This window comes from Dermacentor albipictus, chromosome 1 (assembly GCF_038994185.2).
Source record: "Dermacentor albipictus isolate Rhodes 1998 colony chromosome 1, USDA_Dalb.pri_finalv2, whole genome shotgun sequence".
Classification (NCBI taxonomy): Eukaryota; Metazoa; Arthropoda; class Arachnida; order Ixodida; family Ixodidae; genus Dermacentor; species Dermacentor albipictus.
Genome location: NC_091821.1, coordinates 192,991,143 through 193,135,321, shown reverse-complemented (window position 1 = coordinate 193,135,321; position 144,179 = coordinate 192,991,143). Strand labels below are relative to the sequence as shown.

At 47.5% G+C, this 144,179-nt stretch overlaps 1 long non-coding RNA gene and 2 pseudogenes across 1 annotated transcript; all 3 read right to left on the bottom strand.

Annotated features, from left to right (window-relative positions):
• Positions 1-24,805: 24,805 nt before the first annotated feature.
• On the bottom strand, positions 24,806-136,378 carry LOC135897970 (uncharacterized). Its single transcript, XR_010563215.1, has 2 exons — positions 136,276-136,378; positions 24,806-25,168 (listed from the first exon to the last, which is right to left on the bottom strand). It is a non-coding gene; the product is annotated as an uncharacterized lncRNA (long non-coding RNA).
• LOC135898059 (U2 spliceosomal RNA) lies at positions 99,022-99,203 on the bottom strand (annotated as a pseudogene).
• Positions 106,749-106,930, bottom strand: LOC135898060 (U2 spliceosomal RNA; annotated as a pseudogene).
• Positions 136,379-144,179: the final 7,801 nt, after the last annotated feature.

The window sequence follows — 144,179 nt, the reverse complement described above, 5'->3', positions numbered from 1 at the left end:
CGCGTGCGGCGGCAGCGAGCCAGTGCGCAGGCCATAAATCAAAGGCCCAGCCACCGGGGCTTATCAGATCCGGCGCGACCACCCGCTCTTCTGTTTCGCCAACCGCTAGGACAGTTTTGATCGCTTAATCCCGCGCAATTTCCTCCTCGTGTCCTCGTGTCCTCGCCCTTGGCTGATCGCCGCTTCAGGAGTCCTGAGAGCGGGGTTGTTCTTCACCCCCCCCCCCCTCCCCTCTCTGCTCAGTCGGTTCCCCCTCGTAAAGCTCGTGAGCGGGAGGGAAGCTGCAGCCTCCGCACGCGCGGCTCTTCTGCCCAAACCCTGTGCCAGATGCTGCCAGGCGGTCGCCATTAGCTTGGCGGCGCATTTGTTCTCTTCCCGTATACTATACAGAAGCGCCTTTATACGCTGTGATTTGTTTCACTTATGTAATTTTTTGGCATTCGTCAAACAACAACTGGGGAAACGAGAAAAAGCAACACGTCACGGCATTATTCGGAATTCAGCAACAAATGGAAACAGAGCGGGGACCACCTCCCCTCCCCGGTATAGATTTAAAAAAAAGGAAAAAGAACGCGGTAAAAGAAGGGAACCACTTCTGGCGGCGAACGAAATCAGCAAAGGGAACAAATCAAGTACTCGCATTTAGAAGAGTGTTTGCCGACCCTCTGCTGCGCATTGTTGGTTAGTGATATTAAAACTGATTGGAAGCATACAAACATTACTTTGATGTTAGATTACCGTAATGACGACAAAAAAGTATTAGAGAGGCGTTAAAAATAATAAGCTGAGGTAGCATAGTTTGCACGCATCTTTACACATTGTGTGGTAAGACAAATATAAAATAATAATAATAAAGAAAACGAGCGGGGGAACGGAGGCTTCTTGGATAAGGCGTACTTCGTACAGAATGAGCTATATAGACCATTATTTGGGCAGCGAGTAACAAGTTGTTATTGTGCAAAATAAAAACGTGTCTGTGTAAGTCCCAGAGACCACATAAAAGCATGGAAACGTAGGCACACTGTATATACACAAAGTATACCACAGTGTACTGTTTCCCAGCTCTGACAGGAACGGCCGACGCATACATTAGAGATTTGCAAGTTGCATTCGTGGCGTCACATTGTTGCCGTACAGCATTTCCCTGGAAGTGATGGTCATGATGTCGTCATGTCAAAGGCGTAAACATTGAAGGAAAGAAGACACTTCAGCCCGTATCAACCTACAGGACTTCCACTTCCCATAAGAGACGATCAAACCAATTGCGCGACGATGGCATCGACGAACTGCAAGAGCATAGAGCAGCGTTGTCCACATGGCCAAACTTCGCTTTTTGTCGCAGTTATTAGGCAACAAAGAACAACGAAAACAACGTGGTGGCGGTCGCGGTGCGCAATGTAATAAGGCGCAGTGGTTTCTCTTCGGCGGCGTAGGCATGAGGAAATTTCTTTTTTTTTTCAAACCGCCGGGGTCTCGGTCCCCCGCCAATTTCCCCCAACTGGCGCGTCATTGCTATATAGCAATCTGCGCAGGTGACCGGTGATGCTTTTGCCGCACAACAGGGATGGTGGGGGCGATCCCGCATGGCGGAGCTGGACACACGCGCGGCCATTAAGAGGACGTCCCAGAATGATACTCGCAGATTGATCCGCTTCAGGCATGCGCCTTGGTGCCTAACACTACTACAATAAGAGGTTGGATATATATATATATATATATATATATATATATATATATATATATATATATATATATATATATATGGGGGGGGGGGTCAGGTGCGCTACTTTCGTCGTGCCTGCGCATCAAGTCATTCGATGGTTTAGTCTGCGTAACAAGACGACACCAACATCCACACAACTAGCGGCAATCAGAGAGGCGGTTCAGGATATTTCGCGACACCCTCCTCAAGTATGGACAGTATTCAGTGATGCAAAATCGGCTCTGCAGCCACTTAGCGTTGTAAACAAAGCCCTTACATAGTGTTCACTCTCCAAACTGCCGAGCTATACACTCTAGCGGAAGAAAACGGCCGCCACATTACATTTCAATGGATTCCCAGTCACTGTGGTGTACACGACAACAAACTGGCCGATGCCGAAGCGAAGAAGGCACTCGAACAACCACAGCCGCTGCTTATAATTTCTTTTTCAAGACCGGACGCCAACTGCATTCTCTCAAGGGTCATCCGAAAAGCGACAGAAAAGCACCGAGACAACCCGGATAATTACCACAGACGACTCCAAGGACAATCACAGATGACTCCAAAGAGAACTGCACGGTCTCTCACCTTTTCTCATTCCCTTGCGTCTCACGTCTCTCCCTTCCTATTAAATTACAGCCGTCACGTTACATAGCATCCTTTTAATTTATTTGCTTTGAGAGCGGAAAAAACAGAGCCTGCGCTTCCTTAAGAGGCTCTTCAGAGACATTTCGGCTGCAATTAGCCTGATTACGCGCCTATGAACACCGTGCGTGATACATCCGTCCTGAGCGCGCCAGCCAAAACAACGCGCTTCTTGGATGTTCCCGCTGTTCGTAATAGTTTTGTGTGGGTATGGTTGCAGGAAATGCTTTAGTGAAAGCTAAAATAGCCATCTGCATTGCTTTCAGGCAAACGCGACGTGGAGCGAGGGATGATTTGGTTTCGTCGCAATGACCGCAGAAACTTCAGCAGACAAGCGGCACTCGCCTCCTTGTGAGGTGAACAGGAAGCTTCATTTGCAGAAAATCCTACGAGCTTTCTCACCGCGAGCTATTCTTGTGGATGTTAGGGTGACAGTGTGTTTAATTTGCAAGTTGTGTCAGCGCTGTTTATTTCTCTTTAAGGGAAGCTGCTCGCTATCACTCCGGTACATGATCACCGCAGTGAAATGGGTAACTTAAAGTTTGCCTTATGCGTATTTACCCAACGATGTCTCTATATAACGATGTCTAAATGAACCTCTCCGGACAGCATCGAACCGGTGGGACTATAGACCGTTTACGGAAGTGAAGATCCTTGGACCAAGGACGGGCGCATCGATAGCATAGAAAGCCAGGAAAGCATTATTGCAGTGCCTAAAGTCTTTCAAATGTGCGCGAAGCTTTGCTTTCTGCCCTCTCTCTCTTTTCGTCCCTTTAACCCCTCCTCCGAGTGTAGGGTAGGAAACCGGACGTGTGTCTACTTAGAAGCCTTTAACCACCAAATTAATCTAAGAAAAATGTTGCAAATTTCTCAAATATATTTTGTAGTCATAAATTTTTGGTCACTCTGATTCTGAAAATATATTACTTGATTGGCTTCTGGTTAGAACTAAAAACACGCACAAAAAAAAAGGAAACCTGCTCTTGAAGGCAGCTTCCCATCAATGCCGACCGGAACTCGTCTTTGGCGGTGGGAGTAGCCCATCATCGTCATCGTGTGATTCGTCCCTGGCGATGTTGGCACAACCTCCCATGACGAGTACAGCTCGGGATTTGGCGTTAAAGGTTAACTTCTCTTCTGTTTCTTTCTCTTTATCTCTCTTTGCCTTATGCAAGCTTGCAACTAAACTGTGTGCAGTATTTGACCAGCGATTGGATTGTTGATATACTGAAGCGCTCACGACGCCAACAGAGTGATATCGTATACGTCAACCGATTCAAGCTGTATAGCCAGGCACCTGATATGGCATCCTGAACGCGTCAGTGATTTCGCCCTGGGGTTGGTGCTGCGAGATTGAAGGAGGCCGAAGCGTGTTGTCAGAAAATACCAACGAGACCAAGAGGAGGTATAAGTTATTCTGCGCCTTCTTGGCTACTCTTGCGCCTACACCTTTTATTTTCTCGTGTAAATACTTTTAAATACATGTTTCTGTGCAAGAATATTCCACCGTATGAGTTTGAAGAAAGAAAAATGAAACATTCTTTATTTTATACACTTCCTATGGCGCCAGATTAAGAAGGGAATATGAGAGAATAAGGGTGTAAAAGAAAGAAGAGGCTCGGCAAGGGGCTCTCGTTCTTTCTGGTAAACAGCTGACTGATCGTATTTATTGTCGGTGTAAGGATGCTTATCAGCATACCGATAGGGGAAACGCAGCATGGCATTGCAATAAACGTGACAAGAAACGGTGCTAAGAAAACCTGCTGCGCAAGTGAAGTTGCCCACGGTGCTGCGAACGCCTCACCATATTGTCGAGGATGACCCCGCTGCATGCACGCGCTAAATATGCGCCGATTGCTGTCAAAAACGAAGAAGGTCAAGGAATAATGCTGAATTGTGTTTTAATGTAACAGCTCTGTTCTCAACATTGTTAGCCGAAACAGAACGGGGGTTTCCCAGTGCGCCGTGCGCAAACCTTGCTGACACTGGCTACACTTACATGAACCCAGCGCGAGCATGTCGAGTCCCAAATCGGGCTGACCCAGCACGACGTGACCTCGTTTACATGAACTCGCTTCTGACGGGTCATGGACAACGGCGACACGCAGCGTCGAGCCGAAAAATCAGCGCATTATAACAGGGCATCCGTTTCGCGCAGCCGTCTGCAACCGCTCTCTCTTATGTGTCATATTGACGCGTGTACTTGTGTATCTTTATCGGGCGACCACGTTTCACCGCCTAACAAATGTTATCGCACAGCGCAGGATGCGCCTGCATGTATAGGAAGTTTCTGGAATGTTATCGATAGTTCCATCCGCCGTCTGTGACCGAACCTTGTGTAACCGGATTGTATGTATGCGCGACGCGAATAATATAGAACTATGTGGAAGACACGCGGGTCCCAGCGATTACTCTGGAACATTCGACGACTGATTTATAAAAGCTGACGCGCTTGACCCGCGGATCAGCTTTTGACGATCGCCGACTGTGTTCGCCGCTGTCGCCGTTCTTTAAGTGTAGCCTGTTTTTGTGGGCACAGGTTCACCCAATAAAAGTTAGTTTCGTCTTTCGCAGTATTGTTACTGTGTTCTTTATACGTCACTACCACGTCACAATATCGTTACATGAATGAGGTTTCATTGCAGTGCTTGTCCTTGCCTTGTCCTACTACCATTCCCGCTGCCCGTGAATAAGAACGCTGACGTATCAGTGGTTCCCGGCAAGTCTCAGCGCTGGATCGTCCCACCCGATCGCGCTCACGTAAATCATAGGTGTAACTACCGGGGGGGGGGGGGGGGCACTTGCCCCCCCGGTAGTGATCGCAGTGATCGCTGTCTTGAGCAACGCCATGGGCGTCATACAGAAGGCTAACGACGACATACCATGGTGATTTCAGGTCTACGAGATTTGAGGTGCGATCTTGTACGCGTTCCAAAATAGAACGGAGGTGGTCCGTTCTTTACGTCGCGAAATAGGCGGTCCGTTCCGTTGCGTTCGTCCGATAGCAGACGACACGGAATGATTAACAGCAAATATCAATTCAGAATTGACGTCATGGAGTTCGTCATGGTTGAAACTGACCAATCGTGTGCGGCTCGATGGAACGGACCGCCGCCGTTCTATTTTGGAACGCGTACAAGATCGCACCCTTGAAATGCGTGAGAACGATGCTGGCGGCTGACGCGAATATTTTATAACGATTGGCGCTTAGATGTTTCGGGGTTGCATTAGGTTGACCGTACACAAGCACTCTTGTGTTTTAGTTCTTATGCTCGAAGCGATCAGATAGTGAGAAGATTTTCCAATTCATTGCGACAATTCAGAGACGCCGCTGCTCTTCATGAAAATCGATACAGACAAAATAGTTCATAACGCGCTCACACACCGCGGCTGACGATGCGCGTCACATGTTTGCGCAGCCAAGAGAAATTTTCGCATACTACAGGCACCGCTGCACCTAAATAATAATAATAATATTTGGGGTTTTACGTGCCAAAACCACTTTCTGATTATGAGGCACGCCGTAGTGGAGGACTCCGGAAATTTTGACCACCTGGGGTTCTTTAACGTGCACCTAAATCTAAGCACACGGGTGTTTTCGCATTTCGCCCCCATCGAAATGCGGCCGCCGTGGCCGGGATTCGATCCCGCGACCTCGTGCTCAGCAGCCCAACACCATAGCCACTGAGCAACCACGGCGGGTGTGCACCTAAAGGCTACACAATGTTTCTTCAACGACCTCGTATGAACTGAGAACGACCTATAACCTCTCCAAATAGTTCCGCAGCACGCGACAACACAGTCAAGCTGCACACAAGATGGCTCGCACAATCCAGAGAGGAGGAAAGGCTCGTCTCGTCTCACGATATATAGTGTATATATTGTAATCATTTACTGAAGTCAACATCTGTGAACATTAAGCTCCCTTAAACTCTAACCTTCAGAATGTTGATTGATGGTGCCACCAGTGGAGCATGTAGCATAATACTGGCAAAACGATTTGCATGCACGGAAGTAAGAGAAAGAAAAAAAAAAACACATCCCCCATTGTTTACTTACGATCCTTCATCTCAGTCCTTATCTGAAGTCGAGGAATAAATGCTTTGGTGTCACTATAAAACGTAAATGTAGCTGGATGAAGGACACTTCTGCCACATGTTCTTCTTAAGAAAGAGAGTACAATGTTTATTTCCAAAATTTGGAAAGATTGGTTACACCCTTTCGCTCATGCGCTGGAGGTTACCTTGGTCCCGTGGACGGAGGCGGCCTCCAGCTCAGCGTTGATGATATTCAATTGGGTTTTCAGGTCTCAACTACAGCCATGGTGGTCTCCCAGTCATTTTCGTTCTTGATATTTAATGCAAGCTTTTTCTTGGGGCATTGCCAAATTATGTGGAAGAGATCTGCGATGCCACCGCAAAGGTTGCAGTGGGGATCGTAGATATCTTGATATATTCCGTGCATAGAGGCTGGCGTTGGAAACGTGCGCGTTTGCAATCTCCACCATACCGATTCCCATTTTTAAAATCTAATTCTTTATGTCCTTGTGGATATTTTTGTCTACCGAGTTTGTAGTGCTCGGTGATTTCGCTGTAGCTGAGTAGCCGTTCTGCCGGGTTTTCGCCCACTTCCATCTTCGTCTTCGCTTAGTCCTCTAACCCCGTGTGTGAGTCCTTGGGCGAGGGCGTCGGCTGATTCGTTGCCGGGAAGATATGAATGTGCGGGGGCCCATTTAAGAACATTTCTAACAATTTTAGGTACTGAATATAGCAGTGTAAGCGCCTTTTTGGACATTATGCTGCTTGCGAAATTAATAATCGCTGTCTTTGATTCCCTGATAATTGTTCTCTCACCTTCTACGTTGAGGGCTAGGACGATTGCGCATTCCTCCGCCTCTTCTATGGAATCCCAAGGAATGGTGGCGGTGATTTGGGGTCCTCGGGCAAATTGGTGGCTACTGCCCCTGCGGCTTTTCTGCCATTGTACCAGGCAGCGTCCGCGAATATCATCTTTGTATGTTCTGTGAAGTGATTTTTCTCGTCCTCTTCTTCTTTCCGGGTGATATGTCGGATGCATGTTTTAAGGTGGTGGGGGAATGATGATTCTGTCCCTGATTTCATTCGGGATGATGACACATTCACCCCTCCTGCTACGGGCAGGTTGATCTTTAGTTTCTCCAGGATGTATCTACCTGTGTCGCACTGTTTTCGTCTTGCTTATTCAGCTGTGGTATGGGCTTCCATGAGCTCTTATAAATCACTGTGTAATCCCAGAGCCAGTAATCTTTCCGTGCTGGTGGTTACCGACAGGCCAAGGCCTTCCTTATAGAGTTTTCGGATGAATGCATTCATCTTGTTTATCTCATTATTGCGCCATTTGATGTGCGAAACTTCGTAAACTATTCGGCTGATTGCGAAAGACTGGATCAGCGTCAATGCGTTGCTATTTTTCATGCCCGGATGTTTATTTGTCCCCCCGTAAGCATTCTTGTGATTTGTGTCGTTTTCGCTTCAATTTTCGTGATGATTTCCTTGTTGTGGCTCTTTTCCGCAATGTGTAGACCCAAAACCCGGATTTCGTTAACTGCGGGTATTTTGCCTTCGCCAATATTAATTTGTATATCCGGTCTGTCTTTGTGACGCTTCTGTCCCCAAGAAGTGGGTGCATAAAAGAGAAGTTCTGATTTTTCTGGAGAGCATGCCAGGCCTTTAGTTTTGGCCGGGCGTTTTTCCGTGGTTGCCGCTTTTTGCAGCGTGGCCTCGGTCTCTCCGTCGCTGCATTTCGTTACCCAACAGGTGATGTCTTCGGCATACAGACTGTAGGTCAGTTACCTGATCTAATTATTTTGTCAGGCTGTGTCAATCATAACTGTGTTGAATAAGAAGGGGGAGAGTACAGCCCCTTGTGGCGTTCCTCTCGCTCCCAGCTCTACTTCCTCAGCGTGGAAGCATCCCAGGTGTATACATATATAGGGTTGCCGTTCTTTCTTTGAGGAAGTCACTGATGTACTCGAAGATTCCCTCATCCAGACCTATGTCCTGAATGCCCTCGAGCATAGCCGCATGCGTGACATTATCGAAGGCTTTCTTTAGGTCTAATCCCATTATGGCTTTTGTGTCCGTTGTGTTGGTTCCTGGGTATAATTGTTGTTTTAGCTGCAGCAGCACGTTTTGTGTAGAGAGCTTTAGTCTGAAACCTAACGTGGTGTGTTGGTACAGATCCTTTTGCTCCATGTGTCTATTGATCCTGGTGATGGTCACGCGCTCCATCAACTTCCCTGTACACTAGGTTAAGAAGATGGGTCTTAAGTTATCCAATGATAGTTTCTTACCGGGTTTGGGGATGAATACTATTTTGGCTTTCTTCCAATCGTGTGGTATGCCCCCTCCTTCCCAGCAATCATTCATGTAGTTTGTGAGCGCTGTAATGGAGCCGTCATTCAAACTTCTTAGCATTTAGTTCATCACACCATCTTCCCCGGGCTCGGACTTTGGGTTGAGTTTCGAGATCTCCTATCTCAGTTCCGCTTCGGTGAAAGGGGAGTCCAACTCTTCGTTCAGAGTCCCCCGATATTTTGTGGGGGGCTCTTGTTCGGTTTCTTAACCTATTTTTTCATTTAGCTTTTCTATATTTCCCTCACAGTTGATGCTGGTTTACTGTATGAGTTTCATGCCGCTCTGTTTCCTAGCCCCTTTGGCCTCTTCGAGGTCTAGGAGGTGCCTGAGTATGTCCCACGTTCTGGGCGTGCTAAACTTCTTAGCCATCTCGGTACATAGGTTATCCCACTGTGTTTGATCAACCTGCGTGGGTAATTTTCTCCCCTTTTGTCTAACTCCCTGACTTTTTTCTTTAATTCCTTAGTGAATTTCAGCATTATCCATCTGCGGTTGAAGCTTTCTCTTGCCTCCCACAGATGTATGAGTTTGCGATCTACCCAGTTATTCGGGATGTCTTCTGGCACTCTGCTGCTAGCTTCCCTCTCGTCTCCTTTGAGCGCCTCCAGCAAGGTGATAATATTGTTAATCACCTCGCAGCCCTCTGCTCCTCTTTTTTCCCTGAAGAGGTCTCAGTCGGTGTGCCATTTTCTTTGTATCCTTTTTTTTATTTTCTGTTGCGCCGCCACTGTTTCGATTATAGAACGGTCACTACCCAGCGTTCTTTGTGTATTGGTCTATTAGTCATTTTCGTATTTCTGGTCATCGTGAGGTCGGGGTTGGTGTCTCGACAGACGCTGTTTCCTTCTCTCGTCGGGGTTTCGAGGTAGTTAATTAATGTAAGTTGGCATTGCTGCATCGCATTCCAAAAATGTTGTCCTTTTCTGCTGTCGTATTTGTATCCGCACGTCCCGTGGTGCGCATCGAAGTCTCCCACGACCACTAATGGGAGGTAGGGGCCGTGTTCACCACTTTGCGGAGGAGGACACCCAAGTTGGCATTGTTTTTTGGATGGTTGTACACGTTTAGAATAAAGAGACTGTCTTCTCTCTTGTCCGGAGGGACGAGTTCGAGAAAGACGTTCTCCGTCTCGTTACAGCCGAGGTCATGTTCAATAGCCGCAACCTCTCTGGTTACTAACGTTGCGAGAACCGGCAATTTGGCTATCCCGCCGGTTTCTTGTAAAGCTATTATATCTGGCTTTTCTTCTTTCCCCACACAATCAGCCGTGATTTGTAGGCTCCCGCTTTTCCCGAGGAACCCTCTACAGTTCCCTTGCCATATCCTTATGAATTTATCTTCATCCATGCTAACTAAAAGCTTTGGGGATATGTGCTGCCTCCAGCACACCTAGTCTTTTTCTTACGTCTGCAAGATTATTGAACATGGCGTCCATGGCGCCTTTTAGATCGGTTGTTGTGCTGCGTAGCGATTGTTCCTGTGCTTCCTTCAACTGCTGTGTGTCTTCCCTGTATTTTTGCATCTCCCCTTTGATTATATGTAGAACCGACGACATTACAGCTGACGTTACTTGTGACGAGCTCTCATTCACTTGGGTGTCGCAAACGTCGTCGGCGTCGGCAGTTGTTTGTGCCGCTCTTAGGCAGTTTGCCCCCTGACCTTTGCGTGCTGGAGTCTGTTCTGCTGAGCAGACTATAAATATGATCGCTTTGGAGCAAACAAGGAAGGACAGAGGGGAACAAGGGTAATATGTACACTGGATTAACCCAGCAACATGTACTTCTGGAATACATTTCTTTTACAGCGGGCCCTTTTATTAAAGGGAAGCTGAAGAGTCTGTCGAATTCAATAAGACGCTCATATCGGATGCAGGAACCTTATAAACCATGAAGGTAAAATTTTGGGGGGGGGGGGGGATTTTTCACTTAGGAGCGACGCAATCGTCAGTTAAAATTGCGCTGTAGCTCCGCCCCCCGTCGAGCGCCGCGCGCTGCTGCTGACGCTGACGATGCGAGCGGAGACCGGAAACCACGGCTTAGTGACGTCAACACTGGTGTTCCGCTCCTTCGCAGTCTCCGCGACCGTGCCTGACCGGGCTTATTTCTGCGTGCGTGCCGTCGTAATCTGCTTCGCTCGACCTTACATTCCTTTATTTGTGTGTATGTGGGAGTGGTAGTTGACGTGCGCAGCATCAATTGAACTTGTAGGCCGATCATGCCGGCATCTGTGCAGCTTACGCTTGCACGAACACCAGCGGCCGCGACGATGTTCCGATGTTCCATTAGTTCCTGCAAGACAAGAAGCTTTCAGCTAAGTGGGAGGCTGCTGTGAAGCGAAACAACTTCAAGCGCTCAAGAGCAAGCGTTGTGCTCTAACCACTTCCGTGACGATTACTACCGGAGTTTATCAATAATGCGTGCTTTGGGTTCTCCTAAAAAAATTGTTAGCACGCTGAACGGAAGGTGCATGTTTATCGCCCACCCTTGACGCAGGTTTCATCGCCAAGCGCCGCGAATTTTTTATTCGCACGTGTGTTGTGAAACAGCCTGCATACAGCTATCATAACGCGGTGCAAGCGTAAAGTTTGCATTTGTTGGAAAGCCTGCTCACGCCAAGACGCTGCACTCCCCCTTCTCTCGCACACATAAGAAACCGACGATCTCACGTAGCCGACGGAATTCGCCGGTTACGAGTAGCGTGCGGATGGCGCGCTGATGAAGGTTCTATACTACACGTGCTACAACAGCCGGTAAACTTTTCCCGCGTTTAAATACAGGCAGACCATATATACAGGTGCATCAAGCGACATTGCCGACAGCTTTGGGGCAGCGCACAAATGCTGAAGATCGCATCACCGCTTACGTTCTACGAGGAGGAATGCAGGAACATAACACTACAGTTGTTTGCCCGGAAACGTACTCACTGGAACGCTGAATGCAGCTTAGCAAAAAACATACTCGCCAAAGAACATTTCCAACACAAGGAGATACTAACACTTCGCCTTCGTTCGCGTGGAAAGCAGTGCTAGCACCAGCATTTTTTGCTTCTTGGAGAGGCCGACTCTTCGCAATCGGCTCGTACATGTAGTATGTACAATTATGTACGTACGAGTAGTATGTACAAGTATAAACCCCTTACAAGTGATCTTGCACGCGACGGCGACAGCGCTGCAAGCGAGGCTACGGCTGTCGTGTTCACTCGTCTGCAAGCCGAACCATTGTTGACGTCACGAGGCACCCGACCAATCACACGCGGAAACAAGGCGCGCGAGCTGGGCGTGTCTGCTGCTGCACTCTTCGTCGAAATAAAATATGTTTGCGCTTTCTTTCACTCAATTTCGATGCGATATTCGAATTCAGAGGGTTGAAAACCACGGCGTACTGCTCTTCACTCATTTTTTCTGGAAAACCTTTCAGCTTCCCTTTAACTTGGCATTCCCCTTGTTCCCTTCCGTCATTCCTTGTTTGCGCCAAAGCGATCATATTTATGGTCTACTCAGCAAAATGAACCGACTATCCCAGCAACATGTACTTCTGGAGTCTGTTTTCCCGCACAAAAAGCATTAATGGCGGCCGTTAATTTACGGACCTCTTCCTGCAGTTCCGTGTTAGCTGCTCTTAGCTCATTGTTTTCATTGCCTATTCTTCCTGGCATCGCCTTCATCGTGCTGTAGTCAATGCTATCGCCTTTATTTTGCCCCTTTTTCTGATTTTTATCACTGGAGACCACCGCGGCATAGCTCACCTTTGATCCGGTGGTGTTGTGCTGTTTTCCGGGTGCTATTTTCCTCTCTCGGGGTCCTGGACTTTTCGTTCTTGATCTCGATCTCGTACGGGACCTGGTTCTAGTATTGAAGCGGCCCCTCTGATCCCTGGATGGTGGATGGTGTTCTGTTCCTGTGAATGGTGCGAGTGTTCTCGTACTGGCTCTCAAACTGTTGCTCGAGTTTTCGTTGGAGGCGTCGTCTTCTCACCAAATATGACGTCTTGAATCTTGATTTGCTGTCTTTGTCGCCGGTCAAGTGGTCTTTTCCGCAGAGGAAACACTCCCTCTTACGCTTGTGGTCCGGCGCGGGTTTGACTGTCCCGCAACCACAACATATATTGTTGCTTGGGTCAGGGCAGACGTCGGCTCGATGCCCAACTCTGCCGCATTCGTAGCAAATGTCTATGTGTTTCTTGTACAGATAACACTGTTGAAACGTGCCACCTAAGCGGACCAGTCGGGGCACCTTGAGTCCCGAAAAGAGCACGATCACGTTCTTCGTGCTCCCCATGCGTTTGGTGGCTACCACGCTGGGGTTCTTGTTGATGATCAGATCATTTAGGTGTTGTTGCGTATATTCGAGCGCAGTGCCCTTGCCCACCCCCTTGAAGGTGTTCTCAGGAGCTCACTGGCATGCGCTGATTTCGTGGAGCTTTGCCCCTATTGCTAGGGGCTTCAGGGCTGCTATCTTTGTAGCTGTCTGCTCACTTGAGGTGCTGTATATTGTAATGTTCTATTTTGGGTTCAGAGCTACCCTTTCTAGATTTTGTGTGTGTATATATATATATATATATATATATATATATATATATATATATATATATATATATATATATATGTATATGTATATATTGGCTGCGTTACTCGTCTCTCTTGCGCTCGTGGCCATCCTGCGGCAGGTTGGGCCCCCTGCTTTGCGTGGCTATATGCTTGATACTGACCGCAAGCTTGGATTTAGAAAGGGAGTGTTTCTTACCTGCGAAATCCACCGTTTTTGGCCCGGCGGAGTCCTTCTTGCTTGGCTTTTCGGCAGCTGACGTACTGTCTGCAACCCGTTTTATGTGATCACTTCACTGGGGCCAATGTTTCCACCACACCTCAATTATCCGAAAAGTCCAGTCTGCTGGCGTTCACGGCTCTGAAAAACAGTCGGATCTGTAGTAGACGACGGTCAAGGAGCTCCCGCTGCCGCCGCAGCCACCGGGGAGCCAGCGCAGCTGCCGTAGTCTTGGCGAGGGTTAGCGGCGTCTCCACTTGGCGGAATCACTTTTTTCCTGGCGGAAAAGAGTGATTCCGGTCCAAAAAATTGGCTCACCGGGATAAATTCAGTATCGACGGGTAGTTGGTCACTTGGTCTCTCTGATGGGGCAAAAATCACCACTGAATTCGAAGGTTTTCCGGCCGCAACTATTCTTGGAAGCTGGAACCGAGGTTCCATGCGTCCGCACTCTCCGACGCTCGTAGCGTCTCTTTGTTCTTTGTCATTCGAAAAACTTTGCCTGCTCAGACAGAAATTAAAGCCCCCCACACCCCTCTGCCGCCCTCCCAGGAAACTAAACTTTACTAGCTGCTCTACAATAAGGTGCAAACTTGAACATGCAGCGATTATATGAAACCCGTACAAGAAACAGAACATTGACGCCTTAGAAGAAGGTCAGCGAAAAGTTGCTTCTTTTATATGACCCAAATATCGTTCATTATAGACTACCCCACTAACTTAATGAATACACAATCTATTCGAATACTGCAGTTGCGAAGAAAAATTCGAAGCTTTATCTTTTTGCTTGCTGATAACCAGTTGTCCCTCAATCCCCGGCAATACATCCAACCACTTACAGGGCTGAGGTTAAACAGCGCGAAAAAGACAAGGACACAAGGAAACAAATACCACAGACAAGCGCTTGTCTGTGGTATTTCACACACACACACACACGCACGCGCATGTATATATATATATATATATATATATATATATATATATATATATATATATATATATATATATATATATATATATATCAAAGCGCTTGTCTGTGGCATTTGTTTCCTTGTGTCCTTGTCTTTTTCGCGCTGCTTAACCTCAGTTCTAAGTATGAACCAACTAGCCCTCATCAAGATCTTACTTACAGGGCGATGGACAAGACACCGACACACTCCGTCATTAAACCCGTACTTCGCTAGGACAAACACTTTCAAATCTTCCTTGTTTCTGCGCGCAATTTCTTAAGTGGAATGCGTTACCCTTATCATTTCTTACGAGTAGTGACTCCTGTGTTGACGTGTTGACTCCTTAGAAAGCAACACTTGATAATTCTATTTGTCCGGCTTTTTTTTACCTTTTTCCTTTAGTGCTGTGTCTACGCCGCTATTTTTGACAGTTTCTGCTGTTGTATTAGGGAGTTGCATTTTCTGTATAGCTGTTGTTTCTTCTTTGCTATGTTCCTATGTCATTCGTTTCTTTTGTACTTATCTGCACATCTTGAATGTCCTTTTGTACCTGCGCCCCTCCTTCATGGGGCCCTAAACGGGCCTGTGGTATTATCTAAATAAATAAAATAAATGAAATTATGGTTCACCAACTTGATGGGCGCTGAAACATGCCGTATAACTGCAGATCCTGCTCTTCAAAGCTGTAGTTGCATCCAACACAAATTATAATAAAGTTTTACAGACACAGTCCATCAAGAACAGAACGCCATACGTCGATTTCACTATGCAGGAACAAAGAGTGAGAGCACTCGATATTCAGACGCCAATAGGATAAGACTTTACTTGTAACGTTGTGAGCTCCCACGAATACCATAGAAAATAATGACAAGGTAGAAACGAATCCTTGTTGTGATCACAACTTGCCTATTTCATCCACAGCAGACGGCTTAGCGCAGACTGCAAGGATCCGGGTCGGGGCTCCTCTGCACCCTTCTGTGTACCCTTCCATCCCCTACTCCATGCTTATTGTTTTAGTTACAGCGGCACGCAAAATGGACACAAATAAGGGGAAGAAAATAAAGTAAAAGTTGCTTTGGTGGCAACGCTGACGCATGACCTTGACATCGCCAGGCTCCATGCCTCGCAGTGCATGTATCAGTGCAAAATCATGGTGTATACACCATGATTTTTTTTCCTGAAAAAAAAAACAACAGCAAAAGTATGCAATTTGACTAACACATCCTTTATGGTTTCTGTTTCATGCTTTTTTCTGTTGTCTCAGTAGCATTTTCTGTTGGTGGCCTTTCCCGTCTTAAAAAAAAAAGTTTTATAGTTTACTCTCCTACGGGAGTAACCTTTACTCCCTCCGTGACAGCAGCTTTCAATGAGTATGGAATAGTCAAATGCTGGGATGCGGTTGTAATAGATCATGCAAGTACAGATAAGCGTGCTATGGCAGACTAATCAGATCTCAAGTCTACTCAGTTGTAACAAGTCACTTGGCACTATACGCGCCACATACAAGCATCAACTCCACCGGTATACTATATAGCTAAGCTCTGTGTGCCACGACTCACCTGGAGAGCAAGTCTTAGTTCTTATAGTGGGCAATCGTACACTATCAGAACTAAGAGCTTTATGTCAGTGCTCCAAAAGAACATCCGCGCTGAAGGCCTTGCTCCCATTACGAAGGTTCCTGCGGCCTACGGGCCTTAACGACATACTTTAAAGGGTCCCTCACCAGGCCCCATAGCAAATTTTGGTTATACGCTGGAAGTTGATATGAGTCTTCTATGGAGCGTTCGGCTGCAAAAAGTTTTCAAATCGCCTAAATAATAGCCGAGATAGAAATATTTCATTGCCGCGAACCCATGTTTTCAGCAGGCGAGCTCCACTGCCAAGCATGACACTTTCTCCACTCGACCCGTCTAGCTAGCCTCTGCAAGCGAAATTCCTTCCCTGCGTTCTCCCATACCGGAACTCGAGGATCGCGTGACGCATACGTCACGGGCCCCGCCTTCACATTTTTTTTCTCCTCGCTTCTTTTATTTTATTTATTTATTATTTTTCTTTTTTGCGGCGTTGCGCACAAGGACGCATGACTAGCGGTATAATTCAGTGCTACACGAATACTGAGGCAGACACAAGCGGACCACAGAGCATGGTCACGCACTGGAACACGGTAGAAAATGGCATAATTTCGGGAGCTGCGCACGTGACTGCACGACCGTGGGAACAAGCAGACGAAGCGGAAGTACATCTCTCTTGCTTCGGTGTCAAGTAAAAAAAAAAACAAACAAACATGCAGACATTCCGTTTGTATGTTCTATTATTTCTCTAAGCTTCAAACAGATCACACAAATAACGGATGTTGCCTTGAATAATTCTCGAAGTCACGTGTCACCACGAGCGACGTCACACTGCGGACACGAGTACGTAGGCGCAGAGCACAAGTACGTCACCTTCCGGCTTCAAGCGCTATCACCGCGAGGGAAAGGGAAAACGGCGTTCGGATTAAAATTTCAGACCTTTCCGCGGCGCGTAGCCATGTAATTCTTTACAAACGCTATTTCACATTTCCTGCAGCGCCCTGAAGGCATAACTGCAGGGGCATACAAACATGCAGCTTTCAAAGATAGTCATACAGCATGCGGCATGGGCTCAACCCCTGGTAAAAGATGGAAAAAAATGAGAAGGATCGTCCAATGTGAAATCACATCAGTCAATGTAAAGAGATAAGGAAAGCGAAATACGGAAAGCGGGTAACAGTAGCCAATTGCATATAGGTACATCAGATTTTCGACCATAGAGCCCATAACTTTACCTCGGAATGGCATTCCAATACAGAGTGAGGCAGTTTGTTCCACTCATTGATGGCATGCAGAAAAAGAGAACGTTTGAAAGCACCAGTACACATTTCGTTTCACGGATCTTCCACTCGTGGTCGCATCTTCTTGATACAAATGGAGTGGGAGCAAATATATTGTAGAGTTAATGGCAATTTTATTGAAGTAAATCCGGTAGAGAAGTTATAGCTTAAGTTGCAAACGGCGCTTTCCCAGTGAGTCCCAGATCAACTCCTGCTTGATGCAGCTACTGTGGACATTAACACAATATTTGTTTATGACAAACTGCGCTGCACGATTGTGAATACGCTCCAGCATAGCACAATGGGCTCCGATTTGAGGGTGCCAGACTGCGCAGGCGAACTCCATAAGTCTGATGTTTGTGAAATACAAAATTTCCTTAACCTTGTGAGGAACATCTCTAGAATTCCTCATTAAAAAGTTCAACACTCTTGCTGCCTTTGACGATATATATTCCGGATATATATAACGCTTTTCTGCAGCTCAAAATGGCCAGACCTGGTGAGGGGCCCTTTAAGAATGCCGCCCCGTATACCGTAGCGTACGCGGTTTGTTTGTGCTCGTCTCTCTTTCTGTCTCTCTATCTCTATCTCCGCCTTCAACTCTTTTTCTACTCTTTTTCTCTTTTTATCCCCCTACTTCTTGCCTCCGTGCAGGGTAGCCAACCGGAACTACCTCTGGTTAATCTCCCTGACTTTCTATGCATCATTTTCTCTCTCAGAAATTTGTACAATTGAGAATGAGATCTCTCTGCCTATACTTGTGTGACTGGTGAAGCTGCACACAAATTTTAATTGAGGATAGTAAAGAGACGAAGAAACCTCACTTTTCTCGCAGTATTGATGACAATTTCATGTTTCAAACTCCGGATTTCATAATAAAAAACAAAGAAGAAACAATACCTTTTAAATAAAGTAATATCAGGTTTTTTTCGTTCAAAAATTTTCTGTAGTAAAAAATATAATTTTCTTTAGTCTTTCTTGTTTCACGTTGACTTATTGCTGCACGCCGATCACCGCATTCGCTTTTTGTTAAATTTGCTTTCACTAACCCCTCTCAGTTAAAACCACCAAGATTCCAGGAAATTAGTCAGGTTGCATTTTTTTGTGGTCTGGCTTGAACGGGAAAGATCGAACCATAAATTTAACTTGTATAGAAGAACAGGACCATAAATGCACGTCATCAGAGTGTTCAGTTCTGCCTAAATTTGATGCTATTAGCAGAGTCCTCTGAAAGGTATTAAATGACTCTACTATTATGCAAGAAAAGAAAAGCTATTGAAAAAGAAATTCTACTCTTTCTCACATCATCAATAAGCATAAGAGTTCGTTAAACCCTGACAGCTTGTTTCTGTGTGATGACCTACTAAATTCGCGAGCAACAGCGTGCCATTTCTTTAGCTTTCAATATGTGTTTAAGAGCAGAAGCATCTTTCTAGTGGGATCGCCATTTAAGTAGCGCATGTTAACGCGATTTGTTCCTTCGGGAAGCAGCGTTATTGCCTCATTGGTTTGTATCCTCCCTCTGCGCAACACACGTAACCTCAAAGTGAATACACAAGTACGTACATCGAAACCTATTTCCTCTAATCTCGCATCACATGAATGAAGGCTCGTCGCGGCTGCTTCAGCGCGATCTTTAAAACCCGTTAATCCCGAAGAAATAAATTAGCAAAATCTCGCCTGCTCTGCGTGGAAGAAAGAGAGCTGAGTGCGAGTAAATGTAGAAACAGTTGCGCGCGCACGCGGCGATGCGCGTATCGCGCGCGGACGGCGACGTGCGCTCGGTGAGAGTCGGATGGCGCCACTCGCGGAGCGAACGAGGCTCGCTTAAGCAGCGCGCGAGGCCATTACGCCAACGAAGAACACCAAGCTGTCTGCAGAGCCACGGATCAGAATAAGAGTGGATCGGTGCTTATGAAAAAGTGGCACGGCGCGGCCAAGGATGGAAATGGGGCGAGCAGAAAAATGGGATTTCGCCGTGATAAATGGCCCTGGCGGGGAAGAGCGCCGGGTCGCGTCAGATCGGGCCGAGGACGCGTGCAGCTCATTTGGAAGAAACCCGCGCAACGCTGGGAGCCCTTGGAGATTTACTCGCTGCCTTCCTCCGGGCCCGTGCAGCCGCGGCTCCCGAATAATCGATCGAATTATTCGTCTTCATCGCGTCCCATTTGCATAGAGAGCGTCGTGGCGCGTTATGGCTGCTCGTGCACGGAGAGAGATACCCGCTTCTTCGTGTTGCAGCGCGCGTGTAGAAGGGCGCACGGGCGTATAGAGCAGCGGCGGGGGCCGCCCCGCCGCCGCCTTGCAGGAGAAGGTTCGCCAGGGCGCGCCAACGAGCCGACGACCGCCCTTGACGGTGCTGTCGGGGCATGTCACGGAGCCACCCCTTCGATCGGGAGCCCGGAGCTCTGCCTCACCTGAGGCTCATCGGCCCGCATCGCGTCCTCCATCCTCCAGCGCGTGCAGTGCACAGGAGAGTGTGACGAGAACTTCGCGCAGCTGTGCTCGGCGCTCGTTGTTTACAATGCCACTTGATCGACTTCATGTCGTTGCGTTGCCGTATTTGCATAAACTATAGAAGCAGAATCGTGTTCGCTTGTGAGGAAACCAGATGAGTGGTAAAGATCGACTTGATGAGACAGGCGCCGTTGTTCACTTCATGCCGAGCCCGTACAGTAAAATGGGTTGTCGGGTGTAACCTTGTAACGCAATGGTGTAGCGCGCAGAAAACGTTCTGCTTTTTACGTGGCATTGGCAGAAGGTCACGATACGCAAGACGCACTCCTCCTAATTATGGTGTAGAATGCCAGATGAGAGTGTGGGGTCTTGCAATTTGGAAAAGGAAAAAAGAGAAAATGAGCCGGCGCTATTCCTAACTTTGTTCCGTCGCGCACGCTGGCAGACGCCGCAACCGCTGACTAGCCGCCTATAGCAGATGCAGTATTCGGTGCACGCGTGTACAGGGCTACAGAATGCTATAGAGGTAGCGCCGAGTAGGAATTGCGTATTAAACGTGTAAAAATGCTGAATAAATCAGAGTCGCTCACCATGACGCCTGTAGCACGCGCCTTATAATGCGAGAAAGCTGAAAAGTTATTTTTGCTTGATTGATTGATTGATTGATTGATTGATTGATTGATTGATTGATTGATTGAGTGAGTGAGTGAGTGAGTGAGTGAGTGAGTGAGTGAGTGAGTGAGTGAGTGAGTGAGTGAGTGAGTGAGTGAGTGAGTGAGTGAGTGAGTGAGTGAGTGAGTGAGCCTCAAGTCTCAAAGAACAACAAGGACGTTTGGAGACACCGTAATGGAGGGCTTAGGAATAATTTATATTGACCGGAGCTCTGTGACACGCATTTAATGCTCTATGTGCGCGCGTTTTTACATCCGGCCCCCATCGGAATGCGGCTGCCGCGGCCGAGAATCCAGCCCGCGAACTCGGGCTTAGTAACTCAACAACTTGCCACTGAACTATACTGCAGCGGGTTTGCTTAATGCGAATCATTGCGGTATGTTCCTCTGTCTCGCCTCGTTTGGGGCCTCTTCAACACATATATACACTAAAGAAATTCGACAGAACCCATCTCACGATGACTGTCACGTCTTGTTTAGTAAGAAATCAATATAGCGACACACCGTATGTTGCCACCGTCGAAACGAGTTATGTATGAGGCGTGTATTGCAGCGGGACTCCATCTTTCGTGCTTCCCTAAGGACACTCGGCGCCATCTCGGACTCGGACTCACTCAGTTATAGTGTACGCGCTTTGTTCGTGCTCGTCTCTTTCTCTCTATCTCCCCCTTAAACTCTCTTTCTCTTTTTATCCCCCTTAACCCTTCCCCTCGTGCAGGGTAACCAACCGGAACTACGTCTGGTTAACCTCCCTGCCTTTCTCTGCATTCTTTTCTCTCTCTCTCTCTCTAGTCCCAGAAAGGTCTTCTTTACACAGAGATCTGACGCCCTCAAACTTTCTCTTGAATTGAATGTATCAATGACAAAAAATTCTTTCATACCAGGCTAATATATAGGGAATGCAGAGAGATCACAAACGCTAATAATTTAGAAAAGGGCAGGTATGAGAGTCGCTAATGTACAATACATTTTCTTATTTCTTGTTCAACAATGTCTTGTATAAGAACCAACTAAGTATGACGCTCGACCTTAGCAGTCCTGGATTTGTTTCGCCTAAACATAAAACGTGCAAAAGGGATATTTCAAGAATATTCAAATTCCTATTTGTTTGTGCGTACGTACATGCATGCGGTGTGCACATGCACTTTTGTTTCTGTGGCACATGTGCATTTTTGACCGTTCGGGATACATCACAGTCCTTTCTTTCTAGCATTGTAATAAATGAAGGCTTACCTCGTAAACAAAGGTCTTCCCTGCTGGAATTGGGCGCAAGGAAGCTTGGCTATACGAAATGGCACTTATCCACGATTTACAATAGAACCGCAGGAGGTACAACTCGGTGTAATGCTCTTTGAGGTGTCGGACATGACGCTAGGCAGTGAAAATTTCTTAGGCCCTCTATGGTCCACGATATCAACCGTAGTTTCATCTATGACACAATACATGGACCATAAGTGCAGATGCGCGATTCCAGCAGTGACACTGCTGACAACTATATTTGCTTTCAATCGCGCTGAACGCGAGCGTCAAACACGGAGTATGGAATAGACTTAAAGGGGGGCGTCACGTGATCAACTTGAAGTATAGTGATAAAAATATAAAAAAGGCTCAAGGGAAATAGGCCCTCAACACGTGATGTAAACGCAATAATTTTTATCCGCTGAGCGCGTGGAATGGAGAGCGCGCGACGAAGGCGCCCCTAAAACCTATACCGCGTAGAACAGTGTTTGAAAAAAGCCCAATAACCGGGCAGGGCCTACTCCTGAAGACTCATTGCATAGATTGGCTCTGGAGAGAATGTCGTGGGCATCATAGGAGACTGGCTTGCCGAGTGCTGTTCGGCGTCATGCTCCCTGCTCTTTGCATTTTCCATCTGTCGAGGCACCGCGCCAAAGCTATATCAACGACGTTCAATGGAACTGTATACGATTCACGAGAGCAATGCTGAAAGTCCGCCTCACCTTGTTTTTCTCGAAGGTTGCACTGGACACTGAGCATTTGGAATGACCGGTTGCTCCACAGAGGCAAAAGTAGCGTCACTCATCATGCGCCACAAGCGTAGTTTAGCAGTACGACCTGCGAATGAGCAGTGCCATGATGCGAAGTCGCGCTGAACGGCAGCAACCACTGCTTCCTCACGAAGGCTCGATCGAGCCCCGTCGCAAAACGGGGAAGAGTTAGAACGAACGCTCGACGGCAATTGTAACTGAGCTGACGAAACCTACTAAACTGGAGAAACTCGGGCAGCGTCCAACTTGCTCGCTTCTCGTAACAACTCAGTCCACCGCGCGCCATGCTTGACTTTGGCCACAGGAGAGAAAGGAAATGCTCACACGGCATGCGCTATACTCGCAAGTGGCCCGATGCTTCGCGTTTTGCAGCGATTCCTCCCCCACTTTCTTTCCAAGCCTAACTAATGCCAAGCAGAGGAAATAGATTGAGGGGGGGAGGGGGGAAGCGCGGCGTCAGTGCTTGAGTCACAGTGGCCCCGATTTTCGCTACCGCGGTGCTCCGGAAAAGACAGAGGTAAAGGTGCTGAAGCGCGTTCGTGAAGTGGAGGGGGAAATCGCAGTTGCGGCGCAGAGTCGCATATTCCTTTTTTTGTGCACTCGTGTGATGTATCCAGTATCATATAGCCATCACCGCCGTGAATTTAGGCGTGTGTGCGCGCGTGTGATGCTCAGGGCTCATTTGGACTGTCTCCCAAAAATTTGACTCAACCGGGCTCACTTGCACTAACACAACTACAGCTCAGCTGTATGGTTGTCGCGTTCAATCGCAAGCGGCGCTTAACAATATTAAGTTTCGTTCTTGTTGCCGTGGCGGCAAATCATCCGACCGCAATGTAAAATTTGTAGAAATATGAAATGCCACTTAATATGCGAACATGTTGTCAAAGCCGAGTTTTCCTGAGTGCATGCCAGCCGTGGTGGCTCAGAAACTAAGGCTGCTTTTGCCAAGCATGAGCTCATGTCTTCCATTTATGCCACAGCGGTTGTATATCGGCAGTGGGCAAAGTAAAAAAAAAAATCTTTTGTAGTAATCACTGGACTTTGATGACAGTTAAATAAGCCTACATTATTGCACTGACAAGCCGACATGAATTCTTTTCCAGCAATAAGTATGTCTGTATGGTTGTGAGGTTGACCATTATTTTTTACATTGCATGCCTATGGATGGCAAGCTAGATGGAAAATGGATGTATGCGGCTGAGTGCTGTCATGTTTCTAATAAATCAGGAGTGCTGTTTTTCATGCCAAATGTTTCTTCAGGCTGGTTACAGGGATTTAAAAACGGAGAATTTGTTGGAATTCATGAAAATATACTAAGTAACTACGTCTTAGTCTATTAAACTATTCTGATGTGCTTATTATTGAGAATCGAGAAAGTCCCTCGACTGGCGTTGCAATGCGCGTGCTTAAGAATAAAACAAACAAGTTTTGGTTGTACTGTAGACGAGCTCTAGCTATATTACCAACATGTTTTTTTTTCTTAATCTTCATGTTTCCCTTAGTTCATATGTCGACAAACGCTATGAGTGCCCAAACATCCTCAAACTCATATTTTTGACCGCTTGATTAGAGCAAGAGAAGGTAAATTCCAGGGGGTTTACTTCGGATAAAGGAGTGTTCTGACCGGTGGTGATCAATGAAAAATATTATAATCTGGGAATGACGCCAAAAAGTCGTCGTCACTTCTCGCGCTCTCGTTGCCGCTCTTAGTGGCTACAGCGTTCAACAGGTTTAGCTACAGCTAACGTCAACAGCCATTTATGACTTCAGTCAGTTAAAAGTAGGCTTCGACGTAAATGCGCTAGAGAGACTTCCTGTCAGCGCACATCAAAGCTTTAGATTTTAAGCCCACCACGCATACGATCTGAGCGGCTTTTCCGTACTTCAACAATATGAATCACCTTTTCCTCATTTATTTTCGCATCGTCACCGTACCCTCCTCCATCCTCACCTCACAACGTCCGCCCTCTCTCCCCTCACCTTCACAAATCTTCACGAAGGTGATCCTCACCTCATCTTCACCACGTAAGAGTGAGGGAAGATGAGGGTGAGGAAGATCCTCGTGAGGGTGATCATGTCTGCCCTGCTGTCGATGTACACGTGCTTTATAACCTCCGTTTTTTTTTTTTTTGCATATGAGGCGAATAATTGTTCAGGTAACGTATATGCCTTTCTAGTCTAACCCTATTTTGACAAGGAGGGCACCAATGTAAAGTTTAAAAGCTAATTATTTTACTGCATGCTTTACAGACACCTTTCCCACTCCATTGAGAACGTCCTGCTCTGTACCTCTACCGAAAGGTAGACATGTATATGCAAAGGCATCAGAAACATTACGCCAACCAAATATCTGTTCAATCTTTCCTTTGTGACAGCACTTAGGCATTTTAATGAAAAGCAAAGGCATGCAGTCTACTTTCCCCGTGCAGCTAGCACTTTGAGCCGCTATGTGGCCTTGCGCTGTCTCCGGTATTGTTCAGTGTCGGCTTATACGTTGTAACGATAGAGGTTGTAACGTGTCTTCACCGGAGCCATCGTATACGTAGCCGTCGATCCGCCGTCGTCAGGATACCGTCGTCGTCGCCGTCTTGCAACCATCGTCGCCGTCAAGCCATCCTCGTGACACGCCGTTGCAGTTCAGTGGCTGTTGCCGTTGTGGAGCTGAGCTCGAGGTCACCGGTTCGATTCCGGCCGTGGCGGCGGAATTCTTATAATGGCGGAATCTTAAAAAAAATAAAAAAAACCTTTGTGTACTTAGATTTAGGTGGCCGTTAAGAGGAAACTCTAGCTCGGGTGCTGATATCTAAATACACGTAAAAGGAGAATTCGTTTTTCTCGTCAACCACTGCACCAAATTTGACGAGGTTTGTTCCATTTAAAAGAAAAACTTAAGATCTAGTGACTGTTTGTTTCAAATTTTTTATTTAGGTCGTCAATATTTTATTAAAAGTTAGCAAAAATCGCAAGTTTTCAGAAAACGAAACTATCAAGTTTACAACTCTGTAACTCAGCAATAAAAAAAGGACATCGTAATTCTGTGAATTGCATATAATAGTAAATGTAAAGCGAAAACATTGACGTGCTACACATGAATCCCAAGAAATTTAGTAATGGGGAAATACAGCTTTTGCAGCACCCTTGCACACAACGTAACAAATTCGCTGAAGATATAAAAAGACATACCAAATTTGTGCGCTTTCAATGATCTAGTGGGTGCCGTTTACAGAACCGCGATATATGTTCTTGATGTATAGCTATCAATTTGTAAACTTAGTGCTTTTTTCTCTTCAAATTGTTGAATTTTCTGAACATCCTTTTAACATGATTCAAACTCTAAATCAAAATTCCGCTTCCAACAGTCACTGAATTTAACTTTCTCTTTCAAATGAAACTAAGTTCATTAAAATCGGTCCAAGGGTTATCTCAGAAAAACGTTATTGCGTTTTGCATGTATTTGAATAGGCCACAGAAGAAGCTTCCTCTTAAACAAACCCAGGTTCTGAGATTTAATCCGGATTTTTAATGTGCCTAATCCGTATTTGCCTCATAATGAGGTTGTAGTATTGGCAAAACCTTGGCGGAGTTTAAGTTTTTAAAACATCTTGAAGCCATTCTTGCGGCCGTCGTATTGCCGTAGCCTTGCTGCTGTTGTCCCACACGGTCTTGCGCCGCACACACTCCTAGCCTTACAATGAATGACATTTTTTGCGCTATCTGGTAACGCATTGAGCATTCACAAACAAGACCAGATAGCCAGATATACGTGTGAGATGCTGCGCATAACATTGATTGCTGCAGTGCATAGGATCTGCAAAACGTTTTTTTTTTTTCATGTTATCTCAGGTGCGCAGAGCGGATTTTGCAACAATGTGGACACGGAAGCCAGCGTTATTCGTGGCCAACATAGATCAGCGTTCAGAACGTAATTCTGGTATAGACCATTCCTCCCCTCTCAATTTCAGCATATTTAATTACGTCCGCTTATGCTGGCATCGATGGTCTATATTCCTGAGCCAATATTAACGAGGTGCTGTTACCCTGTGACCTACACATTGGCAAAAATCAAGTAGATGTAAGCAATTCATTTGGTTTTCTTGCCGTCAGGCTGGTCAGGATGGCGTAAACAATGTCTTCCACCATTGTGTGTTCCATCCAGTGTAATTTTTACTTATTTTGGGGGGCGATTTGAGCGAGCTCTTGGATTCATGAGCGCATCGTGTAGAATAAAGTTTGTTGCTGACATTGTGCTCAAAGAAGGAAAGAAAAAAAAAAACGCGTAAAGTTGTGCTGTATGTTGTGGATGCTTCGGCTGCCAACAATCATTCGTTCTGAGTCTTCAACGCCTTGCCTCTGCGTGCTCGGTCACGCATGACACTTGACGCTGCCCACCGCTACTTCTAGCGGTGTTTAGTTAAATATGAACCGCGCGGCGTCACCACGTGAATGCGCAGGGCTCATCTTTTAATCAGGAAAGACTCACGCGAGAACTTGACCCCGTAGGTGTCGAAGGAGAAGCACAGTAGTGATGAATAAAAGCTCAAGTCGGCGAAACGACACGAGAAAATAAAAAATAAAGGAAAGTAAAGTGGTTGGAAGGGGGGGGGGGCGATAAATTACGTGCCTGGGCGCGCACGGGATGGAGCAGCCGAGCCCCTCGAGGCATGCACATGTGCCGGGGGAGCATTCTTGGGAGTCGAGAGGAGAAAACCGTGACTGCGTTTCGCTGCAGCGAGCACCATTCGGGACGGAGGGAGCCATAACGAGGCCAATGGCGCAACACAGAGGCGGGCCGCCGGTGCGCGCGGATAAAGAGAAGGGCCCGGATAGCGCCCCTTCTCGCTCACGCTCTCTCTATTTCCTCCGGCTCTTTTCTTTTTGGATGTCGCGAAGCCCACGCCGTATATGCGTCTATATATATATATATATATATATATATATATATATATATATATATATATATATATATATATATATATATATATACACACACACACGCACAGGCCTGACAACGACAAGCATGCGCTACGCTGACAAAATAGCTGCGGCGGCCGCCGTTGGAACAGGAACCCCCCCTCTTCCTCTCCGCGGTCATTGAGCGAATGCCCCGTTGCGAATGATTGTCACCTATTCAGCGCCTAGCGGCGACAAAGGCAAATTGCCGACAATGCTTCATAAATTACGAGGCAGTTTTGCTGCAATCGGCGGCCGGTGCCCAAGCGACCCAATGTGCATGCGTAACCCATGTCGCGTTCGCGGCCTTTGCAAAACCGGGACCTCATCCACAAGAAAGATGACAGAAAGAAAGAAGGAGAATGTCTGATGGGGAGGAACGGCAAGCGCAGCGAAGCACGCAAGCACTGAGGGCAAGGGAGAGCGCGAGGTTAGGAAAAAACTCTGCACGCAGGACTGCACACAGCGTCGCGATGTGGAAAAGATTGCACGGCGCCTTCTCCTCGTTACCTCCTCCTCATCTCGGTGTGCGTATACGCGCAGAGAGTCTTACTATCTCTATATCAGGGACGAAAAAGGGACCGAACAACCCCTTGACTGCGCTGAAGGGCTTCCGGTCCGGTAAATGCGACCGTTCCCTCTTTGCTATTCCGAGCAGCTTGCCGTGTCTATGACACGCACGACATGTGTTTCCTTTCTGTTTTCTTTTTCTTTTTTGCCCCGTCATCTCTTTTTTTCTTTTATGCGTCATGCTGATTTCGCCGGCTATACGGGAAATGTAAAGTGGCATGCAGACAGCCATTTCCTGCAATGGGAAATTGAGAGAATGGCACGTTGCCTCTTTACCCAGCCATTGTGAGTCGAACAAAAGCCGCTGTTGTCGGCGTCGACGTGATCGTATACAGCGCACCGCCTCCATGCGTTGCTATAGTTAATCTGAAACATGTTTGCACCTAGTATTTCTTTTTCTGCACCTATCTACCTCACACGTACGAGAAGTTATGCAAATGCGTCTTCACAAACACAAGTTTACAAGGTTTTGAAGCTGTTTCATTATTCGAAGGCCCTTCAGATCTAGCAACGTTCGTTCGTGTCGGTTGCTCTCTCTTCTCCAAGAGGAGTGTTTAGATTGGGCTTGCTGATAAAACACGGCTTGTAGTTTTGATCAACACTGCAATAACAACAGAGGGGACGAAATCGATCTCTTCTTTCCACACCTTATTACAGAACGCTGACATCATTTCTTTTTTTGCCATTGGCTACTACGCTGCAGAAAAAAAGCAGTCGGAAAAGTCGCGTTTCATTGTGCTGCCTGCTGTGGCGTACGCCAGTTATGCTGCCATAATTACTGTGCGCATTTTTAAAGCTTGTAGGCAGCAATACTCGCGCGCATAGGTGCGGCCGTCACATAGTCTTGGCGTACCAATACGTCAGATCCTTCATATCTGTTAACACACGTTTGTATAGTGACTCAATTTACGCTTTCACGGTGTTACGCGCCAAAGATCGGATAAGGACCTGGTGCTTGAGCCGTGTGCCACCCGCTTTCAATGGCTGCTGGTGTAGCTTCGAACTATAAGTGTGCTGGGCAGTGGCTCTATAGACGGGCGCGACCAGGCCATAAGGAACGATACAACATGTTGTCATAGCTACATGTGGCCAACATATGTGAAGCAGTGGCATCTTCCAAATAAAACGCGGCTATTATATATGACAGCGATGAACCCTAACACCGCTCCTGTGGCCCAGAGCTCTCGGTACGTCTGCTCAACGACGGTGCTCGAAAGTAGACACGTATAACTCTGCAGTGGTATTTATCGCCCCGAACTATCTCATTCGAGTGAGAGAGCGAATAGCCATTGTAAGGAGTGGCTGGCTATCCTTTACTTGGAGAGTGAATTCACTTCCAGTGCCTCGGACCTTCGACTATAAACACAACAGGACATTAAAGGATGGAGCCTTGCCCAGGAAGAGAAACAGAACATTTGTTTAGACTGGAGACGTATTCTTTGAAAATTACATTTTCGTTAATTTCTTGGTAACGGGCTCGTTACTCGAAAAGAAAACAGAGCCGATTTTATTATTATTATTATTTGCGCCGAAACCTTAGCGTTGGTACGTCAGTGAGACGTCACGGAGTTCAATTGTTTTTTTTCGTATTTGGGTCCTTGTGACGCAGTAAACATTCTAGAAAGTTGCCAAGCTCAGTCTTTGGCTCCATTAGATCAAAATGTAGTCCATATTTACCGATACAAAAATTACCTAGGCCCGAGAAAATGACGACAGAATCAATGACGTCATAGCGCGCTGTTGTGGCAACCACACTAACCACACTAACGACCGCCGAACTGTATACGCGATTTTGGAAGAAAACAAGGTTTATTGCGAGAAATCAACCTCAATATCAATGGGTCATTTGCGCAGATTTGCAGTCTGCACTTGGGAGTTGCTGTGCAACGTCCAGGCAAAAAGGGCACACAGTAAGATCACCGCGAAAATTACGGAGCTGACACATGTTGCGAGCGCTCGCGCTCATGATTGCATTTCTGCGGTTTCCCAGTCATACCGGCATATGTGGAAATTTATAAGCAGGCGAATTGGCAAAGCGGGCACACGAACATGGAGAACAACATCATTCCACTGTGCGTGTTAAGATCAGATTAACTGATCCGTCGTCAGAAACGGCCCGGAGTGCTCCAAGCCTGGTAAGCGCTGGAAGAAAAACAAAATTAGCCGCACGTTGGCGAGCATGAAAAAAAAAGAAAAAAAAGAAAAGATAGTCTGCGATGCGAAGTGCGACTCAAGTCGTACAATAATTATGTGACTCACGAACTTGTTCGCGCTAGTATAAGAGCTCTCAACCAGTGAAGATGCCCGACGAGAGTGAATTAAAATGATGCACGAGTCTAAGTTTTTACAAACATAATGGTATGCTGCATGAAATTTTTTTCTTCTGTCTTAATAACGATGGGCAGATAGACCAACACTTATAAGAGCAAAAGAAATCAGTCGTTGTTTGCATCTCTATTCGGTGCACATGCAGGTTTGCCACCTTCCTGTCTGTGCACATGCAGCCACCTTCCTGTCGCTTTGTCTATGTCTGCTTCTCGATTTTTTCTACATTCAAGTTTGCTGGCATTCTCCTAGTGTAAGGTGGAGATGTTAAGCAGTCAACAGTCACGAACCCAAGGTGGTCAAAATGAATCCGGGATGCCACACTACGTCGTCTCTTATAGCCAGTATGTTGCGTTGAAGCGTTAAACCATTTAGTTTAGTTTCGGGAGGTCAATGTGCGCAAAAAAGAAAGAAAAGCTCAACGTGCAATAAAGAGAGAGATAAAGAGAATGTTCTTGGAGGTGAAGTAACCATCCGTAACGCGTATTGAGCTCTAAACAACACATGTAAATGGCCTTGGTAAAGATTTGATAGACGGCGCACTTGAGGTTGTGCTACAGCTACAGCTGATTCTGAGAGCTTACGAAAAGTGTTTCATTGTAAGTATTTCACACACAGAAGCTTATTGTATGAGAAAACTAAATATTACTGAGAAAAGAAAATGGCAAGAGAGATTGGGAAAAGACCATTGATAAAAAATTGTAGAGCACTCTACGTGCCACCCAGAAGCGCGGTTGCTGTCCCCGTGACAACAACGATGACGGCCACCAGACCGCAACGATGGCACTACTGCGATGACGCCCGACGAAGGTACAAAAGCTTCCACGTTAAGGGCCCGTATAAAATACTGGGTGAAAAACTGATTTCTCTTTTCGCATGGCCACTTCATCTAAGGTAACGTGACAATAATGACAAGCGCGATGATCCTGGGACAGGTGCTACGAAAGGTGAATGAGGTACCCTTTATAGATTTAGCTGTATACAGAATCGGAAGCTTTAGAAATAAGACAGCTTGAGTGTCCACAGCTGATGAGCACGCAGTACGCAAAGGCGCTGCGTCCACTAGTAAGTTCATCGTCAGAGCGCTTTTAGTTGCGCGTTCTGCGTGCGCAGCATTGTGGACAACTATCAAGAAAAGTTTGTTTTGATTCAGCGTGTTCCTCAGCCCCCTCTATAGCAGAGTTATAGAATCCACTCAATATATGAAGCCATTCTGTTTTAAGCCAAGTCGTAGCTCATTTGTTTGCAGTGTTTCGCACAGTCCATGGAAAGCCAATGTGTGTATGTTTAGCACGTTTCATTTGCCGTGGTGCACCGCAGGCTGTGAAGATTAATTGTTTATATTACTGCGCATTGTTAGAGATGATGAGCATGTACATTTTTACAATTTCATATTTTAAAGTATGTACAATTATACCTACGACAAAAGCAAAATTTTACGGACCAAATTCTCGCAAAAAAAAACAACAACAACAAAAAAACATTCACCCTCGATTACAATATTACCTAATACGAAATTTGAGCGCAGAACTATACGAATTTTCATTTCGGGTTACATTGATTGACGCGGACAATCTGTCTCATGCGGCACGTTGCAAGCGGCGGTAAGTGTGGCGCGACTGCCTCGCTAATCGGGGAATAGCGAGAGGCAGCGCGTGGGCGCGATTCACAGCAGCCGCCGCAGACAGAGCTTCGTTCATGCAGCGCTTTGTTTCCACATATGACATCGATGGCGTCATCGCTAAACAGACGACGCGCGCTGGCGCCACATCGTAGCCATCGTCGCCGCAGAGGCCGTCTTGCGCGGCACTACGTTTTTCTTCTCACGCTTTCGCCGCATCCACCTCCTCCGCTTTCCTCATTTCTAGAACTAGTTGTTCGTGGAATTGTTAACAGGTTTATTTGGCCACAATCTTTGGCAAAAACGAAAGCACAGATCGTTCGACGCGACACTGAGACCGCACATGGTCATGTCGTATGCTATATCCAAGCTCCATCCTCCCTTCTCTATAATGTAAACATATGTGGAACCTATAGCAGCTACCACGAGGTAGCAGCTGCGGACGCTTTTGCAGTCCGCAGCCGGCAACTCGACCACTCTGGACGAGTGCGATTCAGACTGTACAACAAACGCTCGCATGCCTCCCCTTTGCGCCTGTCAGCCTGTCATATTGCACTACATCCGAAGCTCTCGCTTGAAACGCGATCTTGCGAGAGCGCACTAGAAGAGCCCGCCAAGACCGCACGCAACGCCAAAAGTGGCGGTTACGTCTTACACATGCGCGCTGAAACGATCTGTCTTTCGGGCGCAAGACGGATTCATTAATTCATATTTGTGCAAACTAAGAGGAAATATGTATAGTTACTGCAGGCACTTCGCTCCTCTTGATGAGCTTTCTTTATTATCTCTCTATGTCTTCGCTCTCTCTTTTCACCCCTATACCCCTTCCACCAGTGCAGCGTAGCAAACCGGACGCGCGTCTGGTTAACCTCCCTGATCTTCCTCTCTTCTATTTCTCTATCTCTTTCTCTCTCGCGCTTTATTATGTTTTTATAGCATCTTCCGCGACACTTTGACATTCATCTGTTTCACAGCCTAAATAGATCTTGTGAGCCCCGCAAAAAATGTTCACACTACAGCCGACAAGGCAAAACTACAAGTTTATTGTTGCTTTGGAATAATACTGAGAAATAAAGTCTGATGAGTTACTGAATGATAGTAACACTAGCGTGGGGCAAAGAAAAAGCCTTATAAAATGGTTGTTGTCCAGGATAACCGTGTGCGATGCTTCGAAAAGTCAAGGAAGAAGAAGAAAAAACATTGCAGTTTGCGATGAGTAAAAATCTTATTGCTGCAATGTATTCAAGTGAAAATTTCCTACTCATACGCATGCTGTTAAAACAAGGGAAGTAGTGTGTTTTATATATGGAAACGATGAAATTTAATGACGAACGTTTAAACGCAGTCTCAATTATTATACGAGGAAATAATAATTAATTTGGATCATAAGCGTTGCTTTGCATTCCTATTGCAATGTTGTGAAATCTTAGACGTTTCGATAAAGCATTGTTGAGAATAGAGCCGTGGTGGCGTGCATTTATACAAAGTGATTTTTCTCTTTTAAAACAAACATCACAGCGGTAAACGTTGTCAACTGAACTCATGTGGTGCTTTTGGTGAATGGTATCATTGACGACGTTATAGGTTATGCGATTATAAACTGCCGCCTTACTAAAGTACGTTTTGCGTACGTTTTGCGACGTTTTGCGAGGTAAAAATCACGAGAACGTCAAAAATATTTCTTTGATAAATGCAAACTTTCTGGTTAGATTTTAAGAAGCGAATATTGTTGTATCGGATTATGACATGCTCCATCTTCTCTACAGTCCGTATAAGAATCACGGCCGAGCAGAGGTAACAGATGATTTTTAAAAAGTAATTCAGATAACTTATTCACCTTGATTTAAATTTTTCTGAGTGCAGGAATCTTTTAACTCCGTTCAGGAAAGCATATTACATGATAAAGTAGATGCCGAGCACACACTTCTTTTAATCACCCACGCACACATAAGAGCGCGCATGCAAGTGTGCTGATAATGCCTGATATGGGGGGGGGGGGGCACTCGGAACTTTCGTAAACTAAATTCAAGAACTAAAACAAAGTCTTTCGGAACTATATGGCCTCGTAATAGGCATGCATGATTAACCTCCTAGCAACGAAGAAATCATAAAAGCGCCCTACAGCATTTAGTATAATGATATTCCAATCTATATAACACAAAGGTAATGAATGAAGTGGTTTAACAGGGGCTCTAAGCACCAACCAATTAGGTATTGAGGGCGATGTACAGGTTAATGGCAAGACACTGAACAGGTGAGTATAAGTGCAGGTTTTTCACCATTATCGCTTAATTGGACCTTGCTCCTTTAACGCCGTTCGCTGTGGAACGACAAAGGGCCGATGTTTACGGAGCCACCAATACTACACCTTAGTTTCTCGAATTCATTACGACTCGCCGCATGGGAGACATGGTGAAACACGCAGTGCTGCCGTCATCGACGAACACGCATCATCCCTAAGTTCGCATCAAAGCGGGGAGCTTGCGAGGCGCACCATTAAGAGGATCCCGTACGGCCATTTTCTCTCCGCCGCTATCAGTGGAACATCGCGCGAGCATACGTACAGCGCGCAAGGGCCGAACCCCCCGGCGCGAAGCGCTTTGCGCGATTGACCATTCCGGGATTGGAAATCGCGATCGGACGCTAACGAGCGCCCCGTCCAACTCGCAATTTGGAGCAGCAACCGGCGAGAGCGGCCTCCTCAAAGCGACGCTTTGTGCAGCCATTAAATCACGCGTGAACAGCGCTCCACCCGAAAACTCTGGATGCACGACCCGCAAACAAATCGTCATTATCATCAACCTTGGGTCTGAGCCAGCCAGCGAGCCGCGGCCGCAGCGTGTAATGCGATTCTTCTGGAATCGGCCGGCCGAGTCCGGCATTGCCTGCAGCGGCGGTCGTGGGGGCGGTTAGCACCGCGCGCTGCTGCTGCTACAGCAGCAGCCTGGCGCGCGCTATAATCCCGTTTGCTGCCGTGGGGAGATCAGTCATTAAAGTCCCGGTTGGGCGAAGCGCCAGCCATCGCGGCGGCGTCGGAGCCTCGGCCGCCGCCTGCGCGTGCTGGCGCGCGGGCGGGCTGCAGCCGAGACGCGGCGAATCACGGCGAAGCCATTTAATTACAAACGGGGTCTTCTCCCCTAGAGAGCGACGGGGAAGAGGGAGCGGAGGAGGAAAGGAAGGGAGGCGCCGTTATCGGCGGCATGATTTACAGTTCAAAGTGGTCGCTTATCGCGGAATGCTTCTTCACACTCAGCCTGCCGACGTGCTGCTGTTTTCCTTTTGCTCGTTACATGTTGCTAAAGATCGAAGCCGCTTAATTAGCGCCAGATTAGGGCCGCTGCCCGTGGCATCGGAAGCGCGACGGCCCGGCTAATGATCCTCAACAATTTGTTTAAAGAGGTTTAAAAGGTTAAAGAGTGTTTTATGCGCGATCCGACGCCAAGCGCGCCCGCCGAAGGAAACAGGGGGTGCCGGCTGTTCCCTCCAGGGGCCAAAAGTTAATTAGAGGGCGCAGGGCCGCCTTATGGGCCCGTCAGCACCAGCTCGCCCGCCGCTAGGAATTCTTTTGACGCGGGCGCTCGACACGGAGGAGGCAGTCATGCATTTCGCGCCGAGGCGTCGTCATGCAGCGACAAGGACGGTGCACGCTTATCCGCGTAGCACTGGAGGCAGGGCGTCGACAATCGCCGATGTGCTTCATGCAGATGAGCCTCGTGATGCGCGCCGCCTTGCGGTGAGGTATCAGCACTCGTTAAGAGGTGTGCTACAGCGGCTGTGCAGCCGCTCGTCTTTACAGCCTCCGTGCGCTCTCGGCGTAAGGCTACTGCATGGTAGACTTACGCATCTTTCACCGGGACGTAGATGTCGCAAGTATTTTCAGTTACGATCGCATTATTTTACATGAAAATTCGCTCACGAAGACTAAAAGCATAGAGCAACACAAAGACCGGCCAGTTATCCGAATTGTATATCGTTATCTTGACAACTGCCTCGTACTGTGTGCCTCGTACAGGATTGAAATATTAAGGGCGAAGTATAGCAAAAACAGAGTGAGAGGTAATTAGGAGTGCTACTGATCCGTGACCGCAAGAAAGCGTGCAACAAACGCGGTAGTTCGTCGCATGTGCATGTCGAATTTCTGTCACGCAGAGGAATCAAGGGTAAAGGAGCTTCTGATGTTCCTCAGTTTGGGGGAATAAAACAGCTTTGATATTGCCAACCATGTAGCTTCCTGTCATGTCTGTCTTTCTTTGAGACTTGAAGCGCTCACGATAAAGTGTTCCCTTCATTGACAACAAAACCTAAGAATGCACCATTCGTGAGGCGAAGTGAGAGATTACTTCCGTACCGCACGTGTAATTGCTGCCTTAAAGTTTAGTTTGCCTTGTAAATACATGCGAGGAATTGCTATGAGCAAAGCTTTATTGCCTGTCTTGTGACGCATTTGTGAATCTCGCCATCCTGAAAGGATGGAGGAAAAAGCGGCGTCCTTAAATTCGCCTACTGGTGACAGGGAGGAGGCTCCACAAACATGCCACAGCTTCCTGTCGTACCCCCTCCCCGCAGATGAAATATTTCCACCGTCGCGGGACGTTTACGATCGTCGCGCTGCTTCGGGGGCATTCTATGCCGAGACCAGGAACTCCCATTTCGCGTTCAAAACCAGCCGACACGCGAAGCAGTCACTGAACTTTTAACTGCAACAATAGAGCATACTACATAGAAGGTAGATGTAGTTTATAGATGCAGTAAAGGTGTCTACGAGCACCGGGTCTTGGGGTCTTTGAAATCACTCCGTGGCGGTGAGCCGTACTAGCTCCCTTGGTATTTATATACTTGCACGTTTTTGTGTGAACTGTGTGTGATATTTTACGACAAGAGGGACTTAAACGTCAAGCGGAAGACCAGACACGGCGGAGCGGTCGCTTGTGAACACCGCTTATTCTGCATGCATCTGGGCAAACAGGGGCTAGAGGGGATATAGAAGGAGCATGCTACACAAATTATGCGTCTATAAGTCTATATGATACCCTTTAAGATTTACCGTAGGCTGGTAATGGACTCGAATGGATTTGTTACTTTGCTTACGCATGGTAGCTTGCATTTGACTATCGTCTCCGCACTATAATACGTGCCTACCAGCACGTCTGTTTTCTTCCTTCTACCACATAGGAGATCAAAGCGGACATGCGCAATCTAATAAAGTGATTTAAGCTGCTCTTAATCTATCATGATATGCAGCAGTCATTCTGCAGTAACGCAAGATAGGATTTAAGTATGACGCCGCCTATGCGAATTCTCCGATGTCGATAAGGACGTGTTTATGTGTTTTTGTTTTTAGTCGAAAGCTGACAGAGCGTAGTGATGGTCAGTGAAGTGTAACGCATGCGCTGTCAATCTTACGCGCCGAAACAGTCAGATAAAACAGGTTCAAATTTAAAGGATATGGTTGAGCTCGAATTGGCCTTTCACGTTCAATCTCGTTGATTATAGATGCATAAATTACTGATTGGCCGATCGATAGAGCGAATGGAATTAAAGGTTTCGTACTAGAAAATGAGTTTGTCCTAAATATAAGGAATCTTAATTTAAAAAAAAGAAGCCATAATCGCCTTGCAATGACTGGCGAAAAAGGCTTTTCTTTCCGAGGCAGCTATGCAACCAACCTACTTGTAAACTAGCGCAAAAGCTTGACGACAAAATTGTGGCGTTTCGCGGCATTGCAAGAGATCGTTCCGGGCGTCTTCCCCTGTCGGTGTGGTGAGCCTCGCTTGAGCCGAGAAAAAGAAGAAAAAAAACCGCACCAAGTGCGCCGTTTATGAGGCTCTAATCTGTGGTGGACGTGATGCACACGGGCGACCAGCACCGGCTGCCCGCTCGCTGCAATGCGCTCGCCGCTTGCCGCCGCGCGATCACTCATTGCGCGCTCGTTTGGATGCAGAGCCGGGCGGGCCCTCGCCTCGGCCGCGCGCACGCCGGTGCGCGATACACTGCGGCCGTTGTTTTTGCCCGCGGCCGGGACTCGCATTCTCCTCGCGCGCGCTCCCGAAGTATATTGCCGACGGCCGCCTTGTACCCTACACACGTCGGCATGCATAAAATATCAGTTACGGCATGTTACCCACCTTGGAAATAAGCAGCGGGGCGATTTTGCTTCGCGCGTTCTTTTTTTTTTTTCTCCCGCGCAAGGCACAGCCGAGCGCCTGCTTTGCTACGCGCTTGGCGTATATATCACCGGCGCCTTGGATGATTGTTTTTAATATTAAAACTCCACCGGGCGGGCCGCCGGAGAAACAAGCGCGCAGTCTCGGGAGACGCGGTGAGCGCTCCTTTTGCTCTACGACGCGATCAGTACGGAGTGTCGGTGGCTCTTTCTCTCCCGGCGACGAGGTACACGTGTACACGCCCGCCTGTGTCCCGGGAGAGCCACCGGAGAGCTTCCGTCTCGGGGCATCGCCGCCAGAGGATAGGGCCCGAGCGCGCGCTTCTGGGTGTCGGATGTGAGCGCAGCGCGCCTGTCACTGGCGCTCTCTCGTGACCTCCTGCATATGCCGTCGGAGAGAGATAAGATGCGCAAAAAGACAGGGCAGTCTCAGGGCTATTGTTCCAAGTTGGTGAAGTAGCATGGAGGTGCAATAGCGGGAACGCAAAGGGCGAATAACGGCCGCTATTTGCATTGCATTAACAGTGGACAGAACAAGCCCTGTGCACAAGACACCAGCTCTCTCACGTGTCTGTTCTGCAGTTAAGTGATAGCTCGACACACACACGCACACGCACACACACGCAAACACACACACACACACACACACGCACACACGCACACACACGCACACACGCACACACAAACACACACGCACACACAAACACACACGCACACGCACGCACACACGCACACACACACACACACACACACACACACACACACACACACACACACGCACGCACACACACATGCGTACGCGCACGCGCACGCACAAGACTGTGAAGGACATATAAAATGAAGCAACCGTTTTCTCTGTCCACCTTTTTTCCAAGTTGCAGTCTCTCTCGCTCTATTAAGAAGGTCATGGTGTCAAGAGCACCCTAATGATATACTATGTGATGTAGGGCATGAGAGAAGTGCTTAAAAGCAGTGTATTCTTTTGAGCCAAACCGCGAAGCATACGACCAAGTAATCATCTTGGAAATTGGAGCCTACCTTCCTTGCTCACGTCCTTTGGATCCATAATTAATTAAATATTGGCATAGCATGTACTGCGATGGAAGCAGTCGGGGCACCGAATTAACAAAACATTCTTACTCTAGAATTGTTCGTAAGTGCAGATATCAGCCAATTATGATGTCGAGCATAACATTAGTGAATTGGCTGCCAGCCAACAACAAACAGCAATTACGAACGGAAAACATTGCGAGTTTGGGCCCTGTTATAGTTACATTGTTGCGTGCAAAGTAACAGATCCCTCGGCATTTTTCAATGTGCGATTGAGCATCCCTTGACGATGGAGCAGTTACCGTTGATTCTTGTTTAAGGCATATAGTCATACGTCTCGAAAACGTGCTCAAGTAGAAGCACCTGCATCTTAGCCGCAGCAAGTACGGAGGCCATGACCGGAGGACGATGAAAATATGTTTATTAACATGGAAGGGGAACGGAAAAAGGGTTCCTAGTCCGGGCCTCCTACGACATCTTCGGCGATGGCCCGTGCCCATCGGATCAGCGACCGACGGAACTCGGAGGTCCTGTCGCGAAGGACGCCTTCCTACTGCGCTGAGGTGCGCGATGCAAGACGGATGTGGGGAAGGGAGGTTAACCGGCGTAGGTCCGTTATTTTTGCACACGAGGACACATCATCACACTACTATTACTTATTTATTTCCTGTCGAGTGCAGGTACTCTGCGTCCACTCAAGTGAAAGGCATAGTATTCTGCGCTTCGCAGTGTAAGAATGGAGGTCGAGACCACTTATTCAAACTGTTTGGCTGCACTGCTGAAGTGTTACTAAATTCTTCGCGCCTTCATTTACACCATAAGTAACATAAATTTAGGCCTAGAACTATACGTAGGATAGAGGCGTACCCTTAAAAAACTAACACCAGATTAGCTGATTAGACTATTCGCTAATACCACATTGACGAATAATCTAATAACCAAGGGTCGAAATTCCAAAGCTTTTCGTTCGTAAGTGCTTTTTGCTATTGGCCGGCTGCCTTCACTAATACTGTGTCCGGCATCGGGATCGGCTGGTATTTTTCTTACAAACAGTTCTGTCGTAAGAACTTTTTGTGAATACGGGCCCAAAGGCGGAGGGACAGTACCTGGGGTGTAGAGAGCAACTCGGTCAATTTATGGGGCCTATCTATTCATCTTCTTTGTCCGAGCAAAATTACGCACAAATTATTTCATTCTCTGCATTCATGCAGATAATCTGCCATATCAGATTGCTCACGTTGCATTGATTCGTGTCAAAACTACATGCAGGCAGAAGCTCTGCTTTCACCAGCCCAAGATATTGTCCATGCATTCGATTTGTATTAATAAGAGTTAGTACAGGCCATAGCGTGATGGATATGCTGGGTCAGCAGCAAGCAAGGGGACCAAACATAAAAACCACGTTCTTCATCTTACTTATAGTCATTTATAAAAACTGACTCATCCGCTTGTTTTAAATATAAAAATGGAGCAGCGGTGCGTAAGTGCTGACTCGGCTGTTGCTCACTGAACGAAAGCGCTCGCCGTGCAAACTCCCATAAAAACCAATATAAGCTCGAAAATTCTGCAATCTGTGCTGAAAGAGGAATATACAGAAGTGCTTATTTCCAATTTTGTTTCCACCGAGGCAAAGCACCGCATTATACTTACTCGTATAGTTTACGATGGAGATGTCTTGGTGCGTGTTTCCCGCGCTTGCGACTCTGACGTGCATAAACAGACATTTGTTAACCTCTACACGGTGCTTTCCATGCCGTGAGGATTGTTCTGCATTACCATTTGCGCCAGGACGAGCGAGTGATGGTTCAACTTCATACAAATTTTAGAGTGATTGAGCAAAGAGTGAACGAGGCAGAACTTGAAAAGAATGTCTTGAGAGCCAATCTCAACCACTGCCTGAATGGCCCGAAAAGTGAGCTACCAAGCCCAATATCTGCAGTGTCGATCCGACAAGACAACAACTGAGACAGCTACCCCACGAGAAGAGAAAAGAAGAAAACCGTAGATGCGAGCTTCGCCATCACAAGGCCGCGAGGGCGTTTCACTGTTTGTAGCTGCACGCGCGCCCGCCTAGGGGCATCACTCAGCGAGACTCGAGAACAACTGCGTTATGGAGAAAGGCTCTTCGCTAAATGGACGGCAGCGTATCGAAACCATGATGCGGACTCGTGATGGATGCCGCGTCGCCGTGTCGCGGTGCCCGTACGTTGAGGAGAATTCATTTCGGAGCGATGAGGTTCCCGAAGAGGCTTCCCGCCCGCGAGTCTCTCGCTGGAGAGCCGCTTCAGGGCGGGGGTGGCCCCGGGCATCTTCCGCGATTCTCCCTTATTCCCTACCGCGGGGAAACAGAGCCGAAAAAAAAAAAGTCACACAACGGACACTTCGAGCAGGGCAGGCGCCGCGCGAACAAACATAGAGCAAGGCCGAGGAGGGGAGAGAAATGGAGGAGGCAAGAGACGCTTTATGATCCTGTCTGGTTAGTCATGAATGCATGCCCATTTGCATTTGGCCCACCGCTTTGCACGGATTGTTGCACTTTAATCCTCCCTTTGTTTGACATTCCCTTTACGGCCGCCACCCCGACGGCTGCATGACCGCCGGGCGGCACTGCCCGACGAGCGGACCGCTCTGCCCCCCCCCCCAGCCCCCCCCCCCCAGCCCCCCCCCCCCCGCCTCTCGGGAGGTAACCAATCCCGGAGGGTGCAGACAAGTTTTTCAATGGCCCGGCCAATTATGCTGAGTGTGCGGGCTATCTCGGTCGCCCTCGGACGCTGACTCGGTCGTTCGCGGATCCAGGCTGCGTGCCTGACGCAGTATTATAGAAACGATGAGCGGATAAATTGAGGGAGCACGCCGTTACCGCGGCACCAAATTAATCGCACCATTGCCAACATATTTATAGCGGAGAGGTAGCTATGGTTAAGCCGTATTCACAACGTAGTTGACTTCCGCTTCACGCTACCGAATGTGCGACGGCATGACAAAAAGAAAAAAACTCACCATCGAGATGAAAAAGCAAGTTAGCAAGCTGTAATACTGAAACAATGGATATTTCTCACAGTGTAGCTTGGCAGCCTACGAGTACATTAATTTACCTAAGAGAACGACCACACAACTCAGTAGGATTCACGTCGAAGTTTCTAGAGAGCGGTCTCTTTGTCAGGGCCGATGGTAACGAACCAGCCCCAACGCTTTCATCTGGTTAGCTATTGCTGTCTGATGTACACGCTTATGACGCGTCCTCGCGTACGTACGGCTTTACAAAATCCGTGCTCCGAGTCTCAGATTTACAGCCTGGTATGCATACCTTTAAGTGTGTATGTCGGAAATATCACAATGAGTTCTAAGCTAATATTTGTAAAGGTGGCACGGCCTAAAGAAAACGACGAATGCGGGCGGTACACAGCTGTTCGGAAAAGCGTTGTCGCGGCCTGCCGCTCAATCCACGTGGAAAGCGTCGCGCGGCAACAGCGTCGTACAAGCGGCAGCATCAGCCACGAGGGGGCCCCGCCGTAGCGGCTCCCGCGAGTTCAGCAGCGTGGAAAAAAATAAAGGCAGCTCCGGTGCGGGAATTTTATGTTCCCGACCAAGGCTTTACGACGACTAAAGGCATGATAACTACAGTGTGAATCCAGGGGAACCACCCCGCTAGAACGACCATACATTTCTATGCGAGGGCGCTTGAGCGTGCGTGTGGACGCGTGTTCTTCTATTGAGTCTCATTTTGAGGAGGGGGGGGGGGGGGTTATACGCTTCGCGATTGCCCGGTTTTTCGCTCGCTCTGCAGAGAGCTGTGGTCTTCAATGTTTCGGCTGCTGCCGCGCGCTCAGATTCGTGATGTTTATTTTTTCCTCGTGTTCTACGTATTTCGATTTCGCCGTCTTTCCTCTCTTCATATGGCGAAATGTTATTGGACCCAAAGCGAGCTTTCTTCCGTCGTCCGCCATCCGAAGCCGATGGTCCGGCGAGCTCCGCGTGGCAAATGGCATGTTCGCCGTGGGAATGAAGCTAAACGCCGGCGGCAACAGCCTCCAAAGAGCTCTTGGCAGCCCTTCACAGTATCCACGCAGCCTCTATGTGGGGCTGGCTACAGCTCGTAGCGGACGAATGTACACGTCGTGATGCGCCTGTACGGTGCGGAATTAGGGCAGCAGTGCGCAGCGAACCACAAAGGAAGCGGCGCTCTTATGCGCGTTCTCTCGCGCAGTCTCTGTAAACGGGTCAATTTTTTTTTCCGGGCAAAAAGAAAGACTTGACAAAGCATTAATTATTTTAATTAGCTGTCTCAATGGCTGTTCACGGTGGAAGATACATACGATTCTAAGCAAACCTAAAACAAAATATTAATGTATAATGTCAATATCTAAGATAAAATAATGCAAAACAACAACAACAACAACAACAACACACACACACACACAAAAAAAAACATTAAAGAATAATATCTCACATCTCTAGACAATATGAGTAAACACGATATCAGAGAGAAGGTGGTAAGGATAGGAGCGTACAAATGCTTTTACTTCTCATTTTAGCACTCGTTAGGAGCGTTCATCTGACCGATTGTATACCATGCCTATGAACTCGGGCGCAATATAGGGGTGCCGGCGAGTCGGATCTGCGCCTGCTCATCGCCGTTAGCAGCAGCCCGAGTCGATCGCGGGGTGGGTCTACGTGCAGCCGGTATCGACACCGTAACCCAATCAGTGGCCCCTGGCCTCTTCCAGACGGGTCGGCGCCCAGCCACCCCCGCGCCGGCTCCCTCAGCCGTCGCCCTGTTCCCAGCAAATCGAGGCGCCGCCGGGCGATGCAGTGGGACAGGTGTTTCCCCCCAGAGTCTACACAATCGCCTAATGGCAGCTTGATGTTGCTGGCTGCCGGTGTTATTGCAGCCGGCCAGCGACTCGGTCTGCGCCAGCCAATGAGACGGAATTAAGAAACGATAGCGTGTGCCCTGCTGCGATGGGGTTACGGCCCACTGGCTATTGCCGCCCCATCAATCAGACCTGCCGCGGTGCACTTGGGGACGTTTAATTAAGGGCCACCCGGAGGCAGCGTCACCTGCACTTTTGGCAGGGACGCCCCAGTAGACGCCGACCGCTGCGGACATCGAGCGCCGGCTTCCGCGGCCTCGAGCTGCGTTGGCGGTGAAGCCGGCAAAAAGTTTTCCTACGCCTGCTACAACTCTTGTTCGGACCCAGTTTTCTGGGGGCGCACGTGCACGCTCCCTTTCCCGCACATGACGTGCGGCGCTGAAACCGACCGCCCTCACCGCCCTGTACAGCTGACAGCGCAGAAAGCGCTATACGACTGCGGCTAACGCCGAGTCTTGTGGCCACCCCTATTAGCGCTATAGGCATTGCCGACTTGCATCCGCCTTACTGCAACCATGTCTGCCAGCACGTGCCGTCGCTGAAGGTTGCCGCTCTCTGTCTCCGAAAGACTGAACTTGTGCGTCACTCTATAGTGCCGAAATGCTACCGTTACTCAGGTCGTCAGCTTCTCAAACTGCATGGTCTGTGTGCTCACCGAATTTCAGACCGACAGCAAGTAGGGAGGTTAGTTATTACCTGTCTAATGAATCTTCGTAGAAATGATGCCTCAGGGGCTAGAAATGTTAGCTTCAGTAGACGATTAGCTAAACATTGGAGAAGTTGCTCTTGAATTTATCAAAAGACACGACACCCTGCTTTTCCCATTTCCGTTTCTGTCATTAAATGTTGAGCATAATATTAAGTTCATTTTAGTTATGACTTGCCAGAAACTGCATTTATTATGCGTGCATTGAAGAATAAAAAAAACGACAACAAGCGGTTTTGGCCAAGCGCCGGGCTTTCCTTCTAAAAAAAAATAATCGCACAGAGTGTTTCAACGACGACTACGAGCCGCTATTAAAATCGGAATAGTCAAGACAAATAGGTAATTTTTGATAGCCAATGTTTATATCTATGGCAGACTTCAATGTTTGTGCGACAGCCATTAACAAAATCATTAGGTGAGTAATTTAACCAGATACTCTTAATTAATAGTTTTAGCACACACACTGCAATGTCGGAATAGAAGCAGTGGTGCTCAAAGTATCTAGTAACGAGGAATTCTCAGACTAGCACCATTTTCTAGATATATCCTTGCCCAAACCTCTGGGGAAGTTCTATGGGTGTTAGGGTCATTGTTTCCCCAGAAAGCCTTCCTAACGCACGCCGCTGAGTAATGCATTTCGGGACACATTTTAGGAATAATATCTCGAAACTGTTGGCAGCATAAGTACTCGTATTAAGTGAAGGTATCTCGAGCACTGATTGGATTTATTTCCCATTTGCGACAATGTATCAGTCAATCAATCGATCAATTCATTGTCGTTAGTAAGTTAGATCTACAGTAGAAGTTTAATAAAGGCAGAAACCCAGAAATTATCACGGAGTAGTGAGAGGGCTCCGCTAGCTACAAAAGATAAATGCAATATATGATCATAACTGAATCCATATACTGAAACCACGTAGGTGATATGCGCGTGTGTGTGTGCGTGCTAAAATATGATGGATTAAAATTTACCTATGAAACACCCGAAGAGAAGAGTGGTCGGTTCCTCGACATTATGCTAACGTTCTCAGAAACGTTAAAGTTCTCATGTGCGCTGAAAATGCAGTCAGAAAGTGCTCACTCTTACACAGTTCACAACTCGCCGGTAAAAAAAAAAAAAAGAAATCCGTGGTTTCACGTGCGAAAATCACGATCTTGTCATGAGGCATGCCATAGTGGGGGACTCTGGATTTATTTAGCCCACCTGGGATTCTTTAACGTGCACGTAAATCTAGGTATACAGGCGTATTTTTTTTTGTATTTAGCCCCCCAGTGAAATGTGGTCGCCATGGTCGGCGTCAAAACCGCGACCTCGAGCTCAGCAGCATGGCGCTATAGCCCCTGAGCTACCGCGGCGGGTGCCACTCGCTGGTATCTGTATACGAAAGGCTATCGAGTACAAATTGCTTTGAGAAATCTCCGTTGGGTTTGCGGTGCACATAGAAAATGTTCTTGATTCTGTGGTTGAAACAACCACGAAATTAGGTGATTTTGGCCCTAAAGGTTTAAGTGGGCGATTATTTTATTACTGGGACAATTATTTGTGGGCTATTTAAACTCTACTGGAAGGGTAGTTGTGATGTTGCCTCCATTATAACCGATTTGCGGTGAAGACAGTGAGAGCTGTTGCGGTCTCTACTCAAGCTCAAAATGGCGTCGTTGCTGTCGTGCCAGTTATGGCTGTTTCACGTGGCTCTCAAGACTTTGTTTGAGTGACCCTCCGGAATGATTAGCTTTTGAAAAAAATTCCCCATTATTGCGTGATGTTTTATGCAAATAATACACATTACGATGATTAGAGACGATATAGAACATTGGCTGAACAGGTCACTTCATCAATACATTTTAACTTTCCTTTTTTGCTATCATAGAGCTAGTACACCGCAGTTCCCCATTAATGCGCAAATGATGGTCCATGAAGATCAAAGTAAAGGCTAAGAATATCGTTGTGCAGGGTCAGTATAACGGCGGTGCATTATTTTAATGGTGCTAGGAGCGCTGCCTTCTTTTATCCTTGTCACCCGCTGGGTTTGGACTTATGGGGAAGCTTTAGCTCGGGCCCAAGGCCTATATACGCCACCTATTCAAATACATGTAAAGCGCAGAAATGCTCTTTTGAGTTAACCCCACGGCCGATTTTAATGAAATGTGTCGCATTTGATAGAGAAAGTAAAATTCTAGTGTCTGTTGAAACCAAAATTTTGAGTTAGGCTTGCATTCTTTACAAAAATTGCCGAAAATCCAAGCTTGAAAAAAGATGAACTAACTTTTCAAAATCGTAACTCTGCACCAAGAACAGACATCGTAGTTCTGTAAATTGCACACGTCAGAACATCCAAAGCGGACAAATTTAGTATAATTCATATTTCAGGTGAATATGTTACAAAGTTTACAGAAGTTTTGCAAAAGTCCTACTCACATCATAGTGACGTATTTGAGCGCCATGTATAATGCATCAATTTTTTTTCCTCTTTAGATGTACTATTAATGCGATTTTCAGAATTGTGATATCGCTCTTCATTGCTGAGTTACAGGTTTGCAAACGTGATAGTTCCGTTTTCTGAAAATTTGCGTTTTCCAACAATTTTTATTAAAAAATTGACGGCCTAAATAAAAAAATACTCAGCGAGGATTGCGGTACTCCCTAATGCGAAATTTGAGCGCTACTCTATAGGTGTTTTCATTTCGCGATATATTGTCTGGCGCGGACAAGCTGTCTCATGTGGGACGTTGCAAAAGGAGCGAAGTGTGGCGCGACTGACTCTTTAATAGGAAATTCGCGAGAGGCAGCGCATGGGTGACGCGCGGGAGCGATTCACAGCGGCCGCCGCGCTGCAGACAGACCAGGTTCATGCAGCGCGTGTTTCTACATGTGGTATCGGTGGCGTCATCGGTGAACAGATGACACTGCTACTCTGGCGCCATATCGTAGCCGTCGTCGCCGCAGCGCCCGTCTTGCGCGGCACTACGTTTTTCTTCTCACGCTTCCCCCATACCCTCCTCCACCGCTTCCCCCCTCGCGCTCTCTTCGCTATCGCCGTCTTTCATCTCGCGCTGCGCTCCGCGTTCGCCCTTTCATCCTTTGCTGTGCTCGTTCGCTCGGTTACGCCGAGGACGGACGCCGACGCCGATGCCGACGCTCGCCGAAGGAACGGGCGCCTAAGAGCTGCGCTCTAAAATACGCTTCCACAGTCACTAGATTTTCATTTTTTTTCTTTTATAGCTAACAAACCTAATAAATTCGGTGCAGCGGTTGCCAAGAAAAAAAGATTTACTCGTTCCCGTGTATTTGGACAGGAGGCCCTGAGTTAAAGCATCGTCTAAATCGATACGCGCTAGGAAAATGGTGCCACAGATAAACCTTCTCTTCAAACTCGATCCTTATTGGTGCTTCCGTTATTTCACCTTACTTTAACTTCCGTGATCGCAGCAGGAACAGGGGTTCAGCTAGAGCCGCGCGATACGAATATTGCTTAAAGTCCATGGTTAATACTGTAGAACGCAATGATCTTGAATGCTATAAAAAAAACAGCTGAGTAAATGCCATTGATAAGAAAAGCAATTTATGATTGACCTACATACAAATTAAGGTGCGACCACTCTGTAAAATGTAAAAGAAACGCACGCGTTGTGAAACAGTAAAATGGACGTTTTTAGCATCTTGTGCCCCCCTCCGCGGATGGTGAATTATGCATGCTGATTGAAAATGCTATCTTTATCATATAGCTATAGCGCCGTCATGCTGCTGGAGTGGAAGCGGGGGGGACATTGACAGGCCCGCGACAACAGCGTTTTACTTCATTCGCGACTAGCGTTTGCCTGTGAGTTCGATTGTGCTGCCGACTTTGATATACACTCAACAGTTTTTCACGATCGAAAATATAGGCAAATATAAACAAACCTAAGACGAAATATCAAGTTATAATGCCAATAAGTTCTTTTAGGCGTTCCTTTTTGGCACCTATTTCAAATTCGGTTCAGGTAGTACACAACACTACATATGGTTCAAGGTTATTTTTACAGCGAAGCTGTATATGGCTAGGGTTCCATGCATTTTTGGTCTTCCTGAACAAAAACTGTCATCATCAATGGCTCATGCCCCCTCAAGCATTCATGCTCCCGTAAGCAAGCAAATGCAATGGCTCGTAGCCCCGTAAGGCAGAGGCCACAACCACTCAGCAAAGGGAAGCGAACAGTGCTTAAATTATTTCTAATCACGCATACAACATACGGAACACCATGTCGATGATGAAAACGTTTTATTTAAAGGGAAAAAAAGGGAGAGGGGAGTTAGGAGAAGGGTGGTCGGATTCCTATTCCGGAATTCCGTTGGCTAAGGCCGCCACCCTAGCTCTTTCCACGAGGGCTCGCTGGTCCTTGAGGGTTGAGCTGGACAGGGCTGCCTCCCATCCTTCCCACGTTGGCTGTTTTATAGTTTCTAAGGCACTATTAGCCTGGCAGGCCCATACCATATGGTAGAGATCTGCTTTTTGCCCGCAGAATTTACATTCGGCTGAAAAAGATTGTAGCTCAATAGCATGCAGCTTCACTGGATTATTAAATGACAGGGTTTGTAACCTTCGTAAATGGCATTCCTCCGATTTGTCCAATCCCTTAGCTGGGCCCGGGTATTTTCGTCGCGATAAGCGCAAGTGTTGTAATACGTCTGCATAAGTTATTAATGGCACTGGGAAGTCCGAGTCTTCGGGGAGGGAGGAGGAGGGACCCCGGGGGAGAAAAGCTCGGGCGGCAGCGTGTGCACGCTCGTTTCCCTCTACACCCTCATGACCTGGCACCCAGATCAGCTCTTTGCGCGAAGCGAAGACCCCAGATTGTTTGAGGATCCTGCAAGCTAGCGGTGCAATTCGGCCCCGCGTGTAATTTCTATAGGCAGTTTGCGAGTCTGTAATGATGTATTCTGAACTAGGATGCGAAGCCGCCATAGCGATCGCCGCCTCTTCCAATTCTGCAATTTCCCCGTGCCGAACAGAAAGTCCATTGACCGTCTGCCCTTGATGCACCACCGATATTGTGGAGACTCCTCCCACCGGACCTGCAGCATCCACGAAGAAGGCCCCCTCTAATTTAGAATAGATCTGGTCCATCTTTTTGGCTCTTGCCCTCCTCCTTGCTTGATGATATTCTGGGTGCATGTTTTTAGGAAGGGGCAGGGTCGCGAATTTGCACCTCCACTCTTTCGGAATGTCTTGTCGTGTTGCCGTATAGTAAGGACAGCCGATATTTAGGTCCTCTAGTACCTTGCGTCCTGTTTTTGTACCTGCCAATCTGGCATATTGACTTGATAGGTGGGCCTCAATTATCTCATCTATTGTATTGTGCACCCCCAACTGCAATAAGCGCTCTGTAGATGTTTTGACCGACAGTCCTAGTGCCTTCTTATATGCTGTTCTGATCATGACATCGAAATGTTTTAAATCGCACCTCCTCATCCGAAGGTACGGAGCTACGTACACAATTCTGCTGAGTATAAAGGCTTTGACCAACCGAAGAGTGTCGTTCTCCATCATCCCTCTCGTTTTATTGGTGATACGTGTGATCATTCGTAGTACTTGTTCGCATGATGTACGGAGTTGAGTGATCATTGCTGCGTTGACACCCTTGTTGTTAACCAATAATCCCAGGATACGCACCGTCTCCACCTCAGGGATCGCAGCGTCGTGCACCCTAATTTTGACCGGGGCTTCATCTTCTCGTCTGCGCATGATTAGAAGTGCCGATTTTTCCGGAGAGCAGCGCAGTCCGCACTCCTCGGCATATTTTTGGACTGTCGAAGCAGCCTCTTGGAGCGCCTCTTCCATCTGCCCCAGACTGCCCTTCGTCACCCAGACCGTGATGTCATCTGCATAGAGGGCGTGCCGAATTCCCTCTATGCGATCGAGTTGCTCAGGTAAATTTATAAGAGCAATATTGAAGAGCAGAGGGGAGAGGACGGCTCCTTGTGGCGTACCCCTGGTGCCCATAGGGATTGGCTGGGACCTAAAATCTCCAATTTTTACATGAGACTGTCTGTCTAGTAGGAAGTCTCTGATGTATTCAAAAGTCCTTCTTCCACACTGTGTCTTCCGCAGGTTCTCCAGGATCTTTGAGTGCTTCACATTATCGAAAGCGCCCTTGAGATCTAGGGCTAAGATGGCTCTGCTACTGCGTTTGTTGGGTGGGTCAATAACTTCCATCTTGAGCTGCAGCAGTACGTCTTGCGTGGATAGGCGCTCTCTGAAGCCAAACATGGTGTGGGGCATGTAATCGTTTTCCTCCAAATACGCTGAAAGTCTGGCATGCACTGCTTTCTCCATCAGCTTGCCGGCACATGACGTGAGTGAAATAGGACGGAGGTTGTTAATATTTACCTCTTTGCCCGGCTTAGGGATAAAGCTGACGTCTGCCGATTTCCACGCCAGGGGCAGCTTGCCAGCTCTCCAGCACTCATTGATATAATCCGTCAGCTGGCCTAGCATCTTCTTGTTCATGTTGGCGAGCAAGCCGACTGTAACTTTGTCCTGTCCTGGCGTCGTACCTCTTCTCATGGTTAGTAGCGCCGCCTGTATTTCTTCTACTTCGAAGTCTCTGTCGAGTTCTGGATTATCTTTGCCTTCATACTGCAACACAGGCTCGTCATCTTTGGTCGTACAGAGGTATTTGCTCGTCAGGGCTGCCACCAGCTGCTCATCCGTACCCTCATAGCCGTGGAGGGCTCTCTTGAGGTTCCGCTGCTGCTCTCCACTCGTCTTGCTGGGTTCGATGAGGCATCGCAGTAGGCTCCACGTAGACTTGACGCCAAGCCCACCTCTTAATGAGTCGCACTTGATTAGCCAGTTGTTTTTGGCTAAGGTCCACGCGTATTCCTCCGCTTGTCGTGTAATTTCAGCAATCTTGATTTTAAGCTTGCGATTACACCATGTCGAAAACTCATTATCAATGGCTCATACTCCCGTAAGCAATGGCTCATACCTCCATGAGCAATGGCTCATACCTCCGTAAGCAAGCAAAAAATGCAATGACTCGTATTGGTTACTCATTTTGCGCCTCATTTCTACTCATTTCGTGTGGCTACTCATTTTGCGTGAATTAGCTGCGATGACACTATTCCTGTGGCTGTTGTCGGTGATTTCAATGTGCATGTGTCGGTACTGAAAAGGCAGCGGTTTAGGCGTTCCGTGTTGCAGGCATACCCCTTGCGATGCTACGCCGATCCGGCCCAGCCGACCACCCAGCGGCGTACGTGCATCGATTTCACATTATCAAAAATGTGATTGTAGTTGCGAGTGAAATAGTGACCACCCATCAAGACAATAAATGAGTTCTTACCTTTGTTCACAATTATGTGTCACCTCCGTGTGGTGTGCTAAACAGCTTCGCTGGTCAACCACCTTCACAGAGTGGAGTGGCTCATGATTTTTTTCAGTGATCCTGCCACGACAAGTCTTCCTTTTTGAGTTCGAATAAAATGCATGTCCCCCACTATACGTAGGCGGTCCATATATAAGGATGATACGTGCCCTATAGAGTCATCTGTTGCAATAAAACTGAAGGATTAACGCTAGCACACCGTACGTTCGGTCAATCCCACCTTTACTCGCATTCTCTATTCTCAATCACCACAAAAAAAAAAATGAAAGCCCATGTCTACGCACTCTAAATAGGTAAAAAGCCTGGAAACATTAGAACATTTAAAGAAAGAAGGGCCTTCCTTTTTGCTATATTGAAAACAAGAAAACGTGCCATCAAGCCAATTCATGCATGTGCAATTTCCTTTCTTTTATTCTATAGTATAAATGTCTAAGTAAGCATTTATCAGTAGAATCGCACTAATTTCAAAATGGAGAGTGCGCAGTTCAAATCATACCTGAGACAGCCAGCCTTTAACCGGACTTTATTCTAGCGGAAACATTCGCAGCCTACGAAGCAGATCAGCGCGGGGTTCATTACGCTTTTCATTCAAAGACTGTTTCTCAATGGCCAGCGCTTTGGTTATATTATATAGATGGATTGATAGCGTGATTGGTTGGAGCCCTCAGTCGTTACAAAGTCGGTTTGTGGCTAAGGTATATGCAAACTTGGGCTTAGGCTCACCCATTCAGTGTAGAGATAATGGTACCACATTTCATATGATAACTTTTCATTCGTTTTAGAGCGCTCTTATAGAGAGAAGTTGAGTTAGCGTAAAGCCATAACGTGGCATGCAACGGAAGGTGCAGCGATGCTGCCATTGGCTGCTTCACATGCGAATGCTACTGATACTTACTTCCAAAGGGCCAAATGGACGTTGCTGTCGTCGCCAAAAATCGAAAGAGATCTGCAGACTTGAATAATTACTACAGCTTTCCGTTCAGTTACTGTGACCACAGTTACTCTCCCCGACGCCCGAACTTTCTGCAAAATATTTGCAATCCTATGCAAACACCCCCGACAGGACAGCAGTGGCTGCATGGGACGCGACGACAACGAAGGCGGCACGACGAAGACGACGGCATAATCTTTCGTCGCTGTGTAGCGAAATGGAACGGATGGGTGAACAGACCAATTCCTTTATTCGAGCTATTGACTCCTGTCGCATAGAATGTCGCTTACGGTTATCCGTATCCTGTGCTAATTAAACAATCCAATCCATGGTTCAGGGCATGACAAAACACGCCCCTGCGTAACGGAACAGACGAACCAAACTCTGTTTCAAGAGCCTAATTTGTGTCGCAGTTAACTATTGCTCGTGGTAGCCGTGTCCCATACTAAAACCATATCATATCTATTAAACAATGTATGGATCACTGCACGACGACGCACGACAACGCAACGCAGCGTAACGGAATGGGCGCACGAAGCAGGCTACGTTTCGAGCTCTTAGCTGAAAAAGGGAAAGATGGTGTCAACATTCCCAGAGTACCCACACACGCTTGGCAGGAGCCGCGAATCCTTGCGGGTTATGTTCCCGACCCCGATGCATAGCGGTCTCGCGCGAACGCCTCTTTGAAGCGGGGGCGCTCTTACACAGGACACGGGGTAGGTGGGTCGTGCGGCCAGTTGGTATCAATTAATAGCACGCACGTGCACCGCGCGCAGCTCGCCCGCTGCGCACAATTGCCTTCCCCGGGCAGGCGGTCCCGGGCGTCGGCCCCCTTTGTGCCCTTTGTGGGACGCAGGCAGAGGACAGAGGTCACGCTTACAAAAAAAAAAAAAACCCTCGTGGTCCCTGATTCTTCGGCTGTCCAGGCTAGGATTAGGCAAGTGAAGTCCGCGGACCTGACTTCTCATTGTGACACGACACCTGAGTAAAGAGGGCCGCCGCTCTGGCCCGTTGTCGCGGCGCAGCAGGTCGTGGCATCTTTTCGCCTGCAGTCCATTGCACAGCTCGCAGCGTTGCCCGCTCTGCAGGAATGCGCGCACTTTGAAGCCCATACAAGCGCGAGCGGCCGGGTTCCCTGTCGAGGCAGCGAGCAATGCGGGTTCCGCTGAATAGACCTCGTCTGGACTGTGCGAACCTGACCGCTTTCAGGGCACGGCTTGCCGCAGCGATCAGTGCAGCTGTGCACGATGCTGTATATTGAGCACGGAACGCACGAATGCGCTTTCTCTCTACTAGCAGCGATCAGGTGCGAATGAATGCCGCTCAATGCTCAACAAGAAATGAAAAAGCCCTCCCGTGTATCCAGCTGCCTCCGTGGTTCTTGCATCAGAGCTCTCTGTGCGCTCTGAACAAGAGAAGCTGGTAGCGATAAATTAAGAACGTACTTAAGTAATTTGCAATGCGAATGCAGAGCGCAAGTTTCTTGCGTCTTTGCAGCTTTCAGCATGAGGCGATCATGACGTTTTGACCACGAAACACTTAGTGTAAAAAGAATGCCGCATACGTTGACATGACCATGAACTGCGCAAAATATTATGCACGTTCATTGCTATTAAGTCCAAACGAGACAAACTGGAAATTGGAAGAAATTTGAATGGACCAACTGGAGGCGAACCAGTGAAACCTCAGGCTAAAGCGAACGTTTCGACAAAGGGATTTGTCATCGCCAAATTGACCCGAAGAAAAACGTAGACTCCGACCTGATGTTTCTCTTTTTTGGCCATTTTTGACTGCTGATATGATAATTCAAGCAACACCGTCACCATTTGTAGAATAACAATAACTGTTACTGAATGTTAGTTGCTCGTGTTGACCTGGTCCCAAATGCGTTACAGAATAGTGACGTTTCTTTTTTTTTTTCAAATGTGCGCATAATTTTTGTGTCGATATGATGATGCAGCGACTATAATGCAAGTGTTGCCAAGGTGGAAGAAAGGTCACTAACATAAGCGTTTTTTTTTTACTTTTCTTGCTTCACCAGTAAGAAAAAAAAAGTGGGCGTCAGACGAACTGAAATAAAAGAAAGTGCTGCTCACGAATTCATCGCGAATGGAGCTACCACAGAATGCGTCGCGGCAGAGTGAGTGCTCGCCTGTCCCAGTGCCGCTCGAGCGAATATGAGCGCGTGTTGAAATTCGAGCCTGCTGCATCACAGCCCGTCTCAGGGCACTCAAAGCGCGCACAGAGTGCCGAGAAAAAGCAACGCACGGAGGAGTCATTTGTTTCGGCTCTTTTCCTTCCGCAGCGCGGAGGATCTCGGGAATGGTCTGCTTCCGACATCTGGCCATCTCCTCGGAATACAAACGAGTGGAGCGCTTATACAGCCCATCGCTGTTCATGTTTGCGCTGCCCAAAGACACTCGCTGCGCCAGCACACGCCCAAGACGGATGAGCTGAAACAGCCGCGCAGCACATCCGATCCGAGACGCTAATGAAATCTTCATAGAAAGCAAGCGCAACGAAAAGAAGAAAGAAATAGACAGGGGCCCCGGGCCTGAGCACAGCACGAGTGCGTGTGCCGAGAAGAGGGTCGGCCGCAGCGTGTGTGTATGCCTCGAATCACCGGCGAACGGTTTACGACGTCTACGGCGGTGCCCGTGCTGTATAAAAGCCCAAGCTAGCCGGAACACCCCAGCAGTAAAACTCTGCCCGAGAGCAAACACCGCCGTATGCGATTCCGATGGACACTGCTCTCACCGGCCGATGGCAAACCTTGTTCGGGCGCTACCGCCACCAGTGAACCACTTTCGGGCCGCCGTCAACAAGACAAGACGAAAGCGATGCCCGCTGTTACACGCCTTTCTTCCATAAGATCAGAGGCGTGGAATTTCGTTCTTTTCCTCTTCGCTGGTTCTAGCAAACGAAGAAACTGGCACACGATACAGAGTGGGTCGGTAAGGTCAGGGATATGCAACGCATTGGTACTTCACAAAGGCGGGCCGAGTTAGAGAGATATGATTGAAAAGCAGCGTGGAACGTCGTGACAGTGGGTCAGGACAAAGTGACAGCAAGCCGAGATTTGATGCTGGCGAAACAATCACTTTAGAGTCCTGTCCGCAGTTTGCTCTTTCTCGCTATATGGCAGCCTCGCAATGGCACTACGCGACAACGTGGATTCCTCTCTAGCTCTGCCAAACAAGGCTCCAATGGCGCCAAAGGCAGGAAAAATGAAGGAATGACAATTGAACGCTCTCAAGAACAGAACCGCGAAGATAAATGACTTGAGCGCCAGCGCGTCCATTCAACGTCATTTCGCCATGTCACCGAAAATTGGCTATGTCGCTGGCGCTGTTAGAAGCAACTGCGATACGCGCAAGGGACTGTACCGTAACCGCCGCCTTTTCGCGGGAATGGAGCAGCGTTATCGCCTTCGTGAAACTCGAAGGGGACGGAAACCGAAGGCAATTAATAAACGCACGGCTGGGGTGGCCTGGCGTGCGCAGCGATTTGCTCCTCAGCGCTTGAAAGGCTCTTCTTTTTCGGCATTCTGCGGTCGTATCTCAACTGAGTTACAGTGTGGATATATATGCCTTCGTCTTAGTATACCAGCATGCTACTATCTCCTAACATAGTTTGGGTTCGGGGTAGCTATCAGGGCGAACAGCTGTAGGATGAACCGTCATCGGTTTGGCTCACAGTCTACTTGGCTTGTACCAAGGGCGCTATAACGTAAAGCTATTCCAAACTTTTCTATTACAATTCTGCAATCAGCCCTCCATGATTGGTCAAAAACTTTTTGGACCACCCCCACTTCTCCTGTCTGTCACGCGACGTCACGAAAACCGCGAAAGCTCCCCATCTATTATAACGTGCACACACTGATTATGCACGATTGGACCGAACAAAAGAAAAAGAGTTATTTTTGATTCGACGCCTTCGCCATTAGTCCTAGGCTACTGGTCAAAAGTTTTCGGGCTGCACCCACTTCCCCTGCCTGCCTCGCGACGTCACAAAACCGCGAAAACTCACCACGTCAAAGTGACGTTTACGCGTTAAAGATGCATTAATATTGTTACGTGTGGAATGTTACGTGTGGTTACGTGTGTTACGTGTGGTGAGGACGGGGATCGCTGACCTCCACCAGAAATGTTACGTGTGGAAAGACACAGACGAGAGATGCTTTTTACACGCTATTTACACTGGAGCCAGGCAGCCAGGCTGACACTCGCTCGTGCCAAGGGCGCCGACCAACTTCTTCGTCGTTCTCGCGACTCGTCTCTTGAGCATCGCTCAATCATATCGTAATAATATGCCGAACAAAACTGAATTTTTTCCTAAATAGCCGCGGGCTGCCCCGTTCGGAAGAAATAAGAGATGGCTGCCGCCGATTGCTCAAGCACTAGCTACTCGCACCTGCAGGAGTGCATGGGTTTACTTGCGTATAATAAGACTTTCTGCGCGGCCGTGTAACGTTTTCGAGCACTTTCGACACGTAAACGACATCATTCTGCCAACTCTTCTTTGCTGAGGATCCGTTTTAGCGACATTCTTAACTTTCCGTTGCGCGTCGCCGCGATTTTAGACAAGCCACCGCAAGCTAAGTAAGGGACAGCGGACTAATCGCAGACGACGGCACCACCTTCTTCATCCGGTTATCTATATTCAGCGCACTGGCACAGCCCCATTGAAATTCACTATACTTGAGCGTGCTCCTCGCCTCCTGGCAGCCAATTACAAACGAAAAACCACTTAATGTAGGCAATGTTATTCGTTTTCAAAGCAAAGAAAAGTGCCCTCGATCCTATAAACTAAGAGAGAGCTTGAGTGGGCTGTTGAGGCAACGCTGCGGGTCACTGCCCGATGCTTGCGTCGGCGTTTACGGAAATTTGACGTCAGGAGTTTGGAATAAAAACACATTAGAATAGTTTTAAGTTATAGGGCCTCAAATTGATTGAGGCAAGAATTAAAAAAAATATGAGAAGCATTAGCCGCTGCCACACATATCGAAGACTGCAGTCCCCAGTCACCATCTGTTAAATTGTTCATAACCCCAATGAGAATTTGGAATAATACGTTCGGTTAAGGAATACTGCGGCAATCTTTTTATCGAACGTTGTAAGGCACTAGCGACAATTTTACGCAACATACACAAAAAGACAGAATTATTCCTCCCTTCAACACCTTTAATGAAATAAATATCGTCTATCTTGTTCCTTTGGGCCGACGAATGCACAAACACATTGCAATCGACACACACGCATATCCGCGCGCGCAATTTTTGTGCGCTACTTTTCTGAACGAGGTAGTTGATTGGATTCGATCGACCTGTTCTTGTTGTCTCTACCCTGTTTTGTAACACTCTACCACTTGGCTCTTCCGAATCGAGAAGGTGACTTCTTTAGTAGTGGCTGGTGGATACTCCTTTGATGGTCTCTGATGGATACCCCTTTGATGAACTCGGAAGACCCCAGCTGACGGCAGCAAAGGCACGGAAATCTCGGTGCGGGCCCCAAGAACCCCTCTGGTAGTCTTGGCAAACCTGGATGAGGACGATTTCAGTGTCGCTCCTCGCCGAAAGGACTGGACAATCGGAATACGTGGTTTAGTTGCACCGGTCCACGAGAGCAGTGACCTCAAAGCAAGTGAAGTCCAACGTTCGGATATTGATGCAATTTTGAGGACAACCTCAGTGAGGGGTCATTTTCTCATGTACGGATCGAGCGTCACTTCTAAATGGGGAGTAGAAAAGGAGAGACGTTCTAGTGCACTTCTTCAGTGCAAGACCGTTCCCCCGTAGCAATTTTAGTGCGCGTGCCTCATATCTACCAAATAAAAATGTTTTATTAGGGGGGTGCCAAGCTAGTACTCAAATGAAGACCTTTTTGCTACTGGCGCCTACAAGGAGCGTTTCGCGTGAAGGGATGATACGTTGAGTCCGGACCACATGTCGAGACTAACTCTGTGCTCCTAATATTCTCTTCAAACACCTATGCTTCTTGAAACACAAAGCCGTTGGCCAAGGGGAAGCACTACCAGTTATCTTCTAACTGTTACCGTTTCAGCCATAGAGCGAAGTAATGTTGCGAGAAGCAGCGGAGCATGTCTGTGGGCCCCGTGATCTCAAAACGTGGGATTGCAAGGAGGAATTTATGTGTGCGGACTGTGGCAGCGACGACCCGCGAAGCTGAAGTCGCTTGCTTAGCTGATCTGTAGCTTTTCACTGCAAGACGAGCTTCATCGCTGTACCCAGCGAGAAAAGTACCTTCAGCTGTACCCAGCGAGAAAAAAGCAGTGGCCCTGTGACTCCACAATGCAGGAGAGTTTCGTCCTGTAGGCGAAACAAGTGGCCCTCTAAGGCGGCACCTTGGAAACAGCGCAGCGCATTTCAGGTGCCCTAACCACCTTTCACGTGCATGTTTCGCCAGTGGGCCTCAGGCAACGTTAGATGAAAATTGGATTGCATTTCGCTTTCTAATTCATTAAATTTTTATGGCAGATTGCTCACTGAACAAAAAACGGATAGCGTAAATCTGTCTGCTAGCTTTTCGCTTTGTAGGTACTATAATGGCCCGCAAGATGGTGTTTAAGATGTTCAATACAATAATCCTACATTCGATGCCAAAGTGGGAAGGGGCGAAATAATCCGACTATGCCTGAGGCGGCAAAATATCTTGAACGGCTGCTGCGACGATGTCCCGAGTTTCAACAAACTCACCTGCGTCGGCTGAAATCGTCACAACATGGTTCCAAGGTAGCCACCACGGGAGTCAGAAAACTTGACGCCACAGCAAACGAACATACGCTACATGAAAGATGTCCAAAGTGAGCACTTGAGGGGGACGCACAACGGCATTCCAAAGGGCAAGCCAGGAGGTGTGCAACGTTTGACGGTACTGCTAGTGAGAATGTACCTGTAAAATCCTATGACCGATGTTATTCATCTATGCTAGGTCAAACACGAGCGAAAAAAATGACTTGCGTCAATCGGAGGTCTGTCATTAGGTGCTGCTTGCCTTAACTTTTCATGGCCTTGCGATCGGACAATGCCTGAAATCTCCGCGAAGTCAGGGCTGCTAGGCGGGATCAGTCTATATTAGTCACGGGAAGAAAGGAGCCCCAACTATGCTATCTTTCTTCAACTGCCTTTGCAACCACTGATGCTCTCCTCTAACGCTGTGCCGTTTTCAATGCACACTATTCGCGGTGGGCTGACAAGCTCGTCCACCCTCAGTAGAAGCAGTTTGTCGCGGTGCTCTGGGTGTCCAGTATCTCTGTGTGGCGGATGACAGGACGCGAACGTTCTTCAGGGTCCCAAGTTCAAACATTGTTATTAAACTCATCATGCATTTACCATATGTCACGTTGGTCATGAAGACCGCTTCACATTCTATGGGTAGCGTCTATTTCCCCATTTTTATTAACGTTCAATGGTTATCCCATTAGCGAAGGATGGTGTTCCACGCGATGATATAGGTTTATAAATGCCCTTATTGAGGCCAACGTAAATGCTTTGCAAACATGCTGTACAATAAGAAAGTCGTTACCAAATCTGTGTATTACCAGATTATTTCCTTGGACTTAAAGTTAGGAAAACTTTGTGTATCCCGCATAAGTGCGGGACGCATGCTGATAAAGAAAGGAAGACATCCGTAATTCGCAACAATGGTTCATAGAATTTGTGGCGTAATTTGGGAGAGACAATAAATGGGAAAGAAAATATCAGTGGGTGGTATTCTACGCGTGTTTGTTGGTGTCCATTTACTCTTTAGTAACAAGGAAAGCTTTCGGAACCTTCGTTAAAAATACTTCTGGAGTTTCACACGCTAAACCTCGACCTGATTACGAGGTATGCCGTAGTGGAAGACTCCGGATTAATTTTGAAGACCGGGGTTCTTTAACGTGCCCTTAAATCTAAGTACACGAGCGTTTTTGCATGTCATCACGATCGAAATGCAAGCAAAACAAGACGCTCTAGGCTTTTGCAGACGTTATTACAAATGTATACTCATGTCGACGATCAGCTAAGGCCGCGGGCTCTTTACCACGTCTTTTATTCGTTTGTTCAGGCATCTTTCACATTTTGCAAGCTGCAGTAAGCACTGAGCAGCCACGGCGTTGTGCTGTGGGCCCTGACCTGATTAGGAATCACGTAGTCCCGCAGCTGTCCAAGCAGCGGAGACAAAGAACGCCTTGACTTTATCAGCGGTGTGTGGAACCAACGTGGCATATCGCAGCTGTGGAAAGTGGCATGAGTAGTGCATGTTTTAGTCTAAGAAAGTTGCCATTGATTCATCCTCGTATACCGACCCCGGTCTGTGTAACATCCTGCGTGTTAAAACTCATGCATGATCAGTTGATTTCCACCATGTTGAATGGGCTCATCGAGTAGAAAACTTCCAGCCTGTATTCCCCAAATCCTTCAACCACCATCAACGCCTACTCTGGTGCCAGGGCCACGCGGGGGTACAGGGGAACGAAAAGGCTAACGCGTTAGCTCGAGGGTTCACCAACCGAGCGACGGCGTCCTCTTCTAACCCCAACCACCCCCACAATCCCTCACAAAATTCTACCAATTTAAATGCCAAAGACATCCTTTTGCTCATCAGCGCGGAGTCCGCAGAAAATACCCCCCGACTCACCCACAACTTAGCGGGGAAGAGGCCACCGACTGGCGTAAAATACAGAACGGGGTATTCCTCCATTTAATATTGCTAAACGCCGTGTATCCCCCTCGTTATAGGGCCAACTGTCCTTGGTGCGGTGGCATACCTACCCTAATACATATAACCTGGGAGGAGGAGGAAAGAGAAAAGAAGAAGGCAGGGAGGTTAACCAGAATAACGTCCGGTTGGCTACCCTACACCGGGGGAATGGGAAAGGGGAAAGCAAAGATCACAGGGAGAGAGAGGAGGGAAGGAAAGAAGGAAATTGCGGCAAGTTCGCTGACGCGTGTGGTTTTACAAAAATTGCCTTAATAGTCACAGGTGGTCGCACAAACCCGTCGTCCTTAAGAAACACAAAAGTGCCTTCACCGCTTTATGGGCCGACGGGCGATGGGGGCGGTGTTCCAGCAGCACCTGCACAGAAAGCGGCCGATTGTCCAGTTTTTGGAAAGCTTTGGTAAGTTCTTGTCTCTCTACGGTATATCTTGGACAGTGGCACAGCAGGTGGTCGATGTTTTCTTCGGTGCCACAGACCTCGCATGCTGCACTGTCAGTCACTCCAATTAATGTAGAGTATGCCTTTGTGAAGGCCACTCCTAACCAAAGGCGACAGAGAAGCGTAGCTTCACGTCGAGGAAGTCCGGGTGGAGGTCGGAGCTGCAGGGAGGGATTTAGTCGATGTAGTCGTGTCAGTCGTAAGTTTTGCGAGTTCCACTCGGTCACTGTGAGGCTACGTGCCAGGTGTCGAAGCTGCCTTGCAGCGTCAGTCCTTGAGAACGGAATCGGAACGCTGTGCTCTTCTTGATGAGCTGTGCGAGCAGCGTTATCGGCGGAATCATTGCCACTGATTCCACAGTGGCCAGGTACCCACTGAAAAACGACTTCGTGGCCTTTTTGTTGGACGTCATGGTGAAGTTTCACGACTTCGTAGGTCAATTGGTCATGACATCCGTGTCGGAGAACTGACTGTGTGCACTGTAATGCCGGCTTTGAATCACAGAACACAGCCCATTTTCTGGGTCTTTCCGAATCAATGAATTCCAGTGCTCGACGCAGGGCCGTTAGTTCTGCCGCCGTTGAGGTCGTGACATGCGATGTCTTGAACCGCAGTGTCATTCCTCGCGTTGGTATAACCACGGCACCACCAGAACTGCACGACGTAGTCGATCCGTTGGTATAGATGAAGCACGTGGTTGCTGTACTTTTCATGCAGAAGAAGTAAGCTCAGCTGTTTTAGAGCAGGGGCCGATAGATCTGTCTTCTTCTGTAGTCCTGGAATCATTATCTCAACTTGTGGACGGCTCAAACACCACGGAGGAAACGCTGGCGTGGCCGCAGGTGCGTACCCTGAGGTAAACGACGCACGATGTGCACTGACAATACCGCTAAATGTCGAGCAGGGCCTTGCAGCAGTGAGGCTCGTCAAGTGGTGGGAAGGGGTCCTAGCATAATGCCTGAGATGCATACGCATTTTCTCAACGGCAATGTGCGTCGTGATCGGGTAGTCCTGCGCTAGGGCAATGGTTTCAGCCGTTGATGCACTGCGTGGTAAGCCAAGACATATCTTAAGAGCTTGGGCTTGAATGCTCTGAATCGTACGCAGGTTAGTCTTGCAGGTGTTGGATATTGCAGGCAGGCTGTAGCGCAGGAATCCAACGAACAACGCCATGTACTATAAACCTGGGAGTGCACTAAGCACCCTCATAGGCCAAATACCAGTAACACAATGGAGCAGTGGGAGGCACAGCTCGCCCGCTCCGACCTGGCAGGACAAAAGTCCTTAATTAGCCAGGTTGGGCAGGCGGCAGAAGCCAGTGGGGCCCTGGACTGAGAGGCTCCGACCACTCCTCCTTCAAATCTTTTCCATTGCAATAAAGTTTCTATCTATCTATCCAGCCTGTATTGTGGATTTTGAACAGCGGCTATGCACTCAGGACAGTGCAGCATAACCTCGTAAGCCATGTTAAACACTTCGAGGATGGTCTCTCGACTCCTGCTGCTTCTATGGATATATATCTCTAAGGTCCACGACTGCATGCTACAGACGTCCATCATAAATAAGCAAGCTATGGCAATCACGGGAAACGTCTAACATTTCATTCATGTCTTCATCAGTAACTGTATTATTTGATTTCGCCTGTTATCAGGCGAAATCTGTTATCAAAGCGCGACATGTTTTTCCTGCATGTGCGTCCCTTGATTTTTATGTCGCTGAGAAAGCGTTGGTTGGTCTCGCAAAGGCAGCTGGTAGTAGCTGCACGCCGCCAAGGATAGTGCGATATGCGTACAACGTTGGCCCTTGTGTGTGAGGGCGCTATCACAAGCACCAGAACGCACTGCACAAGCCGCATTTTTTTTTCAGTCCATGTCCATTTTTAAAGCGAAGCTCTCTTCCTCGCGGCGTGCCTTCAAGAAAGTTTAGTCGCACCTCGCCGAAGGATTTAATACCGCGTTCCAGTGAATAGCGTACCGTAGTGGTATAACTCCATGGTACTGAAAGAGCAGATATCCTTGCCAAGGGAGCACTACGAAGGCAACCAACAGTGAGAGCAGCGATGAGTCCCCAACTGCCTGTGAAGGCAATTCGTCGCCACTTTCATTCGCTATGGACGCCGCTGCACCATCCCTTAGTTGGAAAGGAACTTGGACACATAGAACTAAGCCACCCTGCTGTGCAAAGTACGAATAGGAGCAGCCTATATTGTATACGCATTAGAATGGGTGTTTAAGATTAGGCATGTTGCTTTTCCTTGTTTCACTGAGCGCCATGAAGTCGGTGACACAGAGCATTTTATCTGGTCCTGAAAGCGCATTTCTTTTGTTAGGGACAGGCTTCTCATCAGCAGGAAAAGATGAAAAGAATGCATTCCCATGCTTTTGCAGAACTATACTTTTCCCGAAGGTACTGCGGATAGTGTGCAAGAAGGTCTCGTGCTTTCTGTTTACATTTATACGAGGATCTGAATCAATGGGCACATGATCACGCGCCGTGACCCGTCAAGAAACGTTCATGCCAAGCAATTGTCGGCCCAGAGTTCCAAGTTGGGCCCCTTGGTAGGAACTACATCACCTCACCCCTCCTCCCAATCACTGTGGACATTGGGCATTGGGACAGTGGACATTGGGCCTTGAATGCAAGTAGTCGAGGAATTTCTGGATCCAAGACGAAATAGAAATGCGGTGGTCACACGTTCGGAAATCCGCAGAAGTGCTTTTAGGTATTCGAATAGCCTGCGTTAGAAGAGCGGCACAAAATATCCACACATTGCAGTAGAGATATGACTCCTGAGAGCACGTTAGGAACTTCAGCGGTCAGAGGGCATAATGACAAAGTGGATAGGCCTATATCGGCTGTTTATTGCCCCTAAATTCAGCGAAAGTATGGTTATCCCCAACTGAGATCCACAGAATTTACGCTCTTGTCAAACTTGATCTGAAACTCGCGATAAGGGGGAAAAGATATAAAAGTGAAATTATCGCAAATAACCTGCGTCCTTTGCGTCTCCCTGATAGTTATGTTTTTCAACCACAAGATTTCCGCTCGCCTATCATTCATTACCAAGTGCTTCTTGTAATTGACGAAGGTGACAAAGCTCGGAGGCAAAGTTTTTCTTTTCACATTTTTTTTTTAAGATTCGCTTCGTGTCAAGTGCCTCGTGCTTATATGAACACGCTCTACAGTGCAACACTTCTCGCACGCGTTAACACACGCGTGAAAGCGTGCAGCAGCTGCGACTTCCGACCGCGCTTAGCGGTCTCTGGGAAACACGAAACGATCACCACAGGGACGACTGCTCCACCTTCGCAGCCGTGGGTCCCCGTTACAGGGCAGAAGCTAACCTGCGGGCGTCTGTGCTACGCTACGCCGTGTAAGGAGCGTCGCCCTACCCACCACCAGCCGTGGCAGCTCTGGACAGTGACGAACCCGAGACAGATGGAAAAATCGTTCGCCGAATCATCGAGATCCAACTCAGAAATAAAACTAACCCCAACGGCTCGGGCCGCGCGGCGCCGCATGCGGTGCCACGGCTGCGGCGACGCTGCAGCTTCGGTGGCAGGCGCCTATGATTATTTTATTCTGCGATCCTGCTGTTTCGACGAGAGCAGCTGGAGGCCTTCGGCTCTCAGCCGGTAATGGTGGTATTATTCCCGACCTCCGGGAGCGGCATTCGGTGCAACCTATAGCTCGATGAATTTGAATGCCCTGAAATGCGACGTACGTGTTTTGAAAACATAACTCGGAGACGTCAAGGCGGTGCGAGGAAAGATATCTACAAGTTTAGGAATTTGTTTCCGCCAGGACCCCCTCCCGTTTGTTCTTTCCAGAAGAAAATGTAAAGATTGTGAAACGCGGGCGAAACGCTCCTCTGCAGATCCGCGGTGGAGCTGCCACGGAAAGTAATAGGAGGCGACGTGCAACGATTCGACTTCGAGGACCCGCAGGCAACTTTGGGAGCGCTTTGGCAGCGGGACAAAAAAATTTGCGGCGTCGGAAAAGTGCAAGCTATAGAAAACGATAGCAGTAAACGTAGAGGGGCTGGGTGGGATGCGGGAAGGTGGCGAGAAAACCGCGGAGTAACTCTGAGCTTCGACATGTGTTTACTTCTTGCGTCCTGCCGCATTGTATACGATCTCGACAAAGGGAGGAATGTCAGCAGAGGCATCGAAGAATCAGCAGTTCTGGGACATACCATGTGCTAGCTCCCTCCCTCAGGCTTGCATTAAAACAATACAAGATTCAAAATTTTGCTCGCACGACACTCAAGTTGTGTCTATGTGCGCAACAAACGTCGCTAAATTGAGAGGTTGCTTATCTTTAGTTAAATGTAGCGATGTAACGTGGGCCCTCTCCAACATCACGCTTCCTATTTATTTATTTTACTGCGACACCAGTTAAAAGCTCAAAATTGGATTTGCGTTGACCGTCCTTCCAGCTAGGCTGACGATCACGGTGGTCGTAGTCGCAATCACCAAGCCGTCGTCGTCAGGCTATACTCGCGGACAGCTTTCTGCGGCAATGAAGGGAAAGCTACGGGCGCGTGGCTGCTGCACATGTGTTACGGCGCCAAGTAGTCCGCCAGCGTTTGACAGCCCTTTTGGTTGCTCGGAGCAGACGCTGAATCGAGGCAGCCTCACGTGCGACGGTTTCGCGTTTGCCCAGACGCGGAAGGTAAAAGCCGCAAAATAAGTAAATTTTTACATTCAGTGGTGTGTTTTATTTGATTTAACTGTTGCTAATAAGGTGTTTATGCTTTCTCTTCCCCAGCTCAAAGTAACGTGCGTGAAAACACGGGACTCTTTTCAGAAACGCTCTCACTTGTGCGCGCTTTGCTTCTTTAGGTTTCCCTTCATTGCCACAGAAAGTTGTCTGCGAGTCTAGTCATCCTCACCTTCACCCTTTGCCATAGAGAGAAGAACCGCAGCCGCGGCCAAGTGGTTAGGATGTCCACTTCGGTTGCGGAAGGTGGTTCGTTCTAAACCCACCGCCGGGCACATACGGGAATACAAATTGGGCACAAGCGTCCCCTGGCCAGACGCCTGGCTTTCTTGAGGGGTGCTTGTTTCGGAGAGGCCCCACTAACCCCGCCTTCCTCTCCGTGGGGTTAGTGTCGAGCGATAGCAACCTGCGAAAGTGGTAGCGGTTTGCATGTGGCTCAGACGGCGCTCTTGTATAATTCAAGCCCTAGCAAATCGGCTTAATAGCACGGCATTATGATCCACAAAGTAGTGCCCGCAAGAATATCTTTTTTTAAACAAGAAATCACAATAGTATACTTATATATTAGGTGCACTTTATAGGAATCTCTCAATCACACAAACCTGCTAGTATAATAGCCCATGATTTTCAACGGTTTCATTACTTCAAGACATTAGGTGTCTTGGTACGAACGTTGGCAAAACTCGGTAGCAAAATAATGCTTGTACGCTTAAAACAACGCTTTACCAATCACCGCCACTGGGATACGAACTCATGACTCTGTAGCGATGTTAACATCTAAATAGGAGAGGATGACCAATGCACTATCGCAGATACGGGACAATGGCTGAGGTACACACCCCTCCTTAAAATAATTAAATTATGGGGCTTTACGTGCCAAAACCACTTTCTGATTATGAGGCACGCCGTAGTGGAGGACTCAGGAAATTTCGACCACCTGGGGTTCTTTAACGTGCACCTAAATCTAAGTGCACGGCTGTTTTCGCCCCCATCGAGATGCGGCCGCCGTGGCCGGGATTCGATCCCGCGACCTCGTGCTCAGCAGCCCAACACCATAGCCACTGAGCAACCACGGCGGGTACACGTCTCTCCTTAAGTTTATAGCTACAGCGACGTGGAAGTTGCACCGTCTTCCGTATCTGGATATTCGTCTGAGGGCTTCATGGTACAGATGCACAAATACTTTGAGCGAACTCATGCATCTGGTGCAACTGGTGCTTGAATGGGAGCAGCAGGAATAGGAGAAACTGGAGAAACATTTGCATTGGGCCAAGCTGTTTGGACGTAGCGTGCAAATACTTTTTCAGACAGGATCTTGGCTTTGTACTACTACTACAGCCTGTGGAGTCACGTCTGTAATTTTCGCATGACAAATGAGCGCCTGTTCATATTCTGTGAGCTCTTCTGTAAGGTTTGTGCTTCCCTGTTCTGCTACTTGCTGCTATGATAATGCATAAAAATTAACCAGTTTTTTGCCAGGCACATACATGCTGCATTGTATAATGGTACCTCATCATCCTTCAGCTTAAGTGCGGCAGTCTTGGTGTGAGGTCATCCACTGGCTTCCTCATGATAAAAGAGAAAGAAAGAGAAAGTCATGAGGGAAAGGCAGGGAGGTTAACCAGGTTGACCCCGGTAGGCTACCCTACACTGAAAGATGGGGAAAGGGGATTGAGAAAGGAGAAGGGAGAGAGAAGTTAACGCTTTGCACTGTTACAAGCGCTCATCGCTGACTCAGTCATAGGCGGTCATACAGGCTGGTGCATTTCAAGAAACGCAGCAGCGCCTTTGTGGCCGTGCACATAGCAGACGCACGATGCCACGGGACTGAGATATTCTCCTCTGTGAAAGGCCTGTCGTCTAAGTGCCCCAAAGCTGTCCGAAGGGCACTCCTCTCATCTTCGTATGTGGAGAAGTCACACGAACGTTTGGTCGTTTCTTCGACACCACATGTGCTGCAGTTTGCACTGTCCGCCATTCCAATTAGGAATAAGTAAGCGTTTGTGAAAGAAACTCCTGCTCGCAGGCGGCACGGTAATGTTTTTTTCCCGCCTATAGAGGAATGAGGTGCCCATGCTGAGATTAAGCATGACACTTCAAGCCGACAAGTGAGTACTTGAATGTTCAGATGTCCAAAAGACAGTGAGGCCATCCTTTTCAGTTTGGGAGTAGCCTTTCTAGTCGTCCGTCAAAGAGATTGAAGCGTAGGCAATGGGACCTAGACTTGGCCTACTGTCGTTGCAAGAGAATAGCTCCCTAGCCAAAACTGTAAGCATATGCAGATATGATTGTGTCATTTAATGGGATATAGAGTGTGAGCACTGGCGAAGGCACGTTGTTGCACACGTTGTTGCCCCTTATGAAGGCAGCATTAAAGTAAACCTTGCAATAACCTAGTTTTTTCAGCTAGGTTTGGAATGAATCATGTGATGAAGTTTGACCACTACTAGAAATTACTTGACTTCAGTGACATTTGTGGGAGCTGCCATGTTGATGATGGAAGCCACCTTTTCAGTCTGGTCTCACATCACTCCTGTTGACTACAAGCCCAAGTCCTGTTGCGTTTACTTTGGGTGCAGTTCCACCTGGTAACCGCCTCAAGATGCTTCCATGGGAGAGAGAAACTTGGCTTGCCCAAGTGCGGTAAGGATTGCGTCTATGTTTGGATTGCTATGGTACTATCACTGTGTGTTATCGTTTAGCATTTTGTAGTCCACACATATGCGCATTTTATCATTCTTCTTTGCCACTTCAACAATGAGTGAGCGTCATCTCGTTGGTTCACTCATTGTGGTTAACAAATTTTCGCTTTCCATTCTGTGGAGTTGGCACTCCAGGGCCTTCAACAATGGTACAACTATGCGCCTTGGAGATGTGGCTGCTACAGGCTTGGTCTGGGACTTCAGCTTTATTTTGTGCTTGCATGGCGTTTCTCCTAAAGCATGGAACAGCTCGAGTTACTCGAGTGCCGGCTCCAGGTGCTTTTTGAGGCTTGGTATATTCACCCGTTGCAGGGTGCCAAAACTTCCGATGAGGTCCACTTCGAAGAATGGTTCATCTAGATATTTTGTGACATACAGTTTCGCATTAATTATTGTGCCCTTGCATGAGGCAGTAGATTTGAGAATATCAACAATATATATCTTCTGTTTAGTTCTTCCGAGAATTAGGCTGTCATGCTTGAGAAGAGTTGTATGATGCCTGGTGCTTTCAAGAACAGTTGTTCGCAGAACTCTGACTTATGTTCCCGCGTCCGAATGGAACAGGACCTCCTCGCCATTGAAATGAATCAGTAACGTCCACGACCTGTTTCTGTGTGATTCGGTGATAGCTCTTGCGAAGGAAGGCTCATGTTCTTCTGCGCGAGCTTGTCTTGTTGACTGATTTGCCTTTGCCAATTCGCTTTGCAGACTGATATACATTGGCCCTGCTTGTAGCACAGGTGATACACTCTTTTGGATGCAGGACACTGTGACCTCAGTTGGCTCGTTAGACTCCCACACAAGGGACACCACTGTGGTGCACGTGCCCGCTCCACCACCAGCTTTTGCACTGCTTTGGGCCATGAGTGCTGCGATTTCTTCCATTGGACCGGCATGCGAAGTCTGTCCAGTTGAGCTGCTTCAGCAGATTGATTGCCGGAATGCTTCAGCGTTTGTTGTTAGTGACTTACTGTTTCAGCTAGCTTCGAAAGGAGCCCCGCCCACCCGAGTGTGAGGTCAGTCTCTATCTGCAATTTCGTAGACAATTTCTTGTCTCTCACACCAACGACGATTCTGTAAAGAGGAGTTCATCTTTCAGGCCGCTCTGGTCACACGTCTCTACCGAACCATACAATGTTGTGATATTTCACAGGTTTTTCTTCATGATGAAAGCGGCTGTTGGACAGAGCATGTTCTTAGACAGCGTCCTCCTTTTTTTACTTTCGATGAAGAAACTCTTGAACGCTGCAACGACGTCGTCATACGAGTTTGCTTTATCCACCGACGGTGGCAGGGCTGCAAATATTTCTTGTGTGTTCGAGCACATAAGTACACGTTCACCTGATTTGTTATTCTGTCTTTCAGCCCCGATGCGATGCGAAACCGCTTCCATTGTCGTTTCCACGTCGTCCACTGCTCCGGTACGAACGCGAACTGTCTGGTAGGCTGGTAGCAGCGCTTTCGGACAAGGATCTTGGGAAGGCACGGCCGTGTCCCTCATAATTTCGAATTAGCAGCTGCCGCAACGACGCGTTATTTGACTCACAGTGGTTGACAATATGGGAGGCGCGTCGAGCGTAGACTCCCTTAGCAGAATTTCGACGCCATGTTGAGTGGCGTGAGGACTACGAGGTACATTCAAAACTATTAATGCTGATTGCATTCTTGGCATTGTCAGACTAGTTTTATTTCCGGCTACCTAACTCTCCCACAAAAAATATGGGCCGATTCCGAAGATTGTGCAGTCTGTAAATGTGGGTTAGGGTTATTTTTCCGGCTCCTCGGGACGCCCGTATAGTTGCGTAGAAACAAAAAGAATAAGCATGAAAACGTTGGCAAGTCAGATGTGGCATGACGATGTGCAGTCAGCCGGAATCATATGCTTCACTCACTTCATTCTTTTTTATTAATTCTGTTCACAGTCTTGGTAAATTCTGTTACTACATCGTACGTCCCAGTCCTCAGTTGTGCTCCATATTCTGTTGCTCCTTCATGATTGTCACCGCCTGCTGAGGCCTTTCTACAATCTCTGTATTGCAATGCTTACCAACCAGGAAGCCGTAAGACCGGATATGTCCGCGGACGGTGGGCAGATATAGATTCTGAAGGGAGAGATGAGGACGATGTCGAACGGAGTCCCTCTTTGCAACATATTGACTTCATACTCGCGTTTCAGCCACATGAGCATTTACGCTCCCCCCCCCCCCTCTACCCGATTCCTTTCAGTTAGTGGAGTCATCCATCGTATACGCTCTCCATGCTGCAACGCCAGCGCATCTGCGATCAACCAATCTTGACAAAAATGCAGGCGGATCACAAAGTGGGTGCATCGTTTGCATCTAGCAATCACACGCAGTCCATATAACGCTGCCATGACAAAACGTTAACATATCTCAATTTTGTTTTTTGCTTGTCGCGTTGGTCTTCGGGCATCAAGACAGCTAGGTATTGCTTCAAAGATACCAGAAGGGCTAGCTAATGTCTCCAAGCCATATTGGTGCTTCAGCGATAGGCCGCATGGCTGACAGCAATATGTATTCTATTTCATGGCCTTGTTTGGGGAGGAGGGCTGGACGTTACTTTCTGTAGATTTCTCACGTTGAAACGTTTCGATATATGTTTCTGCAGTGTTTCACGAACGGCAATACTTAAAGCGCTGGATAATTCGGGGGAGGTAATTCCTTATTTCCTTGTCGGAAAAAATAACGTGCATTAAAGGCTAAAAGTTACCCACATGATTCCGAAATAATTAACCTTAGCTGGACGCAGACGGTCAGTAATTTGGCGTCATTGTATTATTTCAATGCGTATGCTTGTGTGAACACTGGGCCATGGGTCTATTGTTTCGGTTATGGCATGCTGAAGCTTCCTTACAATTTACGGCATACCAGGAACTGACATCTCACATGTGTTTAGGAGGTGCTGCGTGTAACTCCACTACCGCATTTATTTCTGTCGAAACTCAGTGGTGCTATTCTTTTGGGCCAGTATTCACAAAACTTTCCATATGAAAGAGCGTTTCTTTTTTAGCCGCCATTCCAATGCCAGCTACTCATGGTAGCCATAGGGGTGTTAACGAGATGGTAGCTAAGACGATGGTCAATTGCAGATTTTTCTTGCGTAAGTGAGGTTTCGTGAATAGGTCCCCAGGGTCATTTGTTATTTAGTCGTCTTAGTTTTTCAATCTTAGTCGGTTCCAGGTGACTTCTAAATGGATTTCGCGTCTACAAAGGTCATTCAGCTGGGAGAATTACAGGAGAGGATCTGAAAGTGAAGAAAGTGGCAATGTGTGCGCGTTCAGGCAACTGTTGAAATCGTTGAATACAACGATTACATTACATATGATGCCGTATACAGATTGGGAAAGTAATATAGCCTGAATCCTTACAAGAACTCTGTAGTATTTTGCCTGGATTATAGTGCGATAGGTTATTACTTAGCGACAGAGAACGCTCTGAAAATTCTGGACATAGTCCACCATTTGGGAATTCCTTTCAAAAGGTACACGTTCAGAAGAATTCTTTTCCATAGGCGAAATGTCGACCGACAGACAGAAAAACTTTATTGATAGCAAGTGAGATATGTGAAACCCAGTCAATGGCTGCTCCGAATCTCCGAATCTCATCCTTCAGCCTGAGGTATACTTCCTGCTACTTCATTAGGGTAACATTAATAGTACTGTCAATAGCGACGTGAGAAAGTAACTCCTGCCAGCTACTATTAAGGAAATATCAAGTGCAGAATTGTCCCTCAGGCGACTGTGTCATATAAACAGTCACTGTAACTGGGGCGCGGGACGCACAGATATATACGCCCATTTGAAAGCCACTTGATGACTGCTTCTATTTGCGGCGATTGGGAACAGAACCGCCAGGACATTGGACAAAACGCCAGCGGGTACCTGGTGCCTTTGTGAGCACTGAAGCAGAAAATTTGGCTTATAACGCGCATAAGTCTGCCCCTTATAATTTTAGAAAATTCACGAAGACGGACGCAAAAGATTCAGGTTGTTTGAGTCAGGTGTCGAGTTTTCATGGAACTTTATTCAACAATCTACTATATATATATATATATATATATATATATATATATATATATATATACTGTGGACCTGTAATTACGTTTCTCGGTGCACATTCGCAATGATTATGACGTGGGCTCTGCGATTCATCATTGAAGGTTAGAAGTAGCATATATACGGGCCGTTTACTTTATCGGTTGCGCCGTAAAAATGCATTGTTGCGAGCGCAGGAAATTTTAGTGCACCTTTTAATGAGCAGTCATTGCTACGAGTCAGTGACAAGAGTTCTGATAACAGCAATAAATCATCTTGAAGACCACCATTATGAAAACTGCTCAAACGGCGAAATAACACATCAGTGCAGTGAACTGTTCAGTAAGCTGAACCGGCGTTTCTAAAGGATAGTGACATAATTTAGAAGCATTAATACAGCAAGCTGCAGTCTTGCTGATTTTTCCCTTTTATAGCATATTCCTATACTGCATTTCATTTTGTTTTGCAGGTTGCGGGTTGTGGTTGCTTTTGCTCATTACAAGCAGCATTTTTTGTCGGTGTGTGGGTTTTACTGCCGTGGTAAGACATGTTTATTTTATGTGTGTTTGTGTATGGGGGGAAGGGGTATCACAATCCAATGCTAAAGGTACTTTTGCTTTATTACTGCGATATCAATTATATGGACACTCCAGGTGCATTGTTGCCGTTGGCGTCGGCGTGAAGTTCCGTATAAAGTCCGTGGGTGATAACACCGTCGCCGCGCGCCGTATGCTGTATGTGCGAGGGAAAGCGTGAGAGGGGAACCGACGATCGCGGCTCGATCTCGCGCGTGAAATGGAGGAAAGCGGGGAAGAAGCGCGCCGTATTCCGTCGCGTGTGAGGCACCGCGAGAAGGGGAGGAAGCGGAAGGGGGGAGGGATAGCGGCGTTGTACTCTGGCAGCAACTGCATATTGCGCGGCCTGTGATCTTCGCTAGGCGCAGTCAGGTGCGCCAACGGCTGATACCTTTGTGCGTGCTGTGTTCTCGCCGCTCAGTTTGCGTTGAAGCGATAGACAGCACGAAGGCCACTTCGCTCGCTGCTGCTGCCGCGCTTCCTCACGCCACCGTTTTGACAGCGAGTGTTCGCAGTCATCGAGTGTGATGCGTTCATTTTGCCTGTGCGCGCTGACACCATGCTTGTTAATTTGGTTCACGAGCGAATGTGTACAAGTTTATACGGACAATAAACTACTATCCTTGCTTTGTATAGCTGTTGATATAATATCGACCGGGTGAAGTGGGCCTTCACCGCAGGAATCAGAAAACGATGACGAAGCTGGTCATGGTGAGGATGAAAAACAAAAGTAGAAAAGGTTGTATTCACTTCATTAGTACATGAATGTGACTCTCATCTGAGTATCGAGCACTCTCTCTAAAACGTGGGCCAGCACGGCCTTAATTTACCAATGGCAGTGCTGTCGTCATCGCTGTCTTCTTCCGGAGCCTGTGGAGTTGTAGAGTGCTTTTCGCCGTCCACCCTTTTGTGTCAGCTTGTGGAGAGGGGGGAGGGGTGCCTTCTTGCCTTTTTGGTTTGCCCTGCATCTTTTCGTGTCAGCTCGGAGAGCATGTCGTCGATTCGGAGAAGAGGGCAATCATGTCGACGTGGGGAAGCCCGCCTGAACGTCTCTCACACCCGACAGGTCGATCATAACACTGCCTAGTAATTTGCTATCGCAATGGTTGATTCGCCTTTCGGGCGAAACTGCGATTTTTTTTTTGCTATTTGTTCGGCTACTGTTATTTTTCTTCTTGAAAATTGAGTGTCCGTGTATGCTAGAAGGCTTTTTGCTTCGGTTCCATATCGTAGTATGTGCGAAGAGTACAGTGTCTTTCTTTCTTTGGCGATCTTTTTAAAAAGCATCTATAAATGGCGTTATGGAGAGGCTAGCGGCGTTAAATAAATCAAGCCATCCAACTGATAAGACGCCGACGTTGGCTGATAACGAACACTATGCAGCATGTGCGAGTGGACAAAGAGAGGTCTGCCATGGGCTCTGTAGTTATGCGTTGTAGTGCACAATGCATAGTTGTAAATTTTATCACCGTGGCCCAATGGGTAGGACGTCCGTCTCGGCTGCGGGAGGTGCCTTATTCGATCCCGACCACCGGACATCCACCGGTTTATAAGACGGGTACAATCAGCCTCCCGGCCAACCATCCGGCTTTTGAGGAGTGAGCTGCTTCGGATAGGTTTGGACAGACTGACATGCTTGCTCTGCATGAACCAGGAGAAACAAAACCACAAACAACTGTCCAAACGGATGCCTGCCGCTTCCATGTCGGCAATTTCCCATCAGGTGGGTGTCCTTCCAAAGCGTTAGGTCCTGTATTGGCCGAGCAGCTGGCCGGGAGCGCGCTTGCATAAATATTCCACCGCTGGTACGCAGTAGTAACTCATTTGTGAATGTCTCCCACAGCAGCGGCGGATGCTCAATCATTTCGCCACTTTTGTGATTGGGCAAGGGATGCCCAGAAACCTTTTTTTTCCCTCTTTTTTTCTTTACAAAGAAATATAGGGCCCGCTTTCGGTGACGAGAAGAAGAAGTAAAATAAACTTTATTAAAAAGAATTGCCCAGCGCTTTCTGGTTGTGGTTGGCTTGCTGGAAAGAAGTGTCATGGGGGTCTTACGATCAGCTGCAACAACATGATAAGGACCTAAATTCTAGGCCGGTTTTGAAGCGTATGACGGGTTACGTCTGCGGGCTTTATTCATTGCTCCATTAGAGAAACGAATCCGCATGCCAATTTGCCGGGTGTACCTGCTACAAAACAAAACAGAAAAGACATAAATTTTATTTTTGCGAGCGCTTTGATGCTGCCTAGTTCCCTGCCAGCGATGCACTTTCATTTTCTGTCAAGCAGGAGGAACTGTAGCGACCATAAGAGCAGCGAATACCGTTTTAACTTGCTCGAATGGCGAGAACTCCGACGAGCTATTGAAGCGAGAATAGACTGTAAGCGCCAGAGAAAAGACATTTTAAGGGAACAGGGATCGGACGCATTGAAAGTGCGACGTCATCAGCTGACAAACGAGAATACAAACCCGCAATAAGTCAGCGCTGCCAGACGCAGCAAATGGACTTTACTTCGCCGTGCTTTGCCAGGCTGTTTTGAGAAGTGCATTCGGGCTCCCTTAAAGCACTCGCAGGAGAGAAATCGAACTCGGCGTGGATGCGACCTGATGTGAGCCTAGAGCCGGGAAAGAGTGAAGGGGAAGTTATTCTGCGCATTTGGGACGGCTTAATGGAGCTGTAGACGAGGACAATCTGCGAGACATAGCGTGCACTTTTCTACTGACACTGGGCGTCGAGCAGTACGCTGGGCGCCTGCGGGGGTCACATGTGTGCCGCCTTGATATTGCGTCCGGCCCCGAAGCGCCTCGACCATTACTGGATCGCAGAGAGGGACCCGACTCTCTAGAAGGCATCAAGCTCGCATCAGCAGTAGGGCAGTCGCTGTCAAACGAAGAAATAAAGGTCAGCATAGGCGGCTCCTAAGAATCTCTTCAAGAGGAGATTTAAGGCGGTGAGGAATACGAGCGCTTTTATTTTTCTACTTTTTCGTTCTTGCTGAGCTTTGAACTATGTGCGAGAAGAGAAAATTTGGCTTGCCTTTACGACGTCAGAGAATCAGAGCTGTGAAAATACATACACCGGAAAAAATAAAGCAAAAGCAGAAAAGCCAGAGAGGAACGAAAAGAACAAAAACAAACAATTGTGCAATGCGATACCAAAAAAGCAACTCGAGCACAACTAAGGAAGAAAAAACCCTTTTCACTATGTGGGCGTTCATTGGCACGAAGTAGGGCCGCTGAAGGCTCGGAGGGGTGATCCGGGAGAGAGAAGTGCCTAAAACCCTCCGAGTCTGAAGCGCTCGCCGCTCGCTTATCTAATCCTCGTCGATGTTTCAACTACGTCTTGTCAGAGCATTTGCCCAATTTCTTTGTGCTGCTATCACGGCGGCGGCTCGCGATGGCACCTCGGAAGGGCGGCGAGCCCCTAACGATGCAGCCCGAAGTGGTGGTAGTGGTGGAGGGCGGGCTCGGCTCTGTCGCTGGGGCGTGCCGGGGGCGAGCCACCTAAGGACCATACGTCTGAACCTACGAGCAAAGATGGTGCGATATAGGCAGCTGCTCGGCAGCGCGCTGTCATGCAAATTGCTCCCAGATGGAGATTTAATTCCACATAATGTATTTGGAGACGCCTCCAAATGGTTCTCGCTGCTGCCGAGATCGTCGCGCACAAAATTCTTCGCCATTAGGATCGGGTGAGAAGTTTCTCTTGAGAGGAAGAGACAGCTAAACAGAGAGGAGCGTTGCAAAGGAGAATAAAGGAAGCAAGAAGCCAAGAATCAAGCAACGAACGCAAGCGAGACGACCACAGCGCCAGCGACGCCTCGAGCCCTTCAAAATCGTGAGCCTTCTCAATTTTGTGCGTTCGCGCCAAAGCGATGGAGGCGTGTAAGTGAGCGCCGTAATGACGCGCCCGCTGCTGCGGACGACTGCCTCCTGGATCATGCAAATGCGACCGCACAAATGATTACACTTTACAGCGCCCCTTCCCTTCTTGCATTCGCCTCTCTCCCTCTGCTTCCCCTTCGCCCAGTCTCCTCTCGGCGAATACACGAGCCGACGACAACGGAAGCGATAATTCTGCTTGCTTCTCAATCCTTTATTCTATTTATTTGCGACCAAGTTTTAAGACTCCTAGAAAGAACTGCCTTCTTCGAGAATGTGAAAGCAAGAGTTGGTCGATAACGCGGAGTACGCTATGGCTTGGGTTCTGTTTACGATGCAAGAAAGACCGTGTAATGCGGTAAATAAATAATCACAACTTCACTATCGTACACCTAAAAACGTTGAACATCTTTATCCACAGCGGTGCTTCTTAATATTTCGCACTCCAATGAACTTGTAGAAGAGGTCTCGTGTCCGTAACCATATAATGCGATGCTAAACGCTGCTCTTTGTCAGTCTGCTTAGCACGAATCCAGGATTGTCAAATTTACTCCTAGTTTGGCCGAAACTGCGGCCAGCGATGACGACGGCCATAACAATAGCAGCAGCAGGAGCAGCAACAACAACAACAATGAGAGTACTCAATACTCTTGTATTGAGTAACTCATAATGTGAAGCACGCGTTATTGTAAGCATTGATGTGTGTCTATTATTCCCAGATATAACGTACTCATACAGTTGTTCACCAAACACGTGAACGTTTTAAGCTATAGGCTTAATTTCTAAGCACAAGGCCCAAGGGCAGGTCTCGAGGGTGAGTGATGCTACTGAAACTTGACACACAAGGTGTGCGCGAAATATATTACTACGCCAAGCCGCTATGAGATAAGAAACCGTATCGCCGTTTCCGTGAGTTCGTGAGTCTATTACGCTCGGAGATGCTCGCATGCGGAGGCGCAAATCTCATAGCAGATGTAACAGCGAGGAGGCCGGGCTAGAGGAGATAGCTCGCCCGCCGGTATTTCCATGCTATACTGCTCTGACGTCGACGCTTATGTCGGGGCCCAACGAAACCAGATCACGCGGACATTGCGCACGGTACGGCGGCGTATGTGCTCGCATGAGGCGGTGGGGATGTCACACATGAGGCGGCAGTAAGGAAGCCAAGCTAATGGAAAAAGCTAGCCTGTGCTGGCGCTTAACTCATCGCCAAATGAGGCGCTGTCCAACTCGCTTTCGGCTCCAACACGTGCAACTCGGGCGCTCCTGTCTCATACACCTTAGTACAACGGTGACGCATTTAACAACCTACAAAAAGGTTGTCGAAGGGGTGTCATTTCTGAAGTGCTACGTATTCCGTGAGAGATTCAAATGTTTCAAGGGTCATCTAAAGAATGTGCAAGAGGCGTGGCATGGAAAACTGAGTGGCCTGGCACAGTACTTGGCTCAGGGTATCTATGAGCTTGTCGCGTTTTCTTTCACAGCAATTATGCATGCAGCTCTTTAACCTGCTAACAGTTACACGCTACAACGGGCATTGCATGCAGGGGATCGGTTTCATGCAGAATACACCAATATCGGTGGCAATGACAGTGGAGGAGAGAAATTCTGAATATAGAATATTGCTACGTCAATTTGGCTACGCAGTAGGTCATCGCTAACACCATTCTGTGTTTTCTCCGTGGCAATTTCTCTAAACCACCTTTCACCTTTAAAGCTTCTCTATAAAAAGTACATTTTATTTATAGTCGAATATGTCAATCACGTGAGTATGGGCCCCGTATTTGGCACTTACCATTCTTTTTGTGTTTGTTTTCTCGACGCTGCCTTTCAGTATCCCTACAAACTTGTTCAACTTTCTGTCGAAAGCAAAATTTAATACATTCAAATGAAATGGCAGAAAGGGATTCAATTAGTTTAATTTTGTGGATTTATGGCTTTGCTGCAAGTATTACATCAATAAAATTAAGCCTTAATGCAGCGTCTTTTTGGATTCTGAAGCAAACTACATCGCTTACGCATCTTTCATAAGCATTTGTTGTATATACAGCTGAGTGACAAACTAATTATTTTCCCTCACCATATGTCACTTCGACTGCATCACTATCATGAAGATGGAATTCCGGTATGTAGAAATCGTATACTTTCTCGCAGTCCAGAACATCGCAAATATGGAACTGTCTTCCTGCCCCGACTGCTACGATTAAAGACCACGGCCTGCTTCTAAATGCGATGTCTAACATATCAAAATGTTCACCTTAATAATATGGCATGACTGCACGGTGTTTCCCTTGTTTTAATATTGTACATGCATATATTTTTTGCGTGTAGATCCAGCTTTTCTGGACACGTACGAACTAGCACCCCAAGCGGCCCCGGCGCGAAGCTAGTGCGTTTTCAATGGAACGAGCGGGTTTTTCGCGAATAACAAAAGCTGCAGGCCGATTATTGAAAAAGGCAGGTGACAGACGTGTTCCGAAAGACAATCCACACGAGCCAAATGCAGTGATCACGCAGTGGCAAGTAAAATTTTTGTTCCCAGAGCGGTTAAAGATTCAGCAATGGAAGCCTATGGAAACGACGAAAATTTGTACTCAATTTTCTAGACAAACACGGTAGCTATGATAAAACTACGGTATCCATCGTAAAAGCCGCGGCAGCGTATGTAGTCTTGAGACTCAGCTTTCGATTTAGGCCTATCTCAACTCTCTACACATGGCGTAACACTGTTCCCAAAAGCTATTTTTGAAACCAAGTCGTGCAAGTTCACGTGGTACATATAAAAAACCCGAGCGTATCAGTTCCGGGAGCGTTGGAAGCCGTGGCCGAGTCTTTTGATCGCTCGCACCTCTTCTTAACGCCACGTAGGACTGAGTTCGGCAATCTTGCACCAGATGGCCGAAACAAAACTCAAGCTTTTGTTTCAGTTTTTTCAGAAGTGCTCTTCAAATATTCTATTTTTACTTCCTAAAACGTAGCAATGGGTTGCTTATTTGTTAAGTCATCGCTTTTATTATCAGATTTTATTCCTTGGACAACATAACAACAAGCATGCACATGTCTCCGTATTACGTTAAAGAAATACTATCGTGCCTTGTAGCAAGGACACACTCAGGAATTCTGGACATTGCACCTTCACCATCCTGTGGAATTTCATGGCAATGCACATGTGTAACTGAATGAGCAAAATTTTAAACAATTTTATTTCTATATAATAGCCGAGTATCAACAAGTTTCAACTCTGCGCCAAGAGGGTAGCCATTTGGAACAACATGTGCATTTAGGGCACTTAGTCAGAACATTGGTGATGCGTTAAAGCAGTGTTTTGATTGGGGATGGGCGGTTATGTCACCTGACAGGATCAAATGGTTTTGCACCCTCTCAACAGAGGGGAGGTTGACTTAAACCGTAAAGCGATTTATTATAGCTGGAGTTTTGAACGGTAATTGCATAGCGAGTGTCATTCAGCCTGTTTGCACGCGCATGTTTTTGTGAGGCAACAAGGAAGAAGAGGGAGTGCATATGGGTGTATACACCTTGAGGGCGCGTGCATGTGTACTTGTATTTGCGTGAGCGCGCGTGTTTGTGTCTCAGTATTTGAATATGCGTGCGCACGAGTGCGCGTATGAGTGTGCAAGCATACGCGCGTTTGTGTGTGTGTGCAGTTCCTTGTGCATGCGTGCCTACATTTTTGTGCGTGTGTGTATGCGTGGGCGCATGTAAATGTGAATGCGGGGGAGCATTTGTCGTATCTCTGTGTGTTTGTGGTTGTGGAAATGTGCGTGCGTGTGTGTGTGTGCGTGCGTGCGGGCGTGCGTGCGTGCGTGCGTCTGTCTGTCTGTCTGTCTGTCTCTGCGCGTGTGCGCGCGTGTGCGTTGTGTGCGTGCGTGTGTGTGTGTGTGTGTGTGTGTGCGTGCGTGCGTGTGCCTGTCTGTCTGTCTGTCTGTGCGCGTGTGCGCGCGTGTGTGTTGTGTGCGTGCGTGTGCGTGTGTGTGTGTGTGCGCGTGTGCGCGTGTGCGCGCGCGTGTGTGTTTGTGTGTGTGTGTGTGTGTGCGTGCGTGTGCGTGTGCGTGTGTGTGTGTGCGTGTGTGTGCGTGTGTGTGCGTGCGTGCGCGTGCGTGTGTGTGTGTGTGTGTGTGCGTGCGTGCGTGCGTGCGTGTGCCTGTCTGTCTGTCTGTCTGTGCGCGTGTGCGCGCGTGTGTGTTGTGTGCGTGCGTGTGCGTGTGTGTGTGTGTGTGCGCGTGTGCGCGTGTGCGCGCGTGTGTGTGTTTGTGTGTGTGTGTGTGCGTGCGTGTGCGTGTGTGTGTGTGTGTGTGCGTGCGTGTGTGTGCGTGCGTGTGCGTGCGTGCGTGTGCGTGCGTGCGTGTGTGTGTGTGTGTGTGTGTGTGTGTGTGTGTGTGTGTGTGTGTGTGTGTGTGTGTGTGTGTGTGTGTAACATTATAAAGGCGGAACGGCTACATGGTCGACAATATGAAGAACAGACAAATCCCGCATATATTACTGCAACATTTTTAAATGGCCATCTTTCTTCACGCACGTGGATAACCGTGACAAGAGACTACTTTGGGAACAAGTACTAGTGCTATAGTCTAGTCTGTAGTCTATAGTCTATAGTCTAATGGCCTGCAAGTACTATATATGTCATACCCAAAGGTGTACCTGGCTGGTGGCCAGTAAATGTGACCTAATATTGCGAGCAGCTTCGGCCATAGCATGCTAACGGACGACGACTTAGAGGCAGTTTGCTCAATTCTTGTGTCGTGACTTTTGATTCAAGGTGCGAAACCAACATATCCATGTATATGTCTTAATACTTAAGCACATCTCGATTTGCAGCTGCTGCAGTAGCCCATGCGTGCGGATAGCAAAGTCGCTAGAGAAATAATTCGGGGCACGTTAACAAAATCGATAGGTCAAAAGCGAAAGCCATCCACGACGGCGTCTCTCTAGACGCTGCGCGATCTTCGGAGGTTAAGAATGTGTGCCGGCTGAAGAAAGGCAAAGGAAAGGCTGCCAAAGTACTTCTGCCGGTTACCCTAGCTTGTTTACTCCGAAGCACCAAAAAGAAAAAGAAAAAAAAAAGAACCGTATCAAAAGCCCGGAATCAATCACCGCTCGTGGCGTATAAACGCTCTTAGGATGGTAAGTCATTTCCAGGCGACGAGCGGCTACGCTTTATCAAGAACACTGATAACGCTGGCGGGACAACCATTGTGGTGAAGTTCAATGCACAGGGGCAGCTTTTCATTATTTTATTTTTTGTTTTGGTGACGTCAACACGGCGTCACCGCGGGAAGTTTGAAAAGTTTAAGGTCAGTACGCCACGTGGTGGCACTCACGCGAACTAAACCCTCGTGTCCAGAAAAGCTGCATATGATTGTATACTAAATAGATTTGATTGCATGATTAGGAAAACCTTGCGTTATACGTTTATAATAGCACAATTCGAGGTTCATTCACTTTTTGTTGCATTTGTTTCCCAATTTCTAAGATTTCATTTATCCATTCATAAAACGAAGATATTGTGAAAAGGGACCAAGTAGAAAAGCTGTTACTCGGCAGCTAAAAGGCACCTTAGTCGCGCTTATGAGAATAGAATTGAAAAAACAAAACACATTGACCTAACATTGAACTTTATATAACTAGTAAACAGTATACTGTACAATAATAAGTTGCCTCTAGAACAACATGAGAAGAATTGCAGACGAAGTCTGTTCATAGTAGATCGGTGTTTTAAAATAGCTAAATATCTATGTGATGACATCGCTAAGAGGTTTGGTAGCTAAGGTTTCTGGCGCTTATTTCTAATTTAGCACGTTTATTGAGTAAAAGTGGTAAAATGATTTTTTTCTCATCATTTTTACACCATAGGTGGTGGTGGTGGTATAGCCACAGGCGGGTTCAGCCTGGCGATCAAGGCTGGCATTTGCTCCACCCGAGCGTCTCTTATAGAAGCACTGTGGTGTTTCACCACATGTCCATCAGACCATGCAGTTTCTCATAAGAATCCGATAAGGAAACGTCAAGTTTCTTTGCGGGCTATGACTGGTCCTTCGGAGAACACAAGGTGTTGCAGGCACGCATGTGGAAGGTCCTTTTGTTGCAGATTTTTTAGGAGAGCGTCTCTTTCGCCTCGGAATTTCGGGCACTACCACAGAAAGTGTTCAATGTCTCCTGTCTCATCGCATGTCGTACAGTTCGGTGAATTTATGCGTCCCGTCTTAAATAACCATGCTGGTGTACTAGAAGTTCCTGTGCTTATTCGATGTAGAAGTGAGGCTTCCTCTCGGCAAATATATCTTGGTCACGCACGGCATATGTGGTGGAACCCAAACCCAAAGTGATTTAGAATGTCATATTTCTTAACTCGATTGCTCTTTGGGCCCTAAATTTTTTTAGGATGATAGAGCGTTGCGTATGCAAGAGCATCAGCTTTTTCGTCGCCAGCAATGCCAATGTAGGAGGGAAGCTTTTGTTGCCTAGTTCTTTCACGAGGGCTAGTGATTTTCGTGGGAACTTGATGGTCCATAAATAGTTCTGAAGATAGGAGGCCTCCGTCGGGAAGTGCATTCCTAGTAGAATACATTCTATTCCTTAATAATTCAAAGAGTGAAATGTCTTGCATAAGCGTATATTGTTATTTTTTTAATATAGTGAGTATGCTCTGCAGAGAATTATGTATTCCGATCACATAAACAGCGTAAACAGATCGGTGGTGTGCCCCGAGGTCGGTTTATTAACAATTATTAGCAATACATTTTTCTTTGTCTAAAGGACGTGTCAACTTTGTTTCTGTCATTGCCTCGACAACAAATGCACATAATTCATGTATGATGCAAATCATTTAAGTTAACAATTTTACTGACTCTGGAAAAATTGCGGTTTTGATTGAATACTCTGTTACAGAGATGAGAGAGAGAGAGCGATAATAATAAGGAAAAACAGGGAGACGGCTACCTGGTTTACTACCCTACAGTTAAAGAGCTGAGTTCCGTCGCACGTAGCTGACATGATCATACCATTGAAGTGTTAATTAGAACTGGAAGCCGACTACCTTAGCACTGCCTACCAACTCAAATTCGACTAACCTACACTTGAAATCGTTCCCAATGGGTACATGCGTGGCCCCAGCGTGGAAAAGGACGGCCTTTGTTTTGTTTCATTACATAATTTTTCAGTTGGTGGCCTCTTGTCGGTATACTTAGCTAGGATAGCAATATACTTATGATATACTTAGGATATACTTAGTATGGGAATAGGAAAACATCGTTTTGTAATATTTGATTTGAATCTGTAACCGCGCATCTCAGTAATATCGTGTAGATCTTGATGGTACCATAAACACACAAAAAAGGTGACATGCAAACGGTATCAGATTTACGGTTTTGTTGATTCATTCACGGGTGCGTAACATCATACAGCGGCAGTGGTGCCATGGCAGCGGGCTCCGGTTTAACTTCGACTGCATGGTGTTCTTCAACGCGTACTGAAAGCGCTGTACACGTGCGCTTCTACATTCCACGCCGATCGCAATTCGGAGGCGGTCAAGAACCAAGCCCACAATATCGTGCTCAGCATCACAATGCCATAGCCACGGAGCCACCACGGCTGGTGGCGAGAACCCCAAAAGGATAGAAAAAAAAAGTGCATACGCGAAGAGGGAACGTGTGGCAGCGCGTAACGGTAAAAAAGATCAACCTTTGCCATAGCACAGGGCCTACAACAGTCGTTTACCTTGAGGAACTTACTTCAGTACTACTTATTACGAGTTGTAAGTCCCATGATATAAAGGTAGACGCACACACGTGGTATGTCTGATTCAATGCATTCTTTGATGCCGACCGTTTTTCTGGACTACTTAATTTCTGCGAGATGGTCCACGCAAGCAAAACGAGATAATGCCACAGAAAAAGAAAGAAAGAAACGGTTGGTCTGATGCTTTTCTTTTTGTTCTCCTAACTCACTTACTGCGAATTACAATCATGTGCTTTCGACCCTTCGCTGCGCTGAGAAACGCCCACGTGATTTGGAGAAGATCCCCTCCCCCCCTATCTCTCCCCGTTTTTCTGGAAAACTGCTATTGCAGATGCGCAAGAAGGGACGCGCACTGTCCGCAGTGCCGTTCGTTAGCAAGCAGGACATTCGTGGCGCGCCCGCTTATAGGGCCCCTCACCAAGCCCCACAGCAAATTTTAGTTATACGCCGGAAGTTGTTACGTGCCCTCTAGGGAGCGTTCTGCCGCAAACATTTTTCAAAGCGCATCATTAATAGCCGAGATAGAAATATTTCAGTGTCGCGAACCCACGATTTCAGGAGGCGAGCTTTACCGCAAACACAGACGCTCTCTTCACTTGTCCCGTCTAGCATCCGCAAGCGAAATTCCTTTCCTGCGTTGTCCCATACCGGACCTCGAGGATCGCCTGACGCATACGTCACGTGCCCCGCCTTCATTTTCTTTTCTCCTCGCTTTTCGGCGGCGCGGCGCACTTACGCTGACGGCATCGCGTGCGAGCTGTTGTGATTGCCTCGTTTCGCGCAGCGCACGATTTTGAGCGCTGTGCACGAGGAAACCTGACTAGCGGTATAAGTCTGTGCTACACGAATACTGAGGCATACACAAGCGGATCACAGAGCATGATTCCGCGCTGGAACACGGTAGAAAATGACACAGTTTCGGTGTCTGGCGCGCGACTGCACGACGTGGGAACAAGCAGACGAAACGGAAGTACATCTCTCTTGCTACGGTGCAAAGTAAAACAAAAATATGCGGACATACGGTTTATGTGTTTTATTATTTCTCTAAACTTCAATTCATCCATTCTAGCAACATATTACACAAATAACAGATGTTGGCTTCACCAATTCTCGAAGTCACGTGTCACCACAAGCGACGTCGGAGCGCGAACACGTGTACGTAGGCGAACTAGCGCGTGTACATCTTCCTCCAGCTTGGAGCGCGGCGGCCGCGAGGAGAAGGGAAAACTGCGTTCGGTTTGAAATTTCCGGTTTTTCCGCAGCGCGTAGCGATGTAATACTTTGCAGACGCCATCGTTATCACGCGGTGTATGCTCTGTGTTTGTCAGATCAGAATGGCCAGACCTGGTGAGGGGCGCTTTAACAAGCCCTCAGCAAGCTGCCTTTACTTCTGACAAAGATTTTCTGTCAATTGGCATTTGCTTCCCCAATTAAAGGATATCGCTGAAGGCGAAGGAAGAGGGCGGCACATTGCGCGCGCATCAACGCTACAGGCACCGCGCCTACTAGGGTGCACCACATGAGCCTGTCTGAAAACCGTCGGCGTCTCTCAGTCTCCCAAATGCTGTCATCTATTTGTTTGTGCAAAGCGCGTGAGGCGTAGTGGTTTGAATTTTATGCTTAAAAACTCAATATCGTTAGTTCGATTCGAGGTAGAGGCTCTTTTTCTTACACCATTACACCATATCAACCTATGCCTGAACCGAAGCGTAATAAATGAACAAACAATATCGGCGCATTTGTTAGCTCATAGCTGTTTCCCTAGGGAGGGGGGGGGGGTGCATTAAACAAATAAGCAGTAATATTCAGCAAAGGCTAAAGTAATCCAGTGCTTACTACGCCGTGTAAGTCCGTAAATGCAGGGGAGAAAGCATGCAAGTATTAGCACATGCTATAATAATCTCAAATACAAAAAATTAAATCTCTGGAGGACTTCATTTTCCGCAATGGATGGTGATAAGGAGGGCGCAGGAAAAGCAGCAAAACGATCGATTGCGGGAACAACGGCAGGGTGCCCCGCTCAGCTGTCGAGGGGGTGCATACCCAGTGGTGTAGACTAAAGGATGCGAGGATGTCTGTTTGCTCAGAGATCAGTGGGAATCACCCGGACAATGAAGCGGGGATCGCGCTGGGGCGCGATGACAGTGACGCGTGGGCCATCTCTCATCTTTACTAACAAGCGGCCGTAACGGGCAGATGGACTGTTCACACTCATGGACATTCCTGGCATTACAAGGACAGCGCCAACAACTGCTCACAGCAGATGTGGATCCCGTTAGCTGAATATTGTAAATGAGTATTGCAAATAGTGTAAATGAGACGCAAATTTAACAGGGCATTGGGCTGGACCCTGTAAGAATTTCATGGACTGCGGGGCAAACATCATCGCTCGACTGTATTTCGTTTGCGTTAAGGTTGTCTCCACGATTGCATTTTCGATTGTCTTATAATCAGTGCTATAATTCTCTTTACGAGTGACGTGCAGTTTTCACTATAGGTAATTAACATTTCTAGCGTAATTTCGTCAAGGTAAATGTAGTTTCTAGTGTGCTATATATAGGGTTGGTTTGCTGTGACGTGATACTGTTAGGTCAGATACTCATCGAAAAACCATTCGCGAGCTATACAGAAATGCAAGCGGCAATTCAGGCGGACGAACGCGATATACAGGGCAACGTAGAGAAAAGAATGGTGAGGATAGGCATATCCACAGAGAAGTACGACACATATCTTAATACATTTAACGATTCTACAGCCGTTGTGTCACAGTATGACATACCCATCCTGAAGAATCGGCCAAGAATGGGCACATACCAAGTGGAATATTTCTCATGGCTCTAAAAGTTGTTTGCCCAATTTGAAAGATGTTAAGGAAATGACATAATCTGTTGAGTATCACGCGCTATTCCATTAAGAGGTCTTTGTACTTTAGAGATACCTGTGAGGCGACATTATATCCACAAGTTTTATTTCGTGACCTAATGTTTTATTAAGCAGAACCCAGGTACGCTCGCTGGCACTTTTTTGTGGGTCAATTCCATTCTGATATAAGCCGGAAACTTTCGCTATAACAAATGACCAACAAGAGCGCGCCTCATCTGATTTCGAACCACGCGCTGACGTTCCAATCGACTACACCGTCAAGTGATGGCAAAGCGAGGGAGCTAATAGAGCTAATAGAGTTGCCTCAAGAGGCAACGGTTGCGGATCATGATACAGGAATAAACGAACACCGAGGACGAAGCAGCTAAGAGAACCCGGCCGTATAAAGTGAAACACGGGACAGGGAAAAGCAGCTTGCACGAGCGGTAGTTCTCGAGTGTTGCAGAAAGGAGAATGATGGTATTTACTCATGTAGCATCGCATTCGAGATTGAAGCAAGAGGGCAGCACTATAGAAAGGAGTACAAGTGCCGTAACAGAGGCGCGGATCTTCTAGTAACAAAAAAGTTAACGTTGGCGCCAGAGACTGTCACGGGACGTGGGAACGCAGCTGTTAGTCGGGTAGTCAACAAAAGGCACTACTGCGTGTGTCAACAGACAGCGGCGTAAATGATGCTTCTGTCGGTAGCGCCTTTGCAGTTCCAGCAAAAATCAGTTTTTTTTTTTGGTTTTCAAACAGTACTAAAAGACCCATAACACAAAACGTAACAAGCAACGTGCCTAATTACAGGAACCGTTTTCTTGCGCTCCGCAGTGACTTTGCTGAGAAGCTTGCGTAAATCATGAAAGGCGGAGGTATAGTATCATAGAGGCATGGGTGACAAAGTTGCAAAGCCCATTCTTACCTAAGTCTACAAAAGGCGTGTGAACACTGGGAAAGCCTTACGATATGATCAAAAGTAACTGCACAGCTTGGTATACCGTTTTAGAAGCACATGAAAGACAGTAAATCACAGTCCGCAAAAGTAAAGTCTGTGCACTTGTGGTTGTGCGTTGTGTAGTTGTTATGCACACCATTAGGAAATTATGTTTTACATAGGAACGCAGCTATACTATTTACAGTTATACACTATATACTATGTTCACAGCTAAGAGCACAGGGGTTTTATTTGTACGTCCGTTAACTTGATCTACTCCATCGTTTCCGACTGCACTTTCTTATCTCTTAAGCCGCACCCCACTACTCGCTCATGTCTAAAACCAGCAACGCGCAAGAAGAAGAAAAGTTTGCCACACTATATATTTACATTGTAATGCGAAGCTCGTTTTTGTCGAGAAGCAAGATCTGCTAGCTATTCTTGTGCGGTGCTAATCCCGGTTCTATTGTTTAGCATCTTCGAGGGCTGAATACTGTTAAACTCCTTGGCTGGGCGCAGTAACGCCCTGCATGGGTATACGGCCGTGTAGCCAGCATTTCCGCCAGGTTTTGGCGAGGCGATGCGCTTTCTGTTTGTACCTCTTCCGCTTCTTGGGGCCTTCACCGCAAAGCAGGACGGGGACCCGCAACCGCACAAGTGCCGCCTGCTGCTCGAGGAGGACGCGTTCGCACGTGCGGTGCCGCCCATAGAAGAGACGTCCGCTCGCTCCCTCTCTCTCCTGGCGAGGTTCGTGGCCAACTAAATGCTCGACAGTCCTTTAGTACCGCGACGGGAGTACAAGCGCTACCGGAGGAACAGTGTGTAAAAATACGCAGCGATAAAGGCCAGGGTACGCCCTTTGACACATCGCACCCCTCGGCCGCTTGTCGAGGAGAAGAGGGCACTTATTAATTCTCGCGTTCCAATCAATAGGCGTTCGAAGGTTGCGCACACGTAAAAGATGACTTACGAGCTTCCGATGGCAACAACGGTCAAAGAGGCCCCCGTCTGAAGTACGTGATTAATAGGTTCAAATTTCATATTCTTTCGCAACACTTGTATCATGACGCCATCAATGATCACGGCTCAAAGGAGCCCACCTCCCTCCCTCTCGCGCAGCGGCTGGTCGCGGGGGTTCCGCCGCGCGCGTATCCCGCCAGGCTTAATAGAACGGAACAAAAAAGGTAGCAGAAGGGTGCCGGCGGCAGCAGCAGCAGCAGCAGCGCGAGCACTTTTTGTCGCTTGCTTCTTTTCCGACCATTTCCTACGCCGGGGGGAGGGACCCCGCCGACGCCGCGCGTGAAAGCTGTTGCAACTCCCTTCGCTGCAGCGGGGGAGCCGGGGGCTCGCAGATCTCGCGCGGGATGAAAAGCCGCCCGCAGGGGGAAGCCCCTTTGTTGAAGCCCCGTCTTCCCCATCGCCTCCGAAGGAAGACGAGACTCCGCTCCACAAGCGTTGCCGCTGGAACAATGAGGCGATGAAGACGCGTCGTTGGACGCAGCGCGATGCCGCTCGACGCGTGCGGGCAATCCAATTGGCCATCGAGGAATTGCTTTATCTCACTTCAGTAGGCTTGGACAGTGAATAATGCAGGGAATGTTTCTGTGCGGTGATGTTCTAAAAAAAAACTAAAAAAATGTACTCCCCAATTTACGTAGTTCATTGTTCCAAGATAAGGCCTTATGGCGTTAGGAAACGTCACCGCCGAGTTGCGTGCTTACAAAGGGCCATTCTTTGCCTTGGTCAAGCACAACAGCTATACAACTCGTTACACAACCGTTAGCTTCTAATGTGCGCATTGCCTTTACATGCACGAACGGCTCTCATTCTGAAGAGGTCGAGTCAAACAGCAGAAAGCACAGAAAGAAAATTAAATTCTGGAATTTTAGGTGCCAAAACCACGATATCTTTATGAGGCACCGCCATAGTGGCGGACTCCGGATTAATTTTGACCCCCTGGGGTTTGTTATAACTTGTAATACTCCCATGGCTAATTCCCTATAGTGGTTATGTGCGGCGAGTTCGAAGAGCCACAACAACAACGACTCGTAGAACGGTGTGCAAACTATACGCGGGTGTGACATATTGACGCTGAACACCGCTCAAGGCAACTGCTGCCTTGAAGAAGAAGCAGCGCCCTGGCAGCCACAAAGCCTGTCTTGCACGCGGGAAATTCTTAAGGGTGTTCTATTCCGCCTACTGAGGCAAGCGCCCGTAGCCTATAGACCACTGTCCCTCCACATGGGATGCACTCAGTCTAGGTACCCATAAATGCTGCATAGACCCAGTACCATGAACATATCATACGGAGGACCGCCAGTAACCATAAACGGTAGAAATCTAATTGCGCGTAGCGTGATGTCAATATCATGTTGAAGCGCCCGTTGGAGGCGGTTTCCCAAGAATATAGCATCTCTACAGTCTATGTAACAGGGATCTATGATCTCGGAACGTGGACAGAGTTCGGTGACCACGGCACAAAGTAGCCCTTTATAGTTTAACTAGGTTTTAACAGGAACTGTTTCTGAACGCAATTTAAAGAAAAATGTTTTAACTCCAGGGGGTATACAACACGTTCTACGGACCTTCCTGAGAATGCCGACGTAACTAAGGTGCCCGATACAAAGGATCTGGGAAACTGGGTACACTAGTGCAGCAGAAATTACTTTACCACTCGCAGTGAAAATGTACTCCAGGCTGAGTTTGGCTTTCAAGAAATGAGTCAGTGACCTCCTTGAGAAAGTCCCAAACGTCTACAACATCCTGGCTTTTATCGTGAAAGTGCCGCAGATGTGGGAAATGTTTACGGTACGCAGGAAATTCCGCCGGTCTAGATACACTTCTTGGACGCATGTGTGTTTACCTGATTTTTGACTGTGTAGCGATGTTCTCTGTGTAATATATTTGCAGTTTTGTTTTTCATGAAATAAAGAGAAGAAGAAGCTAAAATACTTTCTGGATTTTTGTTTCTTGGCCTAATGGTTACAGCTAGTATCGAGATTCTGTGCCAGAGGTCCTGTGTTCGAATGTGGCTGTCGGTGGATTTTATTTGTTCATATATATACTGGACAACACAACGACGGCGAAAATTTTCCTAGAGTGTCCATATTATTGCGATAGCAATAATATACGAAACATAAGGCTGACAGTCACTACGAAAACCTTACAATTTACTTTACTTTCGGATACATTTATTTATTTATTTATTTATTTATTTATTTATTTATTTATTTATTTATTTATTTATTCGTACCTCGAATACGCCATTTGGGGTTTTACATGAGGGGTGGGCATATTTAGATCATATTTTCAATGAATACCTTGAACGATGAATGACTGGAGTGGTGCACCACTTCAGCAGGTAAATGATTCCTGTCTTTCGCTGTTTGAACGAAGAAAGATTTAAGATGAGCGGTGGTGCGAGCTGGAGGGGGATAAACAGCCTTTGAATGGTTATGACGGGATGAAGTTCGATGCGCAGGCGTGATGTCGGTCTGGTGAAGCAGCGAGTGATAAAATTTGCAAAAGAGGCACAGTCTTGCTGTTTTGCGGAGGTGCTCAAGGGTTTGAAGGCTCAGAGACGACTTACGTTTAGTAACGCTGGTGTGGTAAGAGTAGTCAGAATGAATGAACCTTGTTGCACGATTCTGTATGGATTCCAGTGCTGTTGTCAGGTTAGATTGGTGTGGGTCCCACACTCAGCATGCGTATTCCAGTTTGGGTCGAACGATTGTTAAATATGCGAGTAGTTTTACTGAAGGGGGGACAAGACGTAGATTACGGCGCAGGTAGCATAGTACACGATTGGCATCATTGCAAATGCTGCAAATGTGCGAGGACCAACCGAGGTTATTGGACAAGTTAATACCTAAGTACTTATAAGAAGTCACAGCACATATTTCCGAACCGGCGATAACGTAATTAGCTGAAATAAATTATTGGCGACGATGGAAAATAAGTAGCGACGTTTTTTTGACGCTGAGGGACATTAGCCAATTATTGCACCAAGTTTAAATGACGTTAAGGTCGGACTGGAGAGCACGAGAATCAGCGTCGTTAGTAATAGGACGATAGATTACGCAATCGTCAGCGAATAAACGAATTTTGGAAGAACAACCTCTCGGTAAGTCGTTAATGTATATTAAGAAGAGTAGTGGCCCGAGGACTGTGCCTTGTGGCACGTTGGAGATAACGGGTGATAAATTAGACGAGCATTGCATGGTTAGCGTAAACGAACTGTTGACGGTTAGTCAGAAAGTTGCGTATCCATTGGAGAACACAAGGGTTAAGATTACGACATGCTAGTTTTAGGAAGAGCCGTTCATGAGGAACCTTGTCGAAAGCCTTTTGGAAATCTATAGGAAGAAGGCATCTATGGGTATGTTTTGATCAAGATGCGAGTTGATGTCATTAACGAAGAGAGCTAATTGAGTCTAGCAGGACATGCCTCTCTGAAAATCATGTTGATTAGGATTAAAGGAATTAGCGGATGTTAGACAGTTTACAATATGAGTATAAATTATATGCTCCAATAGTTTGGAACAAACACTGATGAGGGAAATAGTACGGTAATTGTGACACGATGACGATGGTCTTTTTTTAATGCTTTATCTTACCTATTTTCCAGTCTTGTGGCACCACTCCAGATGATAATGACTGCTGAAATATATGGCATAAAAATACACTAGAGATGTCTGCAGTGTTCTTAAGCATATTGGAAATGATTCCATCGATACCGGCCGAGGATGTTAATTTGAGGGATTCAATTAGCTTGGTGATACCATGTGCTTCGATTGTTATGTCTGGCATCGTTGGGTTGTTGAGGTAAGGTCAGTCTGGGAGGTCAGTGTTAAGTTCAGAAGTGAACACAGAAGAGAAGACAGAGTTTAGTACTTCAGATACCTTATGGTCGGCAACACGACTATTGTCGTTATCATATGATAATAATGGTTTACGGTTATTTGGGCTAATGTATTTCCAGAATTGTTGGGGATTGTTTTGCAGCATGTTAGGGAGTGTTGTTGAGTAGAAGGTACGTTTAGATGTTGCGGCCAAAGAATCAAACGCCTTTTCAGTGACGTAATATTTTTCCCATGGCAGGAGCGATATTGGAATGCTTGGCTTTACGAAACAATCTTTTCTGTTTATTGTTTAGTCGTTTTAATGTATTGTTGAACCTTGGGGACGAAGGTCGCTCTGTTAAGAAGATAGTTCGTAAGTCTGAGTGAGTTCGATCATCTTATTTTTAAGAAGCGTCCAGTTGGTGTCTACTGTGCGCTTCGGGAAATATATAATGTACCAGCTGTAAAACTCGGTTAATGCATTGTTGATGGTGATGTAATCACCTTTATTGTAAAGTGTTATTTTCTTTCTTGTTTTTTTTGCACTGAGGTAGCTGCCAGGATAATTCTGCATGCGGTACTGAGTGATCACTTAGTTCCGGTAGATGTGTTACAGAAGAAATTCTAATGAATTGAAGGAATTCTAATGAATACTTGTTTATCTTTAAATGTGTTCTGTTTCTGTTAACCCGCTAAATAGACCATTTCAGTCCATAAGTACAGCAGTGTAGAACATATCAGCAAATCATTTATTTTCCCGGCACTTTAGAATATCGCTCAAGAAATGAGATGGCCTGTCCGAACTTGAAATTTCAGCTGCTGCAGTGGTGCTATGCAGTAAAACAGCTACTATTTGCCGTGTCCAGGGGACGTCACGAATCGCAGAAAACAGTACATAGAAAGAGAAAGAGCGAGCTGAATGCCGCGTTCTGAGCTGCACTCATAAAACCGGCCGTAGCCAGTTTGAGTGCGCTAGAAAGAGATGCATCATTGATTGAGAAGCAGTGCTGCAAACTACGCAGGGACAAAACGAAACACGAAAACGGGGCGCCCTGCCCTTGTGTTTCTTTGAGTCGCGGTGTTGTGTACAGCGGTGCTCGGCGAAGATGACCGCGAACAAACTCGCCTGACGTCATGCTCAAACGAAAAAAGAAAGAAGGATACCCTATACATAGGCAGGCAGGTTTTATTATTCAAAAGGAAAGAAAGTATTGCTAGTGGGAAGGCCACGGGGGCATCGTAATTTTGTGACCTCTCGGTGGACCCGCAGACTGTTCCGCGGCCAAGCAGATGTGAAAAGCATGAATGAAGAAAGGGAAGACAACGGGGGAAAGAAAAAAAAAAGTGGGCAGAAACCATTGACGAAGATTTACACAAAAAAGCGTTTGTGTGTGCCCACTCTCTTGTCCTCATCGTCAATGTCGTCAATGTCGTCAATGCGCTTAAAACAATCTGAAGTATGTCTCCAACAAGGCCGTACGTCAACGCTTGTCAAGGGCACGTAAACCTTCAGACGCCCCGAAGTTCTCGCGCGACAGCACTTGCATCTCAAGAAGCAATAAGCCGGATAACGCGACCCACGACTCGGTTGCGCACGAGGGGCTTTGTATCGGCCAAGTCTTACCAAACCCAATCGCCAGCCACCGACCACGAGCACGGGCGAAAGAGCCTAAGAAAGCTATTCGCTGTAAAACCAGCATACAATGCGATGCCATCTCACGGCCTGCGCGGTGGAGATTAGTAGTTTACGGAGGGCCAATGATGAAGATAAAAGCAAAACATCGTGGGTTGTGCATTAGCAATATGGGAGAAAAGACATTTTGCTGCTTCTTGAAATAAGTATCGCGGGATCCGCATAAGGGACCTAAATTTTCTGATAAGTTGTATCGTGTTGATATACGTATAAACAGTCGCTCGTAAAGAGGGAGCGTTCTGAGCTTCCATAAGAACAATCCTAACACAGACATTGCCAGTGAGAATACCATAGGTGAGCTGGCGTGTCAACCTAGCCAAGTGCATACGCCTAACGGAGCACCGGCAAAAGCATCGCTGCGGCTGGGAGGGGGTGCTCCAGCACCCAGAAGCCTCGCAGAGGTAGCGCGCCGTTCCCTCGAGGGGAGGGGGGGGGGAGGGCTGAATGCACAAGAGAAAGGTTTCTAATTATCGAAAGCGCAGACCATTCAGCTGCGATTTCTAATTACAAATCGCCCAGCCTTCTCGGTGTGTCTCTCTGGAACATTCCTCGTGCCGGGGGGAAGGCGCACGCGCTGAGCTCTTTTCAATACAGCCGCCCCCTTCCACCCCTCACACCGAGTGACGGCAGGGACCCGGGCTCCTTTATCGGGACGCCTTCCTCGCGGCAAATCCTGCCCTCTCTAAAGCCGGGGAAAATTGAACTCCTCCCAATTGCAGCCTAATGTCGGCTCCATGTCCGACGAATGCAATTAATTTTCGGATCACAGGGCTATGGGCTGTTCACACGACCCTCAGTCGTCTCTAGCGCTGCGGCCGGTGAATGAAACGATGCGCCGAAGGCCAACCCCCGCCCCCCGTGACCGGGCGCTCGGAGCCTGTCGTTCCACTCGAGTTGCATCTTTACTTTTCTTACTTTTCTTCTCCCGCTGCTCGATTGCAGAGCATCTGGCAGCGTCTGCGCAGCGACCCTTCAAAGCCCTCCAAATCCCCGTTCGTCACTAACATACAGAAGTAGGATTCTACCCTACGGCACAGCGTAGGTGTTGTACTTTGTCTCTTTACTATAGAAGAAAAGCTATGAGGGGAATCGTACGTAGATTTCCGGTAATCTAGATGTCTCGGAGGGCGCTTCGAAGCGAGCATGATGGCACAGAATATACTACCGTTCACTTCAGACATTTGTATACAGTATAGTTAGTCGTAAATAGCTGGAATAACGAGCTCTATCAACCCGGAAGGAAATGGTCTTTTTGTCGATTTGTGCATGTTTCTTACTGTGCATAATTTTATTCTCAAGAACGATATTGTTAGAGGCTCGTCATGACATGCTGACGGCACTTGCAGCAGAGGGAAAAAGGTTTTAGCACAATGTTATATTATTTTCATCATAGGATTGTCAGGGCCGTTTTGATGCTGCTTTTGCTCTTTCTCATAACTTCTTTGTTCCCTCCATAGACTGCAAAAATTATTTCGAGTACCAGGTTTCGAAAATACAATGGCGTGAAACATTGGCGCCGCCTCGAAAAAAACTGTCGAATTGTGCGACGATCTTTGAAAGTTGTAGCGCGTAGCATCGCGTTATTGTGCGAATTTTCCTCACTTTTTTTTTCACCTTTTATTCCCTTTAACCCTTTCCCCAGCACACGGTAGCCAACCGGTACTTACACTGGCTAATGTCCCTGTCTTTCCTCCCCTTTCGTCTCTCTCTCACAGCATTCACGTGAACGAGGAATGGTACATGTTGGTACAGTCAGCACCACTTGTCTTCGTTCGAACTGATCGTATAAATGCGACTGTTGCCAGTAGGTCGCCGTCTTTCTTCTACTAAGTCCCATGAAATATTCTGCAACAACGAGCTCGCGAATGGGCGAACTTGAGTGCTTCGCGGCAGGCACTCCAATCCCCGAGGTCGCCGTGCCTTGCTAGCCAATTACAAATAATAATGACTAGCCAATTAAACATATTAAATATCTGCAGACAATAACCTTTAGCGCCGAGCCGCTGTGGTGTGCTGCAGTCGTTGCCCGCCCACTGTGGTATAGTCAACAACGTAATTAGCAGACTGTTTTGCTGGACCTAGTTGCTCGTCCGAACTCATCGTCATGCCACTCTCAAGAAGCGATGCATGCAGCTATTCTTGCGTCAGCTCTGTAGCATCCAGGACTCTCGGTCTATAGCTTGCGCTATAACCCGGAGAGACAATACATTCCCTGTATCCATGGCTCTCAGAAGAAAAGATCCTTGGGCCATGACCTATACGTCATTGCATGCAAAAGGCCACAAAAGCCCTATCGCGTTTTTTGAAGGACACTGGACTGTATGAACGCCTGTGACAGGGGAGATTCCTCTGTGACTGACTGTGAATGACTGACTATTATTATTATTTTCTCTCCTTATCTGTTCTTTCCTTTTCACCCTCCCCAAGCGCAGGGTAGCCAAAAGTGCTTGGCTAACCTCCCTACCGTTCCCTCTTCGTTTCTCTCTCTCTCTGCATCCATGGCCCACTGATCCCACTGATGAGGCGCACGCGCGACGTGTCGCTGACAGGTGAGAGCGTATGTGCCTACTTTGCCTTCGTCTGGCCGTGTATATATATATATATATATATATATATATATATATATATATATATATATATATATATATATATATATATATATATGTATGTATAAATTTCCGGTAAAACAGCCTGAAAGTAACATGAAGGACGGTTTCAGAGGGAAATTAACTCAAGTAATATGCCATAATCCCTATTATATTATCCGTAGCCATAAACAGCGAAGCTATTTATGGCTAGGGCTCCATGCATTTTTGTTTTGTTCTGCGCATGCAAAAGCCATGGGCCGATCCCGGAGATAGTGAAATACCGGGCCGACCCGCGGCGGACGTGAAGCAGGTTTCAAGCACTCCGCCAACTTGCAAAATTAAGATTACTAACTCGGGTCTAAATACAACCCGTATCGGATATTAAGCTGACAAGAACAGATACTACATACTGTGACCCGTGTCGGCCATGTCTACGTTCGCACCGGCCTCTCTTTGTCGGCGTTCAAGCGCTTGCGTATCTACTTTGCTCTTCTTCTTGTCTCGCGTGGTGGCGGTCCCGTCGTCCACGCAAATGTATACAAAAATCACGGTAAATGAGTTCGTATCTTTGTTCAAAATTTTGTGTCACCTAGCTCTGTGTCATGTCCTAAACCGCTTCGCTGGTCATCCACCTTGGAATGGCTCATGATTCTTTTTCTTTGCACTCAATAATGGAAAGCGTGAGCAGTGATTCGATTTCTTCGGACAGAGAAATTAATTTTCGCCAGCTTTTCAGCACGCTAGATTATGCGGCAGTAGAGGTGGTATGTCGAAGGCAACGCGGAAACTGTTGAAGATAATTGTTAAAAGGTAATCAGCATGCAACAACGCCCAAATGGCTTACCCAAAAAAAAAACGATAAAGAAGAATTTACTGCTTACACATCGGGGCCCCAAAGAAAGCTTTAGCGCAGGCACACACATAAAAGTCACCAAAAGAGAGCGGTCAGCCTCTGCTCGGCGGTCAATCGCGGTACACGGCCACGGGCAATTGCATTCTGGAAAATTGATAGCACCAAATGTAACCCCCTCTTGTTTCAAACCGGAAAAAGAAAAGAATCACGTGGGATCGCCGTTGGAAGCTGGCTTCTCCCACGGCGAGGTATTACGAAGGAGGATATAGCGTTATGATGATGTATCTCGAAAAGAGGAGGACTGGCCCTTTGCTTTTGCTTATCTGTTCCTCCGCGATCGCCTTTCGTTTTGCTGCCCCCTGTTTTCATGTTTTCATATTTGTCGACTCAGCGAGGAAGTGCGGCCGGATCGAGACCAGCAACTGAGGGGGAACAGACACAGAAATTGTTAGCGCGTCAGGGTGGCTGACCAAGACAATGAAAGGAGTGGACTGCTCTCTACCCAATTCGATTTCATGCGGAAGCGCCGCGGCTCTTTCTAGCTATAGATATATGTTCGGCGAGGGAAGAGACAGCGCTGCGCACCGCCGGCGAACTGCATTCAATTATTTCTAGTTCTCGGTGTCTATCCAATCCGGAGCCAATTGCAACCGGTCTCCGGCTCCCGCGGCGCACGATATATACGAACAGAAAGACCCGTCCCGGCGGCCCACGATTTCATCTCGATCGTCAAGAAATGGATGACGAGGCACGGCACTCTTCTCCGGCACCAAGTTTCGCGGACGAGATCTTTGTGCAGTTCGGCCGCACACCTGCACACGTACCTGAAATAAATGTTTTGTAATCTCTCAGTGTACACGGTAAGCAAACGCTCGTTGCCTCACTTATGTGGATACGATGGCACGAATGTGCCTGCTTTATTAAGGAATTGCGGGAATACGGGCGCTTGGAAATTGTAATCCACAATAGCAGGGCTGAGGTTGCATGCGGTATACGACGGTGCAACCGTAAAGAGAGGTGACCAACATATGTGTCCAAGAGAGGTGACCGCGAATACAACAGGGCTGAACGCGCAAACACAATGCAACGCGTGCACGTTTCATGTCAGAAAGGCTAACATGGCGCCAGGCGATCTTCGGTCGAACCATCGACGACAGTGCATACCCCATGCCGGTCATGTATGCTGCTCGACCAGCTTCTTAGACGAAATGTAACAGAAAGCGGGTGAGGCGAAGAGAAATATTACATCTCCTGCTCCACTAATGTATGAGAAGTATATCTTTAAAGGTTAGAAACACGGTGTGCTTTAGAAATTTGACATATAGAGGTCTTAAATTAAAAAGAGCCTGTTAATTCAAGTTTCGACGTTGCACGCGAATTAATCCAAAAGCAAGCTCTCGTACAGCATTTACGAAAGCAAAGATTTCACGAAAACTCCTGGAGTCAAGTTATAGAAAATATTTTTTTTTCCGGCACGGCATTCTAGAAGAAGGCTGTCTAAGTGGCTTCCTTCAGCGTTTCCGTGCAGCCTCCTGCATATCTTCGCCGCCAAGTAAGCGAACAAATTGTGGTGTAGTAGCACAAGCGTCAAGCAAGCCGCGCCCGTGTATGCGTCTGCCTTCGCCGTTGCAGCAAGAGGCCTCAGAGGAACGACGCGAAAGGAGCTTGCTGTTGATGGAGGCTGCTGCTAGCTCCCCGGGGCGGATCCGAAGAGCCCGGCGAGCAGCTGCCGCGCGTCCCTCGCGAGGTAGACAAATTCCCGAAACGGCGGCCCGCATGCACGCAAGGAGCTCAGCGCACACGGGTCCCGGCCGTGTGACACACGCACACACACGCGCACTGCCGCGATAATACGGGACGAGTTGACTGGGCGCTCCTGCAAAATGCAATCGGTCCCACGGAACGTGCATGCGCCGGCAGCGACGCCGAACGACACCCCCCGCCATCCTGCGGTGCCTCTGGCTCAGGGGAGGCGTCGCATATGCGCGCATCATGGAAATCGGCCGTCTTCGGCGCGCGCTCCCCAATATGCCCGGGGCGCGTGCATCCGTCTAAATAAAAACAAATACGCCGCATGCATGCGTGGGCCCTCCCCAGACATAAAGCCGGCCCGCTATGGCGTTTTCTTTAGCTCGTCGCTGTTTGCATGACCATTTTGCCGCTGTTGCCATCTCGACTTGTTGTTGCGTCTCCTACCCATCCCTCCCCAACAGCCCGTCGTTGGCAAAAAAAGAAGAGGATGCTCGCTGCGCTTGGCAACGCCGTGCGCCGGCTATAGATTGCACCCCGAAAAACAACGCGCCGAAACAACACACACTGCCGTGAAGGCCCGCCTTCTGCAGCGAGCTCGGCTTTTATGCATGCACCGTAACGTGAGATTGATGCCGAGAGACGCACATCCCGGCAAATGGGAGACCCCTTTTTTTTCTCTCTCTTTTATCCCGCGCCGACCACTTGGGCCCCGCGGTGAGGCGATGGCAAAGCGTGGCGCGCTGTTCATGGCTGGCGAGGGAGAACATGCGCGTCGGAGCCGGTGTTCACCGCCGGAATAGGCAAGCAGCCGACGATGACCAAGATTGTGCCGAAAGGAGTTGAAATGCAGCGACTGGCGACCTAAATGATGCCTGGGCGGCGCGCGTGGAAGAGAATCACGCTGCGCTCGGCGCCGCGGGTGACCGGCTCCATCGTTTCGCGCTCCACCGCAGCCATGACGGCAGTGTTTCTTCTGGAATACTCCCAGATATTTTTTCCCACCACGATGCTGAGCTACGATGGCCGCGATACTCGAAGAGAACTCGAAGGGAGAATTCTCGTTGGAACGTTAAGCCTTCTTTGCATGATGTCGTATCAAAAAGGAACACCGTGACATTTAGCGAATTCAAGACCACTTGGCTCATCGTGGACGCAGTGCGCAGCATGTGAGGAGTGTCTATAGCGCGACAAGAGAACGGAAAGGGCCAACGAAAAGAAGGAGGGCCAACTTTAGATAGAGCCGGTTTGCTCTGTGGCGAAATGCGTTGAAGGAATTGAAGGAAAAAGAGAAAGGGAAAGCGCAAAATGTTTAAAGCGCATTTACAAATGCATGGATCACGCAGAAAAAAAGCGGGCGCTTCATCTTCTAGCATGTACATAGTGTATAAAATCTGAAAAAGCATTGAAAAGATAGATCCACGACAGAGTACTGTAATGATAAAAACCGAGATGGTTTACCAGCCTAAAGCTTGCCGTACGCATATCGTGCACGTACACTTGCGTTTGTATACATGCCTGAGCGTGGATTAACTAAATATACCTTAAAGAATACGCAAAAAAAAAAAGAAGCCATCTCACTCAGCGAAGGTGGATGACCAGCAAAAGCTTCAGCACATCACATAGGGTTATACAAGGGTACATGTATTAATTTTATCATTTGGTAATGGTAGTGACGATAGCCCGCGTGAATAATGGGATACACACTGATTGGTTCGGTTGCAACGTTAACGGATTCTTGGCCAAAGCTAAATCTATGCGTGGCCGCTGTTGAGTAGTTGAATGACATGGAATTGTGTAGCGGCACTTCAAACTAAACTCTTCTAGCAGAAACTGAGTGAACGATTTCGTATCTGGTTTGTAAATGTCCACATTGAAGTCTCGAGCGATGATCACAAAGATGGTGTCATCACGGCTAACCCACGAAAAGTGCGTGGTCATGAACTTCTCGACGTCACACTTGGGTGTGCCTGGAAATATATGCACAGTGGATATCACAATTCCATCTGTCATTTGTACTGTACAGACATCCCCACAGTCGGTGGCGTTGTCCTCTTGCGAGCCAAAGGTGTGTTGTTGTACATACATTTTGTGCTTTGCGTATGTGGTAACGCCTGCTGCTCGTGAGTCTATATGCTGTTCACAAACGATTCCAGTATACCCATCGACCTTAAACAATGTATATTTATTTATTTATTTATTTATTTATTTATTTATCTTATTATAACTATTATTAGGGGCGGAGTGCTTGGAGACTGTTTCACCTCCGCCGCGGGTCGGCCCGGTATTACACTATCTCCGGGATCGGTCCACGCTCGCATTTTTTAATGCCGATGAACAAACACGAAAAATGCATAGAACCATAGCCATATACGGTTTCGCTGTATGAACATAGACAGGCAGAAATTGTTTGCAATCATTTAATGCCAGGGAACATGGTGTGTATAGGCTGACAAGCTGCGCCATGGTAAAGTATTAGTAGTAAACAGATGAGAACTCGTGATGCTCTTATATAATATACGTGTAGTGCCAGACCTCGGATATTATTACTAAATTTGTTACAGTCTTTTAATAGAGCGCCCTGCAGGGATTTTCTTTCTGCTCAAGCTGTACGCTATTCCTTATCATTGTTTTACCTTATTATTTGGCATTTGTCATCTTGTTCTTTATTTTCACTTTCCTTGCCTTCGTCCTATTTTCCATTTCTGTGTTTCTGTGCCTCTTTCCTGAAGAATGGGCAGGCGTTGTGCTCCTTCTGGTGACAGTTACCTGCCTGCTCACAGGTTTCTCTTTCACTTGTATATATGTTTTCAAATCAAATAATAAATAACAATGAATCGAATAAATACGACATGTTCGGAGCATTTGCACAAGAACTGACAGCGATAGTTTCTTGAGTCTTGACGAGTTTGTAACAGTGGGCATTAACTAAGCCTATAATTAGCACTGATGATCTTTGCCCCGAAATTCTGGGCCCGTATTCGCAAAAACCTCTAACGGTAGAATTGCTCGCGGAAATTCCAGCCAGCCCTGATGCTGGGCGTATTATTAGCGAAGGCGACCGGCCAAGGGCAAAGGGCACATACGGAAGTAAAGCTCTGCGAATTCGGTCCATGCACCTCATGAATTGTTGAAAGGTAAAAACGCAAACTTTCTTAGCGGTACAAAGCTCTGTATTAGCTACTTTTAGAGGGAACCTTGTTTCTGCACGCAACTGCGTTTTGTAAAGCAGTGTACTCGATTGCCCTGCATCCGACTAATTTGTCACTCGATATTGTTACTGACAGCCAATAGCACATTTACTTGGTAGGGTTGCTGAAAGTACAACACCCTCTATGGCTGCTTATACTGACAAGAGTGCATACGCACACGTTACACGAAGCGAACAATTATCCTTCTCTCGTTATCACTATGCTCCGTGGCGTTTCGAAAAATGCGCACAGAGCACACAATTTATTTTCCATCCAACGACATAGTTAATTAGCATATCCCGAGGGGCTAGTAGGTTCATTCTAATGACTGATTGCTAAATGCGCAAAATTGGGAAACAGGACAGCACACAAGAAGAGACGCACGGAAAGATCGAGCGCAGACTGCCAACTTGTTTATTGCGACGTCGGGCGCTACAAAATATGGCATTACAAGAGAGCCCAAATGCGCGGGCGTATATACAAATAGAAAGAAAGATACGTACCCTTCCCCGCCTCCCCACAGAACTTTCTAACGAATCTGATTAATCTAGAAAGACATTTCTGTACTGAACAGCGATATAGGTGGGTCACTTACACAGGCGCTTCCTCTTCTTATGATAAAAACCCCTTCCGAAAGCTCTCGGGCACACGCCTTCTTGCTTCTTCCTAGTATCTTGGTAAGACGAAATTGCGCTTCAGAGGTTCCCGCAGCGGAATGAGCAGGCATGTTGGCTTTCTCATCATTTTTCGTACAGTCAGCTGATGCTCCCATGCGCGACCGTTTACGCAGCGTCCCGTCTGCCCTACGTAGGATTTTCCACAAGTTAGCGGGATCTCATGCATACACAGCGCAGCGCACATATAAGGCTTTTCATGCTTTTTTTCCAGAGCCACTGGCGCGTTCTTCGCGTGAAATACGCGAACACAACCACGCAAGCATTTCTGGAGCCGGAAACGCCGCGTTTATGCCGCGACAGTTCGCAACGTTCACCAGGTTATGCGTAAAAAATTAACATTAAATTATGGGGTTTTTACGTGCCAAAACCATTTTCTGATTATGAGGCACACCGTAGTGGAGGACTCCGGAAATTTCTACCACCTGGCGTTCTTTAACGTGCACCTAAATCTAAGTACATGGGTGTTTTCGCCCCCATCGACATGCGGCCGCCGTGGCCGGGATTCGATCCCGCGACCTCGTGCTCAGCAGCCTAACACCATAGCCACTGAGCAGCCACGGTGGGTCAGGTTATGCGTAACCCTGTGTGACGCGCAATTTCATTTTACTGAGATACATAGGAAGAAGCAAGAACGCATGTGCCAGATGGATTTTGGAAGCGGTTTTATCAAAAAAAAAAATGTAGCGCCTGCGTAAGTGACACACATATATCGCTGTTCAGTACAGAGATGTCTTTCTTGATTATTCAGATACATTGGAAAGTTCTGCGGGGACGTGGGCCGGGAAGTGTATCTATCTTTCTTTCGATTTGTATATGCGCCTGCGCATTTGGGCTCTCTTGTAATGCCATATTTTGTGACGCCCGACGTTGCAATAAACAAGTTGCCAGTCTGCGCTCGATCTTTCCGCTCGTCTCTTCCTGCGTGGCGCCCTGTTTCCCAATTTCGCGCATTTAGCAATCAGCCATTAGAGTGGTATGCTTGGGGAGTAACCGATGTCGAGGCGCAAACATCTTTAGCTTGTTATTATTTGGTCTTGCGATTTTTCCACTCGTTTTGTCGCATGTTATCTCGTTTCTTAGAGTTCCCTAAAGCGAGTTGATCAGAAGCGTGAACTTGCTCTCTATATTCACTGAGCGCGCTCAAATAATTTGGTTTCCCGCCTTCAAGTGTATCAAACCAAATGTTGGCAAAACTGAGTACAGGACTTACGGATAGTATATACTTGCCGCGGCAGCTGGCTCTGGCGCTGTGCTGCTATGATCGAGGCTGCGGGTTCGTCCCGGCCCCGGCGGCCGCATTCTGACAGGGGCGGAATGCAAAATGCTCGTGTACCATGCATTGGGTGCATGTCACAAACCCAAGTGGTCAAAATTCATTCGGAGTCTCCCACCATACGGCGTGCCTCAGGATCATATCGTAGTTTTGGCAGGTAAAACCCCAGAAATATTTTTACAGCGATGCTGTATAAAGCCAGTTTCCAGCGGATCGACGTTCGCAGACCAAAAATCGTGGGCCAATCCCGAAGATAGTGCAATGTACCGGGCCGAACCGCGGCGGAGGTGAAGCAGGCTTCAAGCACTTCGCCATCTTGCAAAAATAAGATTAATATGTTGGGTCCAAATACAACCCGTATCAGATATTAAGATGACAAGAACAGATACTACATTTTCAACCGCGCCGGCCATGTTCGCACCGCCCTATCTTCGTCGGCGTTCCAAGCACTTGCGTATCTCTTTTCCTTTCCTTCCGTTCTCCCGTGGTGGCGGTCCGTCGAAACGTCACGTGTGTCTAGTTTCCTCTGGCTATTCGGGTCGGCGGTGCCGTCGTCCACTCGAATGTATATAAAATTCGCGGTAAATTAGTCCGTACCGTTAAAAATTCTGTGTCTCTGTGTCGCCTGCTAAAGAGCTTCGCTGGTCATCCACCTTCACAGAGTCGAATGGTTCGTGATTTTTTTTATTGATTACGTGCTTTAACGAAAAAGACACCTGCAACCGCTTGTGATGTAGCCTGTGCTCAATTTGGGGAGCCTGATAGAATGACGTGCGTATAAGTTATATACTCTTGCAGACGCGCGCTTCTCGAAGTCTTTCTTCAGTTTATTTATTTCTTTCTTTTGAGTATTACGCCTTGATTTTTGTCCGGTTACTTTTCCTATCTCTATTTAAACTATGGGCGACGTGCTCACGAAACGGTTGTTCTAGGAAACCGGCGCCGATCGCCAGAGTCAAGCACCGAGGCAGGCGGTGTGCGCCCCTTGGGACAAGGGGCAAATTCGACGGTGAGTGTACCGACACCGTATACGCGAACCCTCGACTCATCGTGGAGCCTGCGACCCCGAGACTTCCCCCTCCCCACTGGACCGCTGTCCTTTAAGCACGCTAATCAAATAGCTGCCCCGAATATGGGCCGCGCGGTAATTCACAGAAAACTGCGCACGCTTAGAGAGCGTCACAAGGGAATCGCGCACGCCGCTCGAGTGTATACAGGCTGCAACAATAGCGGTCCGTGTCAAAATTAAATGTGAACGGCTGCGCTCCAGTGACAGCGTCTGAATGGCGACACCACCCCATCCGGCCCCCATTCCGTGCCCGGGGTTCGCCCGTGTCGCGCGCAGCGTGGGTGCCAAATATAATTACCAGCGCGGACGAGCATGCTGCCCCGGTCGCAGGTCACAAATCAGGGACGGCTGTTTTGAGCGGTTTTCGTCGTAGCGCTGCGAGCTCCGCGGAGAGCTCGGCGTTCCACGCCAGTGCCCAGCGAGAGCGTAACTGCTGCGCGGACCGGCGTTAAAAGGGCCCGCACGCTTGGAGGAACGGGATCCATCGAATCCTCATCAAATAAAGTGAATTAACAGCGCTTCGTCTGATTGTAAGTTCCGGCGTCCTCTACCCTCCCTTAAGGCGACAGGCTTCGTCGCGTCGCTATACTGTGTCACGTTCGCGAGGCGGTCATTCCAATTTGCGATGGTTTTGAAGCATCCGATGACAAGGAAATGCACGTCAGCTTATAGCATGGTGGCTGAATGGGCTTTCGTTCACATGATGCGTAGAACCGTATAGCTTGTATAACATAGTCCATTTCAGCGCGGCTGCAGTAAAGCGTGCACTATACGCGAAGAAATTGATGACCGAGTGTAACTGGAGAACGTGCAGCGACACAATTTAACACCCACGCTTAACGCTGGACTGCCATGAAGACAAAGCAGACTACACAGCACTAATTTAGGCTAGATGACACATACATGCGTGGGTGAAGATATCAGCGCTATTGAACGATACGATAGGAGACGACAGGCACGAAATAAGAGCGCCTGTCGACTACTCTTGTCTCGCTCAAAAGCCCTGTTCCTTTGCCCAAGACAAACTCGAATGAAGCGTCATTCCGCATTGAGCTGTATAACTTCAGCAAAACAACAACAACAAAAAATCTGTAAGACGTATGCCCACGTATTCGTGGCTATATACGAGCAACAGAGCACATAAAATGTTTCTGTACTGAAAACAGAAAAAAAGATAAGAAATGAAGGTAGAATTGGTGGGGAGTAGGGGTTGGAGCCGACGAATATGAAGAAACAAAAAGGCAGACGACATTAATTCACACTTCGTTTCTTCGTAAACGTCCTTTCTTTCTGCCACGCACCTACAGGAATAAAACACTATGTGTCTCAATAGGTTCGTCGAAAGTGATCGTGAAGAGCATTACCTTATTTTCCTACAGTAGTAAAGGTTTCCCTCTCTGGGGGGGTCTCTGATTTGATTGTACACTGTGGCATCAGGAGAAGTTCACGAGCCGAGTTACACGGTAGAAGCGTTTGGTACTTCAGAGGTCTACACGACACTGTTCAAAATGCCTACGCTACGTGCTATCGACTGTTCTCAACCTTCCCGATTAGGGTGAAACCAAGCGAGCAAAGCAGATGTAAGCAGTCAATTAAGTCAAGTAAACAGTGAGCGTTGATCTTTGCGCGGGCACGGTGTTTCCGCGCGAAGAGGCCCCGCGGCAGGAAGAGGCAGTTTGCGGGGGCGGCCTCAGACACGTGTCGGCCACGCGATCCGGCCGTTTAAATAACGATCTTGCTCACCACGGGCCCCTGTCAGCAGCGGCACGTGGCGCGCAACCCCCCGCCCTCCCCCCGCCGTGATGGGCGCGGCTCGGATGCGAGCCGTAACAAAAGAACCGATTGGAAAAGATAAAAGCGTAACAGGGACGTGAGCAGGGAGGCTGAAACTGTAGGTCCCAGGACGTCGTCACAAGAGAGAGAGAAAAGAATGGAAGGAGAACAAGGATGTGTAAGCCCAGTGCTCGAAATCGCATTACGGGGCCTCGATAATCCTCGGCGCTCTCCCCACAGTGCCGCTCAGCGGGATACAGCTGAGCGGCCGCAGATCTACGGGGCTGCCGCCATCTATACTCCTCAATTTGGCTAATCTAGGCCAGACTGACGACGCGCAGATCTCGCCCGCCGATACACGGTGCAGCCTGCAGCGACGTCATCCCACGCCCGCTCTGCTCTCGTGGCTGTCACGCTATGCTAATTCTACTTTTCCTCCTCACCGTAGGCCTGGCCCACCGTTCACTCTGCGTTCACCTCCTAGAAGCAATGACCAATGTCGCGCACATCTCGCCCTTCTTTTTTTTTTGCTTTCGTTTTTTAAGCATGGTATAATGTCCTGGCCCGGGCGGCACACGCGCACTGAGGGACAGTCTAAAATATCCGATGCCTTACCGCTGTTTTAACGGAGTGCATGGGGCCTCAGACTCGCTTTATTTCACACCCTGCGAAAGAAAAGCAACGAAGCCTGTTGCCAAGCGCGCACGCGCGCTATTTCTTCGCACGTTGTAATGACTATTTTATCGTATAATGAGATGTGCTATACTGCGTCATCCTGAAATTTAAGAAAAAATTAAATTCTAGGATTTCACATGTCAAAAAAAAAAAAGAAGAACGATCTGATCATGAGGCGTGCAGAAGTTGGGTGGGCTCCGGGTTCATTTTGACCGTCTGGCGTTCTTTAACATGCACCCAATGCACGGCACACGAGTATTTTTGCATTCCGCCCTTATAAGAGTGCGGTAATCGCGGCTGGGATCGAACAACCGGCCTCGAGCTCAGCAGCGCAACGTCATAGCCACCGAGCTACCGCGGCAATGCGGCTTCCCGTTCTGCGGTGCTCTATGTAGGACAATACAGCCACATGTTATAAAAATAATTATTTGAGCTTACGCAGAAAGGAAATGTTATGGCATAGATGCGCCATAGTTACGGTGTAGACCGGTACACCATCATTACGGTGCATTCCACCATCATTACGGCATGGATGCGCCACAAGAAATATGCCATGTTTTCCAAGGAGACCTACTCAGATGCATATATTGTATACGAATGACTGTGCCATCTCGATCTGGTTTCAATGGAGCTAAAACCAGGGCGAGGAGCAGGAAGGAGGAGGAGGAAAGAGAAAAGCAGAAGGCAGGGAGGTTAACCAGAATAACGTCCGGTTGGCTACCCTACATCGGGGAAACGGGAAAGGGGAAAACAAAAATGACAGGGAGAGAGAGGAGGGAAGGAAAGAAGGAAATTAGCAGTAAGTTCGCTGACGCGTGTGGTCTAATAGAAAAGGCATTAATAGTCACAGACGTTCACACAAGCCCGTCGTCCTCAATAAGCACAAAAGCGCCTTCACCGCTTTATGGGCCGACGAGCGATGGGGGCGGTGTTCCAGCAGCACCTGCACGGAAAGCGGCCGATTGTCCTGTTTTTGAAAAGCGTTTGCAAGTTCTTGTCTTTCTGGGGCACATCGTCGACAGTGGCGCAGCAGGTGGTCGATATTTTCTTCGGTGCCGCAGACCTCGCATGCTGCACTGTCCGTCACTCCAATTAATGTAGAGTATATGCCTTTTTCAAGGCATCTCCTAATCAAAGGCGACAGGGAAGCGTAGCTTCATGTCGAGGAAGTCCGAATGAAGGTCGGAGTTGCAGTGAGGGGTTTAATCGATGCAGTCGTGTAAGTCTTAAGTTTGGCGAGTTTCACTCGGTCAATGAGAGACTGCGTGCCAGGTGTCGAAGCTGCCTTGCGGCGGCTGTCCTCGAAAGCGGAATTGGAACGCTGTGCTCTTCTTGATGTGCTGTGCGAGCAGCGTTATCGGCGGAATCATTGCCACTGATTCCGCAATGGCCAGGTATCCACTGAAAAACAACCTCATGACCTTTTTGTTGGACGTGATAGTGAAGTTTCGAGAGCTTAAAGAAAGTTACCTGTAGGTGCTGTGGGCTACGAAATGCGATTCAAGCACTTGCCAGCATAATGTATTATAGGTTCAGACTAATGCTTGCTCTTAAAACTTTATACTTTGTTCCCTTTATTGCTTATTTTGCCGTCATCTGACAGACAGATAATTGAAATGGATCAAATCTTGCATCCATCTTTAGGTGTATATGGGACTTGGTCACCAAGCATTCTACGCCCATTGCGCATCCTTCAAGTTCTCCGGCTGCCGCACGGCTAGCAGGCCACACAGGGCTTTTAACCGAGCGTTCCTACCGCTGACGGTGCTCGGCCTGATCGTCTTTCCATGGTGGGAGAAGGAGCGCCCGATCAGCCACGGAGGATAGAACGCCGGGCCATGGCCGGCCTAAATCAGCTCTTCAGAGCGGGGCTCCGAAGAGCTGCGCGCCACGCCCGATGAATAGGAAGGGGGAGACGGGGGAGGGCGTTGGCCGCAGCTGGAGGGCGAACGAGAGCGAAAACAACGCGCATCGGGCCGGAGTCATCTCGTAAGATCAATGGTACCTACACGTAGGAACTCCATCGCTTATAAGTCGCACTTTATACCGGGAAAGGAGGCGCCCAGCTCGCCTAAGAGCGAAGCGAACCAAGACAAATTGGACCCCGGCGAATGGCGGAGGTCTGCCGAGGAAGCGAGCCTGCGGTTTCCCCCCAAATGAAGACAAACAGAGCCCGCGGCCAGACAATGCAATATGGGCCGAGCAGTATCGAAAAAGTAATCCCGCGACCGCGTGGAACCGCAAGGCGGCGCCCTTATTTGGACTGCGGCCCGCTCGTCGGCCGAGAGGCACACAACTGCGCGAGACGCTTAATCAGGGGGCCCCAAAAAGTGCTCGGCTGGCTCTTAGGCGCCCATCACGGGACGCAATAATTATTCACTGCCGCCAGAGAGCTGCTGCGCTCGGCGATCGATGAGGCGGCTCTAACCGCTCGTTTTCGCAACGATTTCAAGCTCGCCCAATCAGTGCAGTCATCTTCTGCCTGGTATAGCTCTCCTGCGCGAGCAGCTTTCTCAGCGAAACAACAGCAATAACGATAATAATGAAGCGGAGCCGCTCGCATGTATGTGCGAGAGCTGCCACCTTGTGCTGCCAGCTGCTGTCGCCAAATGGGTACACAGTTTTCCGGATTATCATGCAACTAATTGCCGCCGGGTTGTTGAGAATGACTGACTGCACGCACACTAAAACGATGGCCGTGCCACGTTCATATGCAGCCGCAGCGTAGGTTTTGTTTCGCTGTTGGCGGTGTTACAACTCAAATCCAGTCCAGATAAGAGTGCAAGTTCATGTATGTATGTATGTATGTATGTATGTATGTATGTATGTATGTATGTATGTATGTATGTATGTATGTATGTATGTATGTATGTATGTATGTATGTATGTATGTATGTATGTATGTATGTATGTATGTATGTATGTATGTATGTATGTATGTATGTATGTATGTATGTATGTATGTATGTATGTATGTATGTATGTATGTATGTATGTATGTATGTATGTATGTATGTATGTATGTATGTATGTATGTATGTATGTATGTATGTATGTATGTATGTATGTATGTATGTATGTATGTATGTATGTATGTATGTATGTATGTATGTATGTATGTATGTATGTATGTATGTATGTATGTATGTATGTATGTATGTATGTATGTATGTATGTATGTATGTATGTATGTATGTATGTATGTATGTATGTATGTATGTATGTATGTATGTATGTATGTATGTATGTATGTATGTATGTATGTATGTATGTATGTATGTATGTATGTATGTATGTATGTATGTATGTATGTATGTGGTGGTGGTGGTGGTGGTGGTGGTGGTGGTGGTGGTGGTGGTGGTGGTGGTGGTGGTGGTGGTGGTGGTGGTGGTGGTGGTGGTGGTGAATTGTAGCAACAGGCGGGTTTAGCCTGGCGAACAAGGCCGGCAATTGCTCCGCCCGAGCGTCTCGCATGATACCGCTGATGGGTTTCACCATATGTCCATCAACCCAGTCTCTCTTAAGAATTCGATCAGGAGACGTGAAGTTTCTTTGCGGGCCATCACTGATCCCTCGGGAAATATAAGGTGTTGCAGGCGCGCATGTGGAAGGTCCTTGTTTTGCAAATTCTTCAGGAGAGTGCCTCTTGCATCTTGGAATTGCTGGCAGGACCACAAAAAGTGCTCAATGTCTCCTGTCTCGTTGCATGCCGTACAGTTCGGAGAATTTATTCGCCCCGTTTTAAATAACCAGGCCGGTGTGTTAGCAGATCCTGTCCTTATACGATGCAGAAGTGAGGCTTCCTCTCGGTGCAATCTCTTGGTTACGCAGGGCATATGCGGTGGAACCCAAAGCGACGCAAAGTGATTTCGAATTTCAGATTTTTGCACTTGGTTACTCTTTGGAGCCTTGATTTTGGGAGGATGATATAGCGCTGCGTATGCAAGCGCATCAGCTGTTTCGTTTCCTGAGATACCAATGTGGGAGGGAATCCACTGAAACTTTACTGTGAAGCCTCTGTTGTTGAGGTCTTTCACGATGGCTAGGGATTTGCGTGGGAACTTGAGGGATGGCAAACCACGGTATACTTGTTGTAATGCGGCCTTTGAGTCCGTAAGGACAACCACATTCTGCGGAGGCAAGGTCTTTAATTTGCGCAGAGCAGAAGCTATCGCTACGCCTTCCACAACTGTCGACGAGGCTATACAGTCCAGACGCCCAGACCACGTATATCTGAGAGAGGGAATGTAGTATGCAGCTGCACAGCGGTCTTCATCTGCCTTGACAGAGCCATCTGTGTATACTTGTAGGTGATTCGGGTAAGTCGTGTTCAGGTGTTCCAGGACTAATGACTTGGCTACTGCAGATGGAATGCAGCTCTTTGATTGCAATCGTGGTACACTTAAGTTGCATGTGATGTCCTCGAATGTCCAGGGTGGTTCTATCCTTTCTCTCGGTCTCGAGCAGCGTAATCCTAATACGCGAAGCGTGTTCAATGCTGCATAAAAATGTGAGCGCGGTCTGTTACCTATACGTCGTAAGAGGGCTCTACCGGGCGTAGACTCACTCAATCGTAGAAGCTGGATCATCAGAGCCTCGGAAGCCTGAAGTATGTATGTATGTATGTATGTATGTATGTATGTATGTATGTATGTATGTATGTATGTATGTATGTATGTATGTATGTATGTATGTATGTATGTATGTATGTATGTATGTATGTATGTATGTATGTATGTATGTATGTATGTATGTATGTATGTATGTATGTATGTATGTATGTATGTATGTATGTATGTATGTATGTATGTATGTATGTATGTATGTATGTATGTATGTATGTATGTATGTATGTATGTATGTATGTATGTATGTATGTATGTATGTATGTATGTATGTATGTATGTATGTATGTATGTATGTATGTATGTATGTATGTATGTATGTATGTATGTATGTATGTATGTATGTATGTATGTATGTATGTATGTATGTATGTATGTATGTATGTATGTATGTATGTATGTATGTATCCTGGCCATCCTGGCGCAGGTGCCAGGATGGCTGAGGCCAGCCTACCAGGGGTTGTGCGCACACTCGCGGACAGCCAATCTTAATACACCCGGCGCGCGGAGGAGTTCAGTGAGCCCTAACCCACGGGCCAATTCCGCTTCCAATTTTCATTTCATTTATTTTTTGTTTGAGACATACAGCTGTCTCAGGTGTTGCAGCAAAAGGCAGTATTCTTGCCTGACAAAGGCTGCAGCACCCAAAGCATGTTGACACTCTGAAGCAAACAACAGCAGAACAAGTTACAATTTTCGAAATATGATAACATATCAAAAGCGATTAACAATTCGAATCTTAATCAGTACATGTTAACAAGGAAAACAAAACAATGATATTGTGGTACATAAGGAAGTTATACAATAAAGTAGTGAAGAAAATACGTTTTAACAGATTTCTTGAACCTCAAGCTTGATTTCAAGGTTTGTAAATTTTCCAGGATTGTGGGATTATTGTTTAGTAAGGTTGATATTTGAAAGTGTAATGCCTGTTTCCCGTAGTTCGTGCGAGTAAGCGGTATAGAGATTGGGTCATGTCTGAGATTATACGGAGTTTCTTTGGTGGCGAAGGTCTGATTAAATTGTATGTGATCAGCTTGACGGAGACGGAACGCCTCGAGCGATAGTTTGTGCAAAAATAGGCGATCTATATGGAGTATGCCAAGCTTATCAAAAAACGGTTTAGTGTGTGCAAGAACAGGTAGGTTACAAACTGCCCTTACGGCTCTTTTTTGCAGCCTATATAGTGACATAAGGTTAGTTTTGGTAGTAGTTCCCCAGACCAGAAGGGAATAGTGTAGACGAGAGTGTATTAGTGTGTAATATAGCTGTTTCTTTAAATTCATTGGAATAAGATGCTTTAACATGTTAATCATTCCCGTCGCTCTACGAATGTCGGCTCTGAGGGTCTCCACATGAATGGACCAATACAGGTTTTCGTTAAACCATACGCCTAAAAATTTTACGTACTTCGTATTTTCTATAATGCGCCCCCCAAAATTTAACTCGTAGTGACCCGTCAGCTGCTTTCCTTTAGGTCTAAATATGACGTACTTTGTTTTTTCGCAGTTCAGTTGTATTTTATTTGAATTTAGCCAACAGTTGAGGTCCCCCATCCATCTATTGGCTGCGGTAAATGCTTCTTGAATGTTGTGATCAGAGAAGAAAACGCTGGTGTCATCTGCATACAAAGTTATGCACTGTGTGTTTGGGATGTTGACAATATCATTGATATAGAGAAGAAACAAAGTTGGGCCTAGGATTGAGCCCTGAGGAACACCGCAGTTTAAATCAAGAAGTTGGGACTTAGAATCATTTAGGCAAACAAACTGCTTACGGGAGCTGAGATAGTTCTTGATTAAAGTATATGCTACACCTCTTATGCCATACCAGGGTAACTTTCGGAGCAAAATATCGTGATTAATAGAGTCAAAAGCCTTTCGGAAATCTAAAAATACTCCAATAGTGTAAGTCTGTTTTTCAAAGTTCTTAATTAAGTGGTCTTTCGCATGCAAAAGCGCTTGCTCAGTAGACTTTTGTTTCTGAAACCCGAATTGTGCTGGTACTACTGCTTTGTTTTTTGTCAAGTGCCCAACTATTCTTTTATTTAAAAGAATAGTTGGTGTCCCCGTTGCCCCTTTGCTGACCTGGAGGTGCCGCCGAAGTGTACTAAATAATGAGAGGTTGTTTACACTTCGTACTTACGCAAATGCGAATACCCCTGAAGTCTAGATGAAGCCTATTGCCAAGGTACTCAAAGCGCATATACGCAACGGCGGTGTGGTTTCCGTCCCTTCCCGTCCCTTCTGGCTTAGAAGTAGCACAATGTTGTCCCATAGTTAATAAGTGGATGCATCATCAAACCGTGGGAATAATGCTTAACAGGTTAGGCATTCGTCAGTGCAAATTCTGCGTCTGTATTTAACATTGGGCAAGAAAGACATACTGTTTTCGGCTACTGAGGCACTCAAGCAACAGCACAGTGGAGTGCGATGACAATGTATTGCAGCACTTGGAGCTGCCAACTAAATAACCATTTATTTCCTTACTGTGGTTGATAGAATTGGACTCTCTGTCACTAACAAAAGTTACGAAAACGGACAAGTGAAGCAGAAGCACATAGTTACAGTAAGGTAGCCCCGGAAAAAGACAACATGTGAAAAATGACGTCATGGAACCAACTTCACCTGGCGTTTCTGAGCACGATCCACAACTTTCAAATAATACGCCTTATGCCCTAAAATAAAGTTATGGTATAAAAAAGCGGTAAGCGTACAAAACACGAACACAATAGGGACGTCAAATACACACAAACGTCATCGCCTGTCTTGTGACGCGTGCTATATGCTCCTGCCACGAATCCTCACCAACTTTCCCAGCTTTCTGCCAATCTATATGCCGTAAAACGGATACTTTCAATTTTTCACACTTGAATTTAAGTGATTAGCTAAACTTATCGCACTTCAAAAATAGTATCGGTAACATCGTAAACTATAGTATGAGTACCGTAACCAATTGTGACTTTGGTCTCACTCGCCTAAGTCGTACCAATTTCTCTGTTTATATTTGTATATATATTTTTTAAGTTTTACGAGCCACCCACGAGGCGTCGCCCTATACTGTGCAGCTGTAATGAAAGATAGAGTACTTTGGGGTTTTAATAAATGTGAGGTGGTGCGAGGAACTTGGAAAGGAGTAATGGGGCTAGCGCCATCGTTCGTAAGTGCCATTCTATTCTTAAAATCGGAGATCTTGTCGTGGTTGAAATTTAACCAAAGGTCGGTTGGTCGATTGACATTGGGGACCTATGGTAAAGCCACGAATGAGGAAGTGCAGAGTGACATGGACTGGGCCTCTTATGAAGTCAGAGAAGCGCAGAGCATAGATTAGTTTTGAAGAAAGACTAAGAAACGTGGATGAAAATAAACGGGCAGTGTAAGTGCATAAATATCCGTATCTCAAAAGTCTGGACACGGAATGGAGGAAGACGTCAAGAAAGTGGCCAACCAACTATAGGGTATGATTAAAAGTGTAAATAAACAACCAGGAGTAATCAAAAAGGAAGTGAGAGAGACATACGGTAAATTGGATGCAAAGGATGGAAAGAAAAGAGACCATGGAGATTGACAAATACGGCTGGAAATAAATCAGAGCATAAAATTTGTATGATAACGCAAAGGCTACTCGGGCCTTGCAATTCGAGGCCCGAGATGGCTGCCCGAGGACAAGAACATGCCGGAGCCAATATTCGCAACAGGATAAGGCATGCTGCTGCTGGAGCAAAAGTCCTGAGACGACTCAGCACATCGTAATGAAATGCCAAGACATTCACCCCGCAAAAACCATAGGATACCCACCTTCCACGAGCGCTGAGATTCAGGGCATGGAATCATCAACTGATCGGAAGTTGAAATACGCAAGAGAGGTTTAGAGTACTGGTGGAAAAAAAGCAGGAAATATATTGATAGTGTCAGAGTCGTGGCAGGCATAAATAAACGTACAACATAGAAATAGAAGTTCTAATGAAGAGATAAAAGATAAAGGAGGGACAGGCAAAGTGCTAGACTGCAGTAGATGTAATACTTGATTACTCCAAGCAGACCAGGTGACTATTTGTCCCCGCCCCGTTTCGAAGGGGACTTCAATAGCACTTTGGCGTCATCATCAACAGTATACCATCATCATGAAAAGTCACAGTTGCTCGTAGCGCAGTTCGATACCTTTCGTAATGTTTTCATTCGAAACCGCGTTTGCTGCTTCGGTGCGCGTACTTGGCGGACCACCACTTTGAGCCTCGTGTTGTCCTAAGCGCAAAGACTGTTGCACGCATCGACAGGGCCGCCACAGAGAGCGCGCGCGCGGTGTGAAGCGAACCGCTCGTTTGCAGCTCTGTCAGCCGGGTCCCGTGAGACCCAGCAGTGCGTCGCTCCAGACGCAGCCACGCCAGGGCACCGTCCAAGCGCCTCCGCAGCTCACGGCCCTCGCCTCGGGATTTTCCGTTATAATATGTCGGCCCGGGCGTATAATAATAAGGGAGAGCATAATTCATTAGGCGACGTCTAGGCCTGCAGAGTGTTAACTTTTAGATTAACCTTCGCGCCGGAGCGTTTTAATCTTCATAAGCAGAAGTAAATATGCGACGGCTGACTGAGCCGCTGGCAAAACTTTGCGGCGCACGCTGGCCTCGCGAGGGAGCCCTCGGCGCCCGGACCGAGGGAGAGGGGAGCGCCGCCAAACGACCTCCCCGGAGGCAACAGCGCGTGCTCTCGCCGCCGCCAACCCCGGGTCTGGTGGTTCCTTTTAAAGCCAGGCGCAAGAAGGGGAATTTAATTGCATTCGCGCACTCGAGGCTTTGTTTTGAAGAGGCATCGCGCGCTGTCCGCGAGCAGAAAGAAGAGGGGAAAGCGGTGCGATCCAGGAGGCATAATTAACGTAGGAGCCGCTCTCAGATTATTCGGGATCTCGGGCACGGGCCGGATATTGTGCGCGAAGAGCCGCCGGATGGAACAAAGTTTCGAGCCTTCTCTCCGCTATCGCATAGCTCGGCTATCAAGGTAACATTCTGGCCGGCGGAGCGATGAGAAAAAGACACGTTAATAGCATCCCTCCGCGCAACCGTAAGAAAGAAATGGCACTGTGGCACCGGAGTTCTACCAACCACAATGAAACGATGGGCCGTCGTTCGCCCAACCAATGCAACCTGCGTGAAGCATTTTGAGGCCACATTTGGCTTGCGTCAAAGTGCTCATTGCCTCGTTGCCCACTTAAGCACATTCACACCGGCGACTTGAGGAGGTCGCGCGACCATTTGCGACTCGCAATCAAAAAGCGACCGAAGGCGACTGATGTTCACACCGGCAAGCCCGGCTGAGCGCGACCCGCAAGTCGCAATCCCGGAGATTATCGTTCTCAGCGAGAACTCTCGGAATCTACGCGGAATTTGAATGTGACGCCGGAGGAGGCCGGATGCAGACACACGAAAGATCACTTCCGGTGCGCCGCTGATTGGTTTATCGGTTTTGCGACCACGGTCGCGCGACTGAAAAATCGCGCAAGGAGCGACTCGCCCAAAATGTCGCTTTTCGAGAAAGGCGACCGTTTGCGACCATTTGCGACTGGTCGCAAAGCGACCAACTTGGTCGCGCGACCTCCTCAAGTCGCCGGTGTGAATGTGCCCTTACTTCGCACTGGGGTCTCTGCAGCGAAAACACATAGATACGTGTATCACAGTTTTTCTAAAAGGAAACGAACCCACTTTAGCCTCGCTGAGTCATGCCTGCGCCGTCTCGTCCCCACGGAAATCCCAGCAACAGAAAACTGCGCAAGGTGAGGATGAGCGTTCACCTCCTCCTCAAAGCTTTGCATTGCTAATGCAAGAAGAACACGATTGTGTAGGCATACCAGAGTCAGCAGCGTTCATGCGTGCATGTTCTCGCTTTTTTTTTATTTTTTACATAGGCTATGCAGACTGCCACACCTTATTACTCAGCTCGCAAGCGCTTTGCAGAGCCGTATGCAGAATCTATGCACTATGGGGCAGAGAATATAGATATATATATTTCTTATGGGGCTCGAAACTATATTGACATCGCTTGTCCAGTCGCATACGGCAACGTTTTGGGAAATGCACTGCCGGTCTACTGCGAACAGCAGTCATGAGATATAATGGGTTTAGCGTGCCCATCCATTCACGAGAATTGTGACTGGTTCTCACACAACATAATATGTGTGGCAACGGGGGGTGTGGAACCACGCATTGACGCGTTTTCAAATTCTAACCACTGTCCGCCTTCAACAGCATTGAATCGTTGTAGCTGTGAAATGAGCTTACAAGTCAGTCCCGCGCTATGCAGAACGACGCGCAGCTGGAAGAAAGAGGCTTCGGGATGGCGCCGGTGTGAGGATATAGAGATGTGGTAAGATTTCGCGCTGGCTCTCACAATCTCTGCAGCATGCTGTCACGGCAAACAACAACAAGAAGAAGAAAGCAAATAAAGAAGGAAGGAAAAAAGAAGGAAGAGGAAAGGCGCTCACCGCAGAACGGAGAGCTCCAATCGGTTTCTTTCTTTATCAAGTGCTGGTGACAAGCTGGACGGTTACTGCACAGTTACAGGCTCGTGCAGTGCCAATTCAGAAGTGCACCGGCAGTGCGCCACCCAGTGCCTATGCAATAGTGCCGATTTGGTGCAGTTTTCTGCTTCTGCATTCGCATCTCGCGCCTATCGTTGCTGGCGTTGCCAAGCGTGTGCTGAGACTATGTTGTGCCCTCCCTGCCTGCTCCCTGAGAGAGGCCTCACAAAGAGAGATCCACCTCTTCTCCTATGCCTCTGAGTCAGTTGCTGTTGTACTGCTACCAGAATGTCCAGCAAGGGCCTGCTCAGCGTGAGGTGCGTCAGGGATATATGGAGCACTTCCTGTGCTTGTACCCCGAACACTCCGCGCAGCGCTGTCTTCGCTCCGTCACCTGGGCCTGCTTGCTGCCTCTTCTGCAGACTTGCTCCTCCCCAGGAGTCACCACAGCCTGGTCTTCACGGCTTTGCTAGAGTTTCTGGATGTAATCAAGCTGTCGCATTCGCTTTAGGGGCCCGTTTAGGTACTACTACCCGCGAGACGGTGCTGCCAATGGCCATTCCTTATTTGCTCTCTCCCTTTCTATCCCCCTCTCTTCTCCCTCATAGGCACTGAGTCGTGCTCCCTGCAGGGAATCAGAAATAGCACTCCTATCCTCTATGCAATCTCTCTCTCTCTCTCTCTCTTTCGTGTATCTCCAAACACGTTCGAGCGCCACGCAAGGATACATGGCATCTCTCGAAGACGCGGATGCCGTCGTTGCCAATTAACGGCATAATTTCTGCCGGTTCGCCATTCAGCAGCACGGTAGAATTCAGCAGCTTGCTTCTTGGAATATGACCCGCCGTGGTTGCCCAGTGGCTATGGTGTTGGGCTGCTGAGCACGAGGCCGTGGGATCGAATCCCGGCCGCGGCGGCCGCATTTCGATGGGGGCGAAATGCGAAAGCACCCGTGTACTTAGATTTAGGTGCACGTTAAAGAACCCCATGTGGTCGAAATTTCCGAAGTCCTCCACTACGGCGTGCCTCATAATCAGTAAGTGGTTTTGGCACGTTAAACCCAAGAATTTAATTTCTTGAAATATGATTTTCTCTCATGGTGCCGGAGGAATTATCTGCTGCTTCGACACTGACAGAACATCGGCACTGTTAACCTCAGCGGTGCAGGAAGTTCAAGGACTGGGTGTGAACTCTACCTGCACCTTTAGAAACGAACGGCGACGTGCAGAGGTCACCACACTTGCACCACTCTAACTAATGATGGAGTATAGCCCTCCCTGAACTAGTTCACGAAGTGCAGGCGAATTGAACGGACCTGATATTAAACGGCATGTTTGGTGGCGCAGCAGCTGCTATATAGAATCGGCGATGCCCACGCACTGCTGCAGGCTGCATAATTACCCGTGTCGTGACGCATAGGACTGTCGCTACCGTGGTTTTGTGCCGCTGCTGGCGCCAACAGAATGTAGCAAGTTACGGCAGCAGCCAGATGGAAAACATTAGCACAGCAGTGCCGGCGTTGAGCGCACGTTTATCGTATTACGAAGCAAGGTGAACGGAAACCCTCCGGCTCTCAGCTAGGGTGTCTCCAGCGCCTGCGCTCGCACACTTTGATAGCGCATGGGGCTGTTCACTGGGCAGCATAACGCAAGTCCCAGCCCGTCGTCCCACATAGAATATTTTGTCGTGTCACGTTTCAGTAGCTCAATTGTGGCTGCGTATCTTTTGGAATTAGTTTTGCACTTTTTCTAAATTATATTTTCAGTTTCGCTCATATGAAGGGGCGGTGCTATAACTTTCAACTGAAACACACGAAAAGCACACTTCCAGTAAAATAAACACGCAAATACCGATAAATCCGAAAAGACCTGATATTCGGATGTTTTGAGTAGCACATTCCTCCCAAATGCATGCTGTACTCAATGTATGGCTTCCGTGCATGAAAAACCATGCAGAAAAGCCAGAAACGTTTCTTCTCTTATTCCGAGAGCAATGATGTGCGTAAATGAATGACCATTATGAAATGTGCGAGACATCTCAAGTTTGTGGCATGTGATGGAAGCTGGCGCGGAAGCAATTTTCTTCCTAGTATACGTCCCCCCGCTTACTCCCTGTGTATAGCAGTTTCAGCAGAAGTTACACTTTAACACCAGAAAAGCGATTCATAAAAGATTAATAAAGCCGTTTTCCCTAGTGGTATATTGTTTTCCACGGGCCCGAGGTTTACTTGCAAATTTTCGACCCATAATGCGGAAAAAGTAAATTTATTTGCCACCGCATAACCATCTACTTTTCCACCGACGACGCTATATAGAGAAGGCTGTTGCTCTGATAACGATATTAGGAGTAGCCCAGAGTGTGCAAATACAATTTCCCCAAATAAACATGTGACAGAATTCGCGCAAGCCGCATTGAACATTCTCGATAATCTTGCGCATTCCGTTAAAACCAAGCAGTTCAAGTTGCATGTACTCATACACAGAATAACGTGTGTTGCATGTCTCGTTTAAGCCGTTTCACTGTCTTCTGAAAGCTATACATAGCCGACATTTCGAGGAATGTCCCCAGTTATTTAAGATAGAGGGTATGACTTGAAACTATAATATTTCCCAGTCATAATTCATTACAGTGACAGACATGAGAAATTACACGGTAATCACCAGTAAGCTCCACAGGTGCATTCTCCATATATTTCTCTCTATATAGTTACTTCTATGTTTAACAATTTGCGGACAAAGAGTCTGCAAAGTAGCGCTAGACCCACGATTCCTACCGGGTGGATGTGCAACTGACCGGCTCCAATTCGGAAATTTCAGTTTGTGCGATAAAGAGCGTGATTCAAATGGTAATTCGAAAAGTTTGATTTAGATATTGGTGATGATCGTCTAACTTGTGACGTCGCGACAGCTATGAATGTTGACCGACGCAAATGATGAATTTGCTTTGAATCGCCTGTTAACAAATGCAGGTAATCGTCACAGAAATACTTCGCACGTATATTTGTCTCAAACGCGAATGCTTGACCCAATTTACAGAACTGGCAATCGTTTAGGCTTAACCACATCGATGCATTTACGCGTGCTTCTGCTGAAGAAAAATAAGCTATAATTGAGGACCATCTGCACGTTCTCACTTGTGGTCTTGCATGTACTATACAGGTGTATATAGCTATTGCATTGCCATTCGGAAACAACAAATATATATATATATATATATATATATATATATATATATATATATATATATATATTGTAACCAACAGTTACAACAGCCGTTTCTGCGAAAACTGATTTATGCTGGGCGAACCTGTGCCCGTCAACAAAAACCGACTGAGCACTCAACAACAACAAAAACGTCCCTCGAGCTTCGCTCCTTCGAACGCCGTCCTCCTCTTTCTCGCCTGCTGTCGCGTGCCAATCGTCCGATTCTCGCGCACGAGCCACCGGCCTGTCAGCACCGGCCGAGCGTTGCCTTGCGGTGCTTTGCTTGACGCTCGCGGTGTGGCGGCTACGCAGTTGGGATATGTCGGTCGTCTTTGTCTTCTCGTAATGCTGGCGGCATTAGCCCCCTCCGAAGAAGCATCGTCCCGATGCGTAGGTAAGGCCTAGGGAGGCAACTGCTTTGGAAGGACAGTGGTCAGAGGATGGCCGGTGCTAGGCTTGGTCGTATGTGCAACTTCTGTTAATCAATGTCGTTCGTAGTATGGCTTCATTCGTACTACGTGTACGACCTCTGGGCGAGTTCTGCGTCGTGTGGAGCAGACTTGACCTTCAGGAGTTACTTCGTAGTTTAAGGGACTTAACCGGCGAAGTACTTTGTAGGGGCCAAAGTAACGGCGCAGTAACTTCTCCGAAAGGCCGGGTGTACGTATAGGCGTCCATACCCACACTTTGTCTCCGGGGTTGTACTGTACCTCTCTTCGCCCTAGGTTGTACCGGTTTGCGTCCACGTGTTGCTGTTGTATGATACGGTGCCTTGCCAACTGCCGTGCTTCTTCTGCCCTTTCTATGTACTCGCTAACGTCAGGGTCGTCTTCGGTGCTGTTGTCTACAGGTAACATCGCGTCCAGTGTCGTTGTTACTGTCCGACCGTAAACAAGTTCAAATGGCGTGAAATGTGTCGTTTCTTGTACTGCAGTATTATACGCAAAGGTGGCATATGGTAGAATACTGTCCCATGTCCGATGCTCGACGTCCACGTACATTGAGATCATGTCAGCGAGCGTTCTATTGAGCCGTTCAGTCAGGCCGTTTGTTTGTGGATGGTACGCTGTGGTTTTCCTATGAGCAGTATGTGTTAGTTTCATAACAGACTGCATCAAACGGGCCACAAAAGCTGTTCCTTTGTCTGTTATGAGTACCCTAGGTGCGCCATGTCGTAATACTATGTGTGTGACAAAAAACTGAGCCACTTCAATGGCGGTTCCTTTTGCAAGAGAACAGGTCTCAGCGTACCGGGTCAAATAATCGGTTGCTACCACAATCCACCGCTTTCCTGAGGTTGAAACTGGAAATGGTCCAAGTAAATCCACTCCTATTTGCTCAAATGGTGCTGTTGGTGGCTGTATCGGTTGCAGAAAACCTGCTGGTTTGAGTGGCGGTGTTTTGCGTCTTTGACAATCTCGGCACGATTTGACATAGTGCTGCACTGAATTCATCAATTTCGGCCAGTAATATTTCTGGCGGATTCTCGCCAGAGTCCTACTAACGCCTAAGTGGCCAGCTGCAGGGTCGTCATGGCAAGCTTCTAAGATTTCAGCTCGCAGCGATGATGGTACGAGAAGTAGAAACGTCTCACCACTGTGCTCGAAGTTTCGTTTGTAGAGGACGTTGTTCCGGAGGACATACGAACACAATCCGCGAACGAAAACTCGAGGCACTTTCACTTGTCGACCCTCCAGGTACTCGATGAGCAGGAGTAATTCCGGATCAGTACGCTGATGATGAGCCATTTCCGTCGTGTTCACAGCCCCAAGAAATGGGAAATCTTGCTCGTATTCAGGTGACGTAGTTTCGATTGGTGCGCGTGATAAGCAGTCAGCATCATTGTGCTTGAGACCGGACTTGTAAACGACCGTGATGTCATACTCCTGGAGACGCAAACTCCATCTAGCGAGTCTTCCAGAAGGGTCCTTGAGGTTCGCCAGCCAGCACAATGAGTGATGGTCGCTTATGGCTCGAAACGGTCTGCCATATAAGTAAGGCCGGAACTTACTGATGGCCCATATAACCGCCAGGCATTCCTTTTCTGTAGCCGAGTAATATGTCTCGGCTTTCGATAAGGTACGGCTTGCGTACGCAATGACTTTTTCTTCTCCATTCTGCCACTGAATAAGTATGGCACCGAGACCAACGTTACTCGCGTCGGTGTGGATATCCGTTTCGGCATTTTCATCAAAATGGGCAAGTATAGGAGGACTCTGCAAACGCTGTCGTAGTTCAGAGAAGGCGTCTTCTTGTTCTTTCTCCCACGAAAAAGGGACATCTTCTTTTGTCAGTCGCGTGAGTGGTTCGGCAATTTTAGAAAAATTTTTTACGAAACGCCTGTAGTAGGCACACAGTCCCAGGAAACGTCTAATAGCTTTTTTGTCTCTTGGCTTCGGAAACATTTCTACTGCAGTGATCTTTTCAGGATCGGGACGGACGCCTTCAGCACTGACAATGTGTCCGAGGAAGCGGAGCTCGCGAAAGCCGAAGTGGCATTTTTCAGGTTTTATGGTCAATCCCGCCGTGCGAATAGCATCCAGAACTGCTCTCAGTCGCTGCACGTGCTGCTCGAATGTAGTGGAGAAGACCACCACATCATCAAGGTAGACGAGGCACGACTGCCATTTCAGTCCGGAGAGAACAGTGTCCATCATCCGTTGGAAAGTGGCTGGCGCAGAACACAGACCAAATGGAAGCACCTTAAACTCGTATAAACCATCCGGTGTTACAAATGCCGTTTTTTCGCGATCTCGCTCGTCCACTTCTATCTGCCAGTATCCGCTTTTGAGATCCAGAGAAGAGAAGAAGTAAGCATTGCGTAGTTTGTCCAAGGTGTCGTCGATGCGGGGGAGTGGATAAACATCCCGCTTCGTGACGAGGTTGAGTTTCCTGTAGTCAACACAAAATCGTAGGGTGTTATCCTTCTTTTGGCTAGGACTACCGGAGATGCCCATGGACTATTGGATGGTTGTATTACGTCGTCCTTGAGCATTTCCTGTACTTGACTTCTTATCGCTTCTCTTTCCTTTGGAGCTACGCGGTACGGGTGTTGGCGAACTGGTCTTGCAGGTTCTTCGACCACAATGCGGTGTTTTGCAACGGGAGTACGACGGACTTTCGATGAAGTCGAAAAGCATTCCGCAAACTCTGTGACCAAGTTCACAATCTCATCTCTTTGTAGTGATGACAGCTCTCGGTCAATGTCGATAGAGGTAAGGACACTGTCTAAGGTGGCAGAAGCTGGTGATGCTGCATCGAGGGTTGACACATCTGCAAATTGTGCATAGTCATGAAGAGACGCTATGGCTGTTCCCTTCGCCACTTGTTGTGCCTCATTGCCAAAGTTAGTCAAAAGGACGTCCGCATATCCGTTACGCAGGTGAACTAGGCCTCTTGCCACGCATATTTGCTTTTCCAGTAGCAGCCCGATATTTCCGTCTGCAAGTCCCTCATAGTCACGAAATATGTCGCTCCTTACAACGACAGTCATACTGCACCGTGCCGGCACCGTCACGTCTTCATCCACAATACGGAGAGAGGAAATATGTGGCTCTTCTGTATCAGAAATGGAAACAGCATTTTCTGTGGAAAACAACACGCGTGATTCCTGCAAGTCGATAATTGCGCCATTCGTTCGCAAAAAGTCCATGCCCAGTATCAGATCACGGGAACACTCAGGGAGAACAATAAAGCTGCTGACGTATGTAAAGCCTCTAATTCTGATTCTTGCTGTGCACATTCCTACGGGGTCGACTAAGTGTCCCCCCGCTGTACGTATTGGAGATCCGGTCCAATGGGTCAATACCTTTTTCAATTTTCTGGCGAGTACACTGCTAATAACTGAATAGTCCGCACCAGTGTCTATCAATGCAGTCACTTCGAAGTCGTCGATGATGACGCGCAACTCGGAAGTAACGGTGTCATCACTGCACTTGTCCGTCGTTTCGTCACTGCCGTCGTCTTGTCGGATTGGCGATGGAGGGCCTTCGGTGTTCCGGGCGTCAGCGGCCTTGCCTCCACAGGTCGCTGGCTCTAGTTTTCCCGTCGCGGACTTTGGGAGCGTCGCCTCGGTGAAATGGAAGCGGGACGCGGACTGGGCGACCTATAACGCATAGGCGCTGCTGATCGATGTTCATGTTGCTGGGTGTTCCGAACAGTTTGGCGCGTAGATAAAAATGCCTCAATCTCATAAGGGCGCTCACCGTTTCGAGGGCAAGGTGCATTCACAGAAAAGCCACGCAGTCCTACTCGGCGATACTGGCATTCCCGGTATAGGTGACCAGCCTCTCCACAGTGATAGCAGAGGGGACGCCGGTCTGCAGTGCGCCACACATCGCTTTTACGTGGGCTTCCTTCTGGCATGGGCTGCACATTGCGAGGAAGTACCTGGGGTATTGTGGCCGTTCGTCCAAAGTCGGCGCGTCCCAGGTCCTGACGTAAAGCTTGGGCGTACGACATCCGCTGCTGACGCTCTGGCTGTGCGTGGGGCCGTACCTGAGGCTCTGGCTCACAAATTACTTGCCGGACTTCTTCACGTATAACATCAGCAAGGGAGGACACCGTAGGAGGGCTTTGGGCCAGCTGCAGTTTCTGCAGCTCTTCTCGTACGACGGACCTCACCATTTCGCGTAGGATGTCCATGTTGTTGGGGAGGGCTCCTGACCCAACGTCAAATGATGCGACGCATACATCTCTGTTGTACTGCCGCGCACGCTGCTGCAGCGTCTTCTCCATCGTCGTCGCCTCTGATCGAAATTCGGCTACAGAGCGGGGCGGGTTACGAACCAGGCCGGCAAAGAGTTCCTGTTTCACACCGCGCATTAGGTGCCGCAATTTCTTGTCCTCAGCCATGTTTGGGTCGGCTCGGCGGAAGAGGTGGGTCATGTCTTCAATGTACATGGTCACACTTTCGTTGTTCCGCTGGTTCCTCGCCTGAAGAGCGGCTTCTGCCCTCTCTCGGCGGTCCGTGCTCGGGTATGTAGCTAGCAGCTCTCGTCGGAAGTCGTTCCACGATGATAGCGACGCTTCATGGTTCTGAAACCACGTGCGTGCAGATTCCTCCAGCGCGAAGTACACATACCGGAGTTTCTTTGACTCGTCCCAACCGTTACACCTGGCGACACGCTCGAAGTTTTCGAGCCAGTCCTCGGCATCCTCAAATGTGTCTCCGTGGAAGGATTCTGGCGTCCGGGGTGAGTCAACGACGACGTGAGAAGGGGTTATTTGAGTAGCCATCGCACTAGTACCTCGGCTGGCTGCCGCCGCTGCCCTTGGTGAATCGGCGAGAGGACCAAACTCGGGGGCCTCACCTCGTATGCGGCGACTCGTGCGTTGGTGGACAGGCGTTAATTCTGTTGGTTCCAAACTTCGGGGATCCGGGCTATCTTCCCTTGCGTGTGTGGGGCTTGGAATCATACCCCGCACCTCCACCAGATATGTAACCAACAGTTACAACAGCCGTTTCTGCGAAAACTGATTTATGCTGGGCGAACCTGTGCCCGTCAACAAAAACCGACTGAGCACTCAACAACAACAAAAACGTCCCTCGAGCTTCGCTCCTTCGAACGCCGTCCTCCTCTTTCTCGCCTGCTGTCGCGTGCCAATCGTCCGATTCTCGCGCACGAGCCACCGGCCTGTCAGCACCGGCCGAGCGTTGCCTTGCGGTGCTTTGCTTGACGCTCGCGGTGTGGCGGCTACGCAGTTGGGATATGTCGGTCGTCTTTGTCTTCTCGTAATGCTGGCGGCAATATATATATATATATATATATATATATATATATATATATATATATATATATATATATATATATATATATATATATATATATATATATATATATATATATATGGTTTCTGCGAAGTTCAGTACGCAGGCCCCGATGCAACATATGCAGGAAAAAGACGACGAACTTTTTGGAAGACTCACTAGTGTTTCAAAAAGTTCGTCGTTTCTTTCCTGCACATTATATATATATATATATATATATATATATATATATATATATATATATATATATATATATATATATATATATATATATATATATATATATATATATATATAATACAGGATAGTGCATGTACGTTGACCAACAGGATGTCAGGATTAACGATAATATAAATGGCTCCTTTCTTTATGGTTTACATTTTATTATTATTAAATTATGGGGTTTTACGTGCCAAAACCACTTTCTGATTATGAGGCATGCCGTAGTGGAGGGCTCCGGAAATTTCGACCACCTGGGGTTCTTTAACGTGCACCTAAATCTAAGTACACGGGTGTTTTCGCATTTCGCCCCCATCGAAATTCATTTTATTATTATTATTATTAACATTATCATTATTATTATTATCGTTTTCTCTTTCACTTTTTTTGGTGTACCTGCATTTGCATGTTCTTTACCTGTGCGCCCGCACTCAGACCTTTGATTGTTACTGGGAACGTTTAATAAAAATTGATTGATTGCTTCATTGGTTGATTGATTGATAGTGATTGGCACTAGACCTAGACAACCGGCTAAGAGCGCCGTAAGAATCGCTCCGAATGACACTCTTTGGCAATTCCGGTTGTCGGCAAATGCACTTCGTGACCTTAATTATGCACCGCAGTCCCGCAAATCCTCCATTGGCGTTGATGATAACGTATATTATTTTTGCAGAACGCTATGCCTCGGGCTCGGGTCAGTAGAACGCAGCAGCTACATTTATATTCTGGCGTTTCACGTGCCAAAACCGCGACCTGATTGTTACGTACGCCTTTCTGGGGCACTGCGGGTTAATTTTGACCATCTGGGGCACGATTTCATATCAGTGCCTTTTCCGATGTCAATGCCTTTTCGCGCTTCGTCAGCGGCCAGATCAGCACTCCGCCCCCGTCATTAACGGCATCAGCCGGCCGTGAGCGGCATGGTTAATACGACTGGCATAGAATAGAGCGGACGGCATGTCTATAAAATAGCGGCCTTGGGGTTCTTCAACGTACGTGCAGCGAAATCTGAGTTGCACGAACGTTTTTGCATTTCCATCCCATCGAAATGTGGTCACCGCAGCCAGGAATCGAATCCGCGACCACGTGCTCGCCGGCGCAACGCCATAGCCATTGAGCTGTACCGCGGAGGGCAAAAAACACAACTGTTGTACTGCCTTCGTACCCATGTAAAAAACTTTCGTAAAAGTAAAATATGAGTATGATATTCTGAAATGTTCAGCATATCACTACAGGAAGTAATTGACTGAATCATGTGTTAAAGGGGCATTAGGGACCAGCAATAAGCTATATTTGGAAATTAGAGTTGCGGACGCGAAGAGGGCAGTCTTACCGTTAGCGGAGTTGATGTGACAGAAAGGTAGGTATATAAATGCAAGAGACTGACGCCACACCACCTTAAAATTTTCTCACCAGCCTCTCAGGACCTTCCTATGACGTCATACGATTTGACGCAGTTTATCTTAGCTATAGTTTGATTTATTCCCATAAAAAGTATCGTACTACTGTGCAACAACGAAAGAAAACCCAAATTAACAACTTTCGTGAACTTCCAGCACAGCAAAGCTCGAAAAGTGCGAACATCGCGCGACTTCTCTGACGTCATAAGGACACTATACGGGGGCGCCGCTTCAGACACGAAGTTCAAGGAGGGAAATTTGGACTTCAATTTTATCACTTAACGAGCAATCCTTTCTCTGTCGAACAAATGCAAAAGCAGTTTTTAAAGAGTAATCTGCCAGTCAATGGACTACTTTAATAGTTCCCTTTATAGTCTCCTTAAGTGCCGCCTGTTAAGTAACTCTGACAGAAGAAAGGCAACGAGAGAGAAAAGGGCGACGGCGGTAAGAAACAGCGCCCATTGGACGTGCCGGCTCCCTTCGAATGTGCCTCCACGGGAAATCAGAGGTAGAGAGAGAGAGAAATAACCGTTGGCGTGTCTGTCCGTGAGTCATTCAAAACGGGTCCCACCATAAACTGCGGGGGCCAAGCCCCAGGGCGGACACTGAATGCGACCATCCAACTAACAACATCTCGCGCCGGGCCGTCCAGCAAGAAGATCGGCTCGTAAGCTGCCCACGGCGCGCGCTCCTCCCCCTAGGCAACAGCGGCGACTTCCACGGAGGAGGGGAGAGAGCGGCGGCCGTGCATTAGAGAGATTATTTGAAGCTCTAGGACCCAGTAATTTGATCACCATGCAGCGAAACATACGACGTCCGCGGGTTGCCGCTCTGCCGGCCGGCTCATTTTTTTCTATTGCATCTAATTTATTCGCTGTGCGACGTAGTCGCGGCGGACGGCGCCGCCAGCAGCGTGGCGTGTGGTAACTCCGCCGAGTTCACTCGCCGTTCGAGACCGCGGCGCTCCTTCGTCGCCGCCTTTCTTTCGGTCGCGGCAGAAGTTGCCCGTCTCGGTTGCGAAAGAGTGAATAGGCCGTACTTGATTCATTACCTTTTCTTTTTCCTTTTTGTCGCGACGCTTCTTGAGGGCGTTACGCCTTTTTTTCGTCGATGAACTTATTATGCGTTAATTCAATCGTTATTTGCGCGAAAATTGCATCATACTGATACTTCTTGCATCACAAGCTCTGCTATACTCACACAAGCATTCATCTAACACTACTGCTCATGCCTCTCATCAAGTAAACTGAGAGAATCGAGAAGGGGGGCTCGGATTGTCTAAAGAATATGCATGCGCGCACGTGCGTGTGCGTGTGTGTGCGTCCTTTTCGTCATCCTGATTTTTCTATCATCACAAATTATTTCTCCCACTTTGCATGAATGATTACGGAAGACCTTTACTGTAGTTGCAATGCGTTGATCTAAGCAGTACCATAACATGCTCAGTCATTGTGTTTATCGCTTATTCTTTCTTTCTTACTACGACTACCAATAATGATCATTCATCGGGTTTCATGCCCGGAAGCTGCATCTGGGCCATGATGCACGCACTTTTATAGTGGGAAGCTTCAGATTCATTTCGACTACCAGTTGTTCTTTAACATGTGCCCGAATCATAGCAGAAGGATGTCTTTTATACCGCCCTCGTCATTTTTTATTGCAAGCACAAAAGAGATAGATAGTTAATAAAAAAAAGTGTTTGTACGATAACCAATCGATGCAAATGCAAATTACCTATGTCAGGCGTGTACTACAGCTCTGCGCCAACACAACATAACTGACAAAAGCCTGGACAATAAGGGTGCATGCTCTTCTTCATCGGCAGATGGTGAAGTTGATGCTCCACTCCGTGATTGCAGCGTCCATGGTTGCCTCGTCTTTATTTCCTCTACATGATTTTACTACGGCACTTGCTTCTGTTACCTCGTCGTTTTTCTTATTAATACGCACTTGCTCATGAGGACGAAATCAGTTATAATAACTATTGCTAATTTAACTACCTGATTGTCACTAAAGTACGAATTGCACCAGTATACATCTATTAGAACGTCTGCCGTCGGTAGCGCAAAAAGCTATTTACGCACTAGTGAAGTTCTTGAAAGGCACTGGCATGAGTGACCGCTTATATTCTTCCCCTGCATCTCCCCGCAGTGCACACAGTGTTCCTTGTCTCCCTCTTCCTCTTTCTATTTCCTGTTTTCCTTGCATCGCGCTCGGGGACCTGGAATACCAACGACAACTCGTTGCCAGGGCCAAGAGGGCAGTCGAAGCGAGAGGGTTCCTGGACTAAGGAGGCTTCCCACCTTAGGGTGGTACCGGGCCTCGCTCGGGACACTGTTTCGAATAATAAACGTTTCTTTCTCTCTCTCTTGCATCTAGTGTACGGCAACAAACCGCACGCTCGTCTGGCTGACCTCCCGTCTTCCCCATCCTTGCTTTCTCGCTTTGTGTAGCACATTTTCGTGAATTTTCAGTGTAAACGTATAGACCGTTTCATCGGGCGAGGAGGATAGGGCGCGCGGAGAGCCTTTCCTCCTCTCTGGCTTGGGCGATCCGGCGCCGCGCTGTATTGCTGTCGCGTGCTGCGGAACGATTTCAAGGTGTTTTAGATGGTACTTTGTGAAATTTACGCCATGTACGTTCACATAAGGTCGTCAGGGTAGCCTTTCGGTGCATCGGTAATTACAGTAGGCGTAAATATCTCTTGGGGGCGCAAAAATGTGACGCGCTTTATCAGCCGCAGTGTACGCACACTATCAGTCGCTGTGTGTATGTGTTGTGAACTATTTTGCTTATATTGATTTTAATTCAACAAAGAAAACCGGTGCCTCTGTATTAGCAGCATGAAATGGTAAATCCGCTCACTATCTGATCGCTTGGCGTAGGGAGTAAAACAAAGCATAAGAGCGCATGCTCGTGCACGGCCAACCTAAGGCAACCACGAAACATCTAAGCGGCAGGCGCTATCAAATATTTGTGATGCACCGGCATCGTTCTCGCGCATTTCAAGTCTAGTAGGCTTTAAATTACTATATGTCTAAGCTAGCCTTCCTGCATGAGGCCGATGGCGTTGCTCAACACAGCGATCACTGCGGTTGGTGAACCAGCACGATACATATGTAAGCTGTGCGCTTCGGCATTGCCTTTTTGGCCTGCATACAGCCATAATATATGAGAGGGATTGCATAAAAGAATGCGATGCCTATTTTTGAGGACAAAATTTCCGTAATACGTGCGAGTGCGTCGTAGAGAACGGAATGAATACAACCGAAAGAAAAAAGCGGTTATCATCCTCTTTCTCGAAAAAGCAAGAGAAAACGGGCTAACCCAACGCCGCAATAGGACCTCGCATAGTCACGCCGCGCAACGTTTATAAATATATAACCGCTGATGCCGTATGCTTGGACCATGCGGTATATAGAACAAAGATATATGTAATCCAGCACGTATACCACTGCTTAGGACGCTCGCGCAGTTCGTAAACAGTCCCTTTGCTGGACAAGCTTAATTCAGACTGTAAGGTATGCTGCTATTATTTGCCAAAACTATTTTATTCAGGGACGGAAACCTCATCCATCGAACCAAGTAGTCACGCAATGTAACCTGCAGCGAACAGTTTGAACGCTTGTCAAAGTATAACATCACAGCTCCTATAACGTATAGCAGAAGGGGTACCCACGCTGTTACGATCGTCGCGTATGTTTCATGGCTCCTAAACCGCAGCTTAGAAATAGAGGATAATACTGCAATAAGTTCACATTAGTGATTGGAACATTCAGATATACACAATTGATCTCCGAGGCTGATTGTAGGCTCAAATATGCGCGCACACATCGCGCTGCGTGTTCCGTCCACCTCAACGCCAGCAGAAATTCCGGCCATGACGCCTTAAACCACTTCAGCACGTCTTACAGAACCGTTTACCACGTAGAAGACGCACGCCATACTAAACAGACCGCACGACCGCGAAAACAAACGCCAGAACCTACCGCCGAGCGTATGCCTGCCATTCAAAAGACCGCTTTCACCCAAGCCAGTATGGCACTGCTCATAGGCGGCGCCACTGCGTTCACAATATGGCGGCGCCTACGAAAAAACGGTCTTTGGGATCTACCGCTTGAACGCGAAACTTTTTCGTTGTATATGGTTGCCACACATTTGCCCGCCTCCGGAGTGACAGTGTGTTTACATACACATGTGTGCACGAAGCTAGCTGCATGCCTTGCAGCCCTATTATGAAATTCCATTAAGGCTGCTTCATGGTTTACGCTTTAACTGTAACCTTACCGAACTAAACAAGAAAGGATGCAGACATCGGCGGTGAGTGAACCGTGGCTGACCTTTGTGCCAACCTTGTGGTATGCGCCGCGCCACAACGCGGCGCCCAAATGTTTAGCGGCACTGTTAAAATTAGTGTCAAGATTGGTAGTTGGCAGACAAAGTGCAGAAAACCTTGGTTTTATCAGTTAAGTGTTAATTCGGAAGCGAGCCCGAAGGCAGTATAGACGACTTACCTTGATTCATGTAGGTTGTAGAAAATGCCGCCCTCGAGAAATGGCATTCGTTTGCAGGAACATTTGCGGCTTCCTCCCTTCCTTCCTTCCTTTCTTTCCTTCTTTCTTTCTTTCTTTCTTAAAGTTCGGCAGTTGAAAGCTGATATGTCGATTGGCCGTATATCAAATTATTCCTTTATATTGAATAATAGTGAAGATGATATGGTGACGCAGTGCTCCTAGCAATTCAGATTATCGTTGCCAAACAGTCGTCTGCCTGTTTAAGAATTATGTTGCGCGCGGGCGTAAGCGAGAGCGACCTTTTTATTGTAGTAATAGAATGGATATATAAGCGCAACGAAGTTGTGAAGTTAGTGCGTACAGTTTGGAGCTGAAAAAAAAAAGAAATACGGGCGAAACGCACTGCATGCTCTTAAGAAGCCGAGCGTAAGCTGATGCACAGCGCAATAAAGACACTAAACGATTGCGTTAAAAAAAAAAAAAACGGCAAGAAAGCAAAAAAATTGCAAAACTGACGGTTCCATTGCGGGAGTCTTTAATTAAAACGCTTAACAAGATGCAAAACGTTAAATGAAAGCGTCTTCATTGTTGCCTGTGTTCGGTTTAATTAGTGGCGCAGCAGTTACCGATTATACGGGCGATCGTTAATGCTCTGCCTATGAACAATAATTCACCTCACGCCGCGATCGGGGGTGCGCGTTCGATACCGGCTGGCTTCTCTGAAAAAAAAAAGAGGGGAAAAAAAAAAAGAAGCGCTGTGTTCTTACCGCGGAAGCCTGACTGGCGCCCCGATTCTTCCCGTTCTTTTTGTCCGCTTAGGTTGCAGCGAACATCTTGAATGGCGGGCATTGTTTGAGAAAAAGTAAAAGAAGTGCAGCCTCTCTGGCTACAGATACGCCAATTTTCATGTTTCATAAAATAAAGTTGTCTCCCTGCTCCCTACTTTTTTTATTAATTTGTTTGTTTATTTCTTCTTTCTTTTTCTTTTTTTTTTTAGTTTCGGGAGTTTCCTGCGTACAACGTGCGGCTATTGATCGCCTTACGTCGGCTTTGTCGACAAACCCATATTATAGTTAATGTTAAATAGATTAAATAAACTGTACTTGTTCCACCGAGATGGTGAGATGTCGCGGGCACCTCTTAATAATCGATATCCTGCTTAACGATATAAAGAAAAAAAAATAACTTCAGCAGCACTTTGATCACGACGAACTAACTGCCCAACAGGCCCGCGACTATTGAGAATTCATTATCTGCTTCCTGAGGTCACTTCAGATAAACTGAATAGCTTTGTTTCTGCGCCATATACGTTGGCAATGCTTTTATTTGAAGTTGCAAGACCCTAAGTGTTCAGCGGCATGCTTTAAATACAGCTAGGCAGAACCAGATGGTGGTGCCCAGCGCAGATCCTTTTTTTTTGTTCGTGCTTCTGGCTTACTTATTTTTTACTCTGCTTAATTACGTCATAGCATATGACCCTTGCTTTTATTTTACATATATATTTCTAATTTTGCATCGCTGTGCCACTCTCAGCTTCGTCATTGTCATTTTGCTGCTACCGTGCCGCACATATTCCCAGCAACGCAACCAGCAAACCTTCTTTGTGAACACACACATTGTCCCCTGAACTAAACTACACCAGCATTCATTCATTCGGTGGCACAAGGCACTGCCTGCTAGCCATTTCATGCACTGCGAAGTGTTGCTGCCGGAGCCGATTCACCAAAGGTGCCAACTTCAGAAGACTCGAGCACTTTTGTTTCAAACTCAGTACCTTTTTGTGGTGTGTCAATATTGATACATTTTTTTATGTTTATGGCGATTGAGGGCTGACCATAGCAGGCGGCCCCCTGCTAACTAGAAGATTACAATTCGTTCCCTGTAAGAAATGCGCAAACGGACGAGGACTATACTGTAAGAGAGAACGCTGGACGAGACCTGCTTACAATGGATAATTTGCAACTTGTTCGCTTCACCATCCTTGTACAACACAACGCAATATGGGTGACATAGTTCAAATTGAGTTTACGCTAGTGGTTGACTCTGTAATAAAGTTATATATAGACGCCATTATTTAAACACTCCGAACTCGAGGAAATTATTAAACAGAATGGGATGTCTTACTACAGAGGAATGCCAAGTTCTACTGTTGTCGGAATGCTGGGCCGACAACTGTCGACAGTATGCGAATAGAGCCGACAGTATAATTTAATTATATCGACGTTCGTTGTAAGGGCGCGCAGACACAACAGGCCTTGGCACGCTTTAGGCGCTGTGTACAGGTTTAAGTATTCTAACCTGGTCGCTGATATCCAAAGCGCGCCCTCCTATTATCCGCCCATGAAATGAAAGAATGGCGCACTATAGCGACATATATATATTTGTTTTTTCGCCTTTTCTCGCCTAAAAGGGTTTCGAGACTTTTCACTTAGAAGCAGCGAAGAATTCCTAGACTTCTTGCCTGAGAGTCCGGCGGCGCGTGGCATTCTCACTTCGGCAGCGTCATGCCCTGAAAGCTCACACGCCAACAGCCACGCTTTTCCTCAAGTCGAATCGTTCATCTCTACGGAACGCGCTAGGCAAGGGACGGCTACAGGGCACGTAGATACACTGAGAGTGCAGTGCAAGAAAAAACGGGGCAAGAGCAAAAGCACCCGCACGGGCCCTCTGGTTGAGCAGCTTTTTTTGTTTCGTTTTGTTTTGTTTTAGCATTGTTGTTATTATTCTTTCTGTCTGCATTGGCAACGTCGCCGAATGGCGAAAGGAGCATGACAAGATGAGTAGCTGAACGGTCTTGTGTGCGCTAGTCTTTCCTTTCTTTCTTTCTTTCTTTCTTTCTTTCTTTCTTTCTCTCTTTCTTTCTTTCTTTCTTTCTTTCTTTCCTTCTTTCTTTCTTTCTTTCTTTCTTTCTTCCTTTCTTTCTTTCCTTCTTTCTTTCTTTCTGTTGCTTCTTTTAAGTCGTTTTTACATTATTTCAACTCGTTATAAAAGACGAGAGCGAGAGCGGGGAAGCCGAATGAGCGTGTGCGTAGCAAGAGCGCCAGAGAAGCGAGCACAAAGCAAACGTCAGCTGGCCCCGAGCGAAAGGAGGCATCAGGGATTCGCATTATTATGCTTCGCACTTTTTTCATTCTGTTGGCCCGTTTGCCTTTTGTTTCGTTCGCCTCCAGAGACGCGACCCGCGCCCTGGCTTCTTCTTGCCTTCGCCGCGCATAGCGCGCGTGCACCGGCAGCTCCTCGGCGGCCCCCGCGATATCCGGCGCGCGCGCTAAAAGCCTCGCCGCCGTTTTGTCATCTGTCACAGCTACAGCGCGCTATGATTTGCTGCCGTCCCGGGGCAAGACGCAAGGGGTAAATGCATCCGCCACCCTTTTGCCGGGCCTTGATGGCGTTTAAACCCCATCCAGAGTGGAGTTAAAATGTTCTCTCGCGCCACTGGCATGCGGACGCTCACGCTCGGCTGGAGCACCGAGAAATGGCCGCCGCCGGAGTGACTGCCATGCATGCTGATGCGACCCCCTCCCCTTTCATCCTTCTTCTTTCGGCCCTGCTCCAGTGCTCCGCGACAAAGCCACTGACCGAAACAACACTTTCTGCGGCACAGCGCGTTACTCGTGCCGCGACATTTTTTCGGGCCAGCCGTGCCCGCCATTAGCTCGCGCGCTGCTCCCACGCAGCGATGTTTTGTCGTTCTTTCTTGGTTTGTCGTTTTGGGTTTCTCGCCCAAGGATGACTGCTACACTTCAGTGTGTCAGCAGCGATAGCTGGCGCAGCGCTCAGAGCATTTGGGCATACACTTTTGCACGCCACAGGATGCACCGTGCGCCTATGCTGCAGGGTTAGTTACGTTTCGCGAAGATAGCAGTTTTTTTATTCATTTTTTTTTCAACGCCAATAACGCCTCAAGTCCTAGGCACTGAAGATTGTTCCCTGAAATACCAACCGGATTTTTTTTCTCTGGTTAACCTCCCTGCCTTTCCCCTTTCCTCTCTCTCTCTCTCTCTCTATCTCTCTCTCTCTCTCCCTGAAATACATTTAACTGCACCTAGGGGCTAACCTAGGAAATGCCCGGTGCCGAAATGTGCGTTCAGTATTCGAGTGCGTCGAATTATCCAAAGTGTACTGACGCTCTGACGCTATAGTTCTCGCGTCGGCTTCCACATTGCGGTAGCCGCATTACGCCCACTGTGTAGCACTTAAAAAATTTTCACAGCGTTAAAAATGCCCCTTGTGACAAAAAAAAAATAAACAAAAAAAAGAACAATTCATAGTTGTCGGTTACATCACCCGTTATACTCGGATGCAGTTGTATGCATTGTAATTGATCCATCATTTTGTCATACATATATAGAGAGATAGGAAGCCCCAGAATCCGCACCTCTCACCAGGGCAAGAAGCCACTGAGCAACAGCGCCACATGTCCAGTTACGCAGGAAAAGAAATGTACGCCTCGTTTAACGCATAGTTCTTCCTATCCGAAATTGCATTCTCTTGTCCATACGGTGTTGTACATCAGATTCCATTCAACGACAAAAGAGAGAAGACGCAGTAAAGGTGAAAAGAGGGACCAACGCGACGAGTTGTTCGGCAATGCGGATACACACGTATCACTTCCCGCTCGGTTTCCGATACCTCCTTTGTGATTCAGCTGCGAAGGCTGTAAAACGCGAAGAAACGATTGTCGGACGCGGCTGACCGAATGTAAAAAAGGCGATATGGCACGCACGTAACCCCGAGCGAACCGCCGGAGAAGGGGCGGGGAAGGAGGTGGAAACAACACGAGCGAGAAATGTGTCGGGTATGCGGAGGAAGGCGTGAACAATGCGCAAGGGGGAAGGCGTCGGCCGCACTGAGTGCCGGAGCAAATAGCCGCAGGCAGCGGCCGAGGTGCCAACACGGAGCACATTGTATTTTACAGCCGCAGGAGCGCCGCCAGGTGTGTCTTGGATCAATCCTGTCGGCGACTCGATATTGCTGGTCAGAGAACGCGCTCTTTACGAGCTCCATGGGAGCCCCGTCCGCCCGTGGGGGTCCTTCGGGAGGGCGACGCCATCGCCTCTTGGTGCAGTATGCAGCCTCCCATGAAACGCCTGCGACCTGCCGCGCCACGCGTTTACGGCGTCGCGAAAATGGACGCCCTTTGGGTTTCGCTTGCGCGCTCTTTACACGCATGGATCGTGTTCTGCAGGTTCCCGGCTGGCGCAGGCCTATTCAGCTGCCTGCTGAAAATGTGCAGGATCATTGAGCGTGATAGGAAGAAGAAAACCAGGGGGTGTTTATAACGATGGCGGTCAGTTGGGCCAACATCCTTTTCCCAAATAGTCTCGCCTTTGCAGCTCCGAATGCTGTTGTCCTGCGGGAGAAAGAGGGTAATACTGGCCCACATACGCTGATGCAGAAATGCAATAATGGCTGGATTTATGCCTGGGCGTGCGCGTGAGCACAAGAAAGGCGAAAATCTACGTATGTACAGTCGACGTGTAATAATGAACAGCGTACGAGGTTTGATACTTGCCTAATGTGAAACAAGCAATTCAGCGAAATCGCACTTGGCTTTTGAGAACAGAAGGACAGAGAAGATGTACGGAACGAAAAGGTATACAATACCGGCTGTGGGCATACGCAAGTGGAATGCAAGCCTTTTTATTCTACTAATGCAAAGGTGAACTAATAATAAGGCGAAGGCAGCCGGCCAACGACGCACAGTTCTTACGAAACACTAGCTTAGAAAATGTGGCCTTACAATTATTATTTTTTTAAACACCATATACCTGCCTTTCTTTCACCATCTGTCTCTCTTTACCTTGGCCCCATAACTAAGGGATATAGTGCATTCCTCCGGATCGTTTATCCTCGGGACGAAAGCAATACGTTATGCTATATGTATATTGATAACTTGTTCATCACACATTAGTAACAAACGATTCTCTTTTTGACCACATATATCTTTATTTTATTTTAAATTGCCGAATAAGCGCGTGTTTGTCAGGATGTATTATATTATCAGCTATCATTAATTAAATAACAGAGCCCCAATTTTGTACCGATGCCTTTTCTTGTGTCATTGCTTTTTACGCTTTTCGAGCCTCGTCGGTGGTCAGAGCGGCGCTCCACTCACGTTATCAACGGGATCAGCCGGCTGTAAGCGGTGGATGACAAAAGTGGCATGGAATCGATATTTTGAAGCTTCGCTACAGAATCGCGGCCCAGTAGATCTTTTATTTCTCATTTGTGTGTTCGATTGATAACTGTGAACCAAAGCAATAAAAATTGTTTCTAGTATATAAACGAGAAGGAAGGGAACCAAGGGTTCTTATTTTTGTTAATCACAACCATAAGAAGCTAACAGGTAATGAGGCCAAGAAATACACAGGGGAAGATATTTATAGTTTTAGTTTTTGATGTAAGTGTAGAAGTGATAAATTCAAGTGAAATGAAAGTGGGCAAAAAATAAGAAAAAAATAGTTGCAGCGGATGAGAGCCGAGCCCCCTACCTTCGAATTACGTCTGCGATGCACTACCACTTGTGCATGCGGCGGCTGTTCTAACGTTCCTAATCTTGGGTATTTACGCATGTGTAACCCTGGGAGTTGCCAGAACAGGTATTGGCCTCCCTGGTGCAGCATTTGGCCACTACCTCCTTCGGGACCCTTGCAATTAACCCGTGGCTCTCAGACCCGCCCGCGGAGCACCTGACCAAGGTGGCGGTCAGAACTGCGACGTGGCAGAGGGTACTGATAATATATGGATTCTTAGCACCTTCTCAACATAATACGGATTCAGACAGGCAGCCATTGGAAACTGAACCTGGTAATGTTTAACACGTGAGCTCTCTCGAGTGAAGCTATAGCTGAGTGGGGTTATTTGAGGAATTATCACGCATCGCCTCGGAAATCATTGGCCTTACAGGTTAGAACAGGTAAAGCTTTTACATGTGCTAACTGACGGCCACATCTTCTGCTACAGACGTCTTCCAGATAAGAGAGAATACTGGGTAAGATTTGTAATTCTTATGGGCGTAGCGGCAACGTATGAATTCTACAGCATTAATGAAAGGGTAGCTCTCATATCTGGACTTTTTCAGGCGAAGGGGTACGCATAATGACAGCATAAAACAACACAATGACAGACATAATGTTACAAGAGGATAATCGGCATCGCGGCAGGCACTTGTAAACATATACTGTGGGCGAGAGTGGGTTCCGATGTGAGCCGCGTGACAGAGGAGAATGATCTGTAGCGTTATCATGAGCTCATGTGTACACATATGCCAAAGCAGCAGTCGTCGTTATAATGCTAAATAAGAGATACTGTTTAAATGTAGTACAAGCCTATGCTTCAACCTCCAATCATCATGATGAAGAAATAGAACAGTTTATCAGGATGTTGAACTAGCAATGAGAAAGGTTCAGACTCAGTATATTGTAGTCATACTCTCTGCCGATCCCAGCAAAGTGTAGGATCTAGAAGTGTTAGGGCAAAGGGCAGCGATCATAGAATAGTGATATCTAGGATTGTTCTCCATTTGAAGAGGGAAAGAAGAAAAATTAGTCAAGAAAAAACAGACCAACCTAGACGCAGTAAGGGTAAAAGCAGACGAATTCACGCTGGTGTTCGCAAGCAAATATGCAGCTTCAGAACAGGGAGAACCAAATAGCATAGAGGGAATGAAACCGTAACCACGCTGATTTTAGAAGCAGCAATCGAAGTGAGAGGTAAGGCACAAAGGCAACCAACCAGTGGCTAAGCTCTCCAAATTACCAAAGAACCTTATAAAGAAACGACGAAGCGTGAAAGGTACATGCAGTGAAAGATAAGCAGGGTAATATCATCAACCAATTAGATGATATAGTAAAGGCAGCAGAGGACTTCTATATTAACTTGTACAGTACCGAGAGCAGCCA